Source organism: Leopardus geoffroyi, chromosome A2 (genome assembly GCF_018350155.1).
Source record: "Leopardus geoffroyi isolate Oge1 chromosome A2, O.geoffroyi_Oge1_pat1.0, whole genome shotgun sequence".
Lineage (NCBI taxonomy): Eukaryota > Metazoa > Chordata > Mammalia > Carnivora > Felidae > Leopardus > Leopardus geoffroyi.
Genome location: NC_059331.1, coordinates 112,060,598 through 112,204,776, shown reverse-complemented (window position 1 = coordinate 112,204,776; position 144,179 = coordinate 112,060,598). Strand labels below are relative to the sequence as shown.

At 37.8% G+C, this 144,179-nt stretch overlaps 2 protein-coding genes and 2 pseudogenes across 2 annotated transcripts; 3 read left to right on the top strand and 1 right to left on the bottom strand.

Annotated features, from left to right (window-relative positions):
* Positions 1-9,425: 9,425 nt before the first annotated feature.
* Positions 9,426-11,243, bottom strand: LOC123606527 (annotated as a pseudogene).
* A 36,075-nt stretch (positions 11,244-47,318) lies between these two features.
* LOC123607266 lies at positions 47,319-87,546 on the top strand (annotated as a pseudogene).
* A 417-nt stretch (positions 87,547-87,963) lies between these two features.
* FERD3L (Fer3 like bHLH transcription factor) lies at positions 87,964-88,551 on the top strand. Its single transcript, XM_045495032.1, has one exon. It carries the CDS (start codon positions 87,964-87,966, stop codon positions 88,456-88,458), a length of 495 nt encoding a protein of 164 aa, XP_045350988.1. The 3' UTR covers positions 88,459-88,551.
* Positions 88,552-120,241: 31,690 nt separating this feature from the next.
* Positions 120,242-122,302, top strand: TWIST1 (twist family bHLH transcription factor 1). Its single transcript, XM_045495031.1, has 2 exons — positions 120,242-121,117; positions 121,635-122,302. The coding sequence occupies exon 1, from the start codon at positions 120,473-120,475 to the stop codon at positions 121,073-121,075; it is 603 nt and encodes a 200-aa protein (XP_045350987.1). The 5' UTR covers positions 120,242-120,472; the 3' UTR covers positions 121,076-121,117; positions 121,635-122,302.
* Positions 122,303-144,179: the final 21,877 nt, after the last annotated feature.

Below are 144,179 nucleotides of genomic sequence, written 5' to 3'. Positions count from 1 at the left end.
GTAATCTTCCTATTTAACATGTTTTCCAAATGAGTTTTTATTTTAAAAAATGAATTTAAGAACAACTGATCTGTAATTAGTATCTACTTAGTAACTAATCTGTAATTATTATTTGAAAAACAAAATGACATTCACATTAAACCAAAGTCTTGAAAGCAAAGTAAAGACACATACATAATGTATGTTAGGAGGACAGAGATTTTTCAACTTAAGAAACTTCTAATTTATTAAAGTACTGTTGCTTCCACCTGAGTAATGGAAGTACATAGCAATAAATGCTATGTATAAAAATATGCATTTTTTCAAAAGTAAAATTCTTTAGATTTGCAATTATTAGACCATTACCCTAGGACTCTATAAGATGATTATTTTGTAATCATGAAGAATGTTTTCTATAACCACTTTTGTAATAATACAACATAATTATTTTTATATTACGTATCCTCATATAATATAAATGTTAGGGTCACAGCCCTCAGAGAGAAAAAAAAGAATAAGTCAATTAGTAATTAAGGTCTAGGCCATTTTACCATTATTAATTGGTAAGAGCATGAGAATAATAAAAGATAAAACTACAGGTTTCATCTGATCCCCTAACTTTGAGCAATGTTACAACAATATACTTTTTTTATATTTATTGCAGCATTATTTACAATAGCCAAGATAAGGAAGCAACCTAAGTGTCCACTATTAGATGAATGGATAAAGAAGATATGGTACATTTTATACATTATGCTAAATGAAATACTTAGAGAAAAACAGAGAAATTCCATAGGATTTACTCATATGTGGAATCTAAACAAAAACAAAAACAAAAACAAAAACAAAAACAAAAAAAAGGGACAAACAAAAAAATAGAAACAGACCCATAAATACAGAGAACAAACTGGTGGTCATGAGAGGGGGGAAATGATGCTTTACTTATTATTTACATTACCATATTTTGTGTTTTCCATTTAACAAACAGTGGAAATGCATTAATAAGCACAGTACCTTCAAATATGGGCAGGAAATAGAAACTGGGGAGTTACTTCTATTAAAAGAAAAATTCTCATGGAACATTTCCTAACCTCATTATAAGAAGAGTGCATCAATAAAACATGGGAAATATGGAAGGAAATATATGAAAATAAAACAAAGAAGATAATAATATATCAAAGTAAGGGGTAACAAAAAATAGATATATGTAATATATTTAAATACACAGTAGTAGGTCCTTTTTCTAACAATTTACTTTATACTTAAAGAAGGGTCTCTGGGAAGAGCATATAGTTGTGTCTTGTTTTTTGTCAAATTTGGGAATCCCTGCTTTTTAAATGGAGTGTATAGAACATTTACATTTAGTGTGTTTACTGATATGGTTGAAATATTACTAGTTGTTTTATATTTGTTCCATCTATTTGTTCTTCCTGTCTGTCTTTTCTTATCTTCTTTTGGATTAACTGAAAAAAAGTTTATGTGTGATTCCATTTTATCGTCACTATTTGCTTTTCATGTGAACTCTTTGTTTCTTTATTGATTGCTCTATGGATTACATTATACACATTTAATTTATTATGGTCTACCATTAAATATCATACTACTTCATATATATTGAAAGACTCTTAAAACAATATAGTTCCAATTACTTCCTCCCACCCTTTCTATTTTTGTCATATATTTCACATTTTTGAGCAAAAAAATCAAGTTTATAATAAAGACCATGATTTAAAGTTCTTTTTTTCTTTTTAATTCATTCTCTCTTAAGACATATAAGAGAGCAATCTATCATTCCACAATCTGTACTTCTTTATTGAAGTTTAATTATCACACAGTGTTGTATTAGTGTCAGGTGTATAATGATTCAACTATTCTATACATTACTCGGTGTTCATCAAGATAAATATACTCTTGATCCTCTTTACCTATTTCATCCCTTCCCATACCCACCTCCTCCTCTGATATCCACAAGTTTGTTCTCTGTATTTAAGAGTTTGGTATTTTGTTTGTCTCCTTTTTTCTTGGTTTACTCATTTGTTTCTTAAGTTTCACATGAGTGAAATCATATGGTGTTTGTCTTCTCTGTCTGATTTATTTCACTTAACAACATACCCTCTAGGTCCATCCTTGTTATTGAAAATATCAAGATCTCACCTGTGTTTTTGGGCTGAGTAATATTCCATTGTAAATACATACCACATCTTCTTTATCCATTCATCTATCAGTCGACACTCAGCTTCCATATCTTGGGTACTGTAAATAATGCTTCAATAAACACAGAAGTGCATATATCTTTTTGAATCAGTGTTCTCGTTTTCTTTGGGTAAATACCCAATAGTGGAATTCAATTATGTGGTAATTCACTTGTACATGTTATAATTTTTAAATATTTTATTATTTTTCTTTTAGTTGTCAGTAATATATCAAGGATTTTTTAAATATGTATTTCCAGTGATCTTTAGTCCTATACAAAGATATAAATTTTAACCTGCTATAATATTTTGCCTGACAAATTACTTGTAACTTTTCTTATAGCACAGGTCTGCTGACAATGAGTTCTCTCTGGTTTGTCTGGAACAGTCTTTATTTTTCTTTAATTTTTGGAAGGTATTTTGCTGCATATAATTCTAGAATAGAAATTTTTTGTTTGTTTGTTTTTTCTTTCAGTTAAGATGTTACTCTAGTGTCTCCTCACCTGCAAAGTTCATGACAAAAATTCTGCTGTCATATTTATACTTGTTCCATGTGTGTACTGTCTTTTTTCCTCTGCCTACCTGTAAACTGTCTCTTCATTACTTCTTTATCAGATATTTGGATATGATACGATTGTGTGGTTTTCTCCATATATCTTCTTGGAGTTCACTGAGTTTTTGGATCTATGGTTTTAGAGTTTTCAACAAATTTGGAAGATTTTTTACCATTATTTCTTTTATTATCATTTTTATTCCGCTACCTCTTCCTCCTGAATCTTCAATAACACGTGTTAGAATACTTAATGTTGTCCCACAGTTCAATTTTCCACTACTTTTTTACAGATTTTGTTTTCTCTTTGGACTTTGGTTTGTATGTTTTTCATTGCTGTATGTTCAAACTGAAAGAACTTTTCTGCAATGTTGAACCTGGTATTCATTAAGGCATTCGGTTGTATTTTTCGTTTCAAATGTTACATTTTTCATCTCTAGAAATTCATCTGAGTCTTTTCTTTTTTTTTTTTTTTAATTTTTTTTTCAACGTTTATTTATTTTTGGGACAGAGAGAGACAGAGCATGAATGGGGGAGGCGCAGAGAGAGAGGGAGACGCAGAATCGGAAACAGGCTCCAGGCTCCGAGCCATCAGCCCAGAGCCCGACGCAGGGCTCGAACTCACGGACCGCGAGATCGTGACCTGGCTGAAGTCGGACGCTTAACCGACTGCGCCACCCAGGCGCCCCCTGAGTCTTTTCTATATATGTTTCTCTCTTATTAATATTCATTTTTCTTTACCTTCTTCAACATATAATAGCTGTTTTTCCATCTTTTTCTGCAAATTCTGTCATCTGTGTCATTTCTGGGTCTTTTCCTACTGATTGACTCATAGTTCTCATAGGCCAAATTTCCCAGCTTATCTGCATGCCTAGTAGTTTTTAACATGATTCCAGGCAGTATGAATTCTATTTGTTGTATTACTTTAAATATTTTTTGAGAGAGAGAGAGACAGAGAGAGACAGAGTGTGACCAGGAGAGGAGAAGACAGAGAGAGGGAGACACACAATCAGAAGCAGACACTGAAATGTCAGCACAGAGCCCACAACACAGGCTCGAACCCACAAACCGTGAGATCACGACCTGAGACAAAGTTGGACACTTAACCAACTGAGCCACCCAGGCACACCAAATATTGTTTGATTTTAACTTAGGGATGCAGCTAATTTCAACGGAATCATTTTATACTTTGAGACCTGCTTTTTATCTTTTTTTTTTTTTTAATTTTTTTTTTTCAACGTTTATTTTTGGGACAGAGAGAGACAGAGCATGAACGGGGGAGGGGCAGAGAGAGAGGGAGACACAGAATCGGAAACAGGCTCCAGGCTCTGAGCCATCAGCCCAGAGACTGACGCGGGGCTCGAACTCACGGACCGCGAGATCGTGACCTGGCTGAAGTCGGACGCCCAACCGACTGCGCCACCCAGGCGCCCCCTGCTTTTTATCTTTTAAGAACAATTTCAGAAAAGGCTCTAATTGAGTATAATTTTGTTTTGCCACTAGGGCAATACACTTCTGAGGATTCCACCCAATGCCCTATATATTAGAAAATATTTCCACTTTGGCTGGTGGCAATGTAGATTATTTCCAGCCTCATGTGAGCTCCAGAGATTGCCTTGTCTACTCCTTCCTGTTGGTTTCTTAGTTTCGTGTATTTTCCTCACATGTATGTGCACTGCAGGGCTCAGCTAAAACCTCAAAAGGATACCATGCAGATATTTGGAATTCTGTGTATGTGTTGCTCCCTCATATTGCTATTTTGCTCCACAAATTCTAAGTGACCTGGTCTCTCCAATCTCTCACCAACTTCACAAGGCTTCTAAGTATTGTTGAGATTTCTCTTAACTACACCACCTCCTGGAAACTTAAGGCCATGAGTTGAGGCAGTTATGAGATTCACATACTTTGTTCTCCTTCTCTTAAGGATCAATATTCTGTGCTACCTTTTGGCCACTTCCTGAAAATGAAATGTTCCACTTATTTTGTTTGGATTTACAGTTGTTTAATGTGAGAGAGTAAATTTGATCCCACTATTCCATCAGAGTGAAAAAAAGGAAGTCTATACTGTTTCTTTTTCTGTGTAAGTTATTGAATGTTTTAAACAAGAGAACCTTCTAATAAAAGGAATAAAAGGTACAGCATAGGGAATATAGACAATGGTACTGTAATAATTTTGTATGGTGACAGGTGGTAGCTACACATGTGAGCATAAATAGTATAACATATAAACTTGTTGAATCACTGAGTTGCATACCTAAAACTAATGTAACATTGTGTGTCAACTATATTTCAATATTTTTAAAGTATAACATTAAATTTTAATTCTTTTATTTCTATTCTAAGTTCTTCTCAATATACAATGTTTTCAAATAAGATATGCTAGAAAATAAGTGTATTTTGAAGATTATTGTCATTGTATATTTAAATCATGTCTGAACATGTAATCATATTGCTACATAAGATTGGTTTTCTTTTAGAGTCAAAAGTGTTAAGTTCAATTGTATTTTCCATTTCCAGTAAATATTGGGTTGCTAAATTCTAAAGACATTTTCAATGATTTCCTTTTCCTAAAAAGCAAGCAGAATCAGAAATAATGCCAACTTTTAAAAAAGAACTCCTCCTTGTAGAATTACATTTCAAAAATTCTGTATTTACTGTGGACTCTTCAAAGTTTTCATCTTTGCTTTTTCATTAATTATAGGACTAAAAGTAGAAGAGCCATAGCATTGGGTCTCTCTATTGTTGGTTCTTCATAAGTAAGGGATAAAAGAATTTTTCATTCATCTCAGGGCTTAGAAGGAAAGAAGTTAAATGTTATCAAACATCATAGCTGAAAAGGAGATGTCTTTGTGAAGATAGGTTTATTGCCAAATAAAACTATGTATCTGCTTGGGCTTCTCAGTCAATCTCCACTGAAAATACGGAGACAGCAATACAATTTCCAGTTTCTCTCCACTGAATATAAAACAGAAGCTACTTGTGGTATCCTATTCAAAAGAGGATCATCTAATCATCCTTGCTTATTTCACCATGTTTGTTTGTTTTCATTTTTGAGGCTTTTTTTAAAGCAAGAATGAAAGATTGTCTTTGTCCAGAAAACTGGAATGAATCCACTGAGTCATCCAAAAAATTGAAAAAAGGAATTGAACTGAGGTAGACCCAAAATGATTGATCCCTGGATTTTAAATCCCCACAGCTCAATCTAGGTCAGCTAAGCCTTAATCTTTCATTTACAGAGTAAGTGCTTTTGAAACACATGTACTAAGAAAAGATTGTTTGGCAAAGAGTGCCGTGTTCAGTGGTTGGGTAATATGCTATAATGACATTTTGATTGTGTACTACACAAAACTGTTATGTCGTTATGAAAACACTAGGCAACATTTGTCAAATCTAAGAGAAGGAGAAATTTCAAAGTTGCACCTAAAATTAGTGCAGTGTGAAATTTAAAATACTTTCATTTTTACTCCCAGACCAGATCTTGAAAGTGGTTAGAGTGACTCTTCCAAGATTTTGGATTAAATTAGAGGGCACAAACAATTTTTTTTCTTCCTCTTTAAATGACAGGAAAGGGAAACAACTTCTCAATTAGGACAGACCTTAGATATTGCCTATGGAAAATGGTCACAAAACTGTTAGCTGCTACTCCCAGTTATTGTCAAGTCCTCTGATATAAGTCTTAACTAAAATTATAAGAGACCCATGGCATTTAAGCAATTGACATCTCCAATTTAAAATATTGTAAAAAAAAAAAAAAAAAGCAAAAGAAAATAAAAGAAAAAAGAAAACATGAAAAATACAATTTCAAAAAATTTCAAAATGCTATGAAACTAAAGTATATTTTTCTGAGTTACAATTTGAATCAAGTGGACTTAGAGGCTGGTGTAGTAGTGAGCCTTGGTGTCCACCCAAAGTATCTATACCTCACTTCAATGTTCTGATTTCATGGTTTCATTTATCTCCCTTCCCCAATGTTTTTAATAAGTCTCGTGAAATGAATAAAGCATTGTCTCTATAGAAAATCCCCCAAAATATCAAGAGCTAGCCTTGTTGATAGAAACAAAAAGAAAATGGAGTGGTCTAAAAAAGTAAGAGTTCCTTAGCCAGTAAACAGAAGTTATAGATAAATTAGAATAAACAATTCAAATGTGATGGTTGTATGAATAAGTTCACCACACACTATGTGCATTAAGTACAAAAAAGAAAAAAAAGAAAATATAACTAAGGAAACTACTTTAGCAATTACTTCTTACAGTACAAGAAGTGATCATTAAATGAGATAAAACTTTAAAAGAAAACTTGTGGTGTGAGGTTACACATAGGCCACACATAATTCTAAATGGAAATGTAATTGAGGAAAAAGCCAGAAGCCTATATAAGTACCCCATAAAGTAACAGGTGGCATAAGGCTTGTTTGTTTTAGAGATGTAAAGAATTAGAGGCTGTTCCTTAAAGTCAAGATTAGCTGATATAGAAATAAAATGTTTTTGCTCACATGAATCTCTCCAGTGCTTAACCCAGGAACTATCAACACCATCCAGAGTTACTATTTTAATTATGCATATTCAGGTAAGTCCATGGTTAATGTTTCCTTAGAAATGGTGTAGTGTGGAGTATATTTTATTGGCATTTATTGTAAAAGCATTTATAAATGACTTCAGTGGTTTATTTATACTATCATTACACATCTGGGGAGGTTCCTTATATTTTTCAGTTTTATGTTGCTGATTTTTTATGGAGGTAATTATAAGGTAGAGTGATATTTTCAGATTTTTATTTACTAAAGATGATGGGATAAATTTTGTAGAAATAGCTAGGTTTTATGGCACACTTAAGATGTAAAAACAATTGTTAAATAAAACTGGTGATTAAGATTTGAATATTTGAAACTATGTTACACATTATGTATTCAAGTGCTAGACTTCATATGTAGAATTTTAAAAATGTGTATCAAGATTTCATTTCTACAATTAAATTCACAGTTTTGAAGGAATATAATAACAACCAAAATAAAGACAATTCCATTCAAATATGATGTTTTACATAAAGTTGGCGGAAAAACTGCTATCTCAGTCTCAATATCTAAGATGGATTAACACCTAGACAGCCATCCAGCGTGATGTTAAATAATAGCTTGTTGATGAACATCAGTTGTAGAACACATGTAGCCCAGATGTCAACTGGCGTCTGCTTATGACTTAAGATCTCAACTAGATTATTTGACTGCTCATTCATTCCATGTCCTTTAGATGAGTAATACCTTCCCAAACCTCTGGTCTTTCTGAGCAGCTGCTTCCACTGAATGAACTCAGTTTTGGATTATCTGAATATTCAGAGTGCTCTGTACCTGCCTACAAAGCTTCAACCCAGATGGAGAATCCAGAACATTCTGTAATTTCCAACAAGCCAAACAAAAGCCACTCATTCAAAATATGGGTCTGTCCTGTAAACTTTCCTGAAGATAATGAAGCAGTTTGCCTCAAGGGAGGGAAGATTTTCTATTACAACCATGTAGATGACTTCAAAGAGAAAATTAGACACAAACTTTTTTTAAAGGCTCCATCTGCCTATTTCTCAGAAATCACCCCATTAAATGCATGTCTCTTTTCCCAACCATAGGAAATTGGAAGATTTGGGAAGAGTTCAGCAGAGTGATTCTGACTTGGGCTGTGGTTTCAAATAGACAGTAACTAGGGCTGCAACAGGTGGGGACTGGCTATACATTTCTCTCTTCATGTAGTCTCAGGGTTTCCCCATGTGACCTCTCCACACAGGCCAGTTTGTACTTCCTCACAGCATGGCAGCCTCTGAGAAACTGAACTGCTTACACAGTTAGCTCAGGCTTTCACAGCGAACATTCAAGACATCAAGGCAGAACCTGCACTGCCTTTTAAGACCAGTCTCAGAAGTCACAGAGGGTCTCTTCCATGTAGTCACAAGTCCATCTAAGCTCAAGATCAAGTAAAAGACTCCCTTCTCAAAATCACATATAAAATCAAAGCATGGGATAGGACATACTGTGGCCATGTTTAGAAAACACAAATCTGCCACATATGTTTAATTATTTATCCTCAATTCTTACCCAGTTCTTTGTAACATACAGTGCAAAAAGTAACAGTTACATATAAATGCATTAATCTAACATTTTCTTACTATTATGAGTACTGTTCTTTCAGTCACTAATGGAATGTTTAAAGATCTGTAAAACAAACAAAAATGCATGTATTTTACAAAATTAATAGTATCATTAACCTGTCTACAGGGTAAGACTAATTCAGCTGCTACAGCTTTAATTAAAAGCATGTCAATGCCACTAAGTGTATAGAATCTAGAATTAGATTCTATTAGAAGAGGATAATGGTCTAAATCCCCCTGTAAACTCTGTGCCCTGAGGAAGGTGTTTAAACTTTCTGGCCCTTTTGGTTTCAGCCTCAATAAAATGTTTTTTTAAATAAATTTATAATGTTTTCTCTTTCCTTGACTGCATATAGGCATCATTATATGTTTTATAGATGATCCAATAAAGCTCTAAAAGATAAAGTATCTGTCCAAAATTGAAAATCACTGTCAAAGTTAAGACCAAAACTGAGTTCTAAGTTCACTACTCTCAACCATGCAACCTACTTGATCAATACAACAAAATACCAACAGGTGAATGCATTATTATATCTAGAATAAAATTAGAGTGGCTACAAAATTGAACGCAATTTCCCATCTGCTTTATTGATAAAGTCACTAATTACTACATTTCAACCATACTGAAAATACAGTCAACTCAGGCCAATTTTTCTCATCTGAATTTGCCAAGATTTGTGTCTAAAGAATGCCAGCAGACACATCTGTCTTTGTATATGCCAAACTAGACTGACACAATCCACCCTATTGTATTTTGGGCATACTCCAATGGCTGCTCCACCTGTACACTTAATCTGTTCATACCCATAGTCTGAGAGTAAATGCACACTTGTTTACAGAGTGTACTAATTGCAGTTATTATGTTAACATATTTAGATGATGATGTACTAATACACAATGTAAAAATATGCTCAAATGCCAAAAAGGTAACAAGTTTGCATGCATCTGGCAACTTCTGATACATTGGCTTTCTTAAATCAAGAATGAGAAGGGAAATCCTTTGGATATGATTTAACAATTGCATTGCACACTATTTCTTTCCTTCTTATTTAAAAAAAAAAAAAAAGTTTGTTTATTGGTTTTTTAGTGCCAGGTGTTTATTTTCCCCACACAGTGAGATTGCTCACATATACAACACACACAGGCGCTGGCACCATGGGAGAGAAGAGCACCCCTGGCCTCTGTGGGGAGAACAGGACTTTCTCTCAGCTCTCTGTCTCATGGCACAAGATGGGGGAGGAGAATGGCTTCTCTCTCCTACCCTCACTGGGGACTGAGGAGACCCATGAACAAATTCCACACCTTCCACCTCTCAGCCGAGGAGGAGGCACCTTGGTGACATGTTTAGTTCCAAACATGACAGTAGGTGGAAAAGGGACTGGCCTGGTCCCAACCATTATAGGGTAAGATGTAAATGATAAGGAAGGGGTATAGTTTGGCCACGAAGGGGGCAGGTGACACCATCAGAAGCATGTGCGGGGTGGAGATGTGTGGGAGGTAGGAGCACAGTCACTGGGCTTCTGAGCTACCTACTCCCTGGCTTATCAGGAAAAGGAGGGGAGATGGATGGGCTTATTGTTTGGCATTGAAGATATCCACAAACTTGGGCTTGAGGAGAGCCCCAGCCACGAGGAAGCCATCCACATCAAGGCTGGCTTGCTAGCTCCTTGCAGGTTGCCCCAGTCACAGAACCTCCATAGATGCTACGGGTACTCTGAGCCACTGCGCCAAAGACATTATACGTCAGCCATCCCTGGAGCTTTTCTTGTACTTCCTGAGCTTGTTGGGGCGTTGCAGTCTTGCCAATACCAATGACACATACAGGCTCATAGGCTCCATTCAGTCCTTCACATTATCTGTGATGATCTTGGTTTGCTCAAAAACGACCTTCTCAGTGATGCCAGCTTCCCTCTCATCTAGTTTCTCCCTCATGCAGGGGTTTACTCCAAGTCCCTCTGCCAGGGCAGGGGCCACTTTCTGTCCAATCAGCTCATCTGACTTCCCAAAGACACGCCTTCTTTCCCAGTGCCCCGGGACTACCCACGTGGCTCCACAGTCTTTGATCATGGCAGGGCTGATCTCCCCAGTGAAGGCTGCGTTAGGCACTTTGTAGCAGTTCTGCACAGCCACAGCAATCTTGGGATCTAGCTTCTGTCGGACAAAGTCGATTAGGCAGTTGGGGGGTGGGGAGGGGTGGTGCACAAACCACTTCGATGTCATGTCAGCCAGCACCATGGTCGTGTTCAGAGTGGTGATGAGTTCCTCCAGGTTCTTCTTCCGCCCATGCATCTTCCTGTCCCCCTCCACATGCTCTCCTCCCCACGAAGAACTTCCTCGAGGGCACTGTGGCGCTGGAATTGACACATGGAAGGTGTATCACCCTAAAAAATAACTTTTGAGATCTATCACCTATGCACTTCACTCCAAGGGCAGAGCTATGTACATTAAAGCTCTTTCTTGAAACAAAATTTGCATGGACTATTCCATGTAATTATGAAATTCTTAATTATACTGAGAATTTTCTAGGAAGAAAAAAAGTAGCTATCAACACTAACCCGGAGAAAAACAGAAAACTTGAATAGACCATCAACCATGGAGAAATTTGCAAAAAGTATTGACTAGTCATTTTTACAAAAGACTTCAAAGACAGATAGTTTTACTAGTGACCTCTTCAGAAATGCAAGAAACCTTTCATGTTTTGTCATAAAATTCTCTTAGGCTTTCTCAGTATATAAGCATACCTTCAAATATTAAATTGGATTTTCCTTTTTAAAAAAGGTAGTCTAGATAATCATTAAAAATAGGGTTACTGGTGTCAGATAGACCTGTTTTTGCATGCCAGCTCTACCGTGTATAAGATGTGGAAATTTGGTCAATTTAATTGACCTCTCCAAGTCACAGTCTCTTCATCAGCAAAATTAGAATAATAGCAATAATGGATTTCTAATAGCACCTGATGTATGGTAAATGTCATTAGATATCAAATAATATTATTGCTCATAACAATACTCATAAACATAATTATTGCTTTATTGGATATTCTGAACAATTCTAAAAGACACAGAATGGAAATAAAAGGTGTAAGTAGAAAAGATTAAGTGACTATTATTATTAACCAGTGCACAATTTACATAACTGGAATTCCAAGAGAACTGCAAATTTCTTAGAATTATCATAGATTAGAAAAGTAGCCAGGTATAAGACAAATAAATAAAAACAACAGCTTTCCTTAATAAGTCAGAATAATTATTATAAAAGTATTTCATTTGTGGGGTACCTGGGTGGCTCAGTTGGTTAATACTCTGACTCTTGATTTCAGCTCAGGTCATGATCTCATTGTTTGTGAGTATGAGCCCCCCATGGGGCTCTGCACAGAGCCTGCTTGGGATTCTCTCTCTCTCCCTCTCTCTCCCTCTACCTCTCTCTCTCTCTCTCTTTCTCTCTTTCTCTCTCTCTCTCCTTCTCCCTCCCTCTCTCTCCCTCTCTCTCCTTCTACCTACCTCTCTCTCCCTCTCTTTTTCCCTCCCTCTCTGCCCTGCCTCTGCTCATGCACTCTCTCTCTCTTTCAAAAAATAAACAAACATTAAAAAATATATTTCACTTGTATATGCAACAAAATTTTCCTGGAAGAATAAATGGAAGAATATACATACAACAAATTTGGAAAGAAGAAGAAAGGGAAATTGATAAAGTTGTCATGAGAACTGACAGAAACCAATATGTCAGAAAATCTTTGTCTGGAAATACACACATTCAAACACACTTATGAGTTTAATATATGACAAAGAAAACATTGTAAATCAATAGTGAAAGGATAGAACACCAATACTTGTTAGGAAAGCTATTTGGGAAATAATCAAGTTAGGTCTTCATCTATGTAATGACCACGTGCCTACTGGTTGTGTCTGCAGCTCAAAATATTACCCCTTCCCCAGTAACTACCCTTCCCCTGATTCTTTGATAACAAATTTGATCCAGAGAATGGACTCTTAAAAGCCAGGGTTCATCCAATGTGACCTCATTTCAGGGCAACATTAAGCACCATATCCAAACTAGAAAAACAGGGCCGTTTTAGTGGAATTTGGACTGGAAGTAAAGATTTCGTCTTTCTCTGTATGGTTGGATGGTTCCCACTGGGACAAGGAAGTAGAGAAAACAAATGGGAAGGATGAGGAAATGGAATGAGGGCATAGGCCAGAGATGAAAAAGAATGGAATCCCAACAGCATGCCCATCCTGGTTCCCTCTCTCTCCCCAAAGTGTGACTGCATCCCAAACATCGTTCCGTGAAACATCCCTGTATTCATTAGAAGCAACCTAACCTTTGAAAGTTTCACAATTCTTGTGACTTTCATCCAAACTATTCCTAAATAAAATTACTTTATCTACCAAAAGAAATCCCAAATGAAATATACACTAAATTTTAAAATGAAGCATAAGGCAACTATAAAAGTGTTCATCTTTAGAAGGTAAGGAACATTCTAAACGTAAAAGCTCCATAACAACAAAAAAACTACATACTTAGTATTTCATACATATGTAGCATTAGTATGATTACAATCAAATAACGAAAACATCTGCAACATATATGGCACAAATATACAAATGATTTATTAATATTTTCATGTAAAAAGCGCTTTAAAATATGAAGAAATATACTAACACCCTAAATTAAAAGCAGGCAAATCAGAGAACAGACAAATCACAGGAGAAATATAAAAGATCATTAAACACATGAAAAATATTCTAGAAGTGAAAAGGAATGTTTTCACACTTAAAATGCATATTACTTGTGTCAATATTGATACACAGAAATAAGTACTCCATGGTTCACAGTGCTGTCGGAAAGTAAATCGCAAGATGTATTAAAGACCTTCACATATGAAGCCAGTGTACTAAATCATAAATCAGCACGTCTGCTCACAAGGGCAGAAACCCAACTCAAAATGCTGTCATGAGAAAACGGATGGATTGGCTCACATAGGTAAAAATCCCAGCAGTGCTCATATGGAATCCCCCTGCTCAAACATGCATTATGAATCTCTTTCCATGTCCAGTCTGCTTTCAACTGTTATGGCTTTTCTTTTTTTTTTCCTGAGGCAGGCCTTCCCTCAAGGTGAAAGATGGCAACCCTTGAGACTCCATGCTGTGCTGCCTCACTGAGCCGGCAGAAAGAGGACCTGAACTTCCTAATAGTTTACTGTAAAATCCCAAGATTACACCTCACTATATTTTACTGGCACGACTTGGTCCACATGCTCCCCCTGTGAAACAATCACTTTGATGAGGAAACAGGTTCAACTTCTTGGGATAAGGGCTGGGTATGGGATTCACCCTGTGTGAATCAGGGCTTGACTGGCAGGGATAGAGATAAGGAAAGGTAGTTTACAAAGGAAAATCCAGATGCTATTTCTAAGAGAAGCAAGATGGATGTTGTACACACATGATAACAGAGGTCAATACATACCCCATACATACAATTTTAACTTCTACTAATCTAGTCTAAAAACATAATGAGAAAGAAAGAGAAGATTGTGTTAGGCATTTTTAAATAACAGCTGTATTTCTTATAGTAGAAAAATGAAAACTATAGTAGAAAAAGGGCTACATAAATTACAGTATAAGTATGTTATCATACAAAAGAGATAAAGTTACATATAGCTATCACATCCAATAGGGAGGGAAGGAAGGAACGCCGAGGGTTTTGAGACATTTGGGCTTAAGATAGATATTTTGGAGCAATTCGTATATAAACCCAAGACATGAAGACAAGACAATACAATAGATGTATTATTTAAATATATAACTCTATCTAGTTTTATAAAAAATACATTTTTTTATTTTATTTACTTTATGTACTTTATGTATTTATTTACTTTATGTATGTATTGATTTTATGTAAAGTATAATGTAGACAGTGCAACCATGGGGCAAACACAACAGTATAAAAAATAGAATAAAAATCTATATACAGAATATAATACCAGTTTTGTACATATTTGTATTTTCCCAGGGGAAGAAAAACTGAAAGGAAACAGACCATAATGAGAATCTAGTGTGGTAGAATTTGGGGAATTTTCTATAGACACATATACTAGCTTTTATCAGGTAAAAACTCTGTTAAACAGTTACAAAATGCCAAAACTTGTTAGCTAATTATTTAGGTGCTCAGTACCTACTGTGCCTAGGCAGCCTGAAGTCATTAAATGCCTACATGCTAGTTAACCTCTGTACTACCTAAACCTGAGCATTGCTTGAAGACTTTGAACTTTGGTATCTACATCAGCAAAAGTGGGAATAAATTACATCTGCTTTGCAAACTTCACATATTATTATGAAAAGCAAACAGCATAAGTCAAAGCACTTTTTAAATTATAAAGTGCTAAAAATACTGATAGCTACTAGTGCCTGATACATACAAGGCACTTAAATGTAAATTCTCTGCCCACTTTTCTTCTTATACCCTACCTATTCCCTCATTTGTAAAATGAGCATGGCATAAATAGTCAGAGTAGAGAGGAGAGTTGAATCCCTCCTTCCTTCCAGTTTTCATTTTTCCATGAAAGCCAAATCTCTTTCACAGAGCAAGGCAGTAGATTATGCAGTACAAAGAGCCAAACCAGTAGCTTCACAGATCCAGTGCTTACTACCTGGGGCAAGCTGGGCAGGTGTGACAGCACACAGTACTGCTCCACCTGTGGCTCAGAAGGTAGTTAGGCATACATAAAGGACCAGTGGGACTTTAGAGCCTCCAACATACCTCTTTCCAACTGGCTCCCCTAAGAAAATTGGGAAACTTAAACACAATGGATTTCATATGGAGTCATAGTGAGCGTATACACTACCTGCACACATTGCCAAATATTCAAGTTTAACTCAGTAAGAAGTGGGCCAAGGAATGATAAAAGAAACTACTTGAGAAAGCCATAGGACCTTCTAAGTTTAAAAACTGTGACATTCCCTCTTTTGTCATAAAATTCAGCCTATCCCTATGACTCTGCCCCACTCCTGACCACCTAAATTCGGCCCCTCCCTTTTCCTGCAGCCTCTAGGGAAGTATATGCAGAATGCAAGTTCACCAGCGCCCACACTTCCCTTGCTCTGGCCTTGACCCTGTGGCAATTCTTCAAGACTTAAGACAAGAGCCTGTTTCTTTACCCAAATTACTACAGCCTGCTTAAAATGTTGGGCAGCTGAGAATGTAGCCTGTCCCCACAGGGTAGGAATGTATTAACCACCCTATAAAAGTTATTTTTAAAGTTTTATTTAAGGAACAGCAGCTGGAGAATAAAGAAAAGAAAGGCAAAACACAATTCCTTTATACCCAGGCTGCAATCCCTCCTACACCAATCTCCCATGGTTCTCTGTGGGAATTGCATCCATGAAAATGCTTTAAGCCTGACCTCCAAAACTGGAAATCAGAGAATCTAAAAATAAAACAAACAGGAAATGCAAAACAACCCTGTTTGATCAGACCCTTGTGGGTGCCTTGCTTAATTATATTAGGTAAGTTTGACAACAGGCTTGGAATTCTTTCATTGGATTTGGAGGGAATTACCAAAAAATTAAAAAGATATTAAAATACTATCGTATATAATGAGCTCACTGCCATTTGGAAATTGTTTCTAATCAACAAGCTGTAGATGTTAACAATGAATATTTTCCAGGAGTTCATATCCTATCGATGAGGGAATAATCATTTGAGTAAAAGGGAAAAGAAATTTAGCAAACTACATAGCAAAAGCCATGAAATAAATAAATACTAATGCAGTCTATATTTCATTAATCTCTAAATTGTGATAAAAATAATTCTGCCTCTCATTGCCTTTTTACTAATACTGCATTTGCAATATATGGTTGCTGTATTTGTTTGTTTAAAAAAAATGCACTGCCAGTTTGCAATTCACCTCAATACACTAAGATTTATTGAAAGCACCTACTGTGCGTAAAAGACAGTTTCTACCTCAAGGAACTTACATAATCACAGAAGGAAAATATATATGTGCACACAGGAAAATAAATACACAAGATGGAAAGTGCTATGAGCTGAGAATGGGAAAAAAATCACATCCAATCAAGGGTTCCAGAAAAGGTCCACTGGAGATCACCATGAAGAATGGGTAGAATTCTAACAGAATAGGAGAGAATAGTATAAGCAAGGGCAACAGTAGGAAAGGAGTGTGCATGTCTAGAAAACAATAAGTAATCTCTCAGCAGCATGAGACAGTGAACAAAGATTTCAGAGGAAAATGGGCTCCCAGCCTGATTCTACACTTGCTAGCTGTTTGACCTCTGGCAAGTTGCATAACTTCTCTAAGTCTCTGTTTCCTCCTATTTAAAACTGAGCTACCAGTATGTGCCTTGTGAGGAAGACCATGCATGTGAAACACTTATCATTTGAACATATAGCGAATACTCAAAAAATGTTTAAAACAAATAAGGAAAGAGATGGAAGGAGGGAGAGTGGGAAGAAAGGAAGAAGAGTAGGAAAGAGATAAAGAGGAAGGAGGGAAAGAAGGAACGCCGAGGGTTTTGAGACATTTGGGCTTAAGATAGATACTTTGGAGCAATTTGTATATAAACCCAAGACATGAAGACAAATGTCACAAACTAAGCAAGGCAGAGGACAGAAGTACAGGGATACTTACCTTTTGTGGGTGGAAAGACAAAATGACATATGAGGTCACCATGCAATGGAATAAGGATAGAACAAAGGTCCAGATTTTGGTTCTACCAAAGTCTGTGTAACTTTGAAAAAATTGCTAGAACTTTTGGAGTGGAAAAATATCTTCCCCACAGAATTGTCCTGAAGAATGAAAGAGATAGGATGTATATAAAAATCACATAATACCATGCCTTGTACATAGCTAACCATCTATAACTATTGGACCCCTTCTCACTTTCTTACTTGCCTCCCTTACAGAAAGGAAAAAGAACAACAAATTTAAAGAAAAAAAAACTGAAATAAGGGCATGACAGTGGCTCTAATGGAATAGAAGAGAAGAGAGAATAAGAAATGCTGTGAGGGTTATTGCATAGGCTTACCATTTATCCTAAGATTTCAGTTTCAGTAGAGGGTTTAGATGGGAAAAATAGATTATAAATTGAAAACATTAAATCAGTGGTAAGGTCATTTAGTGTGTTCCTACCTCATGTCAGAGTATTAAAGCAAAGATTTAAAAATAGTTTAACATGCATGGGAGTTAAGGTTAAGTGAATCCTATTAAACTTATTTAGGTATTTATTTTTATGGAATGGATAAAATGAAACCAAAAAGAAAATAGAAAGAAGAGGTACAGGATGAAGGCAAAATAAAAGGCATGTTTCATGGTGGCAAATTGAATCTAGTACATTGTAAGTCTTCAGAAGGAGATACATCTCCTCTTGAGTCACAGGTGTTGTGTTTGGTGGAGACACAAATTTCTTTTTTTGTTGTTGTTAATGTTTGTTTATTTCAAGGAAGAGAGAATGACAGGGGATGAGCAATGGAGGGGCAGAGAGAGAGGGAGACACAGAATCCAAAGCAGGCTCCAGGCTCTGAGCTGTCAGCACAGAGCCCAATGCAGGCTTCGAATCCACGAGCTGTGAGATCGTGACCTGAGCCGAAGTTGGACACTCAACCAACTGAGCCACCCAGGCACCCCGAGACACACAAATTTCTTGAGAGGGAGAGGATGACAGCCAAGAAAGGTCATACTAAAAGTGTCCACCTTCTGAGTAGGATTCCAGGAGTGACTCTTATGAATGCTTGATACCCTGGAAGTAGGATGTTATCAATAGCTAAGAGTCCCCAAGTACTAGTGAAAGGCCTGTGAAAATGACAGATTCTGGGGTATCACCAAAACACATGGAGACAGAACAAAGGTGATAGACCAAAAGGATTCTGAGTTGGTGGAATGACATCTTAAAATATCCATGGGAAAAGATGATTTAGAGTTCAAAGACTGGATCTAAGAGTTTTCAATTTTGGTTGGGCCCTCCCTTGCTGGAGGGGTCAGAGCATTAAGACAATTGGAAGATCTACAGTTGATGGTGACATTCTTCTCAGCTGAGGCCTCAGGGAGATGCTAACATCAAGTGATTGGAGAGAAGACCAACTAACAAACTGGATATAGGGTGAAAGAGATGGCCCAAACTGAGAATACCAAAAGCAAATAGTGAATGCAAAGAAATGAGCCAGCATTCAGCGAGCCAGTGAAGTAAAACCCTAATGGGTAAGAAGCATTCCTGGGGACACGCTTGGAGGAAGAGTCAGTTGCACCACAGCAGGAAGGGAGGCCTACCAAAGAGGCAAAGTAGACTCAACAAAAACTTTTCTATGCTCTAAAGGGGCTGAGGTGGAATGAAGGAAAAGGGTTCAGGTAGGCAAAAAACTGTAAGATCAGAATGCTAGAAAGCTCACTGATAGACTTTATGAAGTCTCCAAAGATGGTGACTGATGCACAGTGGAGAAATTGTTTAACAGACTTAACAAAAAATAGATGTAAAAGAGCTAGCTTCCTGTGCACCTGGCTGCCTCAGTCAGAGGAGCATGTGACTCTTGATTTCTAGGTCATGAGTTTGAGTCCCAAGTTGGGTGCGACGCCTACTTAGAAAACAAAATTAAAATTAAAAAATAAAAGTAGTGCTTCAATAAACATTCTGATGTAAAAAAAAAAAAAAAAAAGAGCTAGCTTCCAGAATTTGAAAAAAGAAACAAAATGATCACAGAATAAAAATTATGTACGTATCTTTAATTATAATAGCATATTATATAATTATATACTATACAATATGAAAGGGCGGGCCTACACCAGCGGACTCCATCTTGTTCTGTGTCCTCCACCTTGACCACGCCTCCTCCCCTTGAGTAACCTCCCGCTCACCTGTTCAAACTTCCCGATCAAAACACACATGTCAACCTGCATAACAGGATTCCGACCCTTCCCCAGCCAATTGGCTAAGGCCACAGCCATTACCTCACCAACTGCCCCTAGACCCCAATAAAACCTTTGTGCTTTTGAAACTCGCTCTCTCTCCGATATCTCACGGCTGCATCGGTGCAGGTAGAAGATTGAGCTCGAGCTAGCTTGAATAAAGGCTCTTTGCTTTTGCATCAGATTCGGCTCCCTGGTGGTCTTTGGGGGATCACGAATTCTGGGCATAACATAATATAGTTTATATAACAGTGTTTCCCTATAGTTACTACTATATATCTATAAAATAATTAAGAAATAATGTTACTCTAAATTGCATAAATGAATGTAGCCCTATTTGAAGATGCTAATTGAAAATTAAATCTGGGGCACCTGATGGCTCAGTTGGTTGAGCGTCTGACCTGACTTTGGCTCAGGTCATAATCTCATGGTTTATGAGTTCGAGTCCCGCATCAGGCTCTGTGCTGACAGCTCGGGCCAGCTAGAGCCTGGATCAGATTCTCTGTCTCCCTGTCTCTTTGCCCCTCCCCCACTCACATTCTGTCTCTCTCTCTCTCTCTCAAAAATAAATAAACATTATTTTTTTTTAAAAAAAGGAAGAAAATTAAATGCTATAATTCCAAGGAAAACATTAATTTCAAACAAATTTTTTTAAAAATCTGAGTGAATTATTTTGATTAAAATTTATAAAGCAATTATTTAGATTTTCTAGAAACTAAAGAATGATTGCATCTATTTATTTATTTAAAGAAAGTAATTTGTTTTCCTAAATATGTAATGTCCACATGACATAGGCTGGAATTATTTTAAAAAATTGGACAGTCTTACATTTGATAAGTTGTACCAGGCAAAATGTGGATTATATAAATTATATAGCACACATACATTCAAAAATTAAGCTAGAACAATCAAAATGTTGTAAGATAATAACACTTGGAACACTGGCACATGATAAACTCATCTTATTTCCAATGTAGTTAATATTGAAGTGCTTACATTATTTTGTACATGTTTCTCTTCATCAACAAAGCAGCCACAGAACTGCAAATGACATGTTATAGGCATGTTGCACTATCATCCAAAACTTAATAAATTCTTATAATTACTGAATCAAACACATAACTCTACATATTTACTTTTCACATCTAAGTGCTACTATTTATATATTAGAAACAACTTTCACGTTTCTATTAAGAATAGGCTCAATTCATTTTTTTAATTATTTTAAATTCTGCTGTTTAGATATGATCAATGGAAAAGAAATGTTACAAAACATCATAACAGAATATGTGCATTGGAATTAGCAGAAAAGAACTAACGAGGGTAAAAACATTTGTTCAGTTCAAAAAGTAGAGTTGGGAAATAATATACATACTGATAGGCTCCAATAATTATGAAACACCAAATCTACACAGGAGAGGTAGACTGATAATTCAATGGGTCCAGAAGGTAAGAGATTCCATAAGAATACTACTGAAAAAAAGAAAGTCAATGATTTCTAATCCAGTGACAGGAAATAATTCCTTCTTGATCTGTTTTATCTTACTCTAACAAGGTGGTGAAAGAGGCACAAAGATACCAGAATACATAAGCAAAACCTGTCTCAGCTTTGGACATATTTCCACATGATATGAAGATCTTCACTGGAACCAAAAGAATTCTAACATACAATTATTAGGAGGCCTTTTTACATGCCTCTTTCAACTCGACATTTGACATTAGCAATCACTCCCTAATTATGCAAGCACTCTTTACTTCAGGGCACCATTCTTTTCTGTATTTATTTTTTTTTAATAACTTTTTTTTATTTTTTTAAATTTACATCCAAATTAGTTAGCATATAGTGCAACAGTGATTTCAGTAGATTCCTTACTGCCCCTTACCCATTTAGTCCATCCCCCCTCCCACAACCCCTCCAGTAACCCTCAGTTTGTTCTCCATATTTGTGAGTCTCTTCTGTTTTGTCCCCCTCCCTGTTTTTATATTATTTTTGTTTCCCTTCCCTTAGGTTCATCTTTTTTGTCTCTTACAGTCCTCATATGAGTGAAGTCATATGATTTTTGTCTTTCTCTGGCTGACTAATTTCACTTAGCATAATACCCTCCAGTTCCATCCACGTAGTTACAAATGGCAAGACTTCATTCTTTTTGATTGCCCAGTAACGTATCTCTGGAGGCAAGGGAAACAAAAGCAAAAATGAACTACTGGGACCTCATCAACATAAAAAGCTTCTGCACAGCGAAGGAAACAATCAGCAAAACTAAAAGGCAACTGACAGAATGGGAGAAGATATTTGCAAATGACATATCAGATAAAGGGTTAGTATCCAAAATCTATAAAGAACTTATCATACTCAACACCCAAAAAACAAATAATCCAGTGAAGAAATGGGCAGAAGACACGAATAGACACTTGTGTATTTCTTCACACAAGTCTGACCCAATTTCCAAATTCTCTTTCCCTAGTTTTTCTTTTGACTCCAATTATAACTCCTATATCTTGTCCAGTTTCCCCTTTTATTCATTCAACATACTGTATATTTATTCAGCTCCACTGTATGCCAGAAATTGCTCAAGGCACTAATATAAACAAAACATATTTAATCCTTGTTCTCATGGTCTTGACATTCTAATGGGAGGGGGAGTGAAAATAAGCACAAACAAATAAACTAATATTAAGTCAAGGTAGTGAGTTGATATGTAGTGAGTTGATTGGCACCACCACTGCCAATAAAAAAAAATATGTCCAAGTCTTAATCCCCAATACCTATGAGTATGACATTACTGGAAAAAGGATCTTTGCAGATATAATTAAAAATCTCAAGATCAGGTCATGATAGATTGCGGGGTGGGGGGGGGGGGGGCTCAATCATATGACAGGTGTCTTTATAGGAAGAGTTTATATAATGAATTAAGTATGCACTGACCTGTTTTAACAGTGACATGATGGAAACAGAAACTTTTTGCAACACAATAAATGTAATTATAAGATAAATAAAAGAAAGTTTTTTGTTCAGCAAATAGCAGTATGCGAGGTCCATTACTGTAAGATGTGACAGAGTCTGATGATGCTCAGACTTAGCTCACTAGATTGTTTAGAGGAAAAGAAAGTTAAAACATGACATTTCATGGCATGGCTATTAAAAATGTGGATACCTGAATACTTACCACTCTTTCAGGTTATTTTAGTACTTTTGCCACAAAGATAAGATCTGTGAAGGAGACATATTAAGAAAATCTCATGCTCTCTCTTTTGAAAAGAGAATAAAAGGATGAAATTCTCCAAATACCTTGTTTCCCCCCATATTTACTAAATGAATGGGCCACAGCCTACAAAGGCAGGGCAATCAAGATCACTACAGAATCATGTGAAAGTAATTACTGCCACCTTGAGAAAAGAATGAATGACTTACAATCTGTGCCATGGTCCAGTAGGGAACACATCTAGATGTGGAAATAATAACAGTCATTATTTCCACAAGCAACAATCTTTAAAACTGCACCACAGGTTCTGGCAAATTTATGGTATGGTTAGATTTGTGGTCCCCATTTATTTGTAATTGGTCAAAAACAGCAAGAGATTTTAATTATAAAAATCATCTCAAAGTGAAATGAAAATTACATTAGTGATATGGATAATTTGGCCACAACTTAGACTCTCTATTGGTGTTTTGTTTTGTTTTGTTTTGTTTTGTTTTGTTTTTTAGTGAATGGGAGAAAATAAATGTTTGAAAAAGAGATAGCTATCACCACACAATCTTACCATTGGCTCTAAAGCCACCAGGACAGAGACAGAAAATTTGGGACTTCATCTTTTATTTCAAGGGCTCTATCTTATATCTTAGGATTCCAGGAATTCAATTTAGTTTTACTCACAATCTCATATGTTATTTTAAAAATTGCTGAAATTAAAAATAGTGGAAAGCTGATGGAAAATCTTTGTGGATGAAACATGTATTTTTATGAAGCTACTTTATTCCTGGCAACTAGTTTCGTGGTATGGTGGTGATAGCATTCTTTAAATGCCAACATTCTGCTGGTACTCAACATTGGCACTTTTCACAAATAACTGAGAACTCTGAGGGCTAATCCATGTGAATTTCCCACCTCATGCTTGGTAGACTGCATCTCAGGGTAGACTGAACAGAAAGACAGAACCTCATAATGAATATTCAGATTTAGAGGTAGATTATCACTGTATATTCCCACTCATGCCTAATAAAATTTTAGGGGGGAAATGTGTTTAAACATTCAATCAATGGTTTCTTCCTGTTCTCTGGTTTAGTTAGCTGGCTCACTAGTTATTTAGTCTCTTTCATGTGAACATCCTAGTCTTTCTAATTTCTCTCCTTTCCTACCTTTCTTCCTGATGCAACTGGGAATCAAGGGGCTGTATGTGACCCTCTAGCGTCAGCCTCCTCAATGGTTCCTTTTTCTCCCCCACAAGCAACCAAAAATTTGTGGATCTTCCACATGGCATGAACAGACTATGACCAGGAGTATAGTTTTTGGTTCATCTGTCTAATCAACCTATTCTTCTAACTGTGGCCAAGGCTTGCGCAGAAAGCTATGTTTCTGCTGGAGTCTCAAGCTTGTCTGGACTATGCCTAAATGAGCAGACTTCTAATGCCAATGCATAATCTCCAAACATACGTACATGTTTGCCCATGCCCTTTAAGGTTTCACCCTAGTACAAGAACTTTTGCATCTGACCGTCTCCCAACTGTTCTGTTCTATGATATTTAACAACCTGGATGTGTTGATAAAAGTTTAAGGGATTTTGAAAACTCTTCAACTCTCTTAACAGTATTTTCCACTATAGACTCAAAAAAAAAAAAAAAAGCATCAGTACCTTCCCTCACCATCTCTTCAGTCAAGGTAACATCTGCTTTATTTCTGAACAGAAGAAAACCACTCAATGAGAAAGAAGTCAAAAGAAAACAGGATTTCATAACATTAAAATGCATCTGAAAAAATATCTAATTGCACCCCAGAAAACAAAGCAATAGTTTGTACTATCTACTTTCTCAGTACTGATAAACTTCCCAAATTCAAAGATAAGAATTAGTCTTCCAGAGATGGTCTTTCTATCACTTCTGGGGGTACAAATGGGATGAGCGGCTCCAGAATGTCACAGCACATCTCTTAAAGCTGTTTGAAGGAAAACACTACATATTTAATGCTGACTAAGTGTTGACAGCATAGTTAATGATGGTACAAAGCATGAAAGAGAATGTGCACAGTCCCTACAGATCTTCTCAAGAATCACTTTCATTAGTAACATAGGCGGAGCCTGTTACTAAGACTGATTCCACAGCCACAGTCCAGATCCACTGAATCAGAATATTTTAGAATGGAAGCTGATATTATCTATTTTAACAAGTTGCAGGCATAATTGTGATATACATCTTTTGGTATCCCATGAAGGGCTACAGACATTCTCCCTTCTCTAGAAAATCTGTGAAGCCTGTACTCCACTCCACTGGATCTATGCTGATCCAACATTTGGTAGTTTGCTTAGCAGAGATTAGAGAAAAGGGATACATGTATTGGATTCTAAATAATAATACAAATAACATTACAATGCAAAACTTACTATATGATGTCCAAAAATCCCCAATTCATTATCTCCTGGCATGTAGCAAACCTCAGTCATCACTAATGATTCATCACCTATTGAATTATATTTCATTAATCATGAAGACTCTTCTTGAAGCTACTGATAATTTAAGGTTTTATGAACACACAATTTATCAAATTCATATGCTGATTGGCAAACGTATCTGCTTTCATGTTAACAGGCAACAGAAGGCCTCAGCAACTTTACCTTATTTTTAAGGTATTTTAAATTATTGTTTTTTAATTATTTTTTTAACGTTTATTTATTTTTGAGAGAGAAACAGAGGGAGAGAAAGAGAGAGAGGGGGACACAAAGAATCTGAAGCAGGCTCCAGGCTCTGAGCTGTCAGCACAGAGCCCGACATGGGGCTCGAACTCACAAACTGTGAGAGCATGACCTGAGCCAAAGTCAGACACTTAATCGACTGAACCATCCAGGTGCCCCAGTTGTTTCAATTATTTTTTAATTGAGGTATAGTGGACAATGTTATATTACTTTTACATATACAACATAGTGTTTGACAATTCTACACATTATGCAAAGCTCACCATGATGAATATAGTTATCATCTGTCACCAGACAACATTATCACAATATTATTGACTGTATTCTCTATGCTGTACTTTTCTAAAAGTTTCTTAATTTTTGATGCATCTGCCCACACTCCACACACAACTTACCTTATACATTTCTTGTCCTTATTTTCCATATTCCTCCAACATCATTTTTAAGTTTAATTAGCTTTAATTATTTATTTTTGTTAATTTACTTTTTGTTTTAATTATTTTATTTATTTTACTTTTGAAAAGCCACACATCAACATATCTCCCCAGAATTTAGTTTTAAGTTATGTACCATTAGAAAGAAATATTTATTCCTCACTATTCAAATTTCCCTAAAGTGAGATTTCTGCTGAACACTTCTAGTCTCTCCCCATCCTCTGGGAGAGAAGGACAGGATGGAGAGCTGTACCTGACTAACAGGATGTGCAACAAGAAATTGACCCTCAGTCCCCTCACTTTTCTTCCTTTTGAAAACCTTCCTGTCTACATTGAGAATCCATTCTGGTTTGCTCTTCCAAGGCATACATTTTACAAGACAAGAACGCCCATGTAGGGAAGTCTGTGGCTGGTTAAGTCTGTCTGTAACTTGGTGGGTAAACCTAATTCTGAGGATCAACATGTCATCATTGCCACATCCTGTGATGTATCACTCATCTGCATTAAGCTCATATTTTGATAGCCATCTGTCTAAATGGTTTGTGTCTATCTCTAAATTGGTATTAAACTCAGAAGGAAAACAAAAGTAACATTTATTGTATTCCTTCAAACCCCAAACCTATTATATAATTTAAGTAAATATATGTCTAATTTGTAACATACGGCCACTCTTCTTGGGATTTCCTATTCCTCTTTGTCAACCTTCCAAGTAGACTCCATATTTACATTTAAGAAAAGCTATGTGGGAGTGTGCAAATAGTAGCCAATATATTCCAGAATAAAAGTCACCCAATAAATTGGAAGGTTAAGTGAGGCAGCATTATAAGATCTTTTTTTTACTTTAAATCTTAGCCGAAGATGATTATTAATATCATTAAGGGAGAATTTCCATTCCCCAGTCCTTTGGTTTCTCTGTGAAGAAGCTTCTATTAGAGTAAAATACTTGACTCTGTCTGAAGGATGAAGTTATGAGGGAAAACCTGAGAATATCTGGCCTAGCCCTTCTGAATCCTTTCTTTGGGACAAGCCTACCTCAGAGAATATCTGTACTGGGTGTTCCTGAATAAGGAGCATTGGGGGTGGTGGCCTCTGCCTTTCCACAATTTCTTGTGCCTTTGCAGGGAATTCTGCTGAAGATCAGGTACAGTGATCTGAAGCCCATTATTTCCACCAACCTGAGCTATATTCTCCAAATAGTTTTGTCAGTAATTTAGGACACAGTTTAATCTCTGGTTTTCCCAACTCCTGTGCCTACTGGTTGTTTTCAAATCATTTGGGGTAGGAGGTGGGGGGGTGTTATTTATTAGGTGTCCCTAGACATCAACAATAATATACTTCCCATTTGAGCAGGCATTTTATTTTTTTCATTCCCATAGTGTCAGCACCTAGAATTGTGCTTATTGTACATTAGGCACTCAATAAATATTTGCTATATTTGTTGAAATAACTGGAATTTTATCATTTTCATACTTTACCTGAGGCAGTAACAATGATATATGCCTTCAGTTTTTCAAGGAAAGACTCAAAAAATATGAGGAACTGAAGTTCTACTTTAGATATTTATATATCCTTTGGGATTAAAAGCTTTTTAAGGTTCATTTTATCTTTATAAGCCTAGAGATCTTAGACTCTTAGAATAAAGAATACTCAAAGCAACATCTTAAAACACAATGAACACCTATCAAAATTCCTATAAAATAACAAGCACATCAAACGCTGATGAAGATGCAAAGAAAGTAGATTGCTCATACATTGCTGGTAAGAATGTAAACTGGTGCAACCTATCTGGAAAACGGTCTGGCAGTTTTCTTTAAAAAAACTAAATATGCAACTAACATACAACCTAGCAATTGCACTCCTAGACATTTATCACAGAGAAGTGAAGATACGTATTTATCTTTCTTTTTTATTTCTTTAAATATGTTTCAAAGTTTTTTTTTCTAATTACAAGAACAATCATACACACAGATAATAAGTCAATAAAGAAATGTGTAAAGCAATGTTCATAATCTTTTCCTCCCTCTCTCCCAACCCACTGTCCCCAAATAATAAACAGGTGTTCACACTTTTTAAAAACACTTTTAGATATATCCTTCTTACACCTTCTCCATGAAGCATAGACGTATGTACTTATATGTAGCTTTTTTTTTTTTAGAGAGAGAGAGAGTGTGTGCATGAGCAGGAGAGAGGGAAAGAGGAAGAGAAGGAGAGAGGGAGAGGGAGAGAGAGAGAAACAGAAAAAGAGAGAGAGAGAGAGAGAGAGAGAGAGAGAGAGAGAATCTTAAGTAGGCTGTATGCTCAGCGTGGAGTCCCATGGGGGGTTCAATCCCACCAACCCAGGATCATGACCTGAGCTGAAATCCAGTCGGATGTTCAACCAACTGAGCCACCCAGGCACCCCTATATGTAGATTTTATATAGCAACATCATATTCCATATGGAGATATATCATAATTGAATCAATCAGTAATAGAAATTCATATATTACCCATTTTCATGAGGATACTTGGTACCAAAATTAAGTTTTAATAAATATTCTTTTAGGTTTATCCTTATATTCTAGTGTCTTTATTTTTAGAAAACAGATTTTTCTAAATAAGTTATTCAGCCACTATTCACATTTTAACAAATAATGTCTAGATTTTAAAAAGCTCAACACTGAACATTACTTAAAATCTTCCATTTGAGGTCTTTATGAGTATCTAAGGAAATATGGGATAACCAATGACAGTCTGGTAATTATAAGTGTAATTTTTCTCCACTCAGAGGAAAAAGTCCAGAATTTCAGCATTTTAATGAAATATTTCATAAAAAAATTCTTCCCCTTTTTATACTTTGCAAGATTGTAATTTTTTTTAAATTATTGGTTGTCTAGCTTGCATCTTATATTTGGGGCTTTAACTTAAAAAAGCTTATATTTAATATTTTAATAAAATTTAATTTTAATCTATAAATACTCTAAAAAGCTAAGAAATTTGTGTATGGTGCACTATTTGCACTATTATTATGCTTTCCAGTATATGTATCATTAACTTGCACCCAATTTTGTAATTTAGGTAGTTGACAGAGGACATTGATAGAAAACAGTAAAGAACGAAATCTATCATGATCTAAGCAACATTCCAACACATATAGTCTTTACAGCCAACTTCCTAGTAAACAGTCCCCTGTTGGGTTTTAATTCAATTGGGTACCAGTTTTGGCTGGTTCCCAGTGGAGGTCATGCAGCCAGAAGCAGCTAGACCAGGGATGTGGAAGGGATCACATTAGACCAATGAGGAGGAAACCTCACACAGGAGTCTTAAGGTTGGCAGCTGTGCTGGTCACTTAGGTGGCCGTCCCTTGCCCAAGAAAGACAACTTTGTATAAGAACAGGAATAAAGAGAGGGCATCAAGTTTCTGGGTCTTATTACCATTCTAGCCAGGGTACAAACTTCCAGCCAAAAGGCAGGCTTTCTCCTCCCGTAGAGTAGTCACGGGCTAGAGGACTGCAACTTAAGCGACGGACATGAAAGTGTTCCAATAAGACTGTACTCCTTGAAAAGCCCCTGAAATAAAAGTAATGGAAGAAAAGAGAGAGTATTTGGGGTGCCTGGGTGGCTCAGTCGGTTGTGCGTCCAACTTCAGCTCAGGTCATGATCTCGCAGTTCATGAGTTCAAGCCCCGCATTGGGCTCTATGCTGAGAGCTCAGAGCCTGGAGCCTGCTTCAGATTCTGTCTCTCCCTCTCTCTCTGCCCCTTCCCCGCTCATGCTCTGTCTCTCTCTGTCTCTCAAAAATGAATAAACGTTAAAAAAGAAAAAAAAAAAAAAGAAAAGAGAGAGTATTCACCAAGTTTGTACCAGCTCAGAGTCCGGATGAAAAGCACTCGAAGCCCTGTAGTATTTCTACTCTTATCGGGATACCCAAATCTCGATTATGAATTGCCTGTGTGGCACAACCCTCTTGATTTCTAAAGTCCACACAGCATGCTGAGCAGAGGGACGTATGATTTTTGTTAATGCCTTCCAATCCCAAGAGGTCATTTCATATCCATTTCCTATTGCTTCAATTATCTCCTTAGTAAAGGAGCTTTGGACACTGTTCTCAGCAACACTTCATTTCAATTCCCTACAGACAGTAAAAGGGAGGGAGTCATTCCTAGGTTGATGTCCAGCAGTAGTAATGACAGGGAATGTATGAAACTCCCCAGTAGCATATCCCTCTGGTAAACATTGCTGCATAACCCATGGTTTATGTCCCTCCCATACACGTATTGGTTTTAAGCAATCGGGAGGAATAGGGACAGGAGGAGACGGTGGAGGAAGGTCATCCGTTGTAGGAGGTGACAGAGGAAAGGCAGATGTTAGGTTTTCTTTCTTAATTTGTTCCTTCTCTAGAGATACATGTAACATACAATATGCCATAGGGACTAAACTCCAGGTCACTAAAATGGGAGCAGGAACCTTTTCTCCCTTTTTATGTTTTCTTTTTAAATGTCTTCCTTCTTGTTCTTGTAGATCTAAATCAATTGTACCATGGTTGGGAAACTAGGGGTAGATGTCTCATATTGTTGCTAACAATTTAATTGATTGATCTTCTGTAACAATACAATGAACCACCTTTAAAAGCTGCTGTAAAGTTTTTAAATACAATAGCTGTTTTGTTATCATTTGTTGACCCATAGTAAAGAAGGAGAAAAGAAATACTCTCACTGAATACTAGACACGTTGGCAGCTATCCCAAGCAGGTACTGCTGTCCCTTACTGAGATGAGGTCTGTTTGAAGTCTAGATGGTTTCACTTTCGTCTCCTGAACATGTTGATTCTGCTGCCTGAAAATCTTCCTCTCAAAGCTATCACTATCACATTGGGGTCACCAAGTGTCTGTTCTGCTCTTGGCTTTGTCCAGCAAAGCCAAGGGTGGCAGAAAGTATTACTCAAGACTCTATGGAAGTCAAAAGAGGTGAAAGGGATACTAAGGGAAGTTCTCCAAGCTGCTGTCAAACTTGCCTATTTATTAAGTGTCCATTTAGAAAAAGAGTACGCAATGCATCAGTGGGCTACGTGCCAGTAAGAAGGTATTGAAAGCCTGCAGAAAAACAAGTTAAGACATTCCCAAGACTACAGAAGTGGAGATGTAGAAAACAGGGTGGAAAACAAGATAAGATATTCTATATGATAACATGGTCTAAGGAATTTATGAGCACAGGCAGGACCCAACCCCTAGATATACATTAGATAACAGGCAAGGCATGCCCCTTAGGTATACATTAACTAGACAAGTGAAAGCTGTTTTCAGCAAGGCCAGAAAGCAGAGTTCTGCTTTGCAATGTGTTCCTTATGATCTCCTAACCCAGGACACGGCTATTTGATTTCCCACAAAGTTGAAAATGTCAATTTAAAATATTTGTTACTAATAATACCCAGTACTGGTAAAAGTATAAGAGAATTCACTGATTCATAGCTCCTTCTAGGAATTAGTAAATATTGACAAACAGCTGTGTATATATTCATACTCTTTAACGGAGTACCTACACTTCTGGCAGTTTGGACAAGCAAATAATCACAAAGTAAAAATAAATTTTTAGAAAAAATATTTAATAAGATTGGGAAATGTCCACAATATGTTGTTAAATAAAATAGTTTATAGAAACATTATGTTAGTTAAGGTTATTCTGCTATTAAAATAAATAAAACCCACTCCAGCTCAGTTAAGCAAAAAAGAAACGTATCACAAAAAAAAAAAGACAGGAATTTATTGGAGCCTTGGAAACATTAACCATGGCCTTCATGGTATTTAGAACCCCCTCCCTGTTTCTGAATTCTGTTCTTTTCCACTGGTTTGCCTTACTTCCGTCCCCTGCTGCAACCTGACTTTCTCTGACTTCCGGTCTACATGTCAGAAAATGTTTGGTTTCCTTGTGTCCAACAGACTAAGGAGTGTTAGGCTGGAATCTATTAATTCCAGTTCCAAATCCCCTAGATAAAGGTTTCATTGGCCCTGGTTAGGCCACTTACCCCCCTAATCAGCTGTGTGAGTATGGAGTTGGGGGAAAGGAGAGAAAGAGAGAAAAGCCATATAATATGGCTATAGACACAGGGAGTCTTGCTCACATGAGTAGGAAAGATATATGTATATATTTGTGGTTAGCCACCCAGCAATTTCATTTCCATAATATATTTAGGTGAATAGACATATAAAGCCATGGATATTAATAAAGATTATACTATTTAGGAATACATGTAAAACACATCTAAATGCTAACCAAATATTATCTGGTTATTACAGTGATAAGTTGTCATTTTTTATTTTTCTATATATTTTTTAAATTTTCTCAATAAATATGAATTAGTTTTATAATAAACACAAATATATTAAAATAAATATGTCAAATAAAGTTGAAAAATAAATTATCAAAGACTTGCATTAATTTTCATTTTTTGTTTCATCAATAGATGTTCCAAAGATGTACATGCAAGTTTTAAACTAAATCAGCCTAAAATATAGGAGGACATTTGAAAAGTAAGTACACACTCAGTAAAATATTAAATTTAGTACACATAAATTACTGATATAGATTATAGACTTATAATGTTAATCTATTGTGAAACCTGGATGGCTCAGTCGGTTAAGCGTCTGACTTCAGCTCAGGTCATGATCTTATGGTTTGTGGGTTCGAGCCCTACATTGGGCTCTGTGTTGACAGCTTGCTCAGAACCTGGAGCCTGCTTCAGATTCTGTGTCTCCTTCTCTCTCTGCCCCTCCCCTGCTCATGCCCTACCCCTCTCATTCTCTCAAAAATAAATAAATTATTGTCAATGTTATTGAGAATAATTACTAAAGCATGCCAAAAGAGAAATTTGGTTACTGAAGCATTTTACAGATGTAAGTACTGAATGTTTTTCTAGGATTATAATAATTACTATGCCTAAAAAATTAATGCGATAATCATTTAAGTTATTTTTATCTATATTTTTTAAACAAAACATAATATTCCCTTGAATATCATTAAAAGGGTCTTAAAAGCCAGTAAACAGACAGTAAATATAAACTATTATCTGGAAAATTTTTGCATGGCACTGTAGCTAGGTTTGTGCATTTTTAATGAATTTCCATTAAAGCTTGAATTAATTGTTCTGTAACTAAATATCAGTCCACAGATTGAAGCCAGAAAGAAGACTGATTCAGGGAATGGGAAACTAGTCGGGATCTCTAGCTCCAGATCATTTCAGTGGTTTAACATTATTTTTATAATCTTTGTTCATTGATTTCAAAAATATAAAATATTATTCCATATATTCATACCAACAAATTGCAAGAAATATGAATGTAAACTCAATTTCTTGATCAAGAGAATCATAACTGAACTGTATTCAGTGAATCTGCCATTTTGATACTCTTATAATTATTGTGGTTTCCCTCTTGATACAATGCTGCTTCTTAACATCCATGTAACTCTGACATTAAGTTGTCCCTAGAGCCTGCGATTGCCTCCAGAATGCCTGTGCCACTCAGATTTGATAAGTCTGCCACTATAAAGGGGCACATTAAATTCTGCCAGGTGTAACTTGCATCCACAAGTAAAGAACGGCACAATTAGGTCTTGGAGTTAGCAGGGATCATACAAATGTTTGAACAGTTTTTAGATTATCTAAGGGCTGTGACTGTCTTAGAAAAACACTTCAGTTGTTTTGGCTAAAGTCAACCTAATAAAACCTCTCCCTAGGACAGTTGGAGTTAGTAATAGGAGGAAAGAAAGCAGGCTCTGAAAACACAATTCCCCTGATGATATGGAATGTAGAAAACACAGGGAATTGCCCACTCAGTCTTTGGTCCTCCTCACAGGGTGTACCTACCCTAGTGTTCAAATATAGCATCCCCAATAAATGGGATAGGGCCTGGAGCTGGATGAAATCATCTGTGTACCTTCTGAAATATGTCAGGGTTCTATCCGTTATGCCCGTGCTATGCTGCTAGTTTTCCTTCAAATTAGAAGCCAAAGTAAAATTATGAACTCATCTAATGGAAAGACATATTCAGTTGTGTTTTTCAAACTCAGCTGCAACTATTTTTTTCATGCTATATTCTGCCTTTTCCCCCAGAAAATTCCTTTTTTGCTGATGCTGGAGAGCAGGAGCCAGGAGTGTGGTGGTCCTTACACCTTTACACCCCATTAGTTGAGGGACCACTACCTAGAAGTGCCAAAACCTGTCACTTTGATATCTAGATGACAAGAAAAACTAAAAAGTTACATAGGGACACATGAAGCTAGAGGAAGGGATTACATAGATGTTGAATTCAGATTTCTATTCCCTACTCTAAAAGACAGAATGATGGCAGAGGCCCAGGAATCACTGGCCTTAAGCCCAGAGCTAGGCTTGTTAAAGGGTCCAACAGTGACCTTGAACACGGATCTAAAATCATGTGGGTTTGGGAATGGGAAAACACCAAGGCCTTATTTTCGTTCACAAACTCCTAGCAGCAGTTTGAGCTTCTCTCTCCCTGTGAGCTGCAAGATCTTAGGCAGATGTGATCCTAGACCATTTCTTTCAAGGAGTCTATCAGAGAGATAGCATATTTGATATGTCAATTTTGAAAAAAAAAACAGAGCAAAAATATGCTACTGCCTGAACATCAGTTGTAAAAATTAAAAAATAATAAGTTGGAAATGCTAGAAATATAAAACCTTTCTATAAAGTTTTATGCCCGCCGTGCTTAAAATTACACATTAATCCAATTTGCAGAGTTGGTAATCTGATAAAAATAAACAAAGCTCATATTTAGATATGAACTAAATTCCTCCATCTGTCAGAAAGCAACTACCATTTAAGCTGCTTTTTCACTAAAATGTGTCTATTTTGGGTCTTGCAACCACTAATGTGCTTGAATCATAAAATGAAAAAGCCTAAAATTTCATGTAAGATAACCTTTCCTCAGCATTCAAAATACTTTGCAATGTGATCCTCCTCTTAGTTTAAAAATCAAACTTTGGTTTACATCAAAAGCACTATGAATAATGAAATTGCTGTATGGTAAGCTTGGAAATAGATCAGAGCAGAAGTGGGGGAGGTGGATGGAAGGGTGCCCTAACTAGAAGACTTCAGTCTTGTTTCCCCAGTCAGGCTGTATTAGTTCAGGTCACCAAGAGCACAGAAGGCCTCCTTCCTTCCCCTAAGCCTAATCTTTATTTCTCTCTTTTTCACCCAGAGGCAATGTAAATAACTAAAGTTCATTAGGTAATTATTTCACACAAATCATTATGTTAAATTCTCACAAACCCCCCCAGGAGGTAGGCCTTATTGTTATCTTCACTTTAAAGATAAGGAAATGGTTCACCCAGGGTTCCAGCAGCCTTATTCACAACAGCTCAAAGGTAGAAGCAACCAGGGTACCTTGACAGATGAGGGAATAAACAAAATGTAGCGTGTGTGTGTGTGTGTGTGTGTGTGTGTGTGTGTGTGTGTATGTACACGAATATCTATGTCTATCTGTGTCTGTATAGATACATGGATGGATATAGATAGATAGAGATATAATCCAGGTTAAAAATGAAGAAAATTCTGACATGTGCTGCAATGTGGATGAAACTTACAATATTATGCTATGGGAAATAAGCAAATTACAAAATAATAATAATAATAATAATAATACTGCATGATTCCACTTACATAAGGTACCTAGAACAGTCAAACAAGGTCCTTCCTGCCAAAGAAATGTTTCATCCCCTATCTCATCTCATACCACTATCTCTGTTCCATAAGCTCCAGACAAAACCTGCACTCTGGAGGACCCAACTATGTCATGTCACTATTCAACTCTGCTGCCTCTGAATATGCTGTTCCCTCCATCTGCAAATCCTCCTTTCCCTTCTCACTAAAAAATATTTCCACTTATCCTTAAAGACTTATTTCACAGGTATCTAGTCTGGGAAGCCATTCTTAGTACCCAAGGCTGCAAAGGACTCCCTCACAATGACGTAATAGTTTTATCGACTATAGAAAGTAGATGAGTTAAAAATGCTTCTATATTCTCCATTTCATTATGGAGACTGAAGATTTGCTAGAGAGCACAGAAGAATTATTCAGACAGAGGCGCCTGGGTGGCTCAGTCAGTTAAGCGTCCGACTTTGGCTCAGGTCATGATCTCGCGGTCCATGAGTTCGAGCCCCGCATCAGGCTGTGTGCTGACAGCTCAGAGCCTGGAGCCTGTTTTAGATTCTGTGTCCCCTCTCTCTCTGACCCTCCCCCGTTCATGCTCTGTTTCTCCCTGTCTCAAAAATAAATAAACGTTAAAAAATTTTTTTTAATTAAAAAATAAAAATTAAAAAAAAGAATTATTCAGACAAAAGAAACAGTTTCTAGAAAGAAGATAATTCAAAGCTAGTCTCAAGGGGTGGTCAACAGAAAAAAGTAATACTTTGACATAGACTAGGAAAAGAGAAGAAATTCTATTCCGTACTATTGCAACACTCGATCAATACATCTGAGGCTTTCCACAGAGGCTACAGCTAGAATTTTTGCAAGAGAATAGATGACACCTTTTTCTTCAACAAATGGTTAAAAAAAAAAAAATGCTGAGTCCTTGAAAAACCTGAAGACAATTATTAATCCCAAAATGAAAAGATGTACATTAGCAGTTGACAGCTTCCTGATTAAAAAAAAAAAAAAATACAAAGACCAGCATAATGAAGAAGTGCTGTGTCTCATTAGGAGGGGAGCTTACACTTCTGGAGCAAGTATATGAGATGTGAATACAAGTTAATCATTACTTAACCAAACCCACCAACTGCTATCTGTTGATGACTGACTCACCTGGGAGGACACCTGCCACACTCACAAAGGAGAATTTAATACAAAAGAAATGGAGGGTGCAATTCTAATGACTTTAAAATCCTTATTGAAGAAAAACTGGAGGACTTGAGTGCTTAAGTATTATTTTCTTCCCCAGTTGAAGGTCTTGAATTTAAAAGGAAAGTAATAATGAGGTTGAGAAGTAGCTTAAGTCAGATCATGGAGCAAAGAATTTGGAGTTTACCCAACAAGTAATTAGGAGCCACTGAAGTTTTTTGCAGAGGGAAGTAAATTTGCATTCTACCTTATAAATTAGACTTGCATAAATTGAATTTATGGAATCAATTAAGTGTGACATAAATGTCTCTAGAATCTATTAAAACTAAATAATTTCACAAGACTTGAAAGACAAAGTATTAAATCCTGAGTGGCAATAACTCTACTAAGCTTTATTGGACCCTGAAATCATTGGCCAAATATTCTTCAGTCCTCTATATATCACTTCTTATTTTTTTAATCTGAAATGTGTAAGGGTACTTATGAATACTACATGTACATCAACTCATATGTGTCTTGCAGGAATGTGAGAACAGTGCCCACCCCGAGTCCATTCTTCCTACTAACAAGGGTAATAAAACAGCAGCAATAATAGTATAATGACACATATACATGCACATCTATCTTTCCTGAATTACATCCCCGAAAATGGATAAGTATGATCTCTCATTCTTAGAGGGTTTATTGGGGGAATGTCCATTAAAATACAGATTTATACCAGACATAAATTTTCTTATGGGGCCTCAAGTACCAAGGTACAGCAAGATGTTTATGTGTCTGCCAACTGGAAAGGATATGCCATATTTTAAAAGGTACATTGGACATAAATAAATATGAATTCATACTTAAAACTGAAAAAGTCTCGGCAGCATACTCTCTTAGTTGCAAACATGGTATTTAATTAAACTGCTTGTGATTTGTACAACTCTACATAGTTTGCCCAGGATTGTGAGAACAGTATTATTTTTAACTATGTTCAATGATTCTCCAAAGCAACCCAAATGAGATTAGAATGTATATGTATTCAACACAGTTGCTAAAAGGATGTTCATTATGGGACCCATGGAGTCTTATACGGTTCCAATGAAGCCAAGAAAGCAGAAGGCCCAGCACTTCGTGTTAACTAAACTGTTTGACAGTACAAGTATTACTGGCCCAAATTTTATCACAACAATAGCTCATGTATGTATGTGTGTGTGTATACACACACACATAGACACACACACACACACACACACACACACACACACACATATACATGGCACTTGCTATATGCCAGGTACTATTCTAATACAGAAGATGATAGATTGATAGATACATTCATTTCATCTCCATCTATAATAAATACAATCTTCCTAACATCCTATAAACTAGGTATTTACTATTCACATTTACATAAGAGGAAACAGAGACACATAGACCCTAAATAACATAACCAACATTACAAAGGGAGGAAATGGCAAAGCTGAGATTTAAATCTAGGTAGCTGGGCTCCAGAGTCCATTCTCAATCACCAAGTTTCAATGGTGCTTCTATAAGTGTTGACTCCATTTCACCCTTGTCTGTGTTTGTACAGCACCCTATAAATGCCTCCATAGTGGTGCTTTTCAAACTATGGTAAAATAACAGTATATGTGTGTGTATACAGTAATATTTTATTTATATATATACACTATATGTTTATAGAAATATAGTAATATAACATATTAATATTAATAAATAATGATATATTGTTAGGGATATATAAATAATAATATATTATTATTAACATGTAACAATATATTAATATTATATTATATTATATAACTATGTAATTTTTAGTAATATAGTCCAAAATCCACTGTGAGCCCATTTGGGGCAGAAAGGATAATTATTCCACATCTCTTTGTGCCCATATTCCTAACATAGTGATCAATATACCATAAACACCTAATGAATATCTGCTAATGAAAACCCATGTAAACATCACAGCTGCTTGCTACTATGGGGTTTTCTTACTTGCTCAGCTGGCATTTGCACTGTCTTTATGACACCTGACTTTCACTTTCAACTTCTGAACCCTGATCCCCTTTCAAATTCCCGCCCCTAGAACTAAAGCAGCAACAATATAACACCTATTATTAATGAAAATAATACCCACAATAAGGATAGGAGTTAATATTTATTGAGCATCAACTATGATTTCAGTCTCTGTTACCCATCACTGTCACAGTGACTGGGCTCTATGTGATACAAAAAGGAGTTTTCTCGAAGGCTGGTCTGCATGGGCCATGCAAATGTCATCCAAAGGGTACTCTAGAATAGAATACTTATTCTAAAAAAAACAATACTTATTCTAAAAAAAAAATAATCAAGAAACACCAGAGAGAACACTGTACTTCCTTGCTCTGTGAGAGAATCTATACCTTTTCTTTTTAAAATCAAACAATAGTTTTTTTTCTTGTGGGTCACAGAGTATCATCTCTAGCCAGGGAGTGCACTTAATTGAATGCAAAACTCTACTGCTTGGAATATTAGCTAATATTTCAACCTACCTCTGGAATGCAATTAGAGGCAGTAACACTAAGTCACAATTTATCTCAGTGTAACGATTTCTGGCTTATATATATAAGCATATATATATATATATATATATATATATATATATATATATACACACGCATACACACACATACACACACACATGCTATTAAAGAATGAGACCAAGAGCTTTCTTCTTCACAATTAATATTTACTAAGTCTCCAGGGCTGAAATTACCTCAGTCTTTTTCTTCAAGTCTACAATCACAGCTGTAGTTTTTTTTTTTTTTCCATTACTATAGCAACCACAGGAATGCAAGCATTGTGTTTCCTTCTCTATCCAAAACATATAAAAGGGGCCAAAGTAGCAACAACCACCAAGAGACAGATAAATACCCTAAAAAATGGTCATAATTAAGAATTTACATTTATGGGGGTATTTTGAAAGCACATCTGACTTCAGAGCACTTAGATCATTCAACTATGACAAAATACATATTCATTCAAGTTTATTGAATCAAGATTCATTAGTTTCATTTACAGAGACTTCCCACAGAAGAATCCTAAATTTACCAGTTTTGTCTTTTCGTATAAACAAATGATAGGAAAAAATCTCCTCCATTAAAGTTATAGAGAACTTTCCAAATTACATAAAACAATGTCTTATTTATACCCAAAAGGGAGCTAGAAAAAGACCAAAGTGTAAGAAGTTAATAGGTTGATCCCCAATTTTGTTGTTTATACTTCAAAATCATAGTAATAGTAAGGACATTCCTTCATGCCTACAGTTGTATCTTTAATCTAAATTCATTATAAAGTAACACAAGCACAGTATTTTAAAAAGAACTCAATGGAACTTTCAAACATCTGACTTCCATTCTGTGTATCTATGGTTGTGACTTTAGAAGTCCTCTGCCCCATTCTGCTATAATAAAACAAATTTTAAGGTGAAAGACCCATGGCATAAATAACATTATTCTTCAATGTAAATCAGTAATTTGAGGTTTTGGACACAGGCACATCTGGAGATTTGGTTCATATATATACTTGGGGAGAAACACAGGGATCATCTATTCTGATCTCTTTTTTTCAGAAAAAAGAACTGATGAAGAGATAAAATGATGATAGATAGGTAGACAGATATCCCAGTTCTCACAAAGGAGGTTTCCATCATTGAGTAATTGTTGTTGTTGTTGTTGTTGTTGTTGTTGTTGTTGTTGTTGTTGTTGAATTTCCAAGGAAGATGGCTACCCTAATTATTTTCTAAGGACAATATGTGCACTAGCTCTGCCAGACTATGTAGGGCTCTTCCTTGGGAGATGGACCCCGACTTCAATATGTATAATTTACTGAGGTAAGTGCTATAATAGACACATTTACAAAGCACAATGGAATCACATAGGATGGGCCCAACTCTTCCTGGAGCAGCTTCAAAGAGGGAGGATTGCTTTCTGTTGGGTGTTAAACGCACTGTGTTCACCAGAGGAAGGCATGAATTTTGGCACAGGGAGCCATGGGGAGGAAGTGTGCCAGAAGCAGAAGATGAAGCAGAAAGTGAGCAGGAAACGGGAGAACTAGCAAATAGGTGATAATTTTAAAAGGATAACTGGGGACATGGATTGCAGTGAGGAGAGACTGTAGAACAGTAAACCAAGGAAGAAGTTAAAGAAGTTATGGTAAAATAGAGGAGATTAATTAGAAAGATATTTAGGAGGGAGACTTTACAGGAGTTAATTGCCTTGGATACATATAAGAGTCAGTAAAATAAACTAGTTGCAAATAACCATGATAACTTCTTTTTGTTGGTACATACTTGACATATAATATTATATTGGTTTCATGTGTACAACATGATGATTCGATATTTGGATATATTGAATAATGATCACCACAGTAAGTATAATTAACATCCATCACCTCACACAGTTACAACTTTCTTTTCTTTAAGATCTACTCTTTTAGTAACTTTTAAATATACGACAACGGTATTATTAACTATAGTCACCATGCTGTATATAACATCCCCATGGCTTATATATTTTATAACTGGAAGTTTGTACCTTTTGGCCATCTTCACCTGTGATAACTTCTAATTGGAAAAACACAAAAAGCATAAACAGTGAGTCATATATAAAATTCTAGATTTGTCCTCAAAATTATGTGTCAACTTCTCTATTTTGTAGTATTCTCCACTCTATGCACTCTATCTTTGCTCTCCAGTTTACCATTATAGTTAAAATTAGTTAGTTTAACACCTTCTCTGACATTTAACTGAAAATGGAAAACACGTACCAAAATAGTCTATGTAAAAAAATACCACAAAAAAAATAAACAAGTGATCTCTTCAGTTCTCAAATAAACCAAGAGATTTAAATGTTATAATTATTTTTCCTTCATCCTTTGACTGCCATTCCTTTTCAGAGAGAAGAAAAACTCTTTAAAAATGTAACAATCTGGACCGCCTGGGTGGGCCAGTTGGTTGAGCACCTGACTCTTGATTTCAGCTCAAGCCATGATCCAGGGTCGTGGGATTGAGCCCTGCGTCAGGCTCCGGGCTAAGGATGGAGCCTACTTGGGATTCTCTCTCTCTCCCTCTGCCCCTCTCCCCTGCTTGTGCTCTCTCTTGCAAATAAAAAAGAAAATGTAGCAATCCAACAAATATAGTTTTAAATATGAAGGAAAGAATAGCAACTCACAATCATATTATTGGGAAAAAAATCTACCTCAGTTTTTTTCTAATAAATTCATCTTATTAGGTAGTATGTTAAGAAATAACTATAGCTTGGGACACCTGGGTGACTCAGTCGGTTGAGCGTCCAACTTCATTTGGCTGAGGTCATGACCTCACAGTCATGAGTTCGAGCCCCATGTCAGGCTCTATGCTGACAGAATCCTACTTCAGATTCTGTGTCTCCCTCTCTCTCTGCCTCTCTCCCACTCATGCTCTATCCCTCTCTCTCAAAAATAAATAAATATTAAAAAATAAAAAATTTAGAAATAACTATAGCTTTGGAACATGTTACATAACTATGTAATATTACTATAAAAGCTGCTGCCTTGCTAATAGGACAACATAAGACAAAACTATAATCATATTACTTCATTACTATTAAAGCATAAGAAAGAAAACAGCATATTAGAAAGTGTAAGTATCACATTCTCTATATTTCCTTCTTTATTCAATATTATGTTGTTATGATTTATATTGTATGTCATTCAGTTCCTTCGTTTCTAACTGCTGCATTGTAATAGGTCACATCTATTTCATTTCTTGTGCAATTTGCTTGCATTAGATATCTAGGCTTCCTTCACCTCCCTGCTACCACAAATAATACTGTAAGAAATAGACTTAATTTTGCTATGTACTGTAAGATTGCTTTCCAGAATGACCACTTAGGTCTGCACTTTCATTAGCAGTGCAAAAAAAAATTATGTCTTCCCACACCTTTGCCTGCATTTGCTAATAACCCCCTTTCTTAATTTCTGCCATTCTGAGTGAATTGAATGATGAATATTGATATATGAATTTTCACCTCTTGCATTACTAGTAAGTTTGAGCATCTCTTCATATACTTGAAAGCCATTCATAGCTCCCCTTCTATGAATTGCCTAGTCATGCTAGTTACCCATTTTGCAACTTTGTTTCCTGTTTTATATACTCATTATATAAATTAAAGTCACAGGTGCACATAAACTCCTCACATTTTACATAGATAACTGAGTATTTTAAGTATGTGACTAAGTATACAAAGCACCTGCCTGTGAATAGGTTTGCAAAGTACTTTTCTTTCCTTTCTAATTTAACCTAACAATTGTAAGGCATTATTTCTCAGAAACTTTATTCTTCAATATTCACATCACCTGAGAATTTACACTAAGTGAAAAATTCAATTGAAATGAGAATCTATAGGCAGAGCATCAGGAATCTCTAAAATTTCCACAGTAGCAGAAATGTGAAGTAAATTCTACTAGAACAGTATGGTAGAACATACTGTTACCAATAAAATTACAGTTACAAAGGTTGTATAATAATTCACTTCAGAAATACCTATTGAGTGCTTATGGAGGACCAAGCGCCACATTAGATGCAAGGAATACAGACATTACATTTTGGCTCCACACAAAGAGCTCATCATCTAGTTAAGAGAAAATACATGCAAACAATTATTAAAGATTCCTTGCATCCTGTATAGACATGCTTACGCACAATGTGCTATAAGATATAAGAGCTCAGATGACAAGAAACCTGCGCCAGGTGAAAGGGAAGTGCTTTGAAGGGGAGTCTAAAGGTAGGCTCAGTTGTAAGGGACATATGTTTGTCAAGTGCCCCAACAGAGGAGAGAGACTGCCCTCTGGGAAGAAAAAGAAAACGTATGCAAAGGCACTGAGGTGTGAAGGGAACATCTTGGGAATTCCCCACTGTTCCTTACTACTACAATCCTACATATGTAACCAAGTCTTGCTGGATGGAGTGAGATTCGAGGCTAGGGAGATATACAGGAGGCATGTGATGAAAGATTTTTATGTCCTTCTGTGGAGGCCTCCAGATACTGGGCACATAAGTAACAGAGGCTTATAAACTCAAATATCAGGCATTGGCCTGGGAGTTGGGGATGTGGTGGTGTACAGGACAGACAAGCCTCTGTCGAAGGGTGTAAAGTGAAGAACTGACAATCCTATCTGATATTTTCTATGGTTAGTCTAGGTGCAATGTGGAATTAAGAGCAGGAACTGAAGCATAGAGGCTAGTTACATTACTACTACAATACACCAGACCAAAACTAAAGCAAAAAAAGTATTTATGACATAATTATGGGAAGTAAAATATGCAGATACAAAGTTGTGGTAATTAGCATAACCACCTTTTGAAGAGTATTTCCCAGTATAAAAACTTTCAAGTGACTGGTCTAACTAAGTCTTCCAGTAGTCTCTGAGAATAATATGATGATTGCCTCCATTTTTTAGGCAGATACTGAGCACCGTATCCAAGGCAAACAGCCAGGGGATGGAAGAAAAGGGATGCTATCGTAATTCACTTGGTTTGATATCCATCAAACGTTTAATGAATAACTTGCGCTGTGTGTCCGACACTAAGAGAAGGGGCAGAGTGGGGGATTCCACCAAAGTAAAGCCTTCTTCCCACAAGAGTCTGCAGTCTAGAGAAAGAAACCAGTAAGTGAATAGCCAATTACAATGCAGTACAATTGGTGTGCTGATCAGGGCTAAGCCAGAACTGCCTGTCCACTCAGAAATGTGTGAAGTATAATAAAGACATAAAGCCAAATAAGGAAGGAAAATCCATTGCACGAAGGGTGGCAGTGCTGGAATTTGTGTGTTTTCTTAAAAGTCGCTTAATGTTGTTACGATGACACTCTACAAGGCTAAGGTCAGACAAAGGAAAGAGAATAATCATCAGACCCAGAGCAAAGATGACTTCATGGCAGTCGTTTCTTTCCTTTCTACTAACAGAGCTCACAGAAACTGTGTGGTAACTCACAGGTAAATATTTGAAACAAAGGAGATAGCTATGTAGAATTTCCCTCAGCTTAAAGCTAAGTGTTTAATAATCAATACCAGGAAACAGACTGAAGAGGTGAAACATAGTAAAATATCAAGAACTAAAGAAACTGGATCAGATGACACTGTTTACAGTAAAGGATAAACATGTCAAATTGGACTTAATTACCAATGATGCCTACAGTTTTGCCAGCTGCATCATAATTCAAATCACTCCTCCACTTCTTCACCGAAATATGTTTGAGAATTTGTTTTGTGATACATGAGAACCTCATGTAACAAGTGCCAACTCTAGACTGAGTTTTTAAAAAAAAAAAAAAACACACAAATTCATTTTTCATATTGCATGAAGACATATTATCCACAATATGCTCAAGTAAACTAAGAATTAGGGTATTTGCCTGTTAAATATAAATTGTTAGTTTGGGTGTGGGGGGAACTATGGGTAAGGGTGGTTGGGGCGACGGCCTGGAGGATCAAACCATTATTTTATCATTACATTACTATGTAGGTTTTGTCTTAGTACATACTACATATCGATCAGAATGTTCATGAGGTACAAGTCTGAGGGACAATATCTTTTTTGTCTTTGATGAGGCCATGGTGGATTTTGGACAGAACGCTGGATTTGAATCTGGAAAGTCTATGTTTTGGTCTACTTCTTGCCAGCTGTGTGTCCTTGGGCAAGCCACTTAATAGCTCTGAAATCCAAATTCCTCGGGCAATTTCACATAAAGTTGTTGTGATGTTTAAGTGAGATAACATGTGCCAGCATTTGCAAAACAATAAAATGCCACATAAATATCAGTTATTTATTACCCTATGTGTAATTGTAAATGGCATTACTAAACTCTAATCAAAACCAAAACAGAGTTAAGTTTAAAAAAAAATTCTTGACTAGAAGCAGGCTTTATCTGCTTTCATTACCTTGTCACCTCATAATATTCGTGTTGAAGCTTTTTTTTGGTTGTTGTTGTTGAAGATGTAGGGTCATAATTGATGGGCTCCAACAGAACACAATCCAGAACTTTGGAGAACAAGGAAAAGATTAACATTTTTCAAGTGCTGCAGGGAAACTCTAGTAATTAAAGAGTGTACTTTCTGAGAATTTTGATACTCAAATTCCCTACATAATTAACTATTCCTCTGTCCATTTTTGGTTTGGGTTAGTAATTTTATCCTCTTCTTAAGGGAGAGAAACAAAGGCTAAGTGACTTATACAAAGTTCACGCTAGAAACAATCTTTAGATCTTCAGACTCTGAATCCAGGCCTTTATTAGCTATGTCACAATAAACCTTTCAAGTTGCCACTGACTCAGATAAAACCTTCACATCATCCCATTTGTGCCATTGTTCCTTTATCTGTTGTGCCTACTTGAAATATTACCTTGTTTCATAACAGATCGAGATAGTGACCTAAAGCAGGCACATATTCCTTCCACTAACACTTCTGTTACCTTGAGAGATTCAAGCCACATCTAAAAAGCCTCAATGAGAAAACTTTCTGTGAAGCAAAATGGCAAATAAAGCATTTCTAAGCATTACATAGAGGAAAAAATTTAGGTAAAGGTTTTTTTTCTCATTAGCCTTATAATTAGCAAGTTGAAGTTCTGACAGGGGTAACACTAATTGTTTCCTTGAGTTCTATGATACGCCTATTTAGGGTAAAATACATTTTCTCTGGTTACTACGTAAGTATTTCCATTATAGTCTGAGATAAAAACAGCAACAACAGTAATAATACCTGTAATTACACAGCATATACTGTGTGTCATACACTGTCCTATGTATTATATTACCTCATTGTCCCTACATATCACCAACACTATCTGTAAAAGTAGCCCACTGTTACCCTTCAGGTAACAACAACAATCTTTAGGAAACTCTGAAGCAGCTCCTAAAAGAGATACAAGTTTCACCCTCCTAGCAAAACCACCATCTAGAAAACAAGCAGAACAATTTTAATCCCCTCTAGTGTCGTCAGGGGATTTACTACCAAGAGGGAGGAGACATTCTGAGAAACAAAATTTTGTGAGCAACATAAGAAAGAAATTTCTTTCCAGATAATATACAAATGAAAACCGAACTTTTCCTGCCCAAATTGAGGGAGGTCAATGAAATCCTGCTTACCCCAAGCGCAAAAGGCCTTTTGCGGCAGATAGATTTTTGCTAAGTGTTAGCAGAATCATTCACATTGAAAAAACATCTGCTTCCCAAAAATTGCACTTATTTGTGCCATAGAAAATAGGAAGAGAAATAACCAGGGCCAGTAGAAATACAGGCACAATAGCTCGATGCTTCACAGATGGCATCTGAGCAAATGCAGACATAAACAAAGCACTCTGCAATGAGGATATGGGCTCAGGCTCAAGGAAGTGATCAGCATGTGGGTCTGGAAGATGTGCAGGGCAGTACAGATCATGGGAGTGAAGACCCAAAGCCAGGGACACGGCGGGAGGGGGTCTTGTATGACCATGTTCTCCAACACTATTCCAGCGTGAGCAGGTCAACGGCAGGCTGTTTGCTATTTTGTTTTGATTTGTTTTAACTTAAAAGCTAAATTTGGTTGTTTAAAAAATGGTCTACTATGAATTCAATTCATCTCTAAGCAGTCTTTTGTTGAACGCATGAATCTGCTGTGAGAGGCTGCCTCTCTGTCTTGTCAGGAAGAATTCCCCAGCCTGTTGTGACCAACCAAAGTTGTGCCCACCATTTTGAGAGGTCCATACGGGGGCAGAGCAGGCAGCAGCCCTTTTGACAAAAGTACTTTTCTTGAATCTGCACACCCTTCTTGTTTATAGCCTGAGCACAGAGCATGAAGAGAGAGCAGGAGGGATTACTTGTACTAACCCCATAACCCTTCACAGAGCAAAAGGCAGCAATTACAGCACAAAAGCAAATGCACAAGAGCCTGACCTAATTCCGAAGCAGTTTTAATTAACTTATAAACTAGACTTGAAATCACACCCAATCTCAACAGAATTATAACAATACTTTTTTTAATTCCAGACCACTGTGTTGAATCTAGAAATTAAGGGAAAGGGCACAGTTTGTCTTTTGAACTGGCCAAATACTGCTGATATGAAAGTAAAATAATTCCAAAATAGGAATCACAAAACTTTTTCTATAATTATTAAAGGCTGTATCAGAGCATAAAGCTCCAGTTACTTAATTCCATTAAGTATCTACTTGACAAGGCTAAATGCAGGCGAAGTACATCATTGCTGCTATTTAAAATAAGATGAAATGTTAAGCTCTTTAGACATTACAAAGCAGTGGAGCCCGATTTTCATACTTATAACTCGATATGACTATTTCCACAGAATAAGAACCCGGCTTAAGTTGTGTAATCATTTCAAAGGTCCCAATGTCTACTTCCTGGCTCTCTTCTCACCTCTCAAATGTCAAAAACACATTTCCTGACACAGCTGAGATGCATGCCAGCTCCCTGTCAATGAAAAGTAAGAATGAGAACTTTGACACGATGGCCATCAACAGCCCTCTGTGGACGCCACTGTTTGGAACCTATTTCTCTCTCTGGTGATGAAACATCTTGGTCTGGTGCCTCTACTCTCAGTTCTACATCCTTTTCAAGCAATCGTGTCTTTGTGGGACTTTTCAAGATTCCAAACAAGCCATGTAATTTGTCTCTACTCTCAGCCACTACTTGGTTTTGGAACACAAAACCATTTCTTAAGATGATCAGGCACCAAAATAATCAAACCCTTAATTGTCTAGCATTCCTGTAATTCTGCAGTGACTGGAAACCCAAAAGAAAATACATACCCGGGGAAATAATACAATATGTAAATTTTAAGCTTACTGGAAGTTTAGGAATCAAATGATAAATAATGGAAAATTGAATTAGGACAAAAGTAATGTCAGGGATAAGTAGGGTTGTACCATTTTGCCTTGCCATTTTATTTAGTGAACTCAGTGTTTATTCACAATAACCAGCATGTAAGTATTCAATAAATATTTGCTGTTAGCATTTATAGTAGTGATTGAGGATCCAGGTATCTCTAAACAGGAATGAAAACAAAAGCAGAAAGAGAAATATATACTACTACCTATAATATGAATTTAAAAATATTTAGGGCAGAGAGTTCTTCTGAGGAGATATTCCTTGGAAAAAATACCGTGCGCATGGTGAAAGGCAGCAGCTACACTTATGGTCAGCACAGCATAAGATATAAAGATACTGAGTCACCATGTTACACAACTGAAACTAATAGTGTATATCAACTCCACTCAAATTCAAAAATGTTTTAAATAATAATAATGAACAAAATACTGTTATCAGTGGAAAACTCCATGGAGAAGAGATCCTGTCTTCTTGTTCTCTGTTTAAGTCTGAATAAATGGGAATAACGTCTGCCACATTTAAGACACTAAAAATATACTGAATGAATGAAAGAATGAATGAATGCAATTGCTCATACTAAAACTTCCCTGTGAGATTCACAACACACACATGCTAATCAAAGGCCCTAAGAAGTCCTGCTGTAAAAGAAGTCTATTTACTGTCTTTTTTAACCTACAATTTTTAACATTTATTTGGCACAGAACACTTTTTCTTTTTTGCATGGGGGACTACTCATATTTCAGGGAGCTGATATATAAAGAAATGTATCTAAGGACTAGAAATTAAGGAACTACCCAGTAAGTGCAGCATACTGACCCCAAACATAAAGATACAATTTGTATCCTCAAAGAGCTCAGAGTCACACAGTAAAGACTGATATATTATCTATGAGATAGATATATATATATATATATATATATATATATTTATGATAAAAGACCAAGATGAAACATGCTATATTTATTATAAATATTTAAATATATTTTATATACACATTTTGTATACTACTATAAATGTTATATTAGTATAAACATATTAGTATAATATGTTAATAACTACTGTACTTTAGTGTTACAATCTATCATAAAATATTAATATTGTGATCATATAATAGTATTAGACTAATATAATAGTATTAGACTAATATAACGTAAATATTATTGAAGGTTAGAGGCTCTTGTGGTAAAACCAACTCACAGAGAGAGAGTAACAGGAGCAAACAAGTTTTTTTAATGTTCATTTATTTTTGAGCGCGCACGCGCACATGAGAGAGAGAAAGAGCAGGGGGTGAGGGGCAGAGAGAGAAGGGGACAGAGGATCCGAAGTGGGCTCTGTACCGACAGCAGACAGCCCTATGCAGGGTTCGAACTCACAAACTGTGAGATCATGACCTGAGCCAAAGTTGGATGCTTAACCAACTGAGCCACCCAGGTGCCCCAGAGCAAACATTTTTTTTTTTAAATGAACTCTCAGTTTAATGTAAGATTTTAGTAAATTGAATATGTAAAAATTAAAGAGAATTCTCATTTCCCTTCTAAATCTTCCCACTTTTCCATTATGTACAAAATCACCTTGACATCAGATCATTCCAATGAATCTTTTATCATGTATGAGTCATAGCATCTTATCTCAGTAGGGTTAGCTAGCCATCAGTTAGTATAAATTCTCATTCACAAGATCACAAAAGAAAACACCTGGTAAATTATTCTTTTCTTCTTTGCTCATGCTATACATAATATTGTTCCAAAAAATTTCAAAAAAGCTTACACAAACATATTTTCCAACATTACTCAGGTAAAGCTGAAACTAAAAGTTGGAGACATTCCGAAAGTGTCAAGCACTTTTCTGATGCTCAAAAAAGATAGTGTGCCTCAATCATATGCTATCTCTAAAAGTGTTACTCTGTTGGGGCGCCTGGGTGGAGCAGTCGGTTAAGCGTCCGACTTCAGCCAGGTCATGATCTCGCGGTCTGTGAGTTCGAGCCCCGCGTCAGGCTCTGGGCTGATGGCTCGGAGCCTGGAGCCTGTTTCCGATTCTGTGTCTCCCTCTCTCTCTGCCCCTCCCCCATTCATGCTCTGTCTCTCTCTGTCCCAAAAATAAATAAACGTTGAAAAAAAAAATTTAAAAAAATAAATAAATAAAAAATAAAAGTGTTACTCTGTTATTTTGTTTTTAATCACTGTTGAAAGTCCTAATGTAACAACACCTTTATGAAAAGGAATTAGGGCTTGGACGTAGCCAAAAGTGAAAAGCAGAATTCTGGTCCTGGTAGAGGTAGACACATGTACAGGTAATAATAACAAATACCAATAATAAAGTCCACACAGCTTACAACACATGTCCTGAGAAAGCCCCCCACGAGATAGAAGAAAACAAATCTTTGTTCATCCAATGAGCAATTATATTCTAGATGGAGTATTTGAGCGTTTACATCCATGACAACATGTAGTCCAACAATATTTACAAGTTCACATGATACCTCGATTAAAAGTACGAACACTGGGGGGGCGCCTGGGTGGCGCAGTTGGTTAAGCGTCCGAATTCAGCCAGGTCACGATCTCGCGATCCGTGAGTTCGAGCCCCGCGTCAGGCTCTGGGCTGATGGCTCAGAGCCTGGATCCTGTTTCCGATTCTGTGTCTCCCTCTCTCTCTGACCCTCCCCCGTTCATGCTCTGTCTCTCTCTGTCCCAAAAATAAATAAACGTTGAAAAGTACGAACACTGGGGTTTAGAGAACAAGACTGACCATTTCCAAATATTCTCCTCACCCTCTCCAAAACAACCAAATCCACAAGCATTAAGAATTAATCCACACTGGAACTATGGCTTCAGCATTAGATAGACCACACTCCAAGTTCAAATCATACCTAAGTTAGAAGAAAGATAAAACACATTCCAGCAGGGTTTGCACCACCTGTCCACCCCTGAAACCAGCCTGTGGATACAGAAAACAATGACAGGGAAACTGAAAAGGATCTGTGAAAGGGCAGAGGATATACTTAGAGGAAACACAGGCAAAATATCCACAGAAAAAGGAAGTGAAACAATAAATGCAAAAATGATGTCAACAGGTACAGACTTGGTAGTTCATGAGCCTGGCAAAAGGGAAAGAGGTTGCAAAGTCAGGGGATCAGAAGTGGTGAAACCCGTGTGTAGAAACTTCTGAAATTCCAGAGGTGGGGGATGACGATGTGAGAGGATACAGAGTTTGGGCTTGTTTCACTGAATTACATAGTTTGTGTCATGAGGCCACCCACAGTAGGATGCATTTTCAACTATGGCCCCAGTCAGGAATTGGGAGAAGTAAAACATTCCCATACCTCACTCTTTCCAATCACAGCAGAGGTATATGATCACAGAACAGACTCTCCAGTTAGAAGTTGACCTGTAGTAGTGAACAAATGAGGGAAGTCAATGCTTGAGTAATAATAATTCATAAGATATTCTGCAGGGCTTATGAAGGGGGAAAATAAAAACTTCCATAGTAATGGTATTGATCCATATTGAGAGATCTTAGACCAGTTGCAGTAGCAGAGATAAAGTATCTTCTGCAAGTAGAAACAGGGTCACTGAAACAAAGGAAAAAGGCACACAAGCACATGAGATAAGCAAAATTGGGAACACACAGAAGATCATAACTACCTGTGTAAGACCAGAACTGAACAATTCTCTTATCCATACTCTCTTACCCATATCCATTTTCACCAAGTCCCTGAATAAAATGACTTGAGGTTTACAGTATTTCTCCTGTAAGTTGTTATATAATAATATTTAGATTAACTGAATAGAAATCTGTATTGTTCTTACTATAACTCAGTCATCCTCAAAGATTATGCATATCACCTTCATGAAGTTCTTGATTAAAGAATGTTTCTAAGTACTTATATTCAGATGTCTGGGGCTGTGTGAATTCTACCTCATTACTACAATCATATTTTGGGGCCCAAGGTCAGGAAAACCAGTTAAGTTACACCCTTTAAAAAATATACCTTAGCCACATTTGTTTGTTTCCATGTGTTACATGTGACACCTTGACTCATTAAGAATTTTAACTGAAATGGAGGGCAGCTAGTTTTGCAGAAAACAGGTAATGATGTGAACAAATTTATTTCCATGTATTTGTTATGTATCCAATTACAGACACCTATTTTAAGTTCGTAAGATAAAGATATTTCTTTGTTTTCATGCAGTAACATTTCATGCAAGGGACTGAATGAAGGGTCTATTTCCAGGAGACTGTTTTTGCCATTGAAAACTCTGTCTTCTTCAGGCATCTGCTGAATGATGCATTAGCAGGAGCTACAAGGATCACATTGTTTCACACCAAATAGCCTCTACACTTTGATTCATATATCACACATGTTCTGTTTCTTACATTTCTGTTTTCACACCCACTACCTAAGTGCAAAGGGATTTGAAGACAAGTACCACAGTTTTCTAACTTTCAGCTGCTTTGGTTGTATTGATGGAGGAAGTTATGGAACATGTAGAAAATAGAATCAAGATTAAGGAGATCATATTTCTGTTTTATGCCCTGTGATACAGTGAGGTTCACCAAGTAACAATTACTCAAAACATTCATTTTAGATCATTTAGCTTCACTGAAAATCCCTTAAGTTGGCAAACACAACTTTTAAAAAAGATATTTATTTTAGAGAAGAGAGAGCCAGAGGTGCGACTTCATGGAATGTGAAGAAGGCTATCAATAACAATAAATGATTGTCATATAAGAGAAATTGATATATAAGTCTCCATATCTTTTAAGAAAGTCAAAATATGGAAGTAAGCTTAACTCACTCCAGGAAAGTTCATTTCTTATAGATACTGAGATATAATAATGAGGATGGTTACACACTTTTATTAATGGTGTTCAAAAATACATGTGCGTTCTACTAATGAGTCCTGAAATCTTCAGTAGTTATACTGCCCGGTGATTCCCAGATTCTAAAAAATTAATTAAACAGATAACCTTAGGAAGTCTTGTCTAGTACTATTAATTCACCTTTTATAAATTACTTTAGGTAAGTTCCTGATCCACCAAGTGAATAGGTAACCCATGTTCAACTCCCTAACAGAACAGAAATAATAGAACTAATTTTATAATGGAAGGGACCCAAGTAACCAAATAACTAAACCCTTTCATTCTACAGAGGATGGAAATAAGGCTAGAAAATATTACAGACCTTTTCAATACCACACAGTGGTAGTAACGAATTCTGTATAGCCCAGGAACCTGGTTTCCAAGTCGATGGCTTTTGCCACTATATCTCATTTGCCACTTTATCTGAAACTACAAATTTGTTATTTTTGTCAGATCTACCTTGAAGGCAAGCTTCCTAACCTCCAAAGTGCCTGTAAAGAGACTTGAGTATCTGTTCTCACGCCACTGCACAAAGTTTTCTGCATAATTTTTTAATGACCACCGTGGAGCACGTAGAGTGAAACTATAAAAGCAGTACTGTGTTGATGTTAACAAAGTGAGAATGAGAAAAATCAAATAGAAAGGCAAGGGGTGACTTAGGCACAAATTAAATCAAGTTTATGAAGGAACAAGTGAGACGGTGACCAGAGAACAGAGAGAACAATGCCTAAAACATAGAAAGTACTAAATCAATATTTGTAAATCAATCAGGAGAGGGATAGAGAGTACATAGTATCTACAAAGGATAAACATGTGGAGTCTTGTCCACCTCCTTTTATCTTTCTATCCTAATTCACAATTCCTACTTTTAGCAACAGTTTGCCATCCACTGAACACCTACCTACCACGTTACTCTGCTCTACCAGATTCTACTTTTCATTTGTCCTTAGCAAAAGTACTCCTGGAACACAGCTTAGCACTCTTATCTTTATTCAACTACATTCTAGTTTTCAACTTAATCAAAAACGTGAACAACCTATCAGAAGCATTGTCTAGTGGACCCAAAGACATTTAGACTGTTCAATGAAAAAAATGCTTTGAAAACATATTTTTGACTAAGTAGGAAAAGATTCCATATGTATATTTGTTATATATATAGATGCACATGCATATACGAATCTGGCCACAGCAAGTAGATGGAGAATAAAATGCTAAATATCATTTAGCATTCAATGCCACTTACCCACGTTATCACCATTCCAAATGATTCTAAACAAAGATTGACATAAAACAAAAACAAAAATCTTATGTTTCCAAGCAAGGGCTTAATTAAAATAAAAAGCTGGTCTTCAAAAATCATTGACAGTAAGCACTAGGGCTTTTGATGGACAGAACATTTGACTTTAAAGAAATATAAATTCTACACAGAAACTCTTCAGTATGTCAAAGAATAAAGTCAAAATTCCACTGTTCTGATTCATGAAATCCTTAAAGCATTTTCTAGGCATTACACATGCAGATACCCATGATGCCTTCCTCAAGTAATCACTGACCACTAAGCCACCTGGAAAAGAAGGAAGACAATAACTCTTAAAAAGGAGAAGATCTTATCGCAAAGGGAGTCCAGATGAAAGTTCAAAAAGAAGGGAAAAGACTATCAACATCAGCAAAGCTGTGCTTAAAGGCAACTCCATCAGTATTGACTTGTCTAAGATCATCTAAGAAGCTACACTGTTAGCATCTTTCTTAGACCCCTTGTATTATTAAAACAAAATTTGAAATTGATTTTTAATGTTTCTTTTTGTTTTTAATAAAGTTTTCTGGTGATTCAGAAAAAAAGAGTACAGTGCAGTGTCCCTTGCCTTCTCCCCCAAAACAAGCACAGGATCCAGACCAGTCTCTGCCATTTCCCAACACAAGACAAGAACCCAGACATCAGTAACTAACTACAAAGGAAAGGTCTTCGATGTTAGGTCATCTTGGATAGCACATGTCTGTGGAGGGAACTGATATACCAATACCTGTATTTTCTTTTGTGAACAGTGACTGGGGAGTCTAAGCATACCTAAAGTTATCTAGCCTCTTTAGATTTGTTTATTTTATTTAAAGAGAGATTTCCTAGCTTCTGAGTCATTTGTATTAAGCCATATATATCTCTCCATATTTATGTTTAACCAGAAAAGGTACATAGGTACAAAGAAATTTCATTCCTGCCACTTGAAAAACCTAAAACCATCCTGTTAGAGCTATACATTTACTTTACAATTAGTATTTGATGAAGAATTACAGAGACCTATCTAGTCTGAAAGGTAATTCTTTGCTATGGTCTTTCCACATTTCACATGTCACCATAGTTTTTCCTAATGCATAAAATACTTTTATTTATTTGAGAAATAGCACAATTCTCATTCATAAAAAGTAGTCTTACACGTAATTCATAGGGTCCAACAAATACACATACCAACTGAATACCTGAAAAACAGCTGACATTACCTAGGTCCTTTATCAAAAGGCTCCTGATTGATTTTTAAAAGGTATGCCCCAAAGCATCTTGCAAGTAATAAGGCTACAGCAATCTCCTGCATAATAGACACAGCAAATCCTGCTAAATCCTACCTTTAAATCAAATATTTGCATTTAGCACACATGTTCTTGTCAGTGAATGTTCAGTTCTCAGAAACATAATCTAAATGGAATTCCGACAACTGATGACATATGCCTATGGGGAACCTGTATAAGTGCAGAGGACTTACAGCAGTGCCTTCAAAACCACTTTAATGTAATCATTGGAATTATTTTTTTCTATTTTTTTTTTTTTTTTTTTGCTTTAACAACATATATGAGATTTTTTAAAAATTAGACAGTGGAAGACAGAATGGTTCATATATAACCTGTGCTCTAATGTCCCTCAGTTTTTTTTTTTGTTTTTTTTTTAATTTTTTTTTTTCAACATTTATTTATTTTTGGGACAGAGAGAGACAGAGCATGAACGGGGGAAGGGCAGAGAGAGAGGGAGACACAGAATCGGAAACAGGCTCCAGGCTATCAGCCCAGAGCCTGACGCGGGGCTCGAACTCACGGACCGCGAGATCGTGACCTGGCTGAAGTCGGACGCTTAACCGACTGCGCCACCCAGGCGCCCCAATGTCCCTCAGTTTTGCATGAGAGCCATTCTTAAGGAGAAAAAACTGACAAAGCGAGAACTGACAGAATAAAGAAAATACAAAGCCTTGATTCTTCCCCTCTGGATATCTAGGATCCCATATGATACCACATCCTCCTCAGTTCTTGATTTTCAAAGAAAGGAATGTGTATCTTATCATGTGGTCTCTATATCCAGGCACAAAATTATGTTACTATGTGATTTAATTTAATTCCCTTGTTTGAAGATACCTGAAATGAATTACTTATTAAAATTTTATATTTGCTTTTGACTATTTCTACTGCACTTTTTTTAGTAGTAGGAAAACAGAATTTTTGTTTTCTTACTAACCTGGTGATGAGTTAGCTACACCTAGAGAGACCTCACAGCAGTGAGTGGATAGCAATGAGGTACCAATTGACCTTTTAAAAAGGAAGAGTCTTTCCAAATCCAAGAATTCCAAAATCTTGTTTAAAAATATATAATCCCATGGGGCACCTGGGTGGCTTAGTTGGTTGAGCGTCCGACTTCAGCTCAGGTCATGATCTCACAGTTCGTGAGTTCGAGCCCCGCGTCAGGCTCTGTGCTGGCAGCTTGGAGACTGGAACCTGATTCAGATTCTGTGTCTCCCTCTCTCTGCCCCTTCCCCACTTATGCTCTGTCTCTCAAAAATGAATAAATGTTAAATATATATATATAAAATCCCAAATAGGACACATTTACCTCTTTCTCTACGTGCTTGGTCCCCATTGACCATTAGTGTGTGACCTCAACAGAGAGGAAAATGGATTTTTTAAATAATACTAAATAATCCAGATCCTGGCAGATACATTAAAAATGACAGCAGGATTGTCAATCTAAAGGCAAAAGGATACCACTGTATCATTTACAAACTCCCTGAAATCACATGCAGTTTAAATGCACTCTTCTTTTCTATCCACCATTATTTATTACCCCAATTTTAATGTTTTTAGGCAAAGCATAACACATAGCTCCAAGCATAGCTCAGTAGCCATCTCTCCTGCACTGAGTCTTTTAACCCTATTTTGATATTTTGTGTGTCTCTACACTGCTTTGTAATAATATTTGTGCTTTTATCCTTTACCTACTCCCTCTTTATCAACTTTCATTTATCTTTAAAATGAAGATAGACAGGGGGCGCCTGGGTGGCGCAGTCGGTTGAGCGTCCGACTTCAGCCAGGTCACGATCTCGCGGTCCGGGAGTTCGAGCCCCGCGTCAGGCTCTGGGCTGATGGCTCGGAGCCTGGAGCCTGTTTCCGATTCTGTGTCTCCCTCTCTCTCTGCCCCTCCCCTGTTCATGCTCTGTCTCTCTCTGTCCCAAAAATAAATAAACGTTGAAAAAAAAAAATTAAAAAAAAAAAATGAAGATAGACAGGGGTCCCTGGGTGGCTCCGACGGTAAAGTGTCCGACTTCGGCACAGGTCATGATCTCACAGTCATGAGTTCACGCCCCGCATCGGGCTCTGTGCTGACAGCTCAGAGCCTGGAGCCTGCTTCGGATTCTGTGTCTCCCTCTCTCTCTGCCCCTCCCCTGCTCACACTCTGTCTCTCCCTCCCTCTCTCTCAAAAATAAATTTAAAAAATTTTTAAATGAGGATAGACAAACAAATATTATGCAATGAACGTGTGAAGTGAAACTGACATAATGGTCATGGCTATTGAAATTTTGAATGTGCTGCTATGGTTTCCTTTTTTTTGACATATTACACACAAAGAAATCCTAAGTAACTACCTAGCAGAATGCAAGAAAGAAAATGGCTGCAAAAATATGACATCAAGGAATTTGTGCAAGACTTTACGCTTAAGCAAATAGAGAGTTTTGTTCTTCACAATGGAGTAACCACATTCTGATAGAATACATTATTAAATTTAGAATGTGAAGTGCAAATAAAATACACTGGGAAGATCAACACATGTTAGGAACAGTATAAAATGCAGCTTGAACTAATAAGGGTTTGGATCTACTTAGTTATGCTAAATTGAAATATATCTACAAAGTGAACTCTGGTTTCCTAAGACTATGGTTTCAATACATTAAATGCTTAAGCAGATCTCGCACTTAAATCATACCCTTGTGGCTTAAGGGTACTGATGATCTTGTGCACATGGACAAAACAGTGAAGTTAGGAATCACAGGTACACATTTATATTTTGAAGACCAACTTAAGATTGTGAAAAGTAATTTTTCTGTAAATATTGTTCTCTAATTTCTATCTTTTCTGTTGTTGCTTCCCTCTCTCAATTATGAAAACTTCAGTTCATTTTGTTTGTACAATTTGTTGCCAAGGCATAGGAACAAACCTACTATCAGGCCAACAGGGTAGTCCAAGGTGCCAAAATCTTGTTTAAAAATACATTATCCTGAAAGTGACTGAGCTTGCTTTTATGCACATCACAGTGTACCACACACTCATCTTTCTGGCAGCATGTGTGTGTTTAGGATGGAAAAGTCCTTTGTAACAGGTCATTTCCTGTAACAATCACTTATATTTTGGTTTAGTCAGAGAACTAACATTTGTTTCACAGACCTTCTCCTCTACCAGCTCAACTTCAAGCTGAATGCGGTTCTTTTGGAACATGCGAAATTTCCTCAGAGAGACCTAGTGGTTACGTACAGGATCGTTCCTACAGCCGGAATGATGTGTGGTGTGATTCTGGCCTGCCTCATCGTGGCACTACACAAGCAACCGGCAGTCACTGCTGTCCCTAGAAAACCACAGTGACTGGAAACACTGACTTTGTGGCTGTGCCAGAATGAATTCCTATTATCAGTTCCTGCCTCAGATATCCATTCATGATTCATAATTTCACTCCTTGAACCTAAGCTCCATTGCAACGTGACAACTCAACAAAGAAGAAAGTAAGTGTCGCCACATGAATGTCATCCCAAGCTTACACACAAACATGTCTTTCGTTATTAGAGCTTCATATTCACACTGGGGTAACTTCTCATACCTCTAACATTTCACAAGCACTCACTGAAAGGTTGATAAATTGAAAAGATGGCATCTCCTTCTTTGTACAGTCTTTTGCCAGCCTCCCCAAAATTGCCACGCAGTATTATATAATACTTCCTTAGCTAGATTCCAAGAATTCTATAAGCTGTAATTTAATCCTAGGGAAACCAGAGGATATTAAATGATCTAAACTGTCTTAGCCAGAAATCTCTGATTTGGCTGCCCTTTGAAGTTTCTATCTGAAACTTTTTGATGTCTTAATATTGTTTTAGAAATTAGGGGGGAGAGTTGACTTTGTAAATCATTTTAGGATTGCAAAAATGACATTATGATGATGAATGGCATAAAGCTTTAAAAAAAAGTTTCTCTGAATATTAAATTAATCACAAACCAAGGCTGTCTAACATTAGCTCCTGATAACGTAGAGATCTTGTGGCATTCCAGATGCTCTATGAAACAGAAATATTCTGTCTCTATTATGAGCACCTTTCCACATCTGCAATTCTGTTATACAATAAAGTCTTGTTCTTTTGTTGCAAGATTGCCCTGGTTCATTTTTTTATTATTAATTTAAACCATGTGGGTAAAGGGTAATCCAGTAAGCCATAGGATTTCAGATCAGAGCTTTCATACAATCACATGTAACACCAAACATCTGGATATTTAGATGGATAGGATAGGAAAAAAAAATTAAAAGAACGAAAGCATTGTCTGAATGAATAGATATTAATTGTATTTAATTTTATACACTTTGAATACAACATATTCTTAGCATACCTTCTATGAACAATGGCCAGGTTACAGAAATTAAAAACCATAACCCAATTGCATCAGCCACATATAAATATATAATAACCAAATTGCTTTCAGTAAAAAGACCTTAAAATTATTATAAATTGCTTAAGTAACCTAGAATCACTTTTACTATATCTAAAAGCAAGTTTAACAATCCACTTAAAGAGAACATAATATACAAGTTTTCTTGGAGCACTAAGTCACATGGCTGTCTATTTAACATAAAACCTGTCCCAGAAACATTTCCCCTCTAAGGCATATTACTCAATTATACACAATAATTAATGTTTGCCTTCCTCTATTTTTTGCCAATCCCTACACATTTCCTATCCCTGCTTCCATAAAAGTCTTGATAAAAAGGAAGTCATGATGATGTACAATTGGAAAAAAATCTTGTTTGAAATTTTTACGTTCTTCCAAGCTACCTAAAACTTAAAGACAATAAATAATATAAAGGAAATTTCTAAGAATCTTGCCAGTGAATGATTCTCTCCTGCATTTCAGAAGTCTGTTTAAAGCAAAGCAAAAAGGTACACTTAAGAAGGAAAACTTGTCCTTCTTAGTAAAATACTAGATTAATATCATTCGTATTAAAATGAGATTGAGAATAGTAAAAAGACCTATTCAGTACCAAAGAGGGAGGCATAATAGGTCTATCCCCCCAAAAAAGTTAAAGTTGAAAATCATATAAAATTATATAAAGTTCCTACTGCAGTCCAAATCAATTTATTTCCAAAGCATGATGCAGATACCAAGGCAGCTATTCTTAAAGGTTTGCCTGAATGGATGTTATTTGCATTCTGTAATCCAGATGCTGTGTATTTTACTGCATTTGCCAGGTGTGGACATTCAAAAGTAAAAACCTAAAGATCAAAGAAACAAAGGCTGATCCTGTTGAAATGTTTAGCCACAAGTCATTCATATGACTAGAGATTTTTTGTTTCATGAGGTGTTTACATCCTTTGTTGTTAAAGCTATTTATTACCTTTGAAAACAGTTCACCTCCCTTTTTGGAATACTATAGAGTGTGATAAGGTCTTAATGTGTGTTAAGGGAACATCCACATTTGCAAAGGTGATCCAAATGCCACCACTATTACTGCAAAAATAAATTCAATCTTTGGGGTTAGAAAATAAAAACAGGTCAATGTTTTAACAAAGAGGGGGCTCAGGCCCATAAGTAAAATATGATATAAACTAGATATATATAGAAACACAAAAGCAAAGTAAATGGGAAGAAAAATTTTTGAAAACTCAACTAGCCTCCAAAAGGTGGTTAAACAAGACAGGGCTGAAGCCACAAGCTATAATTTCTGTGGCACCATGCTCTTTTTCTCCTGATCAGCCTCAAGAGTTGACCCTCTGACTTTAGCATCTTCTTATTCCTTAACTCAACAAATATTTACTGAGTACTTTCTTTCTTTATGCCACACAATGTACACACCAGCGAAAACAAGCTCCCTTAAGGAGCTTACCATCTACTGGAAGAGACAAAGGCGTTGCATTTTTCAGTAGAGTAGGACAGGGGTTAGATTGAGCAAAATTCAGGCAGTCACACAAACATTAAGAAAGGAGACATCTAACTTTTTAGTGCATCTGAGCAGACTTTCCAAAGTGATTTCTATTCTCAGATTAGAAAAATACATGTTGCTCATTAGTCAGAGAAAGGGTTAGGGGTGAGGGACCCTGGCAGGAGGAAGGGACGTGCAGCTTCCCAGAGATGAGGCAGCCCAACAAATATACGTAACCACACACAGAAAATGAGGACTCTAAGGCAAGCAATGGGGAGACTTAATGAATAAGAGTTAAAAAAAAAAAAATCTCCAGATCATGACGAATTTTATATCTTATTTCATCTTTTTTTCCCCAGGAAGGGAGTCATCTCAACTCAGCCTGTACTGTTCCATACTCAGTTCAACCTTGGGCAATAAATTCTTTAAGTATCATCTGAGGACTTAACAGTCTTTCACTACCTGGCCCAAACTGCAAGGCATACATTCTTCCAAAATACAAAAGTATTCTATTTAAAATGAAAGAAATACACAGAGAACATTTTACACTGGCATCCAAATATTTACTACTTACTCAAGAAAATATTTTTTTAATCATCTGCAAATAGCAGTGGGAAGGACTGGGAAGGACTGGGAAGGACTGGGATTCTAATGGACCCTTTGCTCAAAAATAGAGAAAATATAGACTTAATCTGTTTGTAAACAATCTTTCTTGCTGCTACCTTTTATTTCCATTCTTATGATTTATATGGTGATAATTAAATTAATATTAATAAATTGGGCATCAGGCATCTAATATCTTCCAGACATTCCCATGGGTTTTTCATGAGTTCTCTATTTGTTCTTCACAATACAGACTTATAAACTCATTACAGTCATTATCTTCATTTTACAGAGTAAGATACTGAGTGTCAGCTATCTAGGTAGATCACAGGTCTGTTCAATACAGATTTAGGACACAAAGGTAGGACATATGAAAGTACACAAATATGCATGGTAAGTTTTCATACATTCCGATAATATATACACAGTCCCAGACGGAGAAATGAATAAAGATTCATCTCACAAAACAAAAATTTCCCAGGTCTATATGGTCCCACAGAGAAATGCTAACTGTTTTCTGGGGAATGATGAAAGAATTCCTAAGAGATACACTCTCCAGCATTATAACAACAGAATCATTTTCAGGTTCATCAGATTCATCCACAGTTGCAAATACATTTGTCTCTATTTCTTTCTGGAATTCTTTGGCCAATAGGTCCCTGCAATGATTAGTTTCAAACTCAGTCCAATCCCTAAACATTTAGCAACTACTTATTATTTCCTGCTCTTTGCCACTGTTATCATAGATAGAAATAAACTATTTTAGTAAGAAGAGAGTCCACATGGTCCCATTGACACATTTTGTTTTAATACAATTACCCATAACATCCCATAAGCCTGAGCAACTATTTGGAGATCAAGTGTTCCTATTATCCAGTACTGAATATGAGTCATCTCCAAAACTTAATAGCTTAAAACAATTATTTCTCTCACATTGTTCTGTGAGTTGACTGAGTTCAATTGAAGTGGCTCTTCTTTGGGGTCTCTCATTTGATTATAGGGAAAGAGGGGCTGAGGTTATCTCAAGGTTTCTTCACTCACATGTCTGACACCTGTACTGAAATGGCTGGGATAGCCAGGGGCTAACCAGACATCCATACGGGTCTCCAGGTGGCCCAATGAGTTTCTTCATAGCATGACTCTCCAGCAAAGTCTTCTTACATGGAAGCTTTTTGCACTCACAACGAGCATTCCACGACATCATCATTGGAAACTACCAGTTTCTTAAAAGCTAGGCTTGGAAAGAGACACAAGGTCACATTGTCATACTGTACTGATCAGAAAAGTCACCAAGCTCACTTAGATTCCATAAGTGGGGATAAGACCCTAAACCTCAATGAAAAAAAAGCTCAAGTAATTTGTGACCACTTTTAATCTATGATACTAAACTCTTGGCTTGAAATAAGGCCTTAATTTTATTATTATTATTATTATTATTATTATTATTATTATTTCAAAATTAATCTTAAAAATATTAAAATTGATTTCAAAGAATTTTAAGTTCCTAAATGTCTAAAAGGAGAAATAGAAAAAGTATTGAAATTCAATATGTTTAATCACTGTTCATAGGAAGAAAGTGATTTATATTGTATTAGATATTTAAGTTTGAATTAGCCTAAAACTAGTACAAAACGTTGACCAGTAGTTCAAGTGTACATATTCATGTTAGCCACTAGTCTGAAAATTTGATGGATGGTGTTATTTGGGGATTATAACCTCGATTCAGTTCAGAAGAATTGGCAAAGATGCCAAGATTCAAGATTAGAGGGAAGAAAATGGCAATTCTTTCATAGTACTTAAAATTATTTTGAAAAGTCAGAATTTATGATAGACTGCATAGCAAATAATATGCTCCTTTTGAATGACTTTATAATGATAGCAACAATTTTCATACACTTCCATGGGAGAATTTTTCTTTCCGTAAGTATTTTTTAATGACTATTTAAACAATACTTGATATTCACACAGAATTTAAACCACACTATAATGGCTTGATTCACTTCATTAGTAAGTCTGTGGGAAAATCAGTGGCCCCTTAATTTGGGACTAAAAGGTTTCTTCCTCTGGCCTTTAATTTAAATTCCCAGGGAGAAGCATAGGATGTGAGTCTTTAAAGTTACATATATGAAGTTAGATTATCTCAAATCCAGTTTTAACAGCACTGTTTTATGCTAAATAAAATTTATGATCCAATCCACAAGAGAAGGTATGCAAAGACTGTTTGCAACGATAAGGAATAGGACATCTGTGAGTCCACCACTGGGAAGAGGACAGATAAAGTGTACATATGCCTATTATAAACCACTGTCTGGCAACAGGGGAAATATTGAATAGGCATTTAAAAAGTAACAGAGATCTTAAAATGTAATGCTAAATAGAAGAAAATAAGAAAATTAGACCTATATAATGATACAATTTATGTAAGCTAAAAATCCCCACAACAATACACATAATTTTTAAAAGAACAAATACAAACAGTAGGATGTTCTCAAACAGGGTGAGAACATAGGATGGAAATTGAAGATAAAATGGGGTAAATGATTTTTTTAAACAGAGGAAATTTGCCCTGACCAATGACATGATTTGCTACAAAGTGAGAAGTTATGCTTGATTTAGACCTTGTCACCAAATAAGCAAATTATGAACCAATTACTATCATCTATTTTTAGGTTTAAATGACTAGATATTATAGATTCTATTCTGCAGATTGATAAATACAACTACTTATTGGTTAAATGTCATATCGGACAAAGGAAACTATAATAACATCATTACACGTAAAAGTCAGTCATATCAAAATAATTTTTAATATCGAACCAAAAGGGAACTTGCTAAAATCTCCCAAGATCTATTCACACTTTTCTAGCCCATGTTAACAGCCTCTGTTAACATGCATATTTTAAGGTTGGCCTATGTCCAAACAACTGCTTTAGGAGATTGATCATAAAGGCATATTAATTCCAAGAGGATTCTGGGAGTATAGTGGAATAGGAAGCACCAGGAACCTGTGTCCCCACCTAGACTACAATAGCACTAGCAAAATATGTCTGATGCAACTATTTTGGGACCCTAGAGACCAGGAGGGTTTGCAATCTACAAAAAGGCTTAGAAGGTCAACTGTGGTTAATTTTGGTCAATTTCAGCTCTTGGCACAATAACAGGAACCTGGTGCCTATTCCCCAGCCACATAACAGGCAGCCATGCAGGCATTCCAGGAACAGCTAATACACAGTTTCCAAAAACCACAGTGGGTAAAAAGGACCCTGTCTTCCAAATATCAGATCTGTGCTCTGATTGCTGACTGTGGCTTCTAATCACAAAGATGTAGACAAAGAGGCAGGTGGCCATTTTTGCTGTACCACCCCCCTGTTGCAAGCCCTTGCCCTATAAAACTTTTAGAAGAAAACACAGGGGAAAAACTTCACGGCATTGGATTTGGCAATGATTTCTTGAATATGACACCAAAGGTACGGGCAACAAAATAAAAAACAGAAAATTAGACTTCATGAAAATTTAAAAAGTATGTACATTTAAAGACACTATAAGCAGATTACAAAAGAAGCCCACAGAATGGGATATAATATTTACAAAACATATATCTGAAAATTTATTAATATCCAGAATATATAGATAATTCCCAAAACTCAACAACAACAAAAACCCAATTTGGAAACAGGCAAAGAACTTGAATAGACGTTTCTCTAAAGAAAATACACAAAGAACTATAAGACATGAAAAGATGATTAACATCGCTAATCATTAGGGAAATACAAATGAAAATTACAATGAGATACTACCACCTCATACACTTTAGGACAGCTACTATTAAAAACAAACAAAAAAAAACTCAAAAAAATAACAAGTGTTAACAAGGATGTAGAGAAACTGGCCTTGTGCACTGTTGGTGAAAATGTATAGCTGCTGTGGAAAACAGTATGATGGTTCCTCAAAAAGTTTAAAATAGAATTACTATATGATCTAGTAATTCCACTTCCAAGTATATACCAAAAAGAATACAAATCAAGGTCTTAAAGAGATATGTGTACATCCATGTTCATAGCAGCATTAGTTACAGTAGCTTAAACATGAAAGCAACTCAAGTACTCATCAATGGATGAAGAGAGAAAATATAATATATAAATACAATGGAATATTATTTAGACTCAAACAGGAAGGAGATTCTGACATGCTGCAACATGGATGAACCTTGAGAGCACTGTACTAAGTGAAATATGCCAGTTACAAAAGACAAATATTTTATTCTTCCAATTAAGTGAAGTACTCAGAATAGTCAAAAATCAGAGACACAAAGTAGAATGGAGGCTGCCATGCGCTGAGGGAAGGGAGATTAAAGAGTTATTGTTTAATGGGTATAGTGTTTCAGTTTTACAAGACGAGACAAGTTCTAAAGCTGGATGGTGGTGATAGTTGCACAATATGAATGTATTTAATACCGTTAAAGTGTACAGTTAAAATGGGTGAGATGGTAAATTTTATGTGAGGTATATTTTACCTCTAAAAAAAGGGAGAAAAGGGGAGGAAGGGGTAAGGAAGGCTCATAGCAATCGAGGATCTATTACAACTCAGAAATACAGCTAAACACTCATCAATTCCTTGATTAAAGCCAGATCAGTTGCCTGAGAGTGATTTACCATGGCTATTGGCTTTGCCTTCTGGCCTGTGTTTAGAGCTGAATAACTTTCTCTGTCTGCTTCATGTCTATGAAAAATAGAAGACCCAGAGATCTCTTATCATCATAAGATGACGCTCTGCTTGTTATGTTCAAGTTAGTATATGTTCTTTAAAAGCCAGGTGGGTTTCTTGCTTATCAAATTATAATCCATACCACCCTGCATATGAATGAAGTAAAGCTGAATCAACAAGGAAAGGAAAAGCTTATTTATGACGTTAGACAGTTGTGAGAATTTATGTTAACATTCAAACTTCATAATATAGTCAATAATAATGCTTTTATATATTTTTCTAGCATGGATTTATATGCAGAACATTTTAATTGTTTTTGATAGCATTATGTAAATTGGCTGTAAATGTCTAAGACATTTTGAATAACATTTGTTGATATTGATAAATTCAGAGTTAATTTTAAATTTTATAATTCTTGAATTCAATATTATCACAAGACTTAGAGAATTTAATTAACTTAAACACAAGTTTAAATCTGATGTTCTTCCAGGGCGTCTTGGTAGCTCAGTCAGTTAAGCATTCAATTCTTGATTTCAGCTCAGGTTATGATCTCATGGTTCATGGATCAAGCCCTGACAGTGCAGAGCCTGCTTGGGATTCTCTCTCTCTCTCTCTCTCTCTCTCTGCCCCTTCCCCAGTCATGCTCTTTCCCTTTCCGAATAAGCATTTTTTAAAAACTGATGTTTTTCCCTTAAGTTCATATCAATTCCTCTAAAAAATATGAATCAGTTTTGTCAAAATGAATGTAAATGCTAAAGGAAAATTATTTGTGGTTCTTAATTACATTTTTTGAAAACTTTTAAGTATATTTCAAACAATTTGGGTATATAAATCTTCATTTTCAACTGTAAGTTTTATGAAATTTAAATATAGATCAAGTACACCCAATGAAAATTTAGTGTCCAATTTGAGATGTGCTGTAAGTACAAAATATACTTTGGATTTTAAATAGTACTAAAAGATTGGAACATATCTCATTAATAATGCTTATTTTAATTAACTGTTAAAATGATATTATTTTGACATACTACATTAAATACAATATATTATTGAAATTAATTTCACCCATTTTATATGTGGTTATGTGTCAATTATCAATTTATTGCCTATGAGCTCAAAATTCACTCTCCAGTACTTGTTCTTAACAATGGATGGGATTCTTTTTTTTTTTTTTAACGTTTTATTTTATTTTTTTAAAAGATAGACAGGGACAGAGCATGAGCAAGGGAGGGGCAGAGAGGGAGTCACAAAATCCAAAGCAAGCTCCAACGCTCTGAGCTGTCAGCAAAGAGCCTGATGCAGGGCTCGAACCCACAAAAGCGAGATCATGACCTGAGTCAAAGTTGGATGCTCAACCAACTGAGCCACCTAGGCACCCTGCAAGGGACTGAATTCTTAAAGCATTTTGCCTTTACAGTCCACATGCTTTCAAACTTTGTCTGAGGGTGTTAGATGCTGCGGGATGAAGAGGACTCCTCTACTTGATTCCGAATGCTGAGCTCTTGGTTTTTATCTTGCTCTTGCTGCACAGTCATCAGTAGTATGGATATTTAGGATATCTGGTGGTACTCTGCCCTAGCCAAATTTCTAGAGAACACAATCCCTCAGCAACCTCAACTTTGGAGTAGTGCCCCCTTTCCAAGATTATCCTTCCTTGAGTACTCTTCCTCAGGTCTAGGGTATCTTTTACAGTTTTCCTTATATCTTCATAGTTACTCTTCTTTCTCAATAATTCTTCATATTAAACTATATGTGATTTATGTCTCTTGATTAGACTCAAATTGTTATAGGGTACAGGTACAGAAAATTTGTAATAACCTATGTGGCTTGCATTGTGTTTATTTCAGATAGTGTTGCTGTCAAGCATTTAACTAGAGAAGGCAGAGAGATGGGAAGAAGCAGAAAGTGTTAAAAACAGTAATTTAAAATTTTTAATTATAGGAGTGCCTGGGTGGCTCAGTCAGTTAAGCATCCAACTTCAGCTCAGGTCATGATCTCACGGTTCATGGGTTCAAGATCCATGTGTGGGCTGACAGCTCAGAGCCCGGAACCTGCTTTGGATTCTGTGTCTCCCTCTCTCTGTGCCCCTTCCTCTATCATGCTCTATTTCTCTGTCTCTGTCTCTCTCTCTCTCAAAAATAAATATTTTTTAATTAAAAATTTTAATTATATTTAAATAAAATTAAGAACTGAAAAATCATTTCAGACTTCAAGAGACAAATGAATTGTTTCAACTGAAACTTCAAAATGATATGGAAATAAGACTCTACCTATTAAGATTCAAAGATTTTGATGGAGAAAGTCTGGAAGTCTTACCTGAGAGGTCACAGTATTTATTCCACTGGAAGGTAGTTTAAGCCACACCTCAACTGAAGAAAATAGAGAAGAAGATGCAGAAATGATTTTTTTTAAAAAAGGTAAGTCTTTATATAAATTAGCTATGTTTGGAAAAGGTCAATGCAATATCAAAAATGATAATTTGTACAATTAAGCCATGATCAAAATATGAATATCTGAAAAAAATAGTCTGTTTACTCCTTACAAACTACTAGTCCAAGCCTCAATTAGCATAAGTGAGCACAAATTAAACCATAAAATAAAACCACATCTTAACCTTATAATGTGAATTGAGATGAGCAACAAACATTCAAATATAAACAATCCACTTAGGAATGTATGATACTCCTTAGAAAAAGGACTAATCGTTATTGTCTATTCAGAATGGCCCCACCAAATCATTTAAAGTTAGGCGAATCTCATTGATTAAGAAGACAATAACTAATACTGTCTATATGAGCAATGTTATAATCATATTGATTTCACGTTTGATGGGAGACATATCTAATACTACTCCTTGGTCCAAAAATTCTAATTAATTTTTCTCTATGTGGTCTAAAAATGCATTTGGATATTTTAACATAATAACTAAATGTCTTCCTAACATGAGATATAGACCATCATATTAATCAATAACAACAGTCAGCAAAAGAAGGGAGGGGAATTTTACATAAATGTAAATTCCAGTGCACTCTAACTATAATTTCAGTCATGCAAGGGCCAGAATATTAAGCCATCAAAAAAATAATCCATGAGAAAACTGCTGATTCCATGTTTTCTTGTACTGAGTATAGCCCTAAAAATATGTTTCAGAAAGTTTGTTTAGTATTATATAACTACTGGGGTTATGTGGTTTTCATATTTTGTAGTCTATTTACCAAAACCATTGGTCCTACATTTAATTGCTCATCACACAGAAAGGCTTTCTAAGCTTCCAACAATAAAATCACACTAAATTTCATCAAAGTTTAAGATGAGAATTGCATCAGGTTACATAGAGATGATAAATATAATCAAGACATTTTTACAAGCATGCTCAGTACATGCGATCCATTAAAAAATACTAATTTAAAATTATGATATGAAGGCCTTGTCCAGAGTTACCAAAATCAATTAAAGCAATTACAAATTCGACTTCACAATACTCTACCCACCTTAAATGTTATATACATAATCTGAACAACAGGGCACAGAGCAATCTCACTGAATTGCTGGCGGCACAAAACCAGGAGACTGATTGCAAGAAATGCGTAACTGGACACCATGGGTCAGAATCCTAAGCCGATAAAACAACTTTTAAGGTTTTGGGAATTCCCAGTCTACACCTCAAGAACCCAGATCTATTCTCAAGCCACTGGCAGCCACATTCTTCACACCCACTGGTTTGTGACTCTCACTTTTTTTGGTGTGTACCACTCAGTCTGCTGAGTAATCGCACCTCTCATCAACTCTGGAAAGCTAAAAAGGAGCTCAAGGGAAGTTTTGTCTATTAGGGATACTCTATTTTGTGTATATGTGTGGGTTTTCTTTTGGGTTTTTTGTTTGTTTGGTTTTGGGGTGTTTTTGGTAAAAGCAACCTTATTAAAGTGTAACTGATATATAGTAAATGTCACCTATTTAAACACAAGTTGGTAAGTTTTCACATAGGTATACGTCCATAAAATTACCACTGCAATCAAAATAATAAGCATATCCATCACCACCAAGTTTCATGTCCTTTTCTAAGTCCTCCCTCCCAACCATATACCCTCATTCACTGGCCAACACTGATTTGCTTGCAGTTATTATAGGTCAGTTCACATTTTCTACAAATTGACATAAGTGGAATCATAACATGTACTCTCTTCTGTCTTCACTAACTCAGCATAATTATTTTAAGATCCATCTGTGTTGTAGTATGTATCAATAATCCATCCCTTTTTATTACTGAGTAGTATTCCAATTGTTTAGATATACCATTGTTTGTTTACCCATTTATCTGTTGATGTGGACTGTTCCCAGTTTGAGGCTATTAAAGTAAAGCTGTTATGAATATTCATGAGCAATACCTATGCTTTCATTTCTCTTGGATAAATACCTAAGACTGAATAGTTGGACCATATGGTAAGTGTATGTTTAAATTTCTAAGAAACTGCTAAATTGTCTTACAAAGTAGTCATATCATTTTACATTACAACTAGCAGAATATAAGAGTTCTAGTTTCTCCAAACTTTAGTCTTTTTAATTTATCCTTTCTGATAGGTATACAGTGGTATCTTATTGTGGTTTTAATTTGTATTTATTGACTAATAACATTGAACCTCTTTTCTTGTGCTTCTCATCATGAATATATTTGCTTTATTAAAGTGCCCAAAATTTTTCCTAGTTTTTTGTGTAGCTTGTTTTCTTATAACTGAGTTCTGAAAGTATTTTTAATATATTCCAAATATACTTCCTATGTATTCAAATATACAAATTTGTAAATAGTTTCTCCTAGCTTGTGGCTGGTCTTTTCTGTCTCTTAAGAATGTCTCTTGAAAATCAAAAGTTTTAGGGGCGCCTGGGTGGCGCAGTCGGTTAAGCGTCCGACTTCAGCCAGGTCACGATCTCGCGGTCCGTGGGTTCGAGCCCCGCGTCGGGCTCTGGGCTGACAGCTCAGAGCCTGGAGCCTGTTTCGGATTCTGTGTCTCCCTCTCTCTCTGCCCCTCCCCCGTTCATGCTCTGTCTCTCTCTGTCCCAAAAATAAATAAACGTTGAAAATCAAAAGTTTTAATTTTGATGAAGTTCAAGTCATCAATTTAGTATTTTTATGAATCATGTTTTTGGAGTCAAATCTCAGAAATTTTTGCCTAACTCAAGATCACAAGGATTTTCTCCTGTTTTTTTTTCTGAAGTCTTGTAGTTTTAGGCTTTACATAAGCCCAAGATCCATTTTGAAAATTTGATTTATCTCAATATACAAAAAATGAAATTTATTGATGTGGTGTCACTGAAGAAATACATGTAGATAGTTAGGTGGCCAAAGTTATAATCATAAGTTTTGTGATAGAGATTTTTAGGACTGTTTGAAAATCCTACCACCTGAGATGTTTTACATATATTTTGTCTATTTTTTTTCTGTTTTAAGCAGCAGAGTAAATTCAGTTCCTATTTTTCCACCTTGCCCAAAGGTCCTCTATTCTTTTTTTTTTCATGTTTATTTATTTTGAGACAGAGGGAAAAAGAGAGGGAGAGAGAGAGAGAAAGAGAGAACACATGCAGAAGGTGCAGGGAAAGGGAGAAAGAGAATCCCAAGCAGGCTCCATGCTCAGCATGGAGCCCAATGTGGGGTTTGATCCCACAACCATGAGATCATGACCTGAGTCAAAATCAAAAGTTGGTGGGGCGCCTGGGTGGCGCAGTCGGTTAAGCGTCCGACTTCAGCCAGGTCACGATCTCGCAGTCCGTGAGTTCGAGCCCCGCGTCGGGCTCTGGGCTGATGGCTCAGAGCCTGGAGCCTGTTTCCGATTCTGTGTCTCCCTCTCTCTCTGCCCCTCCCCCGTTCATGCTCTGCCTTTCTCTGTCTCAAAAATAAATAAACGTTAAAAAAAAAATTTAAAAAAAAAAAATCAAAAGTTGGACACTCAGCCAACTGAGCCTCCCAGGTGCCCCTCTGTTATTTATTTTTTAAAAGCACTAACTATACAATCTCTGCAATTACTTCCTACCTGGAGAAATGGAAGCAAAACAAAACAAAACAAAAAACCAGAAGAATGTGGTACCAAGGGTGTGGAGAAAATACCAGGCCAAAGGGGTTGGAGAATAACTATGTCCTATCACAGGAATTCAAAGAAGCCAAAAATGTGTAGAATAAAGTAAAAAGGTAAGAGATGAGTCTAGAGAGGATGAGAGAAATGAGATTACTGAAGACCTTCTAAGGTATATAATGGATTTCTAATTATATCCTAAGAATAACTGAAGTCACTGAGAGGCTGTAAACAGGATAGTTGTGATTAGATTTGCAATTTTTAAAGAGTTACTTTTAGTGACAGAGTAAAAAAAAAAAAAAAAACAAAACATTATAGTGGGGTAAGATATTCAGAAACCAGTAAGGAAATGTGAAACATTTTGAACAGATATATGAATAAAGTCAGGGCTGTGGATGAGAGGTTAAGAGTGTACTGTGACCAAAGGCAAATAATCAGGAACAAAGGAAGCATATTTCTGACATGGCTAAGAGAGAGCATGTGAGGTTTAGTGGTACATTAGAAAACAGAGAGTCTGGGGAGTCTTTAATGATAATGAATGGAGTTCATATTATATGAATCACAAAATTAAATATTGAGCAAATTGAAGGTTTTTTATGGAGGAGTGTCGGAGAAGTTCTTTAGGTTGGTAGTAAGACAGCCCATGTATTAAAAGAGATGAGGATGAATTTCAAGGACATTTGAAGACAGCTACAGATATTGAATCAAACCAATATAGGATTTAGATTGATTTGCTAAAATGGGAATGAAATCAGAACAAAAATCTCTTTAGTCTTAAAGCCTCACAATTTATTCACAGTCACTCATTAAAGCAATCTCATTTCTCAATTCTGCCATATTTATAAATGATTATCTTACACACCTAAAATACTGCTTAGCCCCCAAAATGTTTTATGTATTTTAAGTATCTTTACCATACCACTTTGTAATATTTTCTATATTATGCAAAGCATTTCTGACTATATTTAGCATTATTTCCAACCACATGATTCTGATTAAGCTTAGCATCTTAATTATAAAAATCCTATTCATCCATTGATGTATACCCTAAACTGCTTTAGCATTTATAGATTAATGGTAATAAAATGATTAATAGTCAAATAAAACAAATTAACATCTTAATGACTCTCATTATTTATCAATGAAGGCAAATGATAATAGACTGATGCATGTCCATTTCCCCTTTCCTTTAGGGCAAATATCCTTAAGAAACCGATCTCTTTTGTGAAGAAAATATGTTGTGTACTAAAATTTGAGGTTTGGGGACCACCCAGGAGGCTCAGTCATTTAAGCGTCCGACTCTTGATTTTAACTCAGGTGGTGGTCTCATGGGTTCATGAGTTCAAGCCCCACATCTGGCTCTGGGCTGACAGTGAGGAGCCTGCTTGGGACTCTCTCCCTCTCTCTCTTTCTCTCTCTCCCTCTCTCCCTGCCCCTCCCCTACTTGTGTTCTCTCTCTCTCTCAAAATAAATAAGCTTAAAAAAATAAAATAAAATTTGAGATTTGACTATTTGATTCAAAAATCGCCATTATAAAACAACTACTGATTTTTTTCCCTCAGTCTAAATTATAATTACTATTTTCAAAACCAAAATACTACATCACATCAATGAAACAAATGCTCAGGTTCAATAAAATTATCACCACAGACTTCAAATTAAAAATGACAATTCAGTAACTGTACAGGTAAATATACATCCTTTATCACACTATGTCTGATGGTTGAGCTAGATTCCATTAATATATGACTCACCATACCCCAGGAAGTCATTTAGGAGATGTCCTGATACACAAACAGCACATTAATCTGAGTTTTGAGTATGTCTTAGCAATATAAAAGTGATAACACTCAGCATCAGGGTGGTAACCAGGCCTTTAAGCATCAGATTTCCATCACTTTCAAAATAGATAAGATGGATGTAAAGAATTTTTCTTTTCAATTTAAGTGCTACTTTTATCATGATCTTTCAAAACTCAGGGGATCTTTGATGTTCATAGACAGATGAATGGATAAAGAAGATGTGGTAAATATATACAATGGAATGTTACTCAGGCATAAAAAATAACGGTATCTTGCCACTTGTAACAATATGAATGAACCAGAGGGTACTATGCTAAGTGAATAAGTCAGACAGAGAAAGATAGATACCATATGATTTCTTACATATGGAATCTAAAACACAAAGCAAACAAAAACAGAAATGGAATCATAATTACAAAAAACAAACTGGTGATTGCCAGAGGGAAGGGGTTGAGGGAATGGGCAAAATAGGTGAAGGGTATGAAGAGGTACAAACTCCGTTATAAAATAAGTCACATGGAATGAAAAATACAGCATAGGGAATATAGACAATAATATTGTGATAATGTTGTATGGTGATGGATGGTAACTACACTCATCATGGTGAGCAAAGTTTAATGTATAGAATTGTCAAAGAACTATGTTGTACACCTGAAACTAATACAACATTGTATTTCAACCATACTTCAATTGAAAAATAAAAAATATTAAATGTTAGTTGTTGTTACTACTAAAAAACCTATTCCATTTTTTAGTACAAAATTTAACTTGACTTCAAGATGATCACATTTTTATTCATAGGCTAATAACACAACACAAATATTCCAGTTGTTATTATTGATTCTAAATGCATCTCATCTTCCTTCTTGTTGGAAGTGCTGACTGAACTGAGTCTATAGGAATCTAACTGATTAAGCCCACATAACATGAGGTCAGAAAGAAGACAAAATCAACATAAGACTTCACTATTTACGCAATATTGCTTTCCCAACCCACGAATTCAACTGTAAGTGCTTTAGAGTCACTTGGGGAATTCACTTTAAGTGCTCATTTCTCTTGAATATTATCACACTATCAATAGTTTTCAATTCATAGCAATTCCAATATGCAGACAGGATTGAGAACAGCTATTAGACTTAACCCAGGAATGAAAATCTTTAGCACACATAACAATATGCTGGGTAGGGAAACCTCTGTCTACCACCAGATACTGTGATTCCGTAACTCAAGAGTGGGTCCAGAAATCTGTCTTTTAGCAAGCAGGTCATTTTGAGATAGGAGGTGCATAGATCGAGCAAGAATCATTGTCCTTAACACAAAACAAGCTTTGTATTTTTCTGATCTCTGTTTATTAAGGCCTGTCTAAAGTACACATCCCCAGTTTCAGAGGAAAAATAAGACCCAGAGAGTCAGAAAGGAGAGTGAAATCAGAGGCAGGGTGACATGTGAGCACTCCAGCACTTTCACTACATCCACACAATGTAATGAAGAGCAGTTAAACAGAGAATAAAAAGCCAGATGAGACGTTCCTTCTGTGCAAGCCCTAACCACTATGACTATGATCCAATAAAATGTCCTAGAATCTGCACCAGAAATTACTTCTCCTTGTGAGGTAAGATGAGGACTAGAGAGAGGCCTTGTGCTAAATGCTAGTGTTTTCTTTGTAATTACTGTTACTATAAAGAGTCTCAGTTGATTTCTTCAAGACTCTAATAGCACTCTATGAACTTTCATTTTTCATAACTTTAAATAAATTAAGAACCCGAAGATGGCATATTTAGCATGTAAATGTACAACTTCATGCCACGATGATTCCAACATTCATCAAAACCAACTTTCTCTCCTTAGAGAACACTGAATTGTAACATTCCAGGCCAATATTTTACTGAGGTAAAATAACTAATCCACTGTTTTACTTGGGTATTATTCATTGCCATATCCTATCAGAAAAAGAACTGCTCCCCCTGGGTATTCATGATGAAAACTAAAACTGATTGTTTAAATGCAACAAAATGTCTTGGGAGACACACGAAGAGAAATACTTAATCTGGAATGAATTCATACCTTGGATGAGGAGAAACGACAAGAGGTAAACAGCACATGCATAGAGCCTGAGATATAGTTAAGTGCTCAACAGCCTGGTATCATACGGTGACCACTCCCTCACTGCCCGCCCAGGTGGGCTACCCAGACTCCACCGAGGTGGACAAGTCCTTGTCCAATTCCTTCCGGGAGGTGCTGCCGCCACCACCCACCACCCTGCCTAAGGCCGGCATTTCCTCCTGTTGCCGGGTCCTAGGCTGGGGCGGCGCTCAGCCCCTTTCGCCCAGCGAGTTTGATCACAGCAAGCAAGGCCCTGCGCTTGAGGCTAGCACCTGCGTCTCCCGGAAGCTCCACCGCCTAGTCCCTGGAGAGAGGCCCCGGGACCGATGCCCCGGGACCGAGGAAGCACCGCCCACGCCCATCAGCGAGTCCCCGCCCACCCGGCTCCGCTCTGGCCCCCTGCCCGCTGCCCCCGGCGCCGCAGACTCGGCCGACCACACGGAGGGCTTTGGGGTCCCTCGCCGCGACCCGCTGACAACTCAAGTTTCCCCCCCACCCCACTGCCCACCCCTCCACCATTTGTTGGGTGGACCCCCAGGTGATGGTGGCGGCGCTGCCGCCGCCACCGCCGCCAGAGCAGGCTCGGCTAACAGAAGGCCTCAGTCGTAACCGGAAGTCCCTGGCCCGCCTCAACCCCGGCACTTCCGCCCCCAGTGCCAAAATCAAGGGGCTGGCGGGTTCCTACCGAGCCAGTACACCAATCAGCGTCCGAAGCAAGCACAATGACAAGGGAGGTCGGGCACCCCTGTCCAGAAAGTGCTCAGTCCCAGAACGGCCACTCGAAACCCAAGTGGGTCGGCAGCCCCGCCCAGCTACCCATCTGCCTCAACTTGGCCTACCTACCCAGTGCGAACAGCGCCTTCCTGGTGGACGAGGAGCTCTTCCCACCCGCGCGCGCACCGCTCTTTTCCGCTAGCAGCGCCAAGACCAGAGCAGGAAAGAGGGCATGCGCGGGCGTCCTGGCCGTGCTGCCCACGGGCAAGTGGGATCGCGACTTCCAAAGTTTTAAAGTGGGCCCTTTTTATTTTAATATTATAGTGTCAGTGATGATAGAGCCTATGGCCTAATGGAAAAACATGAGATCTAAAAGTCAGTTAGTAGAAATACGGCAAGAAGACCAAAGCAACATGAGTAGAAAGAAAAAGGCACAATATGGAACCCTGAAAAAGTCTAAGGCCCCGTCCATTGTAATACTGTGTGTGTTTGTGATGTCTCTTCTCGGATAAGAAAAAACGAATCGACAGTGGCTAACAACATATGGTATTGCTTGCTATGTCGTTTTCTTTATTCCAAGGGCAACACTGAACCAGCTCATATTTTCCATACTACCCATAGCATGCCAAGTTCAAACCTGATACCCAAACAAGGTCAAAGTCACCACACTGTGAACTACAGTTGGAACAAAACAAATCATGCAATTTTTTTTTTTTACCTATAAAGTACAGATAAATTGTCAGGAACTTTAAAAACCACTTGATCTTTTTTCTCTAACATCTTAATTTAACTATAGTATCTGATCTTCCCTGCGATTTTCAATTGCCTCCCATATTATAACTGTACCTTGTAATGAATTGAAAGAAGTATATCATCTACTTCCTGGTGGATTCCAACTGAAGATAACCAATCTGGAGATAATAGTCCCAAGAGCCACTTCAAAGTCAACCGCCCACGGAGAAAAATAACAGATCAAATCATGGTGCATAATCATAAATCCAAGTAGGAGTAACAGAGACTAAATTTTAAAGCCTTGAGAAATAGATAAACTGGGACTGCATACATTTGTGAGATAAATTTTAAGGAGACTTGAGAATGGAGCTAGCCATATGGCCACAGGTGTGGCAACTTAATTTTTAACGTCCTTTACGTTAGGGCACCTGGGTAGCTCAGTCCATTAAGCCTCCCACTTTGGTTCAGATCACGATCTCCCAGTTGGTGAGTTCCAGCCCTGTGATGTGCTGACAGCTCCGAGCCTGGACCCTACTTTGGATTCTGGTTCTCCCTTTCTCTGCTCTTTACCCATTCATATTCTCTCTCTCTCTCTCTCTCTCTCTCCCCCCCCCCCGCACGCACGCTCTCTCTCTCAAAAGGAAAAACCATTAAAAAAATTTAAAACTAACAAAGTTATTTGCATTAATAGTATGTGAGTGAGCCCATGTGGCTCTAAAAGACAGAGGTGAGATAGACTCAAATTTGGATCTGAGAACTTTGTGAAATCCTGAGGGAATGTATTCAAAGAGGTCTAGAAAGTGGGTAACAAAAGTGTGTAACAAGCCATTTTGCCAAATAAGATGACTGATGTGATATTATTGCCACTGGGATGGGATTAAAAATAAATTTGTTTTAAAAGTTAGGATTTTTCTCTTGACATAGAGCAACACTTGTAAGACTGCTCTGGAGGCTCATCATCTTTCAGGACCCACAGAGATAATCACAGTAATGGCTTCCACCATGATGATGGTTTTCTCCATCCATGATACTAACCAATATGGAGATTCCATAATCCTCAAATGATAGCTATAAGAAGCCACAAAGAGGCTAAAGACAGTGGCAGGAGAACCAGAAAACCCTGCCCAAGGAAGGCTGGTGAGTCAAGAAGCAGAAAGATGGCTAGGAACCATTTCACTTCAAAGTTCCACTTTGTTTGTTTTGAAACAGCCAGCATTTTAAAGCTTAAGTAAATCACTTAAATTTAGAAGAGACAATATGGGACAGAAATAAATCTAAATGACACTCTTGGTATCTTTACTTAAACAAAGTTATTTAATAAAAAATATCTAGTTAACCTAGTACAATATTCTTCACTGAAGAAAAAAAAAAAGGTGATAAAAGGCTTCCAAACTCAATGCAAATAAAACTGAATATTCAAATTCCATAGACTGAAAATTATTGAAGAAATATTATGTTAGACTCTGCCAGGTGCTGTTTTCAGAAAGATGAAGGCATGAGTCAGTGGGAAGCATTGTAACTTGGTAATCAAACCCCCTGGGTTCCGACTTAGAATCCCAACAGGAGCATTTACACATTTGTGAACTCCTTCATTTTGAGACTCCTTTTAAAAATGGGAAATAAGAGAATCTTCTGCATAAGATTGTTGTATTAAATGAAATAATACATGCACAGCACTTAATCTATAGTAAGTATTCAATAACTATTATTCTTATTGCAAAATGGTAGGGTTTTTATGGTTGTTTTCTAGTTTCTTGGGAGGAGTAACTCCCCTCCATTACTCATAGGTAACTCCTGTGAAAGATAAAGGAGGAGAAAACAGAATTGAGCTGGGAAAAGCTTGAGACTAGAATACTAATCTGACATCTGTGAAAGAAAAAAGAAAAAGAGGGAATGAAGACTACACAGGAAAACCTCATACTATGATGCAAACCTGAAAAAAAAAATCAGCAAACGTAATAGGGAATTCTGGAGCAAATATGATCTATTAAAAAGTCTCATGTTAGGCACAAATGGCCAACCTCTGGTACTCCTTTTGTGCTGAGGCTGACTAGAAAGAGTACATGCTGAATATACTTGAATGCTGCAGTGACTCCTAAGGCACCGAGGATGGAGCCGGTTGGCTCATTGCAATCTTTGCACTTGAAAGAGAAATCCAATCAGTGTACTTCCATGGTAACCATTTGATTTCAAATTCTAATAAGGGAAACCAAAATTACACAAGTGAAGAAACAAATATATACCGTGCCAGATGTTTTGTGTGTGCTTTGGAGAAAGATAAAGCAAGTTAGGGAGTGCAAGGCAGAGGGAGCACTAGTTTATATAGGATGGTCAGGGGGTACTTCCCTGATAAGCCAGCATCATCCAGGACCTGAAGGAAGAAAGGGAGTGAGCGAGGTGGATATCTAAGAGATGAATATTGCAGTCATAGGCAACAGAAATGTAAAGACACTAGGATAGATATTGTGCCTACATGTTTGAGGAATAGCAAAGAGACCAGCATAGCCAAAGCCGAGTGAGGGAGGAGGAAATAAGAGATGAGTTCTCATGGGTAGGGGATGGGAAAATAGTGTATCATGTAAAATGGTGCCTTTTAAGACATAGTGATAACTTTTACCCCAAGAGAGATAGAAAGAAGCTTACTCAGTGTCCCCACTTGACTGTTAATAAATAAATATATTAAGATGTTCAGAGCTGAACTCCTGATCTTCACCCTCCCCCACATCTGCTCTTCCTGGGATCTTTCTCCTTTCAGTTGATCACACACTTTCTTTCCAGTTGCTCAGGTCAAAACCTTGGGATTGCCCTTGACTCTTTTTTCTTCAAACGCCACATACAAGCATAAGCAAATCTTGTTGAATACTCCTCAAAATATATCCCAGATATAACCACTGTATGTCACAGCAACTGCTACCAACAGGTTACCAAAAGACCTGACCTCTGGTCAGGTCCCCCTATCTCTCTCTTGTTCCCCATCAAATTTATTCTGAACACATTAGCCAAAGGGATGATTTTAAACAGTAAGTAAATCTTCAGAAGGCTCCAGTGGATCCTCATCATATTCAAAGTAAAAACCAAGGTGGAAAAGGCCCTATATAATACAACCTTGCCCCATACTACCTTACTGACTCATCTCCTAGTATTCTTCCTTCAGTTCTTTCGGTCTAGTGGCCTCTGTGATGTTCCTCCAGTATCTCAGTCATTCTTCCACCTTATCTTCTCTGAAATGTTCTCTAAAATGACTCTGAAACACTCTCACTTGATATGCAACTAACTTCCTCCCTGCTACCTTCAAGCATTTATTCAAATTACACTTTCCAATTAGACTGTTACATGATAACTCTATTTAAAATAGCAACTTTCAGTATTCATGATCGTATTTATACTAACCAACTTTTTTCCATATTACTTACCACTCTCAATACCATAACATTTTTTTGTGTGTTTCCTACCTTGTTTACTGATATACAGCAAATTCCTAGATCAACCCCACAAGGATCAGGCACATCATAGGCATTCGATAAAAATTTGTTGAAAAAACTTTGTATTGTGTATTTTTTAATTTACTGTGCAATGCATTTGCTGTACAATAGAATAACAGGTTACAATTTAAATATATTGATGCAGGTAGTACATTCATGTATAATATTATTTTAAATATAATTCCATTTTCTTATTAAGTAGGAGTGTTTTTGAATATGTTAAGTTAAACCAGTTAAGTTGCCCACTTTTTTAGGTCAAAAATGGTTAGATTTTTGGAAGTTACATATGTCTCAACTTAATACTAATATTTTCCCCATATTGTAAATGAATAGTATAATGAAAAAAACTTTTGAAAAATTATTAAATTGCAAAGTCACACATATATTGTCCAATATCCAAGTCTACAAGGAATTTATGGACTTGAGGATGACTGTCAAACCTACAATGTTTATTACAAAAGAAAGTCACATTTAAAAATAATGTGCCAAAATATAGTATAGGAAATGAGATTAAAAAGGAAATTATTTGGGGGTAGGTTTATAACATCCTGAGGGATCTTTTTTCTTCATACCACTTTAGTTTTCCACATGTTTTTCAAAAAGAAAGACTTTGGAGACGGTTCAAACAACAACCAATGTAATAACTAGTATAAGTGAAATTTGTAAAATATATTTATTCCAAAAGATAACTGAAATGGAACTATTTCGTGTGAAGAAGAAAAACCTGAGACAAAAAAAAGGATTTAATAACTGACTGTAAGCCAGCTTTATAAGTGACACTGTAAAAACAGATCTAAAGTAGCATATCTATCTGTTTAATCCTTCAAATCATTGACTGTTTTTTTTTGTTTTTTTTTTTTTCAGGTACCAGTAGAAAAGACACCACAAAGTAAAGAGATCTGAGATACACTGGGAGAATATTTTTTCTTATATATTAATCTGAATTTGAGAGGTACAGCTCTACTCCATTATATCATTCCAAGTTCCAACTTTCTGTTGTTCTGCCATCACATAGGGCAGGATTCAATAAACTACAGCCTGAGAATCAAATTCTGCCTACCATCTTCTTTTTAAATAACATTCTATTGGAACTCTGCTATACCCATTCATTTATATATTTTCTGTAGCTGTTTTCATCTTTTTTAATGTTTTTATTTATTTTTGAAGGAGAGACAGAGCATGAGCGGGGGAGGAGCAGAGAGAGAGGAAGACAGAATTTGAAGCAGGCTCCAGGCTCTGAGCTGTCAGCACAGAGCCCGATGAGGGGCTCAAACTCACAAACTGTGAGATCATGACCCGAGCTGAAGTCGGACGCCTAACCGACTGAGCCACCAAGGCACCCCATGTTTTCATCTTACAATGGTAGAGTTTAGTAGTTATGACAGAGATTGTACAAACCTGAAACAGGTACTATCTGGCGCTATATAGAAAAAGTCTTTCAGTCCCTGCCATAGCGTGTTGTCCTTGTCTACATGGTCAGCGCTAACTCGCTGCCAAAGCACCCACATTCCAAGCCAGAAGAGAGCAAAGGGCCAAGTGGGAGGCAAGCAATTTCATTTCCAAAGACCAACTTGAACTTCCACATATTATGTCTCATTGACTCCACTGTCGTGGGCTAGACATATGCCCAGCTAAAATGCAGTGGGTCAGAAATGGGCCCAACTAACATATGTGTGGGTAGGTCTGTTACTAAAAGGAAAAAGGGTAAGTAGATGCCAGGGAATGCTGAGCAGTTTCTGCCACAATTATGAGGAGGAAAGAGCGGTTTAGGTGGAAATAAGAGGGAAATGATAAATAAGCCTCTTGAAGCAGCTGCCTTCATTGAATGGATTTTGACAATTAGAAGCACTTCACAAAGTAAAAGACTGCTTTCCAGGAATTTTGCCTCTTCTTTACTTATTCCTACTTAAGTGTAATTCACACAAAACCTAGTAATACTAATATTTTAAAGAGCATATCATCATATTTGGTATTTGTTTTCAGTGACTATAAATAAGCCTTGAGTCTCTGCAATAGTAATGTTAGCTTGGTGTATCCCTCCCATGCAGAGCCCCTCCTTGTTATTCTAACACCTCAGTGTAATTTCAAAGATTCATACAGATTCACTTGCTTCACTTCAGGAGCATTTTTCCATTCCTTGTCCATCACACATATGTGTGATGTGTCCAACACACATATACACATGTAAACAAGATACATGCTCAACAACTTAATATTCGCTTATATGTTTGAGTGTCTTATCTTAGCAAGTCCCCCTAATAAGTGTCCCAAGGAATGTGAAGATAGGCTTATTAAGTAGGGCAGGGTCAGCAAACTACAGTTCAAGGGTGAAATCCTGCCCACTGCCTGATGTTGGAAATAAAGTTTTAGAGAACACAGCCATTCTTTTTCATTTACATATGGTCTATGGCTACTTTTATACTACAAAATCAAAACTGAGTAGTTCAGCAGAGATTCTGTGACTTGCAAAAAGCCTAAATTACTATTTTTCCAATTAAAGAAAGTTTGCCAATCCCTGAACTACAGCATCCTGAGGAGCTCTTTCATTTGAACTCAGGATTATAAGTAGAATAGCAAGCAGTTAGTTTGAATGTAAGCAAGAATTTCTTAACTCTAAATATAAACAAACCCTAGAATTTATTTCCTTTTACATTTCCTGAAAATTTTCCTGGAGCTTCCAAATGGCAGAAAAGGCAGTTATTCCATTTGTAAATATTTTAATAAAATGAATAAGTTTCTTGAGGTTTAATGGTTCCTTCCAAAGGGATGAAATGTTTTAAATAATTTTTATAAATTTACTACATTTACTGTGTATATTTACTGTGAAACCAAATATCCACAAAAGCATTTTAAAAAGAGTAGATGTTTCAAAATAAACAGAGAAAAACAATTTCACTTATTTCTATTCTATCATTATATTTATAAACAAAAAATAGAGTCAGTCATTATAATTTAGATTTTAACATTTGTGTCACCATGATTAGAACCTTAAAGGATAAACTCAGATTATTGTGGTATAAACAGAAGTGTTTTCTTGGGATGTTATGATTAAAATTAAGAGAGAGGTATTTTTAAATTATTGCTACAGGCATACCTATTAAGATATTTTTATGTTTCCTAATATTTTAATATTAATATTTCAACCCCATCCTGTGTAGTGTTCCATTAATTCTGCTACAGTACCTAATTTCATTAATTTTCTTTTGTGATAAGATTGTTGAGATATTCATCCCCTTTCATAAAATCCAAAAAATCCAAGAGAAGTGCCTCTTTAGATTCCCATGATAGCTTTTTACACCTATTGTATTAAATTTTACTTCTAAATATCTGTCATGTTTCCTTTCAGTAAGTGTCCTAATGCACTTTATTGCCAAACTAGATTCTCACAAGATGAGGTATTTAATCCACTTATGTTGGCATTTAAAACAGAAATGTTATGGGGCACCTAGGTGGCTCAGTTGGTTAAACTTTCAACTTTGGCTCAGGTCATTATCTCATGGCATGAGTTTGAGCCCCATGTAGGGCTCTGTCCTGACAACTCAGAGCCTGAAGAGTGCTTTGGAAAGAGTCTCTGCCCCTCCCCAGCTGGCACTCTGTCTCTCTTTCTCTCAAAAATAAATAAACATTTAAAAAAAATTTTAAGAGAAAAGTTATGAGAAACATTTAACAACTACAAATCAAATTAATCCTCCCATTTACTTATTCTTTAGCCACTGTTGAAATTTCAATTCATTTTTTCTTATCTTTCAGTCTGCTCTTTGAAAGAGATTGGGTAAAAATCAACAGGCAATCATAATCAAGAATCTCATTTTCATTAACATCTTTCAAGAACATAAATTTCAATTCTTCTCTGCCTGAGTTATCACAATGCACACTGGAGCATGAAAAATAAATGCAAGAGAAAAGAAAATCAACTAAAGGACAAAAGAACAAGAGAGAACACAGAGAAGAATGTATTAAAAAATGAATGAAAGAAAAAGAAGAATTCATAACGATACTGCTTTAATAGTATCTGGGAGCACAAACTGGGAGGTTAGGAAGAAAAGGAATTGTGCTGACCTGTTAGAAATAAGCGGTTTCTGGGAGCTGTCCAATGTACTAACTGAACGGTCATACAACTTCCCTCCTTAATAGGAATTGATGTCTTCAGGAATTTTTTCTTGAACCAAGGCGCCTCTTTACTCGTCTTTTTAGGCTCTTTTAACCTATCTTTAAAACAATTTTCTAACATGTTTTTCTGCTTTCTGTATCTTCTTAAAAATCCCTACGCCGAATAATTAAATAAATATAGCTACTGGCAAAGAAGGAAAAATGAACACTTCTTTGTTAAAATATTAGCGATAATATGAAATTAGTAAAATTTTGTCTTCGTCACACCAAATTTCAAATATCTTTACGTCTCAAAAATATGATATAAAGATAACTTTAAAATCTCCCTTAAATAGAATTCAATACAGCATAGTTTCCACTGGTAAGTCCTGTAGGGCAGTACAAATCAATGAGGAAAATGACCCAGATGGAAGTGAAGATTTATCTTTGTTCACAAATACCGAGCGGCAATTTAAACATTGCAAGACTTCTCAACAGAGAGTGAGCCGATCGACTTATTGCTTTATCAAAGGGTAAATGGCATTTTTGAGAGGAGATTGAAGTTGTTTTGTTTTGGGGCGCGAGTGTTTGCTTTTGCTTTGCCCCCCGACCCCCCCCCCCGCCAAGCTGGGGTTACACAATTAAGCACACTCGGGAGAAAATATTATGAGCTTCCTTCCCCCCCACCCCATTATCATTTTGCCCTGAATTAAAATCTTCCACTTTACATGAGGAGGATATAAGTAGGGAAAGGAAAGTCAAGTATCTCAGTTGTTAGGCTGATTACAACAAAACAGACTTTGGAAGTCAGGGTTTGTAACGCGGCAGGAGAGCCGTTTAGATGCCCTGGAAGGAGAAAGCCGGTTCCAACAGAGACTCTGGGGAATGCGCTCTCGGCCCCCCCTACCGTGCTTACTTAAGCTAATGGAAGATCTTGCCTTTCAGTAGCCGCTGCACTGGGATACCAGACAAACAGCTCTCCTCGACCCCTGGCAGACAGGGCCCCTCTTCAGGACATCATTAAAAGCACATGCACTTGTTTCAGACCCATTGGCAGCCTCGGGTGGCAAGATTCGGGACTTCTACTCTGAAGCCAAGGAGAAGCCAGAGCGGTGGAAAACATCCTCGCTTTGAAAATCCAAAGCTAAATTAAAGAGCTACATGAGATAAGGAGCCTGAAGAATATTAGTTGGCTGCGGGGGTGAGGAGAGACACAAAAAGCACAGCAGGTAAGAGCCGGGGGTTGTTGCCAAAAAGGAACTGTCCCAGGTGGCGAGCGAAAAGGATCTCAGCGTTGGAGGCCTATCCCTTTGAGATTCCCTAGCGCGCTCAAGCTTGCTTGTCTTTTTCCATCAGTTTCGAGAGGACGGACATTGTCAGAGCCTTCCCTATCGGTGCCACTAATCCTGTTATCAGCTTGGTTATAAATGTTAATTCCCCTGGCCCTTCGGTGATGGTGCCGCATCAGATTGGGAGCTGTTAGGAAGCCCCTCACCAGAATCTCGCCCCTCCCTTCGAGAAACCGATGAGAGGCAGGGCCAAGGCAACGCGATGGCGGCCTATCCAGAGAGGTGCGTGGACGCCACCGTGCTGGACTTCGTCGCAGACCTGTCCCTGGCCTCCCCGGGGCACCCACTCCTCTGCGACTTCGCACCTGGGGTTCCCTTTGGGGACCGAGACCTTGTGCTCCGAGAGGGAAGACGCAGGAGGCTGGCACGCTTTGAGGAGGAGGATCCCGAAGAGGAGGGCGAAGTAGACGAGGGGGAGGAGGAGGAGGAGGAAGAGGAGCATGGGAGAGGCGCGTCCCCGCTGGGCCGTCCCAAGAGGAAAAGGGTGATCACCTATGCCCAGCGCCAGGCAGCCAACATCCGCGAGAGGAAGCGGATGTTCAACCTCAACGAGGCCTTCGACCAGCTGCGAAGGAAGGTGCCCACTTTTGCTTACGAGAAGAGGCTGTCCCGGATCGAGACCCTACGCCTGGCCATCGTCTACATATCCTTCATGACCGAGCTCTTGGAGAGCTTCGAAAAGAAGGAAACCGGCTGAGTCCGGGTGGGATGGAGGTGTCTGTCCCCTTCTCTCGTGGGCGTGCGCGGGCTTGGGGGTGCATCAGGACCCAGGAGGGTGCGGCCGAGAGACCTGGAGGGACTATTTAAGACAGAAAGTCTGGCCTTCTGGAGGTTGGTCCGGACTTGAGAAATCCCCACAGCTATCGAGAAGAGTGGCAGCCGGAGAGTTAACACACACGCGATTGCTTTCTAAGGAGCCTGGGGCGCCTTAGGAGGTAGAATTCGCTGGGCCTGTTGAGGCGACAGCCCAGAAGCGGTTTCTGCCGGCCTAGTGGGTGGGGAGCTAATCCTCTCCCCAGACTGTAGACTTCGGGGCCTTCTACGGAGTCCAAACTCTTCTCTTTACCTTAAAAAAAAAAAAGAAGTAATAAAATAAACATTCCTACTTTTTTTTTTTTTTTTTTTTTTTTTTTTTTTTGCCTTAACAGTCTGTGCTGCCCAATTCTGTGCAGGCGCTCCGCCCAGCTCCCCGTCCGAGCGCTTAGGTAGGTCCTGGAACAGACACAGGGGTGCAGGGTGGAGGGTCTCCTGGGAGGCCGAGGGACTCCGGACCTCTTGTTCAATCCTCTTAGGCTTGTCGAGAGACGGAAGGAAGGAAGGAAGTGAAGAAGGAACGGAAGTCCAGGGGACAAGAGACCTCTTAGAAGGGACATCATTCTCCCCTCTCTTCGCCTTAAGGCGCAGAACCAGAAACCTTGTTGGTGTTCCTCCCGGAGACTGATGCTCGAACTCGGAAGAGGACGGAGAGAGCTCCAGTCCTACCGGCGGGGACGCTCCTGGGCTTGCCAGGATCTGGGGCTGCGAGCTTTGGCCGCGGAGCTGGACTTTCCCCTGCGCTTCCGGGAAAAGGACCTGGTCTTCCCAGGCTCGGCGCAGCTTCAGCGCGCACTTTTACATTTTTATCTGTAGGTAGAGAAGACAGCTTCCTTTCTAGTCACAACTAGGAACAAGAAAATCAAAGCTCAGAGGAGGAGATGCATGCTTCCACTTTGCAAATATGTGTGTGATGGAGAGGAGGTTGAAGCAGGACCAAGGTGAGGACCCATCTTCAGTTTGGATCCTCTGCCATTCCACGGTTCTTCCTTCTGGGCAACCTGCTAACACCTGAACTGGGGTTCTTCAGATAGGAGTAGGTAAGTGAGGAGAGGAATCCGAATGAACAAGGCCCACCCAACTGCAAATTCCGTATTTCTTTATTTTGCCACTTCACCTCACACACCTTTGTGCACCCAAACACACACACACACACACACACACACACACAATTCTCCCTATCATACCTTTAGAAATATTTTTATTAATAACTAATATATACTTATCCTAGAAATTTTGTAAAACAAAAGTTAAAAAAGTAAATAAAATTTAAATCACTCCACATCACCACATAGTTAGCATTTTTATTTCCTTCTAGTCTTTTTTTTCTGTATAGATATGAATTAAATATGCTTAACAAATTTGAGGTACTTTTGGATATTGATCTTTCCCCACACTCATCAGTATAGAAAGAGCCCTTTCCCCCTGACTTTTAATATTATTCAAACATAATTTGATTACTGTATTTTATTGTCATAACGATGTATCACAGCTTAATGCCAGTCCTTTACAGGTACATAGCTAAGATACTTCCTTTTTAAAAAATAAATGGCAATGCAAAGAGCATTCTTCTAGATGTCTTGTCTGCCTGTGATAACTTCCTGATATTAGAGAATAAGAAATAAAATTTCTTCATCAAATGAACATTTCAGTTTGTGGCTACAAATGGCCAGACTGCCTTCCAGGTAGGTTCTGCCAGTCCACATGCTTTCCCACCAGCACTGCCAGGATTTACTTGTCTCTCAAGTGTCTGCATTTAAAACTCTTCTAGTTCTCCTATCTATAGGAACTGAATTAGTTCCGAAATTTTGTCATTTCAGAACTAATTCTAATTGTCTTCCAGAGACAATTTCTTATTTTGACTGTGTCTTTTCACTAGGATTTTTTCCACCTCTACCATAGGAACGTCAGGATAAATAGGTAAAAGAAAAAATGTAACCAGGTAAGACCAAAAAAAAAAAAAAAAAAAAAAACAGCAGCAAAATTAGGGAGTGTATTTTTATTCTCTCGTCACTTTACAAAATAAACTGAAACTTAGACAATGACCTCTGTATCAGTTTTATAAAATAAAATTACTCATTTCCACTTCTTTTTCTAGACAACTTTTTGGCTACTGAGGCCAGTATATCTGTATTTTTAAAGATAAATTTAAAGTTACTCATTTCAATATGTTGACAAAAATAATTATTTCTGAACTTTTCATTAAACAGAATTCTGTTCCCTATCTTCTTATGGAGTGCTAGTGTCTCCATCAATACCTCATGTTTATTCAGTTATTTTTAAATCACTTTTTTAAAAAATGTGTCAACATTTTACATATAGTGTGAATGAGTTCAAAACTAAAAGAACTTGCAGAAGCTTCCTTATTTCTCCCCCTTATAGTCCCCCTGAGAATTAAACATCATGTAAAAAAAAATCTACAAGTGCTAAGTTTTTAAAAAATGGCTCAAATCCAGGAATCATCATTTTTTTTAAAACCAGAAATTAAAGAAAGAAATGCGTGTAGACAAAGGACCTCTAAACCACTGGGTCCTAAAGAGTAAATACAAGCATCCATCATGCTTAATCCTCTCCCTCATGTTACAGACCATTTTGTTACGATCTTAGTAAGCACATAATATCTTACAGTGAATAGTTCTTCAGCACATAAATAAAATCTAAAGAGCCTCCAAATAAAAAGTGATTTCCCCATTATTACCAGAAGAATTATGCCCACAATTCTTCAGTCTGTTAAATCGCATGAATGTTTTGTTCTCTGTAAATTTTTTGTATGTTTAGAAGCTGCTCTAAAATGCAAAGTCACTTAAGGCATTTTCTTAATCATTGTACTGATAGAATAATTTGAAGCCAAACAAGGATTGTAAACACAGAGAAATGGGTTGACTTATTTCTTACACCAAGTTATCCACAGAGATAAGTCATCTGCATTTTGAACATATATCCACTACACCTCCAAATCTCAACACTCAACTTTTCTAAGCAATGCGACCGTTTTAGTTCTTTTCATGTTAGATCCATAAATTCAGCATACTTTTAATTTTTTTAATTCTTTTTTTTTTTTTTTTACCTTAGTTGACACACATATTACGTTAGTTTCAGGTGTACAACAGAATGCCTCAACAACTCTATACATTATGCTATGTTCACCACAGGTGGAGCTATCATCTGTCAGTGTACTTTGTATTTTTTTTTTTTAAAAATGTTGATTTATTTACTTTGAGAGAGAGAGAGTACAGGGAGGGGCAGAGAGAGAGAGAGAGGGAGAGAGAGAATCTCAAGCAGGCTCTGTGTCATCAGCGCAGGGCCTGACCCAGGGCTCCATCACAAGAACCATGAGATCATGACGTGAGCCAAAATCAAGAGCTGGATGCTTAACCAACTGAGCCACCCAGGTGCCCCTGTCAGTGTATGTTTTAACACAACTGTTTTTAGTATAACGTAACCTATGTTAACATTGTTTTATTCTTTATCTTTTAAACCAACACCAATAAAATATCAGTAGATACTGTTTTTTTAATACTTTCCACCAGTTTTAAAAAATCCTCATGTCAATTACTTCTGGAAATTCTTAATAATGTTTTTGAAATCTAAAAGTTATTTGGACATTTGGTATCTAAATACCATTTTAGACGTTGCATAGAGGTGATTTATTTATATACAGTTTACTGACTGAAACCTGCCTTTTGGTCTCAAACTAAATTCCCCATAATTTTCAGGTTACTAGTAGTATTTAGACATTTATACCAAAGAAAAAAAGATCTAAATGAAATCATATTTGAAAGACATAATCAGACTTTCCAAGGAAAGTAAAAATCAGAAGCCTTTGCCATCAACAGGCAGCCATTCAGGATGATCATCTTTTACAGCTGCCCAATGTGAAAGCCGATTCTGGCAAAAGTAGCAGTGAAAACTGAATCAAATATTATGTTAGTATTTATGCATAATTTCCGCATGAACATACAATTAAGATCCTAGGATTTGTATTGCTATTTATTATTGCATTTGTCAGCATTTCCATTATAAAAAACAATGTGGTGGAAGGTTTATAACACAACTATAAAAATTCTGAGATGAAATTTGATAAGCACCGTTTAGCATAACTGTTATTCTTAACTACAAATCTTCAAAGAAAATTTCAAAGGTAATGAAAACACTTGAGTACATTTCACATGTAGGCTTTCAAAATGGACCTGCAATTTGAAAAACTAAGAGACTGTACTTAATACAAAATGCAAATTATTTTATTTTGATCAAAAATAACTGGCAGATTAATGTTGAATTTTTAAGTACTAAATCTCCTTTTTATAGGGTGACATTTCATTAAATTTTCTTTAATGTAAAATAGAAAAGTGTTAAAGGTTTGGTACATATCTATATCTTGGTGCAAGTTCACTCAAAGGTTTCTGAACTTTGCCAACATTTTGGGTGAAGTTAGTCCCAGTTTCTGGTCAGCGCCCTCTCTTCCTGTGAATGCTGAACTAAAAAAGGTTACAAAACAAAAGTCAGCAGTTCTGACCGTTTTGTTTTGACTTTGGGGTTTCTTTGAATCCTAAGCTCAAAACCAAACCTGGCGGAGGAGGAGAAGGAAGGGAAAAAAATCCATGCAGGCTGAAATGAATAAAATACCAGAAAGATGGAAAAAGACTTCAAGTCTCTATAAACCAAAGCCTATAAAACTCCACAATCTTCCCTGTGACCCCAAATTTTTAGTTCTGTACCTGAAACATATTCCATAAAGAAATATAAATAATTGCAAAAAATAGTATGAACATATTTTAAAACACTCTTTATGGTTAATATTTGGCAGAATTCCACCTTCAATCTTGCAGAAAGCATAGAACTTTTAATATTCAGTGAAACCAAGAATTTAATAAATATGATGGAAATTATCAGAATAAAATGACTTATGGTTACTTAGCGCTTTATGGTTTTCAAAGCACCATTCACACACTTCCTCTCATTTGATCCTCCCAATTGGATTTTAACACGATCTAGAGTCCCTCTATTAAATTGAGTCATCAGTGCACCATCTTAAAAATTCATTCACTCATTAAAATCAGCATGATACCAAGATAACCTAAACAGGACCAATGGTCACATATAAGCAACACATTGTTTTCAAAGATATTGTTTCCAAAGATCAAAAGCACCTTAACACACTTTGTGGATGATAAATTATACAAAAAGCTAGTAGAGTCTGGCTCCCTCAAAGGCCAAATTTTACCACCTTCTATTTAGAGTTCTGTGAAAGAGATTTCCACCTGCAGTCAGCAAACATAGATGACCTCAAAGCAGCTGTTATAGACAGCTTTTTATAATTTCCAGTCTTCAAAAGGGAGGAAAATATCTATGAGAATTTGGAAATAGATCAAACAGTTGGTGAACAATAAAAGGCAACAACATCACATACATGTGTTTGAATGAACGAATGAATGGATATGATTACACAATTTGTTTTTACTGCAGATAATTTTTTGACTTCTCCAAAACTTAGTAAAATCACAAGCTGTCTTTGTTACTCATCATATCTTGAACTAATTGACTACATTTAGTCCTACAGTTTAGTGAAATGTTGGCTATATTTAATCCCATAGTTTAGTGAAATATTGGAGAAGCTAGAAACGGTTTCGAGGAGAAAAACCAAATAATTGAATTCTTAGGTCTGGACGAAGTAATAATATGTATAATAATAAGTAGTAATATATGTAACCATATATTTATTGTATTGCTTACTTATATTGAGCTGAGTTCTTTACATAGTTCGAATAATAACTTTAGGATATAGACATTATGATCACCTAGTAATGATGAAGACACGATGGAATAGAGAAGTTAAATAACTTTCCCAGGTTCAATCAAGATTTACACCCCATCAAGGATTTGAGACCAAATTCTTAGGGGCTGAGGTTATTTGTCAATGAATATATGATTATTATTCTTAAGTAGAAATGATATGGTAAAAATAAAAAACTATTTTTATCTTTACTGAGGATCAGAAACGTGGACATGGGTTTACCATGTACCAGAGGGATACAGTCTCCGCAATGAAACTGGAAAGGTGACCTACTGGTGTAAGTTTTTGAAGAGGCCTTGAAATAATCTTCCATGGATATTCTAAAGCCACAACTTTCCTCTAGTGGCTTCAGTGCATTCCTGCCAGAAAAGAAGAGACAAAACTCTTTTGATGAACATAATGATTATAAACACAAGCTTTGGAATTTGACAGAAGTGGGTTTGAATTTCAAGTACATCACATCATGTTCTAGAAGCTAGTACAACTTACTTAAATTTGTTGACCCTCAGTTTATTCATCTTTAAACTAGGAATAATAATATTCAGCAAACAGGGCCCTTATGAGGATTGACTGAATTATGTAGGCAGAGTAAATGCTTTACAAGCACTCACTAAATGGTAACTACTATTAAAATACTCATCATCATCATCATCACCATTATCATCATAACCCTCCCAGTTCTATGGCAACAAAGAACTGTTCTATGAACAAAGCATCACCTTTACCACCAATGGTAATACATGAGCGTATAATATAGAAAAAAGCAGAACTCATTATATAATACTTTTAAATGAATTGAAAAAAAAATCAGATTTTTTTTAATTCTCCAATATTTCCTTATTCCTGGAATACTTGAGTGCCAGCATTTAGTCTTGGTCCATGTATCTTTCTAAGTAAAACAATACACACCCAACAAATGAACAGAGAGTTCAAAACCCTCTCCTTTAATGTGCTACTGCAATAGCATGTATATTAAAAAGAAAGCATAAGTAAGTCACTTTAAATCTGAGAAAAAGTGATCAGAATTCATTCAGAGAAGTTTTATTTTATCAGCAGCCTAGATATTACAGTTTAGTATATATTTTCCACAACAGTGTGCATTTATTCAAATCAGATAATTTCTGATCGAATAGTTCTATATCTTAATTGCAACAGTGGTTGCACTAACCCACATTTGTGACAGAATGACATAAAACTGTCTTTTTACACTAATGTTAATTTCCTGGCTTTGCTATTGTACTACAGTTATGTAAAATGTAACCTATGGAGAAAACTGAGTGAAGAGTACATGGAACCTCTCTGTACCACCTTTGTAAGATCCTATGAATCTATAATTATTTCAAAACAAAAAATGAAAAAATCAGATAATTACTATGGCATTTCTTTGAACCTATAGAGCACCTTAGAAATGTAAATTATCATTAATTTTAGGGAGACATTCACATATACTTGACTCATGTCCTGTTCTATAATTTTTCTTCAAGGGTCTCATGAATGTGAAAACAAGTTTTGTGCATGGTATTATGTGTATCCTGGAATGAAAATCAGGACTCTACCCGTAGAGGTCATAGCCAAGAATTGAGTATCTGATTCTGGATTCCTTGACCAAATACATTCCCAAGTATGGATTTGAGTGTTGGAGGAGCCACTTACAAAATTAGATAACTCACTTAAAATGTATGGGCTTCAATACCTACCCTGGTCTGTAAAGTACAAGTAATAAATCCAGAACTATTTAAAGTATCAGAGGGGTTAAATCAAGTACTTAGTACAGTGCCTCATACAAAGTAAATATTTAGGGAATGCTGTTATTATTGTTGTTCATGCTATTTCAATGTTCAATGTGTATACAGAGAAAAATGACAATTCAGCCTTTTAGAAGAACTCAAGAGAACACACACAAGAACAATAATAAATTGTCTTGCTTCTCCTAAACAGAATCAGTCTTTTAAATAGCATGGCATTTGTGGCAAATTTAATCTGCCATCAGAATAGTGTGTTTTTGTTTAATTTTGCTTTTAAAGCATAGAAATTTAAAGGCAAAGTTTCTGGTTCATGACATGTAATCACAATCTTTGATCTGCCAGGAAAGCCACTGTAAACCCTACATTTCTAAATAACCTCTAAAATTTGCATATAAAGCTTTTTATATGAAAAGTTGATACTTCTATTGGTATATCCTCTGGGATTTATTTTTGAGCAAATTCAACTTAAAGGTTTGGTGTTGTGTAGGACTGCTTCAATTACCAAGCATTTATACCTGATCGGATCTAGACAAACAGGAAGTATGAAAATCTGGAACTCAGCGTAATCAATGGAATGGAGTACATGGCCATGCCTTGTTTTAGGTTCCCCGAGGGATATAGGAGTCCCTGTGCACCTAAGAAGGTTAAATGACCACCACCTGCTTTCCACTGAGGACAGTCAGGGAGGAAAAGAGAAAAGGCCCCTCTTGGGAGCAGCAGCAGAGAGGGAAGCTGGATCTAGAAGTACACTCTGGGACATCATCCTGTGCTATTTCTGCCATTTACACTTTTTGAAAATTTGGTGCCTGGCTTTATCCTCTTTACTCGCATAATTTTTTTCACTCTGATGCTAGTAGACTTATACAAAATCTTTGAAAACTTTTGAATATTCTGGCCTAAACTTACCAGCAATTTAAATAGGAGGTTTTTGAAAAGATAAAGTTGACCTGAACTTACACATAATTTCTCAACATTTAAAAATGGGTAACTCTAGGAGCAGCTGGGTGGCTCATTTGGCTGAGTGTCTGACTCTTGATTTTAGCTCAGGTCATGATCCCAGGGTCATGGGATCAAGGCCCACATTAGGCTCCACGCTGAGCAGGGAGCCTACTTAAGAATGTCTGCCTCTCTCCCTCTGCCCCTCTCCCCTGATTGAGCTCTCTCTCTCTCTCTCTAAAATAAAATAATAAAAAATTTAAAACAAGATGGGTAACTCTAAAAAAATAAAATAAAATAATAAAAATGGGTAACCTTTTTTATATCTATTTTAATAATTTTTCTTCCTTGCATAGAAAGACAAAAGGATAATTATATCTTGTTCCTTTCAAAAGCTTTGATTCAGCTTCAAATGGTTTATTTGAGGGTTGATGGTAAAGGGCCTCCTGAAACTTACTAAAATTCTTCTGACTTGGGAAACATAACCAGTTTCAAATATTCTCACCATGGGTTCATATTTTTTACTAAAAAATGTGGTAAGTGTAGTTAACAAGCATTTGACAAGTAGTGGTTTTGTTAATTGTAGATCTTATTGAACATACCATACCATTTCTTTCATCACTATTCATTTGTTTAATCTCATCGAAGTTTATTAAAATTAGAGCAGATGAGCTCAGTTAAAATATACATATTGGACGCCACTTTTTTTCAAGATGACACAACCACAAATTAAATTTCATACCCTTATTCGTATATTGTATTTCATCAAATTCAATCAACTGCTTCTAAAGTTAACATGAAAAAGGCTGAAAAATACCCAGAACTCAAAACACAACAAAAATTTTCCCAAATTACATCCAAATATCTTTGTTGTGTTTTACACAACAAAACACAACAAAAATTTTCCCAAATTACATCCAAATATCTCAGTCCAAACCTCATGGTCTTTAACCACGACATCCTCAGAGCTTCTCTATGGTTATAACCCCTCTCCCGTTGTATGAGCCACATGCATGCAAACATGCACACATGTGAAAGTATTTTTATTAGAATGCTTCACATGCATTTTAGAATTGATGGTACATATGTAAATTTTTTTTGCTACTAGCTCAAATCTTAAAAATGGTTTCATTTGTCTTCCTTCTCCATACTTTGGTAGTTTTACTGTTTTTTACTAATAGCCATCTCTTTCCTTAATATTTCATATGGTCATAATATTAATGATTGTTGAACTTTTCTAACCTTTGTCAGCAGAATTCAAGTGAGCATCTTTGTCTTTACATATATTGAAAACAAGCCCCAAAATTACTCCAATTATCAACTGAACATTAGCTCCACATTAGTATATCAGACCTGCATATAATTACTAAGACCAGCAGCCAGTAAATTGTAGAAAAGAAAGTGTCTGGAATTGCCATTCAGGAAACCTACAGAACACTCACTGATTAGATGAGGGTCATTTACTCAATGAGAAAAACAGAATTTTCCCTGGGAGCAGAGCTACTTCCTCTTGGAGAGATTCAAGACTATCTGAAGTTCAGGTAATTTACCATATCAAGAAAGGCGTTATAAAGGATTCAAGAATGCTCTCTGAACTTTGGCTCTAGTTGGGAAGATCTAAGCCAGATTTTATAATATTAGGGACATTCTGTGGATTCTTACAGCTTGCTCATGGAAATTTCACTGGTGCCTAAGGAAATAATCAATACTATGTACAAAGAGTAGATTATAAAAGATGTATCTGGGTATTGTTTATAACATCAAAATTGAGAAAATAACCTAGATACCTTTAATATAAGTCCTTGTTTTAAACTGTTATGGGTGATGTACAAAAGAGACTGTGCTATGGGAAGATGAATCCAATAAATGATACGTGAAAAAGTATTCATATGGAAATGTGTGTAAATATATGTGTGCATGCATATCTTTATATATATAAATGTTCATTTTATATATGCTATAGGAAAACTGGTCATTTTTATACTTGCTTGTATTTTTTCCAGTTTTCTAGCAATCTTTTGTAGTCTAACGTTATTTTAAAACAAGTGGGACTACATCAAACAAAAAAGCTTTGCACAGCAAAAGAAACCATCATAAAATTAAAAGACAACCTATGGAATAAGAGAAAATATTTGCAAACCATCTATCTGACAAGCCGTTAATATCCAAAATATACAAATACACAATATATACAACTCAACAGCAAAAACACAAATAATCCAATTAAAAATGGGCAAAGGACATGAATGCACATTTTTCCAAAGAAAATCTGCAAATGACCAACAGGTACATAAAAAGGTGCTCAACATCATGAATCATCATTAAATTGCAAACCAAAACCACAATGAGATTGCACCTCACACCCCGTCAGAATGGCAATTATCAAAAAGATAAGAGATAATGATCATTGGTAAGGATGTAGAGAAAGGGAAACCCTTGTGCACTGTTGGTGAGAATCTAAATTAGTACAGCAACTGTGGATAACAGCTTGGAGGGCCCTCAAAAAATTAAAATAAAACTATGATATGACCCAGCAATCCCACTTCTGGGTATCTATCTGAAGGAAATGAAACCACTATCTGGAAGAGATATCTGCACCCTTCGTGTTCACTACAGCGTTATTCACAATAACCAAGACATGGAAACAACCTAGTGTCCACTGACAAATGAATGGATAAAGAAACTGTGGGATATTCATACAATGAAATACTATTCAGTCACAAAAAAGAAGGAAATTCTGTCTTGCAACAAAGTGATGGATTTTGAGGACATGATGCTAAGTGAAATAAGTCATAGAAAGACAAATACTGTATGTTCTTACTTATATGTGGAATCTAAAAATGCCAAAATCATAGAAGTGGAGTAGAATGGTGGCTGCCAGGAGTTGCAGAGCAGAGGAAATGGGGAGATGTTGGTCAAAGGTACAAACTTCCAGTTATAAGTTCTGAGGGTCTAATATACAGCATGACAACTATAGTTAACAATACTGTATTACAGAATTGAAAGTTCTTAAGAGAACTGTTAAGTGTCATCAAAACAAAAACATAAAAATAATGAAATTATTTTATGTCAAAAATAGCCACACAGTAAAATTTGTGAGTTCTGCTAGTTGTGTGTCAGGATGGTGTTACTTAAGTGAGAACTATTGCCTTCTTAACACTAAAACATTTAAAACTAGATATTTAACATACTTAGACATGATATTCTGTAATATTTTTCTTTGGATACTACAGAGCATAGCATTATCAGCATATGAGAGGCCCCTCTTATGCTTCCCTCCACTTACTACCCTTCTCTCCCTACAAGGATATCCAGTAACCTGATCTCTAACAGCCTTGATTCGCTTCCCAGTTATTGTTTTGTTTTATATAAATGCAATCATTGGGTTTTGGGAAAAGAGGGCTTTTCTATTATAAATCTGTATTCAATAAAACAAGTATTCTGACATTGACCCTCAACATACAAGTTGAAATTAATTAAAAAGATAAAGATTAAATTTACCTTTAAATACACAGAGTTAACAACTAAAAGGAAAAGTACTTCACAAATATGCACTTCAATTTTATTGACACTGAAATGGAAAATGCAAATGGAAATTTTAACAGTGTTGTGAGCCTTCTCAAAAACAGCTGAGTTCACCCGCAATTCACACACATACACACAAACTCACTCCTAATGAAAATAACTACAGTAAACTATACTTATTTCTAATGATATTCCTGGTTTTTAAACAATTAGTACCAAATTTTGCTTCCTATTTAGCCCCATGGGAATTACAATGCATATATGAGTGTGTGTGCATGTGTGTGTGAAGGTACATATTGTATTGACATTTGATGTTTACTTCATTTTTTAAAAGGATTAATATTAGAACCAAGTGAGTGTGATCCCCAAAACTTTACATATTCATATGCATATTCATTTTCATGGACTTTTCATATTCAGGTTTGAAAACTGCCATACATTAAAAGAAAAAAAGTACATTTCTAACAAGTAATTTCAAAATATTTCAAACTTGCACTGCTTTTAATAACTTTTATTGTTTTTAACATGTGACATTTTATCCCCATTAGCAATAACAGATGTCTAATGCATTAAAAAGGAAAATCCTGCACACATGTTGAAATAGAGGACTTTACTGAAAGGAAAGCATGTGCTTTGATTTATATTAGTCAAAATTTAGATACTGTACTTGGTGCTATTTCAGGAAATGAAAAGGTGAGGAAATAGTTATATACCAGTAAACCAGAGCAAAAGTCTCCATAGAAACCAAAACAGTTTCAGTGGGAGCCACATAAGCTAAATTAATACCTAGAATATGGTCATATTAGCCCCTAGAGAGCTAATTCGAACAAAATAAAACACCGTTCGTTGGTTCATGCATGTTACACCATATTTACAATTCTTCTTTGTTCACAGTTAATTGTCAAAACCTATTCAGTCATCAAGACTATGAAAATTTGGGTGAACGCTAAGGAGAAAAGATCACAAAAACAACAGTGTTTACTTACTCTTCCCCAACTCCATTATCTTCACCACTAGTCAAAAGAAACACAAAGGGCAAACTGAAAAATAATGAACGATAATTCCCATTTTATTTGTTTAGCTAGTGTTTGGCCTCAGTTTTCACAGGCACTCCTGTAGACTCCTCACCTGACTTAGTGCTCCCCCACCCCACTGCAGACAGTACTGAGTGAGGAACCACAAGCCAGTAGGGGCAGCAATTAATTTATTGAACAACTACTAGGCACTGGCTGCCTACATATACTATGCCATCCAATCCTTACAAAATACTATGATGAATATTAATATATGCTTTACAAATAAAAAAAATTAAATTCAAATTAAATGAAATATCCTGTCCAAGCATAGACAGTGGTGGAGCCAGATTTTGACCCAGTTGTCTCCTTCTCTGGAGGTAATGGTGACAAATGTTGCCATTATATAGCTCTATGCCTCTGTCAATTAGCTGAAGAATAGCATATACTCCTTGCAAAGGTGACCCAGCATTCATTGTGTGTCCAGCTGGTTACTGGTTACTGAAGAATTAAGAATTACTATCAGTTCCTAATGGTTTCAATTTATACCATCTTTCAAATAGCGTATTTGTTGCTAGTGGGATAATTTCTATTCCATGCAATTTGTATTTTATTCCTTTACACTCATTTTCTATATTATTATTGTTTTGTGTTCATAGAGTGTGATAGAAATAGCTTCTTCCATCTAAACTGGGCTGTTTTCTTAAATGCTTCAGAAATACATCTGTGGGTGTATGTGACATAAAGGTATAGCTTCCAACTGCCTGATCCTATCACAAAAGGGCTACCACCTCAAGATCACATAATCCTTGATATTTCCTTCACACGATTCATTTCATTACAAACTGATTCATAATTAACCATAAGGTATACTGTCAGCTAAAGTATCCTATATATATTTATCATCTTTATGATGTTTGGAACAGCAAAAAGGGAGGTGCATTAGATATAAGCATAGATATAAGCATAATATATAAGCATGAGATACATCTATCTCGTGTTTTGGCAGGTCTGTCCCACTAGTCAAACTGGGTATCACTACACTTGTCCTACTGGACAGAGTTACTTTCAGGTTTTTTCTCTTTTTGTTCACTTCATTTTCTTGCTCCTCAGCAAAACTAAAATTAAATTGAGAGGATCTTCTTAAATGTGAGATTTTAACCTTAAAACGGAGAAAATTTGCTCATAAAGGTACTTATTTCATCATCTCCACAAAAGAAAAACACGACTTCTGGGTTGAAATTAAGGCTGGTTTGTATCTCTACAATTCTGGTATAAAATATAATTTGCCAACTTATGATGTAATAGCCAAGAAACCCAAAACAATGTCAAGAGCATTACCAAGGTCAGAAATGCTGAGTCCTAGCTGCAATAGGACAGTGTGGACAAGTCCCAAAGAAGAATCTTTTAAAAGGAAAGGGTACTACTCAGACTAACCTGAACTATGAATCTGAGGGTGGCTGGAAACTTCATGGAGGCTGGCCACAAATTTACTACCGAACGGATCAAGTGGCAAAAGTGAATACAATTCTCAGATTTATGACATTTAATTCAGAAATAGGGGTTCTGTTGAAATAAAATTCCAACCATTGGGAGAATTTCCATGTCAGAAGATACAATTTATAATACTTTCTTCATCAGTTTAAAGTTTAAGGCCATTATTATGTCTCTGATTTTGTGGATGTTCTTTAGACGATACTATTTTATAAATCTGCTTTTCCTTCAAACTCTGGCTGATTTGCTACAAGTTAGTTGTGTTGCTTTTTAGTGTTCCTATATCATTAGTAATTGGCTTTCAATGTATTACTTTGTATTACAGTTCTAGTTATTCATCCCTCATTGTCACAAAGGTAAGTGGCTATGCATGACAAAGAAAAAATTAAACAAAATTATTAAAGATCTCTCTTGCTTCCCTTCTCTTCTCTTTCTCCCCAGTTTTTTTTTTCTCCTGTCCATGCCATCATTCTGTTGGATTCACTGACTAAATTTTATATAGTAGCATAGAAAATTAAGTTTCTTTTCTAGATTCTTTCTTTCTGTGAACATGTATGCAAATGTTTTCTACAGAAATTATAGAGAAAGAAAACATCAAGATATATTTTATTCAGTCTAGTGAAGTTAGTGGGCTACATAAATATCTCCCTTGGGAGAAAGAAGTTGACAAAATGATCAAGAAGGTGAACAATTTCCTGACTCCCCTTTCCTAAGTCAATGTTCATGGTCATTCTTCTGTGTAGCCCTAAACTAAATAAGCACATAAATGTCATAGTGAGGAGAGAGTGAAAAGTAGCAATAATGTAGGCTCAGTTTACATTTAAATTGGGCTGGATCGAATTGAGTTTTCTTGCTCCGTTCAGTACCCAGTTCCTGTGCTAACTTTCACTACCAATTTAACAAAAACCTATCAAATTATTTATTGGATGTTTACTTGTACTTGGCTCTGTTCTCAACATAATTTTTTTTCATCAGTTAAGGTGTCTTGTCTAAAATGAGCTCATAGTAGAATGAGAGACATACACTTAACCAGCTTGTGTAGACACTGGATGGGATATGTAGAAACAGTAGTTATTGGGATATAATAGAAGAAAGGTAGTTAATATATTGTAAGTTCCATAGTAACCTATACCTAAATGCCCTTAGGTTGAGGCTTCTGGGAGGAGGAGTGTTGGCAGGTGGAGTGAAAGGGCTATATACCCAGCATGCACACTATGACTAGGTCTAAAGGAGTAATTCTAAGCTAAAGCCAAGTTGAAGCCAAAGTTCATGATCATTTTGTTCACTACTTGGTAAATAGCCTGCTAGTTACCTAACAATATCCATTCTCTCTTTCTTCCTTTAACAATATAGCCTGTAAAGGTTATACTTCACATGGCTATCCAGCTAATGACTACCTTTCACAGCCTCACTTGTAGTTAGTCGTGGCTATGTGACTAGAATCTAGTAATGGGATATGAGCACTAGCCACATGTAATTTCTAGATAGGGCCCCTAAAAGAGGGACATGTCTTCCCTTGGCTTTTCTCCCTTCCCAATGGCTAGAATGCAAAATTGAAATGACTTTGGGGTGGCCATTTGGTCCATGAAATGGAAGTCCTATTTTGAGAATAGACAAAAGACAAATAGACAAAAGAATAAGACATTAAATCTCCACCATGGTTCAGCCAGTGAGCCAAGACTGTAACACCTATCCAAATTTCTCATAAGATAAATAAACTTTGTTGTTTAATCCACTATATTTTTTGATCTCTTTATTATAGTGCCATATCCTACTTAATGTGTCTCTTCCTCCCAGGTACCTAGGACAGTGCCTGACATATAACAGGGTCTCATTAATATTGTGGACCGTTAAGGGATAGAATGATCTCACACTACATAGGTTTTTTAAGCCTAACCCAGAGTACAAATATGCAAGGACTACATTGCAATTCTTCTGAACAAGCTGATATAAGAGAGGGAGAACTACACATTATGCCTCTTCCCTACCCCAGTATGTAACACACCTCAGCTCCTCATACCCTAACATCACCTCACAAGGTACCATTGTGATGTCTCAGAAGGGAAAAAACAGTCTAGCTCTATAAAATGAAAGAAAGCATGAAATGTGAAAGAGGAAAATCAGCTTCTATGCAGTATAATACACAGCTGAAAGCTAGTGTCATTCTATGACAGTATAAACAATATAAATTTGAATGCAATAAAATTTTTCAAAAAACAATTAAAATGTATCTAAATTCAAATTTTTATATTATAAGAAATTTAGCAGACTTTTAGTTTATCTGTCTTTTGTTGTGACTTTCTCTTTGACAATGCACATTTGGGCTAAAAGTACCAAACTACAGAAGATGGTAACTGTTAATTGTTATACCCTTGCCTCCAAATAGGGGCAACAGAGCATTTGAATTCAGCATGTCTTCCATTTCAGATACTGCTGGACTCAAGGGTTTTCTCAACCTAGACTACTGCATTTTACTATCAAATTTCAGGGAGCATAATCTCAAAATCACCTCTCAATAACTTTCAATATCTCTGCTAAGAAAGACAACATTTACTGAAGATAGCCAGAAGTATATTATTCAAGATACTCAAATATCTCTGATAGAATTAGGCGCTCCTGGGTGGCTTAGTCGGTTAAAAGTCCGACTCTTGGTTTTGGCTCAGGTCATGATCTCAATGCTCTTGAGTTCAAGCCCTGCATTGGGCGCTGCACTGGCAGTCAGAACCTGTTTGGGATTTTCTCTCTCTCTCCCTCTCTTTCTCCCTCTCTCTCTGCCTCTCCCCTGCTCATGCTCTTTGTCTCTCAAAATAAATAAATAAACTTAAAGCACATTTTTAAAAATTCTGTGACAGGATTAAACCCCATAATCAGAAAGAAATTAGCAAATTAGTAAATCATTTTTGCCACCATATCACAAACCTATATTAAATAACATTATTTTTAAAAAAGGAACAGCCCTGTGAAATTTATTGGATATTTTATATATATTGTCATGAATACTGTCTTTTATTAACCTTAAGGCTTCCTTTCCCAATTAAGTTAAAAAAAAATTCTTTCAGGCAAGTCACAGTATCGGAAATAGTCGGACTTCTGGATTCCGTGTGTGTGTGTGTGGGTGTGTGTGTGTGTGTGTGTGTGTGTGTGTTTCCTTCACAGACCCTATAGATGTTACAAATTGTTTGTGATACCTATTCATGTTGTATACTAGACTTCTTAGAGCCAAGTTTCTGATAATTAAAAAATATATAGAACAAGAAAGACAACTAGTTTACTAGAATCCCTGGCATCTGAAATATAAGCTGTAAGTCCTCAAAAAATACATAGGACATTCTTCTGCTAACTTGAGTTTTACTTTATACAGTTTCTTTTTTTTTATTATTCATGTATCTTCCTTATTTTTAATGTATGTCTTCTTTCTGGCTTTTTTCTATTCATGTCATCTACCTTAAATCTTTCTCTGGAAGTGTTATTTATTAATACATGAATATTTTTATAAGATGTTCTCCTTCAACAATTTTTTGCTTAGGGGTGCCTGGGTGTCTCAGTCAGCTAAGTGCCCTACTTCAGCTCAAGTCATGATTCATGGTTGGTGGGTTCGAGGCCGACGTCAGGCTCTGTGCTGACAGCTCAGAGCCTGGAGCCTGCTTCAGAGTGTGTCTCCCTCTCCCTCTTCCCTGCTTGTGCTCGGTCTCTCTGCCTCTAAAATAAATGAACATCAAAAAAAAAATTTTTTTAAGAAGTTTTTGTTTAGAGGGGCTCCTGGGTGGCTCAGTTGGTTGGGCATCTGACTTCAGCTCAGGTCATGATCTCACAGTTTGTGAGTTTGAGCCCCGTGTCGGGTTCTGTGTTGAAAGCTCAGAGCTTGGAGCCTGCTTCGGATTCTATGTCTCCCTCTCTCTCTGCCCCTCCCCTGCCCATGCTCTGTCTCTCTCTGTCTCAAAAATAAAACATTAAAAAATTTTTTTAAAAAGAATTTGTTTAGTTTCCCACTTACTCTTCTTGTTTTTCTAATAACTGATTAGACTTCGGTTGCTGTATTTCCTTGTATCATTGCTCATCTCATTCTTGTGTCATTCTCAGTAAGCTAAGAGTAAACTTGACCTTTTGTTGTTGTTAAGAGGACAAAATGGTATTTTCTGAGTCTTCCACACTTGTTCATACGTGTAAATGTGACTTTGGTTGGTTATATGAACTTCGTGGACTACAATATCCTTTTGGCCTGTGTTCTTTTGGAAAAGACCTAAGTAGCCAGATTTTCTTTTTTTTTTTTTTAATGAATAACCTATGTTCTCTATCTGGATGCCTATAGGATGGCTTATCTTCAACATTCAATATTTTTCTGACAATATTAATGGGTATGGATCTGTTTTCATTCACTTTGCTTGGAATACAGTGTGCCATTCCATTTTATGAACTGTGTTAGTTTTTTTTTTCCTACTCTGGAGAATTATGTCTTTTATTAATGATTATTGCTTCTCAATTTGTCCTAGTTTCTTCTTGGGAAAATGAATTATCTCTAATTTCACAAATATCACCCTACTCAAAATTGTACTCCCTATATCCCTTCTCTGATTGTTTTCTCTATAGAGTGATAACCATCTTTTTTTTTTCACTCAACTCTTCCTCACATATACTCCCATAGTGATCACCTCCAGTTAAATAGCTCCAAAGGCCATTGCTATGCTGATATATTCCAAGTTTTACCTTCAGTCCAGATCTCTCTCACAAACTCCAGACTCATAAGTCCAACTGCCACCCAGCAATTCCACTTGGATTTCTAACTGACATCTCAAACTCAACATGTTTGAAATGAACTCTCCCCACTGAAATGTGTTCCACCACAGCCTTCTCCATCTCAGGGGTTGCCAATGCCCCCCACCCCGCCTCACTTTTTCTCAAATAAAAAGCCCTAAAGTCATCTTGATGCCTCCTCCACACACCTCATATCTTATCTTTAGTGAATCCTATTAGTTCTACCTTCAAAATATATCTAGAATCTAGTCACTTCTTTCCAACTCCAACTCCACGGTTAACATCTAGTTTAGGTCATAAACACCTCTCATCTACATTACTGCAGTGGCCTGCTAACTAGTCTCTGTTCCCTTGAAGAAAAGCCCATACATGCCAGAGACCTTGGCACAATTCTGGGTCAATACTATTTCTTCTTCTACACAGGAATATCATCAAGTGAATACTCTTGAGCTCTGACACTTGTGGTGGAGTGAGATCTTCATATGACTGAATGGACCACTTAAATGGTTGGATCATCCCGAGGAATCAGAAAAGGAACAGGACAGACATTTCAGCAGTCAAAGGACTGACCATCCTTCCATTTGAATTGCTACAGCCTTAGATTGGACATTCCCTTAGTATTTTCTTCCAACATTCCCTTAGTATTTTCTTCCAACTATTTTATTACACAAACCTCCAGCTCTTTGAAACAATTAGGCTGAAAAGTCTTCTTTGTCTTCTAGGTCAGGGTCAACTGCTTTAGCTTCTTCTTTGCAAAGAAAATAAAACAGAATTTACAGATACTTTTTGCTTTATTGTAGTCTTTTCCCTCCTCACCAATATTTGTGCTGGTGCTGCTATATAGAAAAAAACCTGCTAAATATATATATATATATATATATATATATATATATATGTGTGTGTGTGTGTGTGTGTATATATATGTGTGTATATATATGTATATATATATGTATATGCATATATATACACATATATATGTACATATACTATATGTGTATATGTATATATCCTATATATACATATATATAGGATATATATAGGAAAAAACTGCTAAATATATATATATGTACATATCCTATATATGTATATGTATGTGTGTGTGTGTGTGTGTATGGCATATATAGCTATAACAATACTAGATATGTTTATTGAATAATTTAAGAATCCAGTTAGTGGTAATATTTGATTGAATATCTGTGGAAGGAAACAGTCTCCAAATTATTTTTTTAAGTTTATTTGTTTAGTTTGAGAGAGAGAAAGAGAGAACACAAGCAGGGGAGGGACAGAGAGAGAAGGAAAGAGAATCAGGCTATCAGCACAAAGCCCAATGCAAGGGCTTGATCCCAGGAACTGTGAGATCATGACCTGAGCTGAAATCAAGAGTCAGATGTTTAACTGACTGAGCAACACAGGCACCCTTTCAAATTAGTATTTTTAAAGAAAGTGTTTTTAATCTCTGACTTTTAAGGAATAGATATTACTCTATCTTGTTGTTTGAGTACACTGGCTAAAATGTAAGTTTAAGATAAGACTGAGGTAAATTAAGGTATATTTAACTTGTGATTGTACTTGCACTTTTTGTACATTTCTAAAGAGAATAATAATCAATAAATGAGTATTTATGGAGTACCCATTGTGCACACTATGGAGCCCATGTGGAATACGAGAAAAGTCTGGTTTCCTACAGCAAGTAGCCTTGCTGGGAATAAAATACTAACACAAATGAAACTGACTCCAATATAAGCCACTTAACACTAAATTATGCTACAGGGAGTCTCAATGGTGTGGACCCTGGAAATGCCATCTCTGTTGGAGTTCAACAAACACTAAACAGTACTTCCTACCATTGGGTGAATACTCAGTCTGTGTGTCTTGGTGGGAAACTGCACTCCTTGTGATCACCTGGATGCAGGAAAATGTGGGCTGAGGGAAAGAGACATATTAATGATGGCTTCTAGGTTTTTAGGCTAAGCAATTAGACAAACAACTTACTGAAATTGTGGGAGGAACAAATTACGACTAACAGTAAGTTCAAGATGTCTGTGAGAAACCTGCATTGTAGTATCAAGTGGACAGTTGAATATGAGAGTCTTTAGCTCAGACAAGATACCGCCTAGTATGGAAAATGGAGGTCATATGCCTCCTGTTACCATTTTTTGGTAGCTAGTGCATGGATAAATTATTGAACCTCCTCCAATTAGTGTCCTCATCCTAAACTTTGAGTCCTCAGGGACTGAAATAAGGATATAGGACCTGATGCTCTTCAAACAGAACTCAATCATCAATTAATTTCCTCATTTACCCTTTAAACCCTTCCTTTATACTTGGAATTGAATACAAATGCTACATCTCAGTCTACAAGGTACTGCATAACTAGTCCTCATTTAAAGTAATAATATCAAACATGTATCAAGTGCCAGGCACCATTTTAAGCACTTATGATTCTATTTCATCATGACAACTAATGATGCACATTATTCCCTCTTTTTCCCAGGAAGCATGGAGGGGCAAGTAACCTATATAAGATTACACACAGGTAGTGAGAAGTTGAGTCATATTTGAACCTAGGTTGACTGTCTCCAGGATCTGGGTTGTCAGGTACTACACTGTTCTCTATGGCCATTCTATGTTGCCAGAAAGTAAGAATTACTCTGGACTTCTAAATCATCTTCTTGCTCTAGCAGTGTATGACTTTACTGAAGCGCTTTTTTTTTTTTTTTTGAAATATAAGCAGTTTCTCCAGTTCTGCAATTGTAATGTTTTAAGAATTTTATAATAAATTAAATTAAAATGATCATCTTATTTAATTTAACTAGGGAAATTATGCAGATTGTTATTTTTAATCTGCTTTCATTATTTTTCATTCTGTTCTATCCTAGTCTATTCTGTTCTCCAATAATGTGATCTTCTGCCATACCTGTTACCTCAAGTAAATGACAAAAGCCACAGCGCCTTGTGATTGCAGCTTTCATTGCTGATAGATTCACAAATAAAAAACAATAGTCTTTCTGTCTTAACCAAAGTTTGCCATGAAATTCTCTCTCTCCCATTTAAAATGCATACTAAACAAAGTACTTTAAAGTGTTTTGATGAATCTCTATAAAATATCAGGGTGCCCAGTTTTTCATGTAAGAATCAATATAATGAACACAATAGTGAATAAATGTTACATAAGCCTAGAAGTGGAGTTGATTTTTCCGAATAATTGTATCAGACTGTAGTCTATTTTGTAGAATAGCTCTGTTAAAGAAGAAATATAACTCACTTGCAGTATTGGTTCTTCAGACATTTCAAGCCTGCTGATACTCTTCAAATTTAACATCTGTGTCTTCCTCTTTAGAGTATTTTTAACAATTATTTATCCCCAGCCCAAAAACTTGGCTGTGAAATTAAAACTGCTGTTAAAGTTGCTTTATGACCACCAATGGCTATTTCTGTTTTTCTCAGTCATTATATGTACTTCATGCTCCCTAGAAATAGCTCTACCCATGAATATAATAAGTACATCTAAATAGGTCAGTTATGATTAAAGCAAAGAGATTGTGATTGTTTGTTCTTAACACACATCTGATAGTGAGACAGAAGAGTATGCTCTATTTGATAGCCACTTTTCAAGGTTCTAAGACCTTGGCAGAAATCGAGATGATGGGACAGGGGCAGTGGGTTTCAGTTTCCTCACTAGCTCATTGTGTTCTGCCTAGAATTGAATCCAAAAGACAGAACTGGATGACATCAGTCACACTGAAGGCATGAAAGGCTCAGACAGGCCAGGATGTTAGTCCAACACCCACCTAGAAAAAGTGCAAAGGTCCTAGTACTACAACCATTTCTTTTTTTTTTTTTTTTATGTTTTTTTTTTTCAACGTTTTTTATTTATTTTTGGGACAGAGAGAGACAGAGCATGAACGGGGGAGGGGCAGAGAGAGAGGGAGACACAGAATCAGAAACAGGCTCCAGGCTCTGAGCCATCAGCCCAGAGCCCGACGCGGGGCTCGAACTCACGGATCGCGAGATCGTGACCTGGCTGAAGTCGGACGCTTAACCGACTGCGCCACCCAGGCGCCCCTACAACCATTTCTTTCTTCACAACTTTCCTTGACTTTCAGTCAGGGCTCTTCAATTTGTCGCAGTATCCTCTGGCTAGCCTAGGCCCCTCCTTTCCTGAGAAAAATGTCATGCAATCAAATTCACTCAAAGGTGTCAGTGAGCTAATGTGTTACCTCACCTTGGGGACTTTACCATCTAAAAGACGAGCCTGGAGAAGACAATGGCAGGCTCCAACTTAATGAGTTGTCAGTGATAGATTTCAAGCATGGCTATGGGAAGTATTAAGTGGTTTTGGAGAAGGCCCCTTCAAACCACTTCACTACCTATTTTACTCATTTTTGGCATAAAAGTTTAGGACCACAGTTGGCCACAAGCAGTTTCCAGAACTAGAAGGAAATTCATTCTCATTACTTAGGAAAATGCTTTCAGGTTCTAGATATTGCCAAATCATAGAGTTAGAAGCAGTCATAGAGAAAACTTTTTCATCCATAAAACTAAGAGGCTAGATAATTTCTAAAATCTTTCAAGTTTAAACATTTTTTGAATGTTTTCATATTATCTATCCAACTACTTCATTTTACAGATGAGGAAACTGATACCTCCAAATCTCCCTGAATCCATTTTCCCTCAGCTTTATATTATACTGTCCACATACCCCATAACTACTGCAATGGTGTAAGTTCTCATAAGTAAACTGATGCCTTTATAGGACATATATCGTGGGCTGACACAAGAACTTCCTAAATATAATCACATAACTGTCTAACCCATCCCCTGCACCGTCCACAGGCTCATATGTCTAAAATATAAATCTGATTGTGTCTTTTCCCTGTTTAACATTCTTCAGTTTCCCCAACTCCATTTAGAGCTAAACCCAAATTCTTTAGCATGTCACACAGTTAGTGATCTAAACTTTGTATCATTTCCAGCCGTTCCCACACCCATTCCATCTCCAGCCATGCAAGATTCCTTACAGGACCCCGAGCAGGTCATACACGCTCCTGCCTCCCTGCCTTTATCCATGCCACTCCCAGTGTCATTCCTTCCTCCTCCCCTTTCTACTCCTCATCTGGTTCACCCCAAACATCCTTGAAGACTAAAGCTGAGATAAAGGGTACTTTAGGAAGACTGCAATGTATGCTTCCTGTTAGATTTATGAATATTCCATTCTGCTAAAGAGAATAAGAGAAACAAAGAAAATAGACGACATTAAGAATGGAAGTAAGTAACCTGTAAGACATCTTAGACATCACTAAACTAAGTAGGAAAGGACAGAAAGGCTATGTAAGCATCAGATAGTCATGAACTCTCAGGGAATTCCATATTCATGAGGTCTTCAGCTCCCTGTTGGTGACATTCAACTTGGCCCACTTGTCCTCTGACCAAGACTTAAAGATAAAACCCACAGCCACTCAGAGGCTAATATCAAGCCCAGCTATGGACAAGAGTATTTGCCTTTTCTAACAGAGCAAGTTAATTTAGCTCCAGGAACCCTACATCATTGCTAACCCTCACTTTGGACCTCTTAACCACACCATCAGCAAGGAAGGCTGCTGGAGGGCAGAGTCACCGTGAACCTGTGTACTCCAGGATTTGGGTAGCATGGCCCTTCCTGCCTGCTTGCAACCTATTCTAGTACATTAACCTACTGTAATTCCCTTTCTTACTGTATGTTTCTAATCAACTTAATAAACCAGGTTGATATGTACATCTTCACTTGGTCTGTGGGCCTTTCTGTGTGTGTCTCTGGCTGGGACAAGCTTCCTGGAAATATATTTGGAGGTTATCATTGCAGTGAGGTAATCTCCCAATGCACCAAGGCATCCTGTCACCTCAGACCAGGTCCAGGGTCCTTGGCACTCTTTGAAATATCCATCACAGTAGTTAGCTCTCCATGCCACAAAACAGTTTTCAGATTTTATTTCTCATTAGACTGTGACATCCTTGATGTCAGGGGCTAAATATTCTTACTCCAAGTACCTAACATAATTAGAGATGGACACATTTTTGTTAAATTATGAAAGAATCAATAGACATGTTATAACTAATTAGTGCCAGTTGAAACCAGAATTCAGGTCTCCTGAATGCACCATTAGGCAGAACCAGAACCTCACAATCTCTCAAGGTCTTGAGTAGGAGTGAGTGAGAATAAAATGTATCACTACAACTATGTCTTCCCTGAGGTATCTGAGGTGGGGAAGACAAAGGCATTGATGCTGGCTAACCACAGGGAAAAAACACCAAGTTTGATCTCCATTCTGGAAGTCAAATAGAAAACAATGAGCCAGGATTTCTAAAATCCTATCATAATTCGAAGCATTTTTCACACAGTAATGGCATCAAGTGTCCCCCCAGACGTCTTCCCCTCTACCATCTTGAGAGGCAAGAACGACAACATGTAATACCTTTACTCTAATTCCAGATAGACCGTATCTATTCAAGGAACATTACCCTCAATTAAAAGTTTCCCAGCCCTCCACCAAGTTCCTTACTTTTTGTTAGCACTTCAGCGAGAATGACAGGGATTTTTAAAATCAAAATGCCTGCACCAAGGGACAGGTAGCTACTTACAACAATCTCTGTGAGCAGAAACTGAGGCAAATAATCCTTTTTCTATTGCTTTTCTATTTCCCACTAAATGCATTTCTTTCTTTCTTTTCAGATATAAGCCTTTTCTCTTGTCACTGACCCCTCCATATTAAGCCTTATTCTTTTTCTCTTTCGGTCTCCCACCAGTTGTCCCAGCGCCCTCTTACACTCTCTTCACATTCTTCTCTGTCTTGTTCTCATTTTTGCTCTGGTTTTTCCTTCTTGTCCTTTTCTCTTCTTCTCTTTCCAGCATCTCTGGTCCACAGCTCAGTTCCTCCAGCAGGGTCTCAGAGAGTGTGATTAGGAATGTATCTGCAAGAAGACACAAATGCAAAACAAAAAAAGCATTGAGTTCCAAATGAAGCAGCGATTCCCCAGTTTGACTGTCAACAGCATTCTACCAGAACTATAAAATTCATCTAAAAATATCAAGACATAATTCATTTTAATTTACAAAGTAATCAGATGCTCTGAAATCTTTTTTGAGAAGAAGTAATAGGAAAGAGGACGGTAACCTTAAATTAAAGAGTGTGTATCATAATTTGGGGGAAGTGTTGGGAATCTGTATCTTAATATCCTATTTTTCCATATCTTTGAAAAATAATTTAGTTCTTATGACATGCGTTAAAATAGAACTGGCAAATCATAAAACATAATTTCCATGCATTTGTTCACATAAAGACAACCCAAATGCTGAAACTAAAAATTCAAACTTTCAAAGGTATTCTGGAATAGTAACATATTTTTTAAAAAAGATTGTTTTTCATTGCCAAACATGGCTCTAAAATTGAGCAAGTAAAATTCCAGATCACTCAGAGTTTTGTACAAACCTCTACTAATGCAAAATAAATGTTTTCCCTTAAAATGGTATTTTTTAGTACATTTTCATACATGTTTTTCTTTTATTTTCTACAATAAAGAGAAAAGATAAAATCTTCCAAGACATCCCAGGTTTGAATGCCAACTTATGTGTATATATGGTTTTTTCATTTATTTTTTAAATGATTTTTATTTTTTAAGTTTTAATTTTTTTAGTTTACATCAAAGTTACTTAATTAAGAAAAGTGACATAAATGAAATAGGCATCCCCAAAATGACATTCACTGTGCAATATTTTTTGCTATTTTGTAAGCCTTCTACAAGTGTCTTTTTAAACAAAGTTCTCTAGGAAATTGTGTCCTCTTGTGGTCACTGGCAAAAACAACATGTTTTGTGCAGGAAGAATCAATCAAAACAATGGAAATAGGATTTAAGGCTTCAGGAAAAGCCATTTGTGAAAAAAGGAAATCCCTTGAAGTGTAGAGAGATGAAAGTTAGGAGTAATCAGAGTAGGAACTTTATCTGGAAAAACACAGAATATAAACCATTAGATTTATATTTAAATTGCTTGATTAGACAGAAAAGATAAAAACGCTTACTAAGTAGGAAGACTATGGTCATGATAAAAGCCGCTATGAATAAGTACATATTTCTTACATTATTTCTTCAGTTACTCCAGCAGCTCTCTGAAATAGGTGAATGTGTATGTCACCAAGGTTAACTGGCAGCAAACACAGGACAGTCTCTCTAGCCTGCACACCCAACAAGTTAATAAAAGCTGGGTGGGGAGGAGGCTCTTCAAGACACCATACTTTTCCACACTCTGATTCCTCTTTATGTACAAGTTCAGCATATGCTGTTTCTTGATCTTACCTTCACTTTGAATGCACAATGTCAGATATTGTAAAGATTAATTTATTTGAAATTTGATTTGCTTGTTTAAGGTGCTCCTGGCAACTCAATTTCTTATGCTTTATCCTTTTTCATTTTACTTCCAGACTGAAAGCTTCACATTTGATAATTTTAGTTCCTGATCCTTAAAGAAGTTTGGAAAGAGAAATATAGAATCAGTTAGATTCATGAATTAAACTACCATGAAAAAAGAAAGAGGATGACCTCTTCTTTAGGGTAAGGTGTTCAAACACGAAGGCTGCCTGTGTCACCAATCCAAGTCACTTGTGCAGACACAGACTTCATACTCCGCTTTGAAAAAATTCTCTTACTTAACCATCAAACTAGGCAATCCCCCATGGAGTGTTCAAAACAAGATGAAATCTAAGATGTCCATTCAACTGCAGCCTTCTCCAATTTGCGCCCCCTTCTGTGTGAACACTCCTGTGCCACGTTCATGCAATTCAGAGAAATTATTTCATAGAACTCTAAGCCAGCCTACAGGTGGTAGGTCATCCAAAGAATAAGGAGAAAGAGTAGGAAGAGAGACTCAAGCACTCACCTTTTGTGCAATCCCAGCTCCCAAATTTACCACCTTGCTAACAATTCTATAGTATATGCATGTTTCTTTTCATTCTCTAAAAGTATTTATAAATGAATGTTGCTAAGACAATGCCAGTGGGTACACATTCAGATACATACAGATACATACATACATAAATACAGATACATACATACTTACTGCATCTGCTCAGTAGGAGATTCCTAACTCTGTTTCTTCTAACAGTATTTTTTTTTTCACTTTTTAACACAGCACACATTCCTCAGGAAGGACTGCTAACATGCCAAGTTTGCAGTTTTGAAAACAAAGCTCGTTTTGAATTATCCAAGTGCAAAAGAAAAACTTTTTTGTTTTCAGTTCTTTTTTTTTTTTTCAGGGAATTTGTTTTAGAAGTAGACAAAATGATTTAATTTCAATTAATCCAGTATTCCCAAAGAAGGCAGTTCTCCACTAACGTTCTTCAAGTCAGGCTGAGTTCAGCCCCAAGGGGAAATTTCTAAAACCGTTTTTTAAGAGCCTGAAATTAGGATTTTAGAACTAGGGATGCTTTCCCCCAGCAAGTGTGGACAAGAAAATTGTTAGATAAAATGTTACGTAGGATATAGCTGCAGATGAACAGGGTGGGACCAGGAAATATTACAGTTTGCAAAGCAGGGAGTATTGAGCCCCAGACATTTTGAGAGGTAATTCATTTGGCAAGCCACAGCCTTCTGCTCAAAAAGTAACATGTAGGCACTGAAAACCCCTCTCATTCTCTTCATCCATTTCTTCAAAGAGCTCAAGAGAAATTTCTTCTCAGAACTAAAGTCATTGATTATGACTCTGTCAGGAAGATTCCATGCCGAGATGGTTCTAGTTAGGTCATTCATTTTCAGCCCTCTTGTAAGCATTCTGGCATCCAGAGCGCAGCCTCAGCCCCCGGGGATCCCTGGTGCCCAGCAGCCAGGAGCTCTTCATTCCCTAGAAGTTTAGTTGCTCAGAACAGGGCTGGGTTAATTTGTTTAAGAACTAGTCTTGGAGATTGATGACTCTGCAAGTCTGGCTGGCTAAGGATCCCTGGCTGCTAGCTGCAGAGGACTCCGTTTCTCCTCCAGCTTCTCTGCCCTCATTTCCATCCCACAACCCCAATTCCCCACCCCAATTCCCCTTGGTCAGGTAAGGTTTCCCTTTACACTTTGCCCACACTTTCCTGTCTTGCTTGTCCATAGCCACAAAGGAAAAAGTCCAATTATTCAATCTCTTTGGTTTTAAGACTTCAACCAAAGGGAAAAGAAAAACAAAATTAAGATTTGAGATTGATCTTTAAAAAAGAAAGGTAAAGGTGGAGAATTTTCAAGATTTCTGCAGCCACCTTCAAATAAGAATTGCGGAATAATCTGCAATTCAGATTTATAAGAGAGAACACTGTGTAGAGTGGGGCAGAATTTCTGCCTTATTCTCTGCTTCCAAGAGATAAAATTCTACAGGCAGAAGATGAAAACAAAAGGGTGACTTATCATAATGAGTTTTGTTTTAAGGATACCTGCCTGCACACTATTAAGTGGAGGTCAAGTAGAATCCACTTTCCAGACGGGCTCTCATTTTAAAATGCCGCGGGAGCTCTCCAAGCAGGCCAGTCAGCATGCTGTGGGCATTGTTTCTGAATATTTGTAAAAATGGTGATAGACAGACCCTGCAAGTCACACCTCCCATGAAAGCACTGCCTTGTTCACCCCCACGGGAGGGATGCCTCTTGCCCTCACTTCCCCCAGAAGTCTGAGCCCTTCAGCCAGCTCCAGGCGCTCCAGACCCCAGGGTTTCCGGACTGAATCTTCGAGCCTCAGCGGGGCAGAGCCACATGGCCTGCCCTCGTGTTGCCTGGGCTCCCTCCTCCTTTTCCTCCTCCTCCTGACACCCGGGACAACGACCCTCCATCAGGCCCAGAATGGGGTCCTTCGCTAAGTTAATTCTCCCCTGACAGTCCAGTCTGGGGATAGAGTGAGGGGACCTTGGCCTGTTCAGGGCACACAAGCTCAGCACCCCCAAATCTACCCCTGAATATCGACTAATGCTTTGCTTTGCAACTAACGGATGAACACGAAAAGCTTATTCTATCCCAACTCGTTCCAATAAAGAGAAGCAAGTCTGGAACTGCAAAGATGGGTTTCTCTTCCACGAGGCTTTCCTTCCAGCCCACCAACTTTTGTTGCCTCCGATCTGACAGAAGCTGCATTAACACCCTCTTTGGGGCTCTTTGTTGTTAATGTATTAGACAGAATTGCTTAAAATATAAAAGCGTCCAAGTAACTGGACCACGTCTGGGTAGCACGAAGCATAACTGCCCACTCCACCTCCTAGGAACGAGGAGTGGAGGTGTCTCTCACAACTGGCTTGGGCAAACCGCGTTGTGTTCAGGGGCTTTGGGACCTCATCTCACTTTCTTACGAGCCTACCTTTAGAGGTCACAATGCGGGGCCTTATTGGGAAGTAGGGTAGGGATGAAATGGCCACAGGGTCCTCCACCTTGGGCTGGCAGCTCAGGAGATCAGGGCCGCAGCGAAAACGCTGTGCTGTCCCTCTCTGGCCCTGCTGCCTTCTCCAAGAACAAAACTGACTTCCGAGAAAGAATGAATTTCTGTCTCTTTCCAGCACCGTCGGAGGTGTAGCCTTTTGAGTGGTAGGAAGCGTTAGACTGGGTCACTGTAGAGGGAAAAGGAAGGCCCAGATGCTTCTCAGGGAGGGGTGAGAGCAGGCCGGGGCGCAGATCCACACTCCCCGTGTCGCAGCCACGTCTTCAGAAACGCCCACGACTTCAGGGCCCGCCGCAGCGGTTTGGCCTTTGGGGCTCTAGGGGCCCGTCTACCTGACTATTGGGGGAGCTCCGCGGCTGCCAGTTTTGCCATTGCCCCCACCCCAGCAATCCCAAAGGCGGCCCCACGGACCTAGAGGGTACTGGGGAGAGTTGAGACATCACGCACTGCGTAGAAGCTGTTGCTGCCGCTGCTGTCACAGCCACTCCGGGAGGGACTGACACCGCGGCCGAGAGGTCCCCTCCGGCCGCTTTCCGGGGCTGCGCTCGGGTGCGGGGGCGCGGCCCGCGCGCAACTGCGCGGAAGGAAATCACCCCGCGCCCGCCTGCGGAGGGCGGCGGGGAGGGAAGAGGGAGGGCAGCAAGGAGGCGGGCAGAGGGGCCGGCCGCCGGAGCCAGGTCGTTTTTGAATGGTTTGGGAGAACGAATTGTTAGACCCTGAGCAAGTGGGGGGTGGGGACGGGGAAAGGAGGGGGGGGGCTGGAAAGCGGAAACTTTCCTATAAAACTTCGAAAAGTCCCTCCTCCCCACGTCAGGCCAATGACACTGCTGCCCCCAAACTTTCCGCCTGCACGGAGGTATAAGAGCCTCCAAGTCTGCAGCTTTCGTCCAACTCCCAGACACCTCGCGGGCTCGCCGGCACCGGCAGCGTTTCCAGGAGGCCGAGCAGGGTGTGCGTGCGGCCGTTGGGCGCCTTCTTTTTGGACCTCGGGGCCATCCACACCGTCCCCTCCCCCTCCCGCCTCCCTCCCCGCCTCCCCCGCGCGCCCTCCCCGCGGAGATCCACCCCGTCCCTCCTCCCGCTCCCTCCTCGGCGGGCCGCACCGCCCCGGCCGGCGCCGCGCGCGGGGGAAGCTGGCGGGCTGAGGCGCCCCGCTCTCCTCCTTTTCCCGGGCCGCCCCTCTGCCCCGGGCCTGCGAGGCCGCACGCTGCCACCTGAGAGATGATGCAGGACGTGTCCAGCTCGCCAGTCTCGCCGGCCGACGACAGCCTGAGCAACAGCGAGGAAGAGCCGGACCGGCAGCAGCCGCCGAGCGGCAAGCGCGGGGGGCGCAAGCGGCGCAGCAGCCGGCGCAGCGCGGGCGGCGGCGCGGGGCCCGGCGGGGCCGCGGGCGGGGGCGTCGGAGGCGGCGACGAGCCGGGCAGCCCGGCCCAGGGCAAGCGCGGCAAGAAATCTGCGGGTGGCGGCGGCGGCGGCGCCGGCGGCGGCGGCAGCAGCAGCGGCGGCGGGAGCCCGCAGTCCTACGAGGAGCTGCAGACGCAGCGGGTCATGGCCAACGTGCGGGAGCGCCAGCGCACGCAATCGCTGAACGAGGCGTTCGCCGCGCTGCGGAAGATCATCCCCACGCTGCCTTCGGACAAGCTGAGCAAGATCCAGACCCTCAAGTTGGCGGCCAGGTACATCGACTTCCTCTACCAGGTTCTCCAGAGCGACGAGCTGGACTCCAAGATGGCAAGCTGCAGCTATGTGGCCCATGAGCGGCTCAGCTACGCCTTCTCGGTCTGGAGGATGGAGGGGGCCTGGTCCATGTCCGCGTCCCACTAGCAGGCGGAGCTCCCCACCCCCTCGGCAGGGCCGGAGACCTAGGTAAGGACCGACGCCTCTGCGCCCCTTTGCCGCTCAGGTGGCGGACGGACTGACGGCCGGGCCGTGGCTGCCTGCCCCCTTCCTCAGCCCCCTCTCCCACTCCGCTCTCAGCCTTCGCCACCTCATCCCCTGAACGTCCCCGAAAGGCTGGTCGGTCCCCGCTAGGGAGAGAGGGGGGATGCGCCCCGGTTAGGAGTGTGCGTGTGCGTGAGTGTGCGTGCGAGACAGGAGGGAAGTCTGAGAAAGACTCCAGGGTCACGGGTAAGGACAGTTTTCTTGCCAGCGCCTCCCTTTCTTTTTGGCTTTAAGTTTTCCTTCTCCTTAAAACAAATGTTTCCAAATTCCACCTCCTCCTTCTTTCCGCCCACCCACTTCCTCTTGCCCTTGGGCTGAAATCCTTCCAGGTTGTTCAGCGCAATTTCTCAGTAGTGGTGATAAGGACAGAGCTCACTAGTCTTAGAAAACAAACACGAAGACCTAAACAATAACCAACTTTCCCCTCTCTGGGTTTTTGCAGATGTCATTGTTTCCAGAGAAGGAGCAAATGGACAGTCTAGAGACTCTGGAGCTGGAAAACTAAAAATAAATATATATGCCAAAGATTTTCTTGGAAATTAGAAGAGCAGAACCCAAATTCAAAGAAACAGGGCGTGGGGCGCACTTTTAAAAGAGAAAGCGAGACAGGCCCGTGGACAGTGATTCCCAGACGGGCAGCGGCACCATCCTCACACCTCTGCATTCTGATAGAAGTCTGAACAGTTGTTTGTGTTCCTTTTTTTTTTTTTTTTGACGAAGAATGTTTTTATTTTTATTTTTTCATGCATGCATTCTCAAGAGGTCGTGCCAATCAGCCACTGAAAGGAAAGGCATCATTATGGACTTTCTCCATTTTAAAATGGTAACAGCCAGAGGAATTTTAAGAACATCGTTAGAAATAAAAATACGGGGATCAAACTGACTTGCAAAATCACAGTCAGTTCATTCCTTTTTACCTTCTTCCTCTGAGGGAAAAAAAAAAAAAAACTTAAAATACAAAAAACAACATTCTATTTATTTATTGATGACCCATGGTAAAATGCAAATAGATCCGGTGTCTAAATGCATTCATATTTTTATGATTGTTTTGTAAATATCTTTGTATATTATTTTTCTGCAATAAATAAATATGACTGAAAATTTTAAGAACCTCAGAGTTTGGTCTATATTTTTAAAGCTCAGGATTAAGTTGGCGGTAAATACTTGCTTGTTTAACTCTGGAGGCACCCAGGAGGGAGGGGGCACTAATATAAACAAAGCACTGAAAACGCAAATAAACTAGCTACTGACAGGCACAGGCATGTTATTTAGAAAGACAGCTTTATTATTATTCCAATTTGGTGTTCAGTGGGCTTTGTGGCATCTATCCTTCATCTCTTACCAGCTCTCTAAACAGCGAAAACTTACATTTGTTACTCACCTCTCTTGCTTATATTTTGAGGAGGCAGTCGTAGAACAGTTCAACGCATATAAGCAATATGAAGCCAGCAGTCTTTTCTCTTGTTAACTCTGTATTTTTGTCATGAGCTCCACTGTTTGTGAGGATTTTTAAATAAGAGGTTCATTTCAGTGAACGGTGTATAAAGTGTTCTTAAAATGACCTATCTGTACACGTATAAATCAATACAAATGCACTGAAAATAGTAAAGTTTAATTCAGCAGGAAAGATAATTCCAGTTGTAATTTATCTCTCTCTTTCATGAATGAAAATGATATTTAATGTCATGTTTGCTTAAAAGAAAAGCCAAAGTGAAGAATATTTTCCCATGTTGATGTTATCTCTTTGGGAAGCATGCTCCTTTTTTATATGTATAAAGAACATACAACTATGGAGTCAAATACAATAAGCAAAAAACCTGAACTTCCAGTAACTTCAGTAACAATTGGAACAATTACAATTTTAAATGCAATAGCTATTCATTTTCTGGTCAGTTCATTAGCAAGTAGATTTTATCCAAAATTACACGGAATTTTTCCTTGGTTACTTATAGGTATACAAAATCTGATGAAGTTAAGTTACATGGGCAAATGGGGCTTGATTTTTATTTCATTATGGTTATTTCTGAACCAGGCAAATATTGGCTCATAACTAATATCATTAGGAGCAATACGTTTGTATCACTCACTGCTTAACTTTTACATCTAGTTTACTGCATTCAGGTGTAATCTGGCAAGCTTTCAAACTGGAAAATAATTTTGTTGTCTATTTCAAACAAAGGCTATGGCAGATAAGTGTATATGAATCCAAACAGGTTGTGTTTGTTCAACTCAGATTGAGGCTATTATTACCTGAAGGTTTTTCATTCCCTCCCATACAACATCAGGGAATGCTGACATAACAATATTGTAAATTTACTATTCTGAATATTTGAGACCGTATTTTCGGATAAGGACCCTGTAGCATTTACTTACACTGAAAGGTTAGTGAAGGCTTGGGGAATTAATTTTTGGATTTTGGTATTCCTTTACCAAATAACTACATGAGCCGGGAAAGTGATTATGTGTGCATGTATTTGTAGGGTGTGGGTGTATTGGCAGAGTGGAGAGAGAGAGGGAGTGCGTGTGTATAGGGTAGAAATGTAAGGGTACCCTAGAAGAATGAGGGAGAGCACATCAAGATGGTAATTCTCCCTTTTGTGTGTATCATCCTACACCTCCATTTTCTAAACTGTTCATGGAGGAATCTCCTTGTTCACTAGCTTGGTCTGACTATTTGATATTTCAGATTTCTTGACGTACGTCAGGACGGAGCTGACTGTCATTGCTGAGAAGGTAATCTCTATCTTATCTCTGATGATTTAAAACCCAGAGGTTTCACAAAAGGTAGCCTTTCATTTGCCTTTTTAATTTTTTTCTTTTTTTTCTTTTTTTTTTTCTTTTTCTTTAGCATTTTGTTCTCTTTTCTCATAAGAGAACCCTGTGGAGAAAAGCAAATACCATATTTGTGTTGCTAAACTGAAGGTAATATTTTTCCCCTAGATTTTCAGAGAAATGAATGAATGAATGAATGAAAGGCGATGAATAGCTTTACTTTGAACGAGAATAATTCATGGAAAATATTAACTATTAGAATACAATTTTCAGGTTGCAGACTGATTTTGTATTGCCAATCTCCTCCCCCTTGCACATAACAATGCTAATTCTTTTTTAGAATAGAAATAAAACCACCTGTATTTCTTTTGCTCTACTATTTTTTTCCTGTTTTAATTCTTTTTGCTACCTATTCTTATTTAAAGGACACTTAAAATGAATTACCTCTGCTTCAGAAGTGAGAATTTAATGTGATGGCTGGACTGGGGGACTCTACCCTTTAGCCAGAATGCATTCACTGGAGGGAAAAATGCTGTATAAAATAGCCTTGGGTGAATTCTATAAACCACTGAGTAAAAATGGTTCCTTTACTGTGCACATAGTTTTTTTTTTTTTTTTTTTTTTAATCTTGCTTTTAATTTCGTTGGATTGATAGCCTTCAGTCATAAGAAAGTAAATTTCTGTTCTTATACACACACATTTATTTTCCTTCTTTGTGCACACACTTGCTAAGCACATGCACAGATGATCATTCATGCACAGTTGCAGGTATCCTCTCTAAAGTGGTACAAATTATTAATAAAATAATGTTAAATAGCAGAAACTCACATACTGTGTGTACTTTTTTCCCACACTCAACAACGGCACAAGCTTCTTGCTCCTGCAGTCTTCAGGCTCATATTCATAATGGAGCTTTTTAAGGGACACTTGGCCTCTTGCAAAAAAGTCGAGCATTTTGCACATTCCACGGTTTGGCAAACTCAGAACTGGTTATTTTCTCTAGACCGGTATCAAGTTCTTCTCAGGCATATGATTTCACTTGAAGTCCTGCCCAGGAATCCTTCAAAGTGAGCGTTTGTCCCGCTCTCATGATGTCAGGCGGTTTTCCCTGCATCTGTAATTTGAAGAAAAACAAACAAACCTGCGGGGAACAAACGCCACGGAAACCCAAACAGAACTCCGTGGGGAGCGGGAGTCTCACCTGCGGCGGGCGCGGGCGGGGGGCGCAGGCCCAGACTCCCCTGCGTGGGTGGCGGTCCGGTGCCGCACGGTGGAGAGAAAGACAATGTCGGTGCCCTCCTCCGACTGCGTAGACCGCTCCGGGCCCCGCGTCTGGCCGCTGCGCGGAGGCGGCGGTTCCAAGTGTCAGCGGTAGCAAAGGCGGCAGCAGCAACAGAGTCAGGCAAAGGCCCAGCCTCAAATTTCCTGAGACAGGCCTGTATTAGCGACAAACAGGGGTCGGGCGGGGGATCCCCGGGGGCCACTTTTGCAGAATTTTCTGCCTGTTGCGTCGTAAGCTGTGCCCCACCCCCAGCACCAGCGAAAGTGGAAGGAAAGTGCACCGTCAAAGTGGAAGGAGAAATCGGTTTCCTCGTAATTTCTCAAAGCCGGCAACCTCACTCTTTCCCGGAAACCTCGAAACCGAGACCTCAAAAATGCCAACAGGATTATTAATTATCCTTATTTACTGAACAGCAAAAGATAGACGCAGTAAACCGGGCATGGGATACATTTGCCATTTGCTTTTGTCCCAAGGCCCCAGGACGTGAGCCCACTTAATGTTCTTAGCAAATCAAAGCACGTGTCCTTTGAAGAAGGTGTGTAATTGGAGTTTAAGGCATGTATGGAATTCCCAGATGTCTATAAAGTAAGAAGGAGCATGTGGCAGGTCACTGGAAGGTGGGGCAGGTTAAAATCACTGGCACAAAGTCCCCCCCCCCCCCTTTATATTCGCCTTCTTTGTAAGAGCCAGGGAGGTAAACCTTGGGGAAAGGATGGGACGGGATCGTAATGAATGTCCAGCTTCTCCTATCAGAGTCATAGTAACCATGGTAAAAAGCACATGGTCAGAAAACCTCAAAGAAAACACTCAATTATAGCCGGGATTTCGTGGGCGCCCTGCAATGAGATCGTTTGGGGTTTGCTTCAGCGAAGGCCTCCAACGGCTGTCCTTCTTGTTTACGTGGACTGTTTTCTTTTCCTTCCATTCCCCCGCCCCCCCCCCCCACTAAGTTTGTGGATGTGTCTTCGTACTTATGCGTGAACAAAATTCCGGGTTAGGAAAAGAAAAAAAAAAAAATGTCTAAAAACATTCATTCCTAAAGGCAGCCTTCTTGGGGGAGGGGAGATTGAAGATTACGAGCAAGTGAAATTAAGTTTCTGTAAAACATGCAGTTTAAACATGGACCAGAAATAAGCGAATGTTCAATGAAAAGACAACCATCAGAATCAGCAGCACTCTTTTCTCATTTCACTGAGGAATATGTAGATGCATATGAGACTGTGGAATCCAAGCGCGAGTCTGAATATTGTTGAGTAGGCATTTTGTTTTGTTTTGTTTTGTTTTTGGTTTGAAGCCGGAATCGAAGGCAATATGACTTTTCTCCTTGGGTTCAAGATGGTGCCCTCACTTACCTGCACAGTGGAGCCAGAGACGGACACGTAAGAATGGGGGTCTGCCAGAGAAGTTGGCCCTGGCAAAGGTTGGCCTTGGGAGGGGGTCGGTGTGGGGTCATCTGAGACTGGGGCCCAGAGCGTGGGGGCTGGAACAAAACGCGCCACAGACCCCGCCATTGAAGCAGGCGGGAGGGCTAAAAGGACGCGTGGGGGGAGGGGGGGGGGACAAGAGTGTGACAAGTGAAAAGTTAAGCAGGTACCTGAAGGAAGTTTATCTTGCCCAGATGTTAGGGCTTTTATGAAATGTCACGTGAAGAGAACAGATGTACAATTTGCAAATGGGGCCACGCCTGTAAATACAAGGAGGCAAATGCTTGGAGGAAAATCCAGGCATAAATCATCAACCTCCTTTTCTAGTTATCTATTCTCTCCTTTAAATATTTGCCACCAGAAAGGGAAGACACATCTTAAATCGTCAAGTGCCTCTTGGAGCAGAAGTCGCAATCCTATCACCTCCCAGCACTCCCCATCCCCTCGGTGTCTTGGGTGCAGAGGGGTGGGGTGGCTGGCAAATATCTTCTCCCTTCGCGTTTTCCTTCTTCAGGTTCCCCATCCCCCACGTTTCTGTCTTGGCCTCTCAGAGACTTTTGATCCTGAGAAACGTATCGGATCTCGGTTAGGAAAAGCTGAAACTAATCAATTGCCTTTTTGAAGGGGTAGAGAGTGATAAGAAGAGAGAAGGAATGCCCGGCCTGACAGACCCTAAACCCCCAAGATGGTTGGATGGGCTGAAAGATGAGCAGATGAACCGGTGATCCCTCACTCCTGGGGCGGGACCCAGGCTCTGGGGATCCTTGCTACCCATGGGGTAGGGCTTTTAGGAAGTTAAATTATCGGTTTGATTGAGAAGGATTTTTAAAAATCACTTATACAAATAAGAGGCTTTTTTCTTCTTCCACGCAAGAAGGAAGCTCAGTTCATAAACAAAACTAAAATGAATTAGTAGTTGCCCAGTTGTGTGGAAGACAGTTCAATTCCTTTCTCTGTTCTTAAGAGAGATGTTTTAGAAGCTATTGTGACTATTAATGCGTGGCTCAGGCCAGGATCTCTGCGCAATTAAGGTTTTAAATATTTGTTGACAATACTTTTAAGACTGTACATTAAATGAACGAGCTGTTCCATGGCTCTTCGTTTAAATGCCAGAGTATTCCTAGTCTCTGTAAAATTGACATGGCACCTGGCTTATAATTATATAGCTGCCCATACAGCTCTGTATTTTTTTTTTTTTAATTTAAAAGTTGGGGAACTTTCTTCCACAATATTAAATCTAAACTTACTGTCAGAGTTTATGTTAATCCTCTTTGGATTTCCAAAGAATTGAAATAAATTCAAAATGATCAACTTTAAGGGTGACAGTTTTAAAAACGACAAGAGCAGATAAACAGACATATCTTTTCTCTCTATGGCATTTAATCTAAATACTCATCCAGCTGTCCCTGGAGGAACTTAACCTTGAGTTATTACCTTTGGGTACATATCATATCTGGTTATGGCCCCCAAAGCGTCCTGGAGGAAGACCTCAGATCCCGCCCCTCTGGGTTTGCCCAGCCTGGATGAGCCCCCACACCCTGACTCTGATACCGGTTTCTTCCCTTAGGGATTTCCAGACTTCCATTTCTAAACATAGTACTGGACCAAACAGTCTAAATTTCTTTTCTTTTGTTTATGAAACTTAACGCCAATCAAAAAATTGTTACTATTGTTGAAAACCAACATGCAGCAAAAAGAGACCATGCCAAGACGGCAAGTTTAGCAGTGATAATGAATCCTTCAGAGAGGTCTGCTGATGCCACCCCTGCAACAGTGTGCTTCATTCCTGGGCAGAACACTACCTTGCAGAGCAGCCTTCTTTCAAATGTTCTTATAAATCCTTCTTTCATTATGACTGAAGGAAATTTCTGTTAGCATCTTGTTAAGGTTGCCTCTCTCCTCATTCCACCCTTCGCTTCTCTTGCTTCGCCCTCCCCCCTGCCCCCCATCAACACACACCTTTTAAAACTTTTAACTTTGTAACATAAAAAAGAGACCAGGAGCAGAGAATCCTTCTTCCTCTTCCTTCTCTCCAGGCCTCGACTGAGTGAAACTTAAAACACATCTCATAGATCAGTTTTCCTTTTCTGAAGTTAGGCACAGTCCACGACCCGGATTTTCAAATAGCCCAGGCTGGAGTCTGCAATATTTAATCCAGTCAGCTATTAAATGTCCTCCGGCTAAATCAAGAGTATAAGAATCCGTAGTAGGATAATGATACCAAGAGCAGTTTGGTAAAGGGAAGGGGGGCTGGGAGGGGACACGGACTCCAGGGATTCTTTGATTTGGAAAATCCTGTTTTTAGAACTCCTGTCAGAGTAATAACAAAGCAAAGAAACAGGAAAGAACAACTCTTTGTTCCAGGATATGGTTTTAATGAAATACTACTAACACACACCACACACACACACACACACTCACGAAAAGAAAAAGAAACAAGAAAGATCTATTAACAACGGCTTCTGAGACTCCACTTCTCCTTTACCTATTAGGGACTAGCACGCTGCGCAACGTGAACCCCTCTCCCCCTTTTCTGCCGCCTCATTCCCTCCCTAATTAAGCTAAAGTGATAGTTCAGAGGAGTCCCGGCGCACCTAACCACAGCGACACTGCCCTCCGCTACTCGTCCCTTCTCAGAGCAGAGGCAGCGCCCTCCCCCACCCCTACCCCTACCCCCGCTCCCGCCTCCGCCCCGGGAACTTGACTGCTGGGGCTTTGCCTTCTCCCTTCCGAATGTGGGCATCCGCGCTTTGGGAGCTAGTTCTCCCGGTCCCTGGCGGGAGGCCTTCTTAGGACCCCAACACATGTGACACCAAGGGGATGGCGTGCCCCAAATCTGCCCGCCTTGGCTCCCAGCTGACCCTGCCCAGCGCTTTTTTGTTGACTTAAAACATCCGGAGGGACTGCAACTAATATAGCGGACGGGGCTGGGGGTAGGGGAGGAGAACGAAGAGGCAGGGGGTGGGGATCACCAAGAGAAAAAGCAACAGCATTGGGAAAGAGGGGGAGCAACCTTTTAGGCAGCGGGAACCAGAGATTTGAGCAGCCGCGTCTGTCATCTGTAACAGCGGACAGATAAAAACCGTCCCAGATCAAAGAGGTTCGTTCATAAATCACCCATAAGAAACGGATTGTAAGGAGTAAAAGACACGTGTCGAATAATCTCAACCCTGGAGTCAGCTAGCTGCCAGCGCCGTTCCTAACGCCCCCTCTCGCGGTACCCGGGCAGCGAACGCATCTTCCCGCAGGGAATGTATGTGGGGGGAGGTCTCTCCGTGCAAGTAACCCCCCCCCCCGCCCCGGCCCCCGTCAACCTCCTACCCTCAACCCCGCCGCCCCCTAGCTTCCGCCGTAGACGCCCGGCTGGGCCATCCCTGCTCCAGGCTTGAGATTCAGTACAATCGTTTGACTCTGGATTGACCAAGGAAGTCGTGGTAAAAATTGGAGTCTTTTCATTTCTGAGGCCAGAACGTTGCTCTTTCGGAATCGCAGACATCTCCCACTCTAGATCCCCTCTTAGTGTCCTTGTCCTTCTGAGGATCCCTCTGGGGAGAACTTGGACATTTGCAGCGTTAGGGTGCAAATGTAACTCAGCCCATAGAGGCAGTTCGGCAAGAGCACAAATTGCCTGGGCGGGTGTTTTCTGTTCCGAGTTTTCTAAGTTTCGGATGAACAGTGCTTTGCACTGACGTTTGCCGCACCAGTGTAATCTGTAAGGAGCACTTGCTGTCTCTAAACTCAGACCAAGCGAATTCCCTTTCTCCGCCTCCCATCTCCCAAGCCCCAGACTCTCTCGCACCTGCTTCTCTCGGTTGAAAAAACAAGCGAAAGCGAATGTCCAGTACCGCGTTCTAAACTCTCCAGCCAGCTGTTCGGAGGACCCTCGCAACGCGTATTGGGCGAGTTTAGAAATGCTGTGGTTGGCCATCCCCAAGAAAGCAGTTGACAAATCTAAGAAAAGATAGAGCTTGTGAATTTGTGCGAGGGATTTCCAGCGACAAATGCCTCTTACTCCTTCTCTCTCAGTTTTAGCATCCTCCAGATAAGTAGGATTTTGCTTATAATAGGTGTTTATGGTTCCAGGAATTGCACTTTGATCTAGGATTTTGGGGGTGGAGTGTCTAAGGGGTCTCTAGACGCTTGTCTGATTTGAATGCTTTTCAGGATGATTTATGGCAAAAGGCTCCTTTCTGACACTTCCAGATGCCAAAGCTCTTACCTTCCTGGAAGGGGTGAGGGAAACCTGCTTCCAATAGCCGCGAGGATGGGAGCCAGCGCGCCTACCGCGCCACCCTGCGGGTCACCTTAAATTGACAGCACACACCACCAGCCTTGGTGAGCAGCTGATAACCTTTCCCCTCCTTCCAACTTAAGGAGGAGGGAGAAACCTTTTCTTGAGAACCAAGCTGGGGAGAGAAACCAAGTCACCGCTGTCAAGTTAGTCTCTAGCAGTTAACTCTAGTTTATGCAATTAACGAACCACCTGCTCCCGCCCCGTTGGTGGTTTGGTGTTAATGCGACTTGACCCACCAATGTAAAGCGGGGAGGGAATAAGCCCTCCGTTGGGACCCCTGGTGGTTTCACCCGCCGGCCTCAGTCTCTGGCCGAGGCCGCGTGGATCGCAATCCTGGTTACCGCGGGGCGGAGGCCGGGACCGAGCTCAGAAGCAGCCGGGGCGTCGGGGCAGGAGTGGGGGGTGGGGGTGGGGGTGGAAGCGATGTCTTTCCGAAAGCTCCCCGCAGTCGTAGGACGGTGAGGCGAGGCCAGGAAAAATAACCCTCCCGACTCAATTACTGCGAGCTCCACCGTGAAGCTGAAAAGCTGAAATGTGCGGCGCTGCAGGGGGGCAGGTCAGACAGGGCGGACGCTAGTGCGATTTTAGGGGACCCCTAGGGCCCACAGAGCAGAGAGCGCGCTGAAGACATTTGTCAACCTGAAGCTAAAGGTGGGCCCGACCCACAGTAGCCTCTAGCGGACGCTTTTTCCCAGAGGAAACGACGGTTTCTAGCCGTTTCTTCTCCAAAATGTAGCTGATTGGGCACTGGGAAGGAGGAACTTTGTTTTCTTTCTTATTTCCCAAGGTGAAGGCAAATTAAGGAAGGAATTAGCGGAGCAGCCTCGAAGACCAGCGGTGAGGAGGGTCGAGGCCAGGGCACTGCTAGAAAATGTATGATTACAGAGGAAGGTTTAGCCCTGAGTGATATTCTGGTTATTTGCTTAGAATCCCACAAGGCTGGGAATCTGTGATATTTGGGAAAGAGTGTCTATTTCAGCCTTTCTCTGACGAGTCTCCACACTCCCTTCTCCCATGTCCCTTCGAGGTTAGTAACTACTACAAAGTCAAAGGTTTGCTTTCCCAATTGAGAAGTAAGCCTGATTTCCTGGGTGAAAGAGAATGGATTAACTCAAGAACCTGAAAACAAAAACAAAAACAAAAACAAAAAAACACGTATTTTCCAAAGTACAAGCTTCCTTCATTCTTTATAACATTGCAAAACAAAGAACCAGATCAGAGTTTATAGGTTTATGCAGAAACGATTCTGATTTGATAAGCTTAATCATATGACAAAAGACAAACCGATTATTCCCCTCCTCTCTAAAGGCAGCCTGAGAGGTTTTGGAAGTCACTGCCTTTTTCCTAGAGTTCCAATCACTACATCAAAAGACTCAGGTCACCTCTTGTCTTTTCTGTATGTATACATTCAAGAGCATAAAAATATTAAATAAAAAACTTTTCCAACTTCAAACCTATCAAATGTTTAACAGCTGAAGGATATTCATCTTTAGGAGGCAGGCCAAAATGTCAATAAAAATTTAATTATTTCTGAAACATATGGGAGCACTTACAAGACCCAAAATGTGATACTAAGTATTGATATTGAGAGGAAACCAAACAATATACTTTCATATTTGCTGGTCAAGACCTTATACCCTGAAAAAAGTTCCACAAGCCACAGAAATTTTTATTCTTCCTGACAGGGTTTCTAAAACTAGCATGAAAGACAGGTTGGTGGTCAAAGGGGTCATCTGTATTCTGTGTAAGGAAAAATTAGTGTTGAACTCGTATGTGTTTGGCATTTGTTTTCCGGAGAAAACTGTGATGTCTATGATAGCAAATTACATTTCAGTAGGGGATGGAGGGAAGGTGTACATTGGTGTGGCCATTTTTGATTTTTAATACCTAACACAAACTGCTTTTCTGAAACGTTACATCCAAAATTTCTTTCCAGCTTATAATTCTGCCATATTGAGAGATAGCCTTTTATGCTGGAAGGGACACTGGTGGTATTATTTCTGCAGTTGGCTGTGATAAGACTGGTGTGCAACTTGGAATAATGTCCAAAATGTAATTAGGGTCTCTTAGGTAGCTACTTTTTTCCACTTAGAAGCATTAGCTTGTTTTCCATTTACAGCTTCCATAGGACTTTTGCTTTCTAAAAAATGACATCAAACTTTAACTGTTGAATCGTAGGTTAATTTGCTGGTCAGCTGCCACTTTTGGACCAGTCCTCTGATAAATCCTGATAGTTGGTTTGATTTCATTGTCATCATTTCCAGGTTTCATTGTGGTTCACTTCACAATGCCCTGAAGAGTTTCTTTGGTACCTCGTTTTCTGCTTCCCTAGACAAGAGGTTCTCAGTGTCAACATTAGCCTGATGGTGATTTGCATACCTTTCTGGATTGATTACCCATTTAACTGACAGCGAAGGGCTCTGGAGTACAAAGTGTTTAAGGTATTTGCCCAAGACTAACTGGGCCTATTCTGGTGCTCTTTTCTCTACTTAGGAGCATGGTTTTAAAATTTTAAGCAGGTTTGTAAACTCCAGAATTGGCCTGAGTATGAGAACTACCCATTTTCTTCTAGCTGATCAACCATTCCCCAAGGCTCACTATTTTTCTCTTTTACTACAGTTTTGTATAAACAAAGCAGATAACACAAGACCATGACTGTCTATTAACAAGTGAGGCGGGACACCATTCACTCTGTGTATGGATGTAACACCTGGCCAGCATCCTGTTTAGCTGTTTTATCCTTTCATTTCCTAAGAATGAAAATGAGTAGGGCTTTATTTATACTAAAAATTCTAATAGTAATATTATTTATATGTGTACCTTTCGGAGTACTTGTTATTTTATTTTGATTTTTACAATTACTGGTACAAAGCCTTGTTTGTGGAAAAATGCCCCAAGACCATTATTTTTGCCTTTTATAAGGATAATTACCACTAAGAATACTCTTACGAATTTAAGACTGATGGAAAAAGAAAGATAATTTAACTAGCATGTGCAGAAACTGTTTGTTGGGCAGAAAAACCAGGAGTGTAGTTTGCCCCATGGAGTGATTATGGAATGAAGCAGAACCAAAGGAGAGTGATCATAAGTGGGTTTTCCTACTCTGTGCAAATGATCCCAGAGGTCTTTTCAGTTGGTGATCTGTGATGCTGTTCTTATGTCTGACATGCTTTCCTAGTGGGGTTTGTTTTCATGAGTTACTGATGCAAAGAACAATTTGAAATCAAGTTGTTAGTAGTAGAATTAAGAAAAGTAACACCCAGGTAAAGAGTGTGTGAAATTATTCGGATGTATGGCCACAAGTGACTCTCATTTACTCCTGTGAAAGATCTACCCAATTGTCTGATTGTACAGCTAGAGTTAAATATCATGTAGATCTGCAGAGGCAGTTTCAAAATGTTCATTCTTCCCCAACCGCTTTTCCCCAAGTGACAGGCTGCGTGGGTGGCCACTGTGACACTGCCTTCAGTTAAACAAATGCATGATTATTCAATCAACAAACATTTCTTGGGGGTCTCTGTAAAGCCTAAAGGCTATGTAGAAGTTGACTGTGTCATGTTCATCATAACAAACAAAGGAACCTCTAATTACAGAAGGTTGGTCTCACCTGTGGATATTTGCTGCACGTGTGCTGAAGGCCTCGCCAACTGTTTTTCTTTGATATTCTGGAGGGTGCAGAAAATTAGAGCCCCCTACCTGTGGAAGAATAGGAGTGGAGAGGTAAAAGTGATTCACTCTGCTTTTAGTATTCTAAGAGTGGAAACTTTAGAACAGACAGTAAAAGTGACTCTAAGAACATTGTCTTTTGGCCTTTGCTACTTGTCTTTCTTTTCAATGGACACTTACCAATCTGTAGCAAAATCCTATAGTTGCTTATTAGACTTTAAGATTTTTATGCCTATCCAGCTCACTACTATAATCTCAGCATCTTGCTTAGGACCTGTCACATGGCATTTTTGTTGATTTGAATATCACTCCTATACTATTAGGGAAACTGAGGCAGAGAGGTAGAATTCACATCTAAAGAACCAAAAAAAAAAAAAAAAAAGACAATATGACAGTCCTATACTGTGGTGGTGGGGAAATTCATGTACTTGTATCTCAGGTTTAGAATGAAAACCCAAATAAGCACAAAAGAAAATATTATTAAAACTTTGAGATTCAGACATTAATTTTAACTTACGTGTTTTAGAGTGCTTTCTATATGGAGCCCATAGCTGCCATTTGCCTATTTGATTTCTTTGTGTGAATAAGTAAAGGGATCCCTTTTTCCCAGGGCTTATGTCTTGCCTGTCAGAGCAGGGCTGACATCAGGCCCCATTGCCCCATGGACCAAATGCCTTTGTTCAGTAAACATCCCTCACAACCGTGGGTAGCAGCCTTGGTACCTCAAGAGCAATAATTGTCAAATGTAATAAGAAATCTGGCTAGCTTGTTATCAGTATGTTTTCAAGTCTATGAAATTGATTCCACTTGATTTCTGTCAAAGACCCAAATAGAGAGTCTCCACATATGCTTCTAAACCAAACTGGGATAGTTTACCCAGGAGGGTCTCTTCTCCTGATCCAGCCAATTCTATTTTCCTATATTCCTGTGCTATAAAAAGCTCTATATTGTCCCATCACCTCCTAAAACAGTATGAACTCTGGTAACTAAACAGTATATGTCAATCAGTATCTACTGAAAAACTGAAACTCCAAGTTACTTACTTATTGCATATATATGCATACATTATTCCAAACCCAAGAGTGGTGGTTTAGAGATTTAAATATAATTGATTGTGAATTGAAAAGAGGTATTCTAAAACTATTTTAGATTTGGTATGATTAGTATGAATGGAGAAAACTGCTTCCCCACCCCCGTTCTTCTCCTGCCTTCCCCCCTCACTCCAGGGATGTGGTGAACTTGTGTAATTTAAGGCAGGTGGTCCACATAGTAGGCTGACCACAGAGGATGAGAGTGTGTGCATTTGATACCCTGACTGCTGCTCTTTAATAGACTTTAAATATACTATGACTATTATTTGGCTTTTGGCTATTACATTTATTTTCACTTTCTTTCAAAGGCTTCTCTCTTTCATTTCGTCATTTTCCGCACACTGAAATGCAACCCAGGTCCAGTGGCACCAACCAGAGAATTTATCTATGTTGTCATCAAACTGGATGCAAACGAAATATCAAAGGGGGGCAGAGGGCGCCACTATATAGGGCTCTTGAATGCTGACAGAAAATGCATGCATTTTTCTTTGCCTAGGTAATAACAATACTTTATTTTTATATAAAGCCTTTCATCTGAGAATCTCAAAGGCCTTCAAGATGTCGTTTGGGTCTGGCATTCTTCAATTGGCTGCCCTTTGTCTCTTTCAGTAAGGAAACATTCCTGCTGGATGTAGTTTCATAACTGATCTTGCACTTGAGTATGCACATTCAGGGGCCAAGGGCACGGAGTGTTTCTTGAATAGATCAAACAAATGGCCAGTTATGACATTCTCAAAACAACCCTGAGAGGAAGATGGGTGGCAAAGGTGATTATCTAATTTGCAGATGGAGCAGTTGTGACACAGCAGGTTAAGTGACTCACCTGAGGGCACACAGTGGAGTCTTTGTTACTGCTGGAAACAGTAGTAACATCTACCAGACCATTAGCAAGGCTCTGTTTCTTTGACATCCCACCTATCTGCTCCTTGCCCTTTCAGAATGAAAATCTCTAAGAAATGGCACCCTTGTGCGTATAAAAAAGGAGAATAGAGTAGCAACTTTGGAAATGTTTAAGATGAAATGTGTGGGTCTTACTTCTTCAGAAAAATCACAGCTTCTGTTCAAACTAGTGAGTCTAAAATATAAAAGAAATATCCCTTGCACATAGAAAGTGGAAGTATGATCTTTAAATTCCATTCCTTGTAAGTAAGAGAGCACATGTTGGTCTCAGCCAGGAAGCATAGCGTTAGTGGGATATGTATTTATGTATAGCTATATATGCAAATTCTTTAAGCTATTTGCACGTTTTAAAATTTAAAGGAACTTACCTTACTTGTAACTGTCTTTTTCTTTCCTGGAATTTTGTTTTGCTCATCATTTCAAGCATTGCCACTAGCTTCACATCACAGTTATTAATCTGGAAGAGCCCTGAATCTGGATTATTCCTCGGTATAACTATGTATAATTTACTATTAACTCCATGTTTGATAATTCTGACTGTGATATTACACTTAACGTTTATGTTTTAATGTCCTCTTGGGACACCATATGATAATTTACTTTTACTTTTAAAATTCATGGGGGCATGGATCCCAACTTTGCTTTTGCAAGTAAAGTCACTTCTGTATTTTATTCAAGTAAGAAAAACTAACAGAGTATGTATATATATTTTTCATAGGCAGTACTTCATAATAAATGTGACTGTAGTTTTCATGTGAGAATAATTATACATTTGAAACAAAATAATTTATTAAACAAAAACTTAATTTGTTTTGTTTTTCTTTCCTTTATCTTATATTCCATTTGAGTTTCTAACATGGAACCTGTCTTTCAAAGTGAAAGATTTTTACAAAAAGTCAAACAAAAAAGTTCTGGAGTGATTTCTATATTATATATCCTGAAGCTGTCATTAGTCCATTTTACTGACAGTTATATATAAAAAGAAAAAAAAATCTTGGGTGTGTGTCTTCCTATTTTTCTAAGTTTAGACATTCTCAGATCCAAGATATGTAATTTAGAAAGCTTAGAAAAAGCTGTTCCATATATAACATTGGTTTTACCATATCAGGGGTAGAAATCTCAGTGATATGCCCATTTTCTTTATCTGTACATACCATCTAGGTTCTCAGCCTCGTTTTGATCTACTCCAGAAGGAATATGCATAAACAAGCAGGGAAATGATGAAAAAGTTAAAAACTCAGTGATCTTACTTTGCCTGAATTTGAGAGTCTAGAATCTGTACTGTAACTTGTCATTATCAGTCTCTCTCTTCCATGAAATCGCCATTGCTTTGTGCTCACTCTACAAATGAAGCCACATTTGAGAAAGAAGGTGAAGGTGTAGCAATGTCAAACAGTGAAAGATGCTTAAGATTTTTTTCCTGCTTTATTAGATAATCTGAGTATGGCTTTTGCTCCTCTTTTTCTTACACAGAGTAATTAAATCCTTAATGCTAGCCTTTTCATTGGCACATGTATCTTTGTTTTGAGGTTATGAGGCCTTCTTGCATTACTGATTTTGCCCTAAATAAAAGTTCCATTTCTGATGTATGTTGAGTTGGTTTAGGTTATGAGTGAAAAAAAGAAGAACAAGTCTAGTGTAAGCTCCACCACTTATTAGCTGTGTTATTTGCCAATTAACTGAATTTATCTGGGCATCAGGTTCTCTAAAATTGGGGAGAGTGGTAGATTATATCACAAGCATTATCATTCTGTCATTGTACGACCTAATATCTCTGATGATGCTTCAATAAAATGCAGTTTTAAATTACCATTGCCAGCTAGCTTATCAAGACATTTTTTCTGTCAGATGCCAAATTTTACATCATAAGATCAAATAAGATGTGTTTTCTAAAAAAATTGTAACTTCAAAATTGTGAAATAAAGCATTATTTATAAATCTAAAAACTCTTTCTGAACTTCAAATTATTATAGTTGAAAAGCAAAAATAAAAACTTGAAATCTGGGAGCAAATGCAAAAGTAGTGGTAAATCGATAACATCTCATTGCTTTTAAAAGTCATTTGCTAATAGTTTAACTTTACCATTTTCTTGTTAAAGGAAAGTATTTGTTATTTATCCCTTAATCAAAGATAATTCTATCTTAAATCATAAGGTATCTTTACTAGTCAATATTAATCTTATTCAACAGTTCGTAGCTATGGACCATGAGAGACAATGAGTGTATGTGTTTACACATACAATTGGCATGCTTATTACTGATAATGAAAAATGATAGGTACAGGGATGTATATTGGCTTTGAGGATTCTTTAAAGTATTAGTTCACAATTTTTCATCAAAATTTTCTTTTTCACGTTATGACATCAAAGTAAGGGTTTAAAACTTGAAACTTTTCCTAGGACTCATTCTCTGAAGTATTTCTGTTTCTTGTTTTGTTTTGTGGTCACTAACCACAGAGAAATTTGTCTTTTTTACATATGCTGGAAATAATTTACTGCTTTTAGAAATATTAAACCACACAAAAAACCCCAATGTTAAAGAAACATTATGGGTCTGCCGAAGCCCTCAAAAAGCCAGGAAATTGAGAGTTAATGCGGAAGCTCTGATCTGGCTCTATATCCAAGGGACGTTAGACCTCTGAAGAATGACAGGTAGAGCCCAGCCCACATACATGCAAATATTAAAAAAAAATATATGGTAGTGGCAGGATGATGTGGGAGAGGGCACACACGATTAGTGCAATTTCTCTGAGACACCAATATTCACATTGACTTACTATAAAATAATATTTTTCATAAATACCAATTCTTACCTAACCTTAATATGTAGTCAACAATCACAAATTCAATACACTTCTAAAATGACAGTGCAGATTTTGATCTGTGGCATAGATGTATTTAACAGTATTAACTTAACAGAAAGGATATTCTGAAATCAAGTTTTAGAGGTAATATTCACTTGTACAATCTTTGCATATGGTGTATGGATAAACAGTGCTTTCAAGTGTATCTATTTTACTGATTTCACTTAAGAGGCCAGGTCATTTACACAGACTAGGTCTCAGGAAATAAAATCTCCTGATGGACATAACACAGAAGGCAAAAATTCATGATTTTAGTGGATGTATTTTTTTAAAGTGTTGTTTTTCAAACATTACCTTACATATCATCATACAGAAACTAAAATTCATAAATCAATCAAGAGAGAAAATTTCTATTGATGAAAACATTTGATCCAGTTTGTAATTATATTGTATTTAATTGATTTAAACAATGTAATACTTTTCCTCAAGCACTTATACCTGCCTGTTGTTTCCATTTTAATATTTAATTATTACTTAGCGCAGAAAATATATTTGAATGAGAACATCTATATCAAAAGTGGTTTATTTAAATAATTAAATACATATTTTATTATCACAAACCTAATTCATAGCAAAATATATCATTGGATTGAGTCCAATGCTTCACATTTTTAAATCTACAAGTAGAGAAAGAATTCTAGTGCTTGTATTGTAGGTATGCCCTTGATGGTATTATTGGAAATGAATTGTCATATTAATGGTAACCATATACTTGTAAAAGTATTTCTGTTGAGCTAGAGTTTTGTCAAAATAATTAGACAATGATAATTAAGTAATGAATTCATGTATTGCTTCATTTACTGTCATATTATTTGCTTTCTTTGTAAATGGAAAAGAAAGGTGAAAACCAATGTATCAGTTACTTAAAGTAGGCACATTTGGAATCAGAAAGATAAAGAATTCACATGAATCAGAAAGCATAAACTGCTTTCAATTTTAATTAAGAAAACTAATTTTTGTTTTTTGATATGAACATTAACTCACCAAATATAGTTTTTTTTTCATTTTAGAGCTCTGTTTTAAAAGCAAATTGACTATAAGAATGAGACACAATGGATGATATATTTAATAAAAGCTCATTTCTCAATATATATTTTAATTCATTTAAAACTGATAATTTGCCCGCCTATGCTAGTGACTTCAAAAATTACTAGTAAAATAACAAATGTTTAATGAGAAATATTTAGCAACCTATTAAGTAGGAGTTGAATTATTTTTATACTGTGGAAAGGACTAATAATTACAGTCTAAAAATACTTTCCACACTGATTGAATTTTTATATATTAATTTAGATCTAAAATCTTGCTTTCTGCACTTGAACATAGAGATGTTAAAACATATTATTGAATAAAGATTATATAATGATGTCTTTCCAGATTCAGGAGCCTAATTACAATTTTTCACATTACATATTCCAAATCATAGATTTGATCGGGTTGCAGTTCATGTATAAATAAATGAAATTATTCAACCTACTTTTTTAACATAATGTCCCCCATAAAACACAGGAAATATGTTACCAGGGAGAAAAATTAGCACATGAACAAAAGTTGTCCCAACGCACTTCTAAAGATTAAACTTTGTGAGCTTAAAAATCACAGCTTTACAAATAAGAATCATTTTGCCTTTCTATTCTGGGCTTAAAGGAAGGCATTTGACACATTTACATGGCAAACTTAGTCAGTGTTTGGAAATGCTTTGTAGTGGCCAAAGGCTGTGCATTTCCTTCTGTTGACCTGATTTTTTTCTTCCAATAAAGTTAATTAATAGAAGATGCATCCAACAGGATTATTGCAGATGTGCACATACTGCAGTGCTAATTGCTCTTATTTTTTACAATTCTGTCCTGCACATGCTTTAATTTATATTTGCCTGAGTTAGCTTTTTAGTCAATTAGCGGCACTCTGCCACACACTGAATAGTAATGTGCTTGCATCACTCGATTATCTCAGATGTGTTATTGTCTAGAATCCATGCTCCTAATTTCCTTACCACCCACACCCATCTCTTTCCTCTGTTTGGAAGGCTGATTTGTGTTAAGAAGGGACCACCAAGCTATTAACTCTAGGACATAACTGGCATTGTTCATAGAGAGCGGGGCTTATGATCATATCACATTTTAACTCTTCCACCAGCATTATCCTTGTTTCCCCAATGCTTTCAAGAGGCAATAACTCCAAATGCCTCGCATGGAAATGATAAACTGCCTGTTGTGCCTTTTCTTTGAAGGAGTTCTCCTGCAGAGTATCATATTTAAATAAATTGCCATTGAGTTTAGCAAGCAGCACAATCATGCCCATTGAGGTAGAGTCTTTTGATCATATTTTGTAATGCAATCAAGGATCACATGAGGATTCTCGAGCAGGCCAGCCTTGCTGTGTGCTAAATAGGCGACAGGAGAAAGAAAACATTAATTGCCCTGAATCCCACTGACATAACAAAGCACACCTGTGTCCCAGATACTCCAGACCCTACGGCAGTGGTTACAATGTACGACCAGAGGAACTCTTTCCACTTGATTGATCAGTAATTTCAAACTACCAGATTAAAAAAAAAAAATTCCGATATATTCAGATTGTCAAAAAAAGTCAAATATGTGTACATAAGCACAGCATTTATGTATTTTTATGTAATGGAATGTACTAGATGGGGAGCATGAGACCTGGGTTCTAGGTCCACCTATTTGCTGCCTGAGTTAGTTGACATCTCTTTCGCTGGTCTCCTCCCCTGTCATACCCTCTCAGAAATTATTAAGACAGGGACAGTAACTGCCTACTTACCGAAACAGTTGTCTTGAGGATTACATGAGAGAATTGTTAAGAAGAACTTTAGAAATACAAAGGACTTTACAAATGTACTATTCTGATAACTGTATGGATGTGTGTGGCACAGACTGTGTATGAATGGAGTCCTAGTCTCATTACTGCTTTGCAAACATTATTACAGTATTAATGTTTCTGGAAAAAAGGACTTAGAGGTCTTTCATCTACCGAGGCACTAGTAGGGGATGTCTAACTGACAGATTAATTGAGGAAACTTGGGGACATTCTTGAACTTCACTCAATGGATTTAAATACAGGCAGCAGATGTAGAAGTAGGGGCTTGGAAGGAATTTCCTGCTCGGCTGGTCCAGCATTCTGACTTTCTGTTAAATTCTAAGATATCAATGAGCAAGAACTCGTCTATACCATCCGAAATCATTTCCTGCTGACAGATACTGTTTATTAACCTGTAACCCTCTCTGCCTTTTTTTCTTTTTTTCTTTCTTTCTTTCTTTTTTTTTTTTGTTTTTTTTGTTTTGATGGTTGATGGTATAGGAGAGAGGAATGAGAGAGGGAGAAATGAAAAATCAAGGAAGTAATTAATAAACAAAATTATTTCAGTCTCTTCTAAGACAGTTTTGCAGTTCAGACTTATCTCTACCCCCAAGAATAGGATATAACTTTTATGTTGCATTCCAGTGAGATCTCAGAAATCATATGGGAATGCCATTTTTGTCAGAATGTTTCTCCTCTTTTATAGAGAAGAAAGGTTTGGTCCCAGTCTGATACCTTACCTCCCTGCCAAAAGGGAATTAAAAAAAGAAGAGAATTGAACTAGGGAAGCATACCTTAGGTCCTAGAGGGTGAAGACTAAGGTTCTTTCATAAATGTTAAAAAATGATTATAATTCTACATCCTTATTATGAGCTGAAGTCAAATAACCTGAAAAATAAATGACCGAAGAGGGAAATGGGCTAAATGGCTTCCACATTACTGTGGAGCCTGTATCAGTTAGCTAGGGCTCCCATAAGGAAGGATCACAGAGTGCACTTAAATAACAGTTGTTTTCTCACAACTTTGGGGTTATAAATGCAAGATCCACGTGTGGTAGTGTTGGTTTCTTTGGAGGCCTCTCTCCTTGGCTTGCAGGTGGCCTTCTCCCTGTGTCTTCCTGTGTGTTCCTATGGCCCAATGTCCTCTTCCTATAAGGACACTAGTCATATTGAATTAAGCCCACCCTAATTACCTCTTTTAATCTTACCTCTTTAAAAATCCTGTCTCAAAATACAGTCACATTCTGAGGTACTAGAGGGTTAGGACTTCAACATGTGAATTTTGGGAAGACACAATTCAGTGCATAACAGAGCTCCTTTTTATCCAAAGGAGAAAAGAAATCTCTTCCCTCAATTCCTACGGACACTGCAGAAAACATGAAATGTATTTGATTTACCATCCTGACAATTGTAGGTGGGATTCCTAGGAGATACGGTGACAAGATTTTTGAATAAAACTAAAAAACAAAAAAACAAAAACAAAAAACAAAACAAAACAAAACAACAATGAAAAAAACTAGCTGGAGTAATTAATCAAAGCCTAAATTAAAATCAGAAGTGGTAAATCCACTAAATGATAAAAATTCAAATAATCTAAGAAACATTCTTTTCATTGTAAAAAGGAAGAGCTTCTTCAAACATCTGTTCTTTTTTAGACCAATCCACACAAATAGTCCACAGCCCTATCTATAACCCTGTCTTACATTTCCCCATAGCCTATTTCTTGCCTCTCCAACCTGGCAGCTCAGTCCCTGTCATTCCCACCCCATTTTGTATATGTAAATTTTATGGGGATAAGATATTGTCTGTTTTAGTCACCTCTGTAATACCAATGTTAGCCATACAATGAAAGTTAAGTAAACATATCATGAATAAGTAAC

Excerpts from the sequence above, each read along its gene's own strand:
- FERD3L (XM_045495032.1), top strand. The coding sequence starts at position 87,964 with ATGGCGGCCTATCCAGAGAGGTGCGTGGACGCCACCGTGCTGGACTTC.
- TWIST1 (XM_045495031.1), top strand. The coding sequence starts at position 120,473 with ATGATGCAGGACGTGTCCAGCTCGCCAGTCTCGCCGGCCGACGACAGC.